Source organism: Colossoma macropomum, unplaced genomic scaffold (genome assembly GCF_904425465.1).
Source record: "Colossoma macropomum unplaced genomic scaffold, Colossoma_macropomum, whole genome shotgun sequence".
In the NCBI taxonomy this organism is placed as follows: Eukaryota; Metazoa; Chordata; class Actinopteri; order Characiformes; family Serrasalmidae; genus Colossoma; species Colossoma macropomum.
Window position 1 is genome coordinate 23,760,782 of NW_023494804.1, and position 144,179 is coordinate 23,904,960.

The following is a 144,179-nucleotide window of genomic DNA, read 5'->3' on the forward strand; positions in this document are numbered from 1 at the left end:
ATCCCTAACTAACTAGTAGGCTGCTATGCTAAAGGCTAAAGCGAGAGGTGGTTCTCTCCGCTCCCTCAATAACAACCTGGACTAACATAAACTCAGACTGTAAACAGCTACACAGTGGCAGATGGGTGATTACTGAGCTGAGCTCAGACATTCAGGTAAGGAGTTGCCACAGTGTGTTTTTACTATGAAATACTGCCATTACAGATTCTTCCATGAGCACTTTTATTGTTGCTTGTCATTCCACAATGCTGACGTGTTCTTAAGTTCTGTCTAGACGCACATTTATGCGTCAGTGAATGTGCACATCAGAAATTGCTTTGTGGTTTCGGGCGCAAGTATCGGTATCCCCATCACCAATATCAATACTGCCACTGATAAATGCCAGTATCAGTGCCAATACCAATAAAGTATCATAAAGTGCAACACTGCTCCTTTTATTCAGGCTGTTTTTGTTGTTTTGCCTTACACATGATATATGTAAACAACAGTGGTGCAACCTGACTATTACAGCTAAGCCTTTAATTCAGGCTATAAGTGTGAAAAACTTCACTGCTAGCGCATCTATGGGATTCTAGTAGTACATTAGGGATGAGCTTATTGTGATTCATATGAACATACTTAGCTTTTCTAGATTACATACAGACATTTGAAGCTTATAGAGACTTTGGAATATATACACTATGTGGGTGGTTTACAGTGACTCAGTAAAGAGCCGTGGCATAGAGCCACCACCAGTGCTGTTTTTTCAGTGATGTTTTTTTTTCTCACACAGTTGGTCCCAACCATTGTAGATCAAAATGTTATTGGTTGATTTCACTGTCACTTCCTGTCGGTGGTTTATGCCTTAAAATCCCAGGCTTATTATACACTAAGGTTTATTATTCAGTAACTACAGGGACTTCAATGCAAACTGGTTGAGCTGTTTTTAGGTTATAGAAGTTGGTATTAAAACTTTGGACCTGCTGGTGGGCCCTGGCCTGTTAAGGGGGTAATTTTGACAAGATAGGCCTTCAGTTCAGCTTCTGAAGTCCTTTTCAGTGGGAGTGCCTACTTGGCTGTATCCACCTGCATACCACAGGAATAACAGTCCTGACTGGATCATTTTCTGTTGTTTGTTTAAAGAATTTCACCCTTTTCTTTCCAACCAAAACATAAAAATATAATAAGAGCTTTACTACAAAACAACAAGCATGATGATTGCAATTAAAAAAGAACTAAACATTACAGAAATTTGTGTTTATTTATTGTTTATTATTTTACAGAAATCATTAGACTTACTCTGGCCTAGAAGGATTTATGTTAATGTGTTTGTTTTTGTGCCACAAAAAAAAAAAGATTTTTAAATAGGTTTTTACATGAGTTTTCCATATATTGACTCAACAGATTTTACACACTACACTAAACTCTTTCCTTTGAGAAAAAATTTGAAAAATTCAGATTTCCATGTTTTGGGCCCTTTAATACTTCTTTATGGCTAAATGCTAGGGTAAACATAAAACTATATAAAGAGGAAATACATAAACAACTAAACCGTCTATAGATGACTAGTAAATACATAATAAATACGATAAATTACAGTAATAAGTGTGTTTAAGTGGTGTTTGCATCATGTCTGTTTTCATTTGTTGTGTGTGCTCGTGAGACCCCTTGTTGTCTGGGGGTGGGTGGGGGGGGGGGGGGGGGGGTGCGAAGGGTCCAAAATGACTGCTTATATCGCTTGTAGCAAGAAATAACCCTGGCAATGAGAATAAGGCAGTTCTGAAATCATTCCTGGAATGAAGATCAATGTTTGTAATAATTTCCCTAAAGGATCGCACTCGACAACAAAAATCAATTGCTGTGTGCTACGATAAATAAATGCATAAATGAGAACAGCAGAGAGAATTAATGAATTTAAAATCGTCTGTTTCTCGCCACAGCAAATTGCTGCACAGACTAGAAGTTGGAAGTTATGAAGAGAGCATTCGAAGTGCACGCTAAATATTCATTACACCTCATTAGAGACTTGAGTTGCAGTTGCCAAAAAGCAAAAAGTATACGTACATTTTCAGCTCACTAATTATGCATGATTGGAATTTGCAAATAAAAGGCTTTCTGCAGTCCCAGTGTTTAAGAAAAGAAGGGTAGAATAAAGCTTTCTGAAATCTTTTATTTTGTCAGCAGTCTGTAGCGTCTGTGAGGCTGTGTGGAAGCGGTAGGGGAGCAGCTTTGGTGGGGGGTGGGGTAATGGGGGGTGTGAGGAATCAGTAATAGAGCTGTCATGAGCCTGACAGCAAATGTTGATTTCACTTTGGAAATTTGTGCTTTTGTCAGCTGTTGGTGGGGGCCCTCTATGTGCTGAGAGGGCTGTTATTGGGGCTGAGTCACCCCCGTCCCACGAGGAGCTAAGCCCTCTGCCCCTCTCTGCATGACGCCAGGTCTTTAGGCCTAAAGCCTGCTGCTGCCCTGTCCTTCCTGACCAGCAAATCAGAGAACTCTATGGCAAGGAGAGAAGGAGGACACTGTTAGTTAAAGGAAAACTCCAGCATTTTTCAACTTTACCTCCCACATCAGCAACAATATTTTCTCTGTACTTACAGTCATACGCAAAAGTTTCAACAGCTTGTCAAATTATATTTTGTTGTCTGATTTGTTGATTTTGTTGAAGTCCCAAAGCACAACTGACTTCAAAAAATGTCCTTTCATGCAATGACACATTTCCACTCTTCAAATCCCCAAAACTTATATAGTGTAGCTTTAAATACGAACATTTTCAGCAAATTGTCATGCAATTTCTGTTTATTGTGCTCTAGTTTAACACATTGAAAGAAAATGCCATAACTTTTGCACAGGCCACATTTTATACTTTATTTTTTCCAATGTGATAAATTTAGCACATAAAGTGTAACTGTACACAAAAGTGTACAAAAGTATTTTCTCTGTACTTCCATTCAGAAATTAACAAAACATGTCCATTTGACCAGGGGTGCACAAACCTTTACATACTTTTACATATTATATAACATAACAGGAAACATGTTGACTCAAAAAGGTTCACCTGCCCTTTGGTTTCTGTTGTTAGTCTTTTATTTAGTACATCAAAACAAAATGTCAAAATTATTGTCAGTGGTAATTTACTGCTACAGATGTGGCAGATAAAGATTAGGTTGAAAGACGTGGAACATACCTTTTAATATGACTATTTTCCAATCTCTCTTCATCCTTTATATTATATATAACTGTATATAACTATAGGTGTTAAGTACCGAACAAAGCTATTAACTCCAGACAGAAATCATCAGGGTGTCAAAACAATAAACTTCTCACAGCCTTTTAGGATATCTGTTTTGTTTCATTTGGAAGGCAGCAGTGATCTATTTGTTTCCTGGCAGTCAGAAAAAGCACAGCGATTAATTATTCATGTTTATTTTCACGTAATCTTCCACTCCAAAAACTCTGCTGCAGTAACAACACTCTGTATCACTTCAATGTAAATGAGCAAAGCAAAAAGTTGTTATTGTAGCTTAGTTTTTCATGTATTGTCTATACGGACTGGGGAGTAAATGGCACATGTCGAAACTTTAACAGTGTTTAGATAGTACATGGGCCCTTTAAGAACAAGAATGTATTCTCTACAATGGAAAAAAGAGACATTATATAGAATTCATGATTTGAGTGAAAAAATATGTTAACATTACATGGGTTTTTCCTGCCACATTTGACACTTGCATTACAGGTATTCTTTGTCAGGTCTGGATAAAATGTTGTTAAAAAAAATAAATTAATTAAAAAAACCCAATGGGTATGCTAGACCACATTGACTCTGAATATAGAATTGAATGATTTGCTTATCATTGTGTTCTATTATTATTCACATTTTGTACAGTATCCCAACTTTTTTGTTCACCTGAATTGCCTTTATCTTAAAGCTAACATACTACTGAATTTCTTAGTGGTGCCAGAAATCAGCATTGTTGTAGAAGTCTTTACAGTTTGCCAGTGCAAATAAGATAACTTATCAATTAATATTTGTATCTCTTGCCAATTCATCTATGTGATCTAATAAGATCACAGGCCCATGATTAAGTCCACACTGTATCCAGGCCCGTCCATGTGTGCTATAGTGCATCACTTGTACTTCTTACAGTGCATTGTGAGATTGTAAGGGTGGCTTGGATATTCTCCACTATGATTTCATACACCACTCTAAAATGGCAGACTCACCAACATAGTGCACTAGATAGTGAATAGGGCCTAGTTTGGAACATAAAAACCTGAGAAAGAGCTTTTTAGAGGAAGCACAGGAGGAAACTGTTCTGTCGGTGGTGTGATAAAGCCTTAAAGCCGTTGGTGGGATTAAACTCCCCACTCCACTCCAGTTTGTTTGGGTACAAGCCTTACCAGAAAGCGGGAATGACTCTGCATATTCGTCGTGAGCTATTTTTGGGTCTCAGGGTCGACGTTTGCTAAAAACGAGCTGCTTAAATCCCAAATGGGTCATTGACCACAAAACATGAAGACGATTTAGCACCTGGGCATTTTTTTTTGTTGCGTCTGCGAGTGTGTGACACTTATTTTTCTATTTTAGGGATGCTTATTTAAAATGCATTAGTCTGTGGAGAGAGCATAAAATATGCATCCTTTGGACTTTTCACCTTTTCGGAATTTATTTCTTGTATAAATCAAAGGGAAATTGAGTCTTTTATGGGTGAAAACTCATCCATGTTTCATGAGGTGCCAGAAGCAAGACCTAGATAATAGAATCCCTATCACAGGTGCTTTGTGTTCCACTGCAACTTCCCCCAGATTCTATTACATCGCACTCTTTAATAGGCACAGCACATTACTGAGGGGTTGCGTCTGTGTCACAGAGGAAATGCTAAATGATCCTCTGAGCTTCAGTTTGTTCAAAGCTTCAACCTAGTTAGAGTACAGTGTGCGAAAAGTGCATTAGAATGTAGTATAAGGGAAACTAAAGCTATTTATGATGTGGATGAAAAAGCTCAAATACAAGTTCATCACTCTGCTGCAGTCTTGAGGAACCTGATAAGAGAATATGTTCAGTCTGAAAGGCTTGAGTCGATGATGCGGAAGCACTGGATTAATCTCTACAGTAGCTATTACTTTCAGTAAAGTACTTGTTGAAACGCTAAGGAAAATTAGCCACTATTATTAGTTCTAAAAGGCTAGGCTAATGGTTCCCAAGTTGTTTCTCAAGACCCATCCAGATGGTCCAGTTAGAGCATTAACTTTGTTGTGAAGTTAATGGATATTGGTCATAGTCTAAAAAAAAAGTTGCTGACTGAATTTGAGACACAGCAAATACTAGTAATAAGACTCTATCCATTAGTGGCAAACCATGAATATTGGAGCTAGAGGTAGTGGTTCCATGGTGTAATGGTTGGACCTTCTCCTCTTAGTGGGGCAGTCATGGGCTGAAGGTTAGGGAACGAGGCTTACGACCGGAAGGTCGCCGGATTGAACCCCTGAGCCGACAGGACATGACTTAAGTGCCCTTGAGCAAGGCACCTAACCCCCAACTGCTCCCCGGGCGCAGTGGATAGGGCTGCCCACCACTCCAGGCAAGTGATTCATAGTAATATATATTAGTGACTCATTCAGTAAAGAGTTTCTATTTCATTTCTAACAATTGATTGGTTGCTTGATTCCAGTGTCACTCCCTAATTATGTTGGTAGTTATTCTAAAATGTAAGGCCTTCAGTTCAGCTCCTGAAGCACCAAACAATAGGAGAGCTTGACTGTATCTACCTAGATACCACTGGAATAAAAATCCTGATTGGATCATTTTTCCATTAGGTGTTTGAAGATTTTAACCCATTTGTTTTCAACCAAAACTTACAAATGAAATAAGAGTGATATCATTGCAGTACTCACAGAGTTTAAATAATATTCATGAAGATTCTGTTCAATAAAATTAAACTAAAAATTACAGATGTGTTTTTTTATGTCACAAAAATCTATAAGCCTTATTTGAACAAGGATATTCAACTAAAACTTGCCAAGGTCTAGTTACATCAAATTTCTTGCTTACAAAGCTGTAGATAAACAAAACGTAACAAGTAAATGGCAACAACGGTTATCTTTAAATGCTTAACTATTCATGATTAATCTAAGCAACTATTCATTCATTCATTCATCATCTTAAACTGCTTGATCCAGCTAGGGTCGCAGTAGCAGTAGGGAAAGCAGAGAATCCCAGATGATCCTGTCCCCCTGAAACTTCCTCCAGCTCATTCTGGGGGACCCAGGCCGCTTCCAGGCCAACTTGGAGATATAATCCCTTCAGCAGGTCCTGGAACAACCTCAGGGTCTCATCCCAGTAGGCCATGCCTGGTAAACCTCCAGCTGGAGACAGCCAGGGGCCATCCTGATCAGATGCCCAAACCACCTCAACTGGCTCCTCTCAATCTGGAAGAATAGTGGCTCTACTTTGAGCTCCTCCTGGGTGACTGTGTTCCTCAGCCTATCAAGTAGAGTGCAGCCTGCCACCCTGTGAAGAAAGCTCATTTCCGCTGCTTGTATTGCGATCTCATTCTTTCGGTCATTACCCAAAGCTGATGACCATAGGTGAGGGTTGGGATATAGACCAACCAATATACAGAGAGCTTTGCCTTATGGCTAAGCTCCCCTTTCACCACTACAGTCCAGTACAGCGACCACATTACTACTGCCACATGTCCCAGCCTGCGGCTAATCTCACGACCCCTCAACCCATCACTCATGAAAAAGACCCTGAGATACTTCAACTCCTTCACCTAGGGCAGGTCCTTTGCCTTTACCTGGATGGACCCAGAAAGACATCATCATCTGCAGAAAGCAGAGACACCACCCTCTGGCCTCCATAAAGAATGCCATCCAGACCTCTGCTCTGCCTTGACACCCTGTCCATGAATATCACAAAAAGGAGTGGAGACAAGTCCAACACTCACATTGAACAAGCTTGACCTAATGCCAAGTATACAGACAAAGCTCTCACTCCGGGAGTACAGAGACCGAATGGCCAGAGTAGTGGCCCCGGCACCCCATACTCCCAGAGGACCTTGTACAGAATATCTCAGCGAACACGGTGGTAACCCTTCTCCACAAAACACATGCAGACTGGGTTGGCAAACTACAATGCCCCCTCAAAAATCTGTGTGAGGTGAGCAGTGCGATTCCCTGGTAATTGGCACATGCTCTCCTTCCTTTCTTAAAAATAGGGACCATCACCCTGGTCTGCCCAAGGTCCATGTGACGTTGCATTGCTCTTGAGTAGGAGAAGGGCCAAACCCTATTAAAGAGTTTGGTTCTTGAGCCAACACCATGAGTGGAGGTGAGCCCAGCTATGTCTAGTTCATACCTCTCGATCTCCCACACAAGCTCTGGCTGTTTGGCCCCCAGTGAGGCTATGTTCCATGTGCCAAGAGCCAGTTTCTGCCGCAGGGGTCCATGCTGCCAAGGACCTCTCTGCCATCTCTCACTGCCTTTATGGTACTGCACTGGTCCCCCACGCTGGACCTTGCAGGTGCTGGGCCCACATGGTCCCCCACATTGTCTTTTCAGGCTGGGCCCAGCCAGGTTACGTTAGCTCTGAAGATCTAAGCAACTAATAAAATAAAATGTATGTTTTGATCAATTGTAATTTAATATATATATATATATATATATATATATATATATATATACTATATATATATATATAATTATATATATATATATATATGTATATATATAATTTTATATATTATGTATTTCTATATGAAATAACCATATAAAACATTTCTATTATTTAAATGTATAATAAAAATAATGCACCTAAATAAAAAATACATAAAAAAAAACTTGGAAAGCTAAAAACATTTTTTTTTAAATAGTACATTAGTTTGGTTTTGTTTCACGTATTTTTTATTGTTTAAAGAAAGGTGTAAAAAATCCTAACAGAAAAGTCACCCCAGGTTTTTCTGGCTGTGCCACTGTTTTCTGATGATCGATTATGGTCATTAGAGGCTGCGCTGTAGAACAGAGCAAACACAAAGAGTGATGAAAGGTTAACCTTTCTGTTCGGGGCAGTAACGCTCTCAGAGTGCATACCTCACTGTCACCCCATTCAAGGTGAATTAGGCAGAAGTTTATAGATAAAATGCTGACGAACAATCATGGAGACACTATTTATTAAATGTCACTGCATTCTTTCAGGTCCATGCTGACATTTCAACAGCTCACTAGTGGTTTAAATGTGCCATTGTTGAGCTTTGAGGAGAAGAGAAAGGTTTGGTTAAGAGTTTTCCATGAAGACAAACTGTTCTTTGAAACTGGACACCATACAATGTTCTTCTTCATGTTAGATGTTTTTCAATTGAAAGGTACATCAAATCAGCTGTGAGCAGGTCATCCATTATAGAACAGGTGAGTTTTTTGCATTGATTTATGAATAAAACATCTCAAAGATTCTGCATACTTTTCCATAGACAGCAGCCACAAATATGAGGGAATAAACCGTTATATTGAACATGTATCTTCATTTTTGTTGTTCACAGTGCACTGTGATCAAATTAAAGACACACCACCTAATTTACGTTCACATGAAAGTCAATTTACTGCTTTTTTCAGTGATTTCTTCTTCTTCTTCTTCTTCTTCTTCTTCTTCTTCTTCTTCTTCTTCTTCTCATTCCTGTCTCCTATGTTTTAGTCATCATTTTTACTTTTTCTCGTTTTCATTCACCTTCTTCTTCATTCTTGTTCTTGTTCTTCTTCTTCTCAGTCTTCTTTTGTCTTCTTCTTCTGCCTCTTTCTCCTCCTCGTCTTCTTCTTCTTCTTCTTCTTCTCTTCTTCTTTCCACTGTTTTAAGCTACATCCACCAGATTTGGCACAATTTTACTTTTCAAATGTTAAACATCTGAAGCATAATAGTTTCCTATTTTCTAGATGGAATATTTAGGGTGATTCAAATATAAACTGATATCATTTGTCTACTACTGTAATTAAGTAAAACATTTTTAAGATCTTTGCAGGATTAATTCAAGTCCATGTGAAGTTTGTCTGCAAACATCTTTTTATTTTTCTTTCAGAATTCTTTGCACTGGTTTTCACCTTGATTATTGTTTATGTGCATGTCTCGTTCATAATTCATTCATTCACATAATACTGTGTTCTGCCTGAGGTGGTTCACCCTGCTTGTCTGTGTGAATGTCTACCTATCTGTCTGTCAAATGCTGAAGTGCAATGTGGAAATACAGTGCAGGCACACAGTTTTTTGTTATTTTGGCTCTGTTCGCTGTCTGCCCATTTTTAGGGAACATTTGGCTGCTCTGTCCTTTTTTGGCCAGCTGTATGTCACTGCATCGTTAGTTTATGTATAAGAGAGCTAACAAAAGGACTAGAGTTGATTCCAGATCTAGAGTGTGACTCAACAACAACATATACACTAAAGAAACCATTGCCAGCAAAGCAGATCATCATAAGGCTGGTAAGTTAGAATCAATCAATCAGAGGCAGAAACAAAACATAAGGTGTAACAGAATCAACTATATGGTATGTTTTTTTATGAATTGGTAAGCCAAGCAAGATCATGCAAATGGTGGAAGAGTTTGGTGGAAAGTACATAAAACAGCCTGTAAAGTTTTGATAGAAAGAGGAAAGTAAGAAGAGAAAAAGAGATCGAAGGCAATGTGTGAAACATGGTGACAGGGAGATGTACGGCTGCTAGTGGAACTGGATCGTAATGTTCTTTAACCTTAAACACACAGAACCAAACATTCCACACACATGCCTCAGTATTCAGTTGAGACTGTTTTACCTTGTAGTAGGACAACAACCCAGTGGTGGAAATTAGGGGTGAAACATGACTATTAGAGCTAGGCCTTCAGTTCGGGCCATAACTGTCAAAAAGAAAAATAAATAAATAAATAACAATAACAATAACAGTAGGACGCTGTCACTCAGATAATGCTGGTGGCCATTTTAGATTAAACATGGACGTCTGCAGCTTGTGAAAGACATTCCACAGATTTTATTTAAAGCTTGTAAAACATTTATTAACCTTTTATGCTGCAGCTCTACAGTCACTCTTTCAGTAATGTGCACTAACATAGAGCTGTTTCCATTTCTGACCCGAGTATGTATTCACAGTCGGTGACATATCTAGGACTTCAAGAAGATCCATTCAAGTGTCACTGTTTCCTCTGAATTATCAAGTCATTTAGCAGTCAAAACATGAACAGTGCTGCATACATGCTACGACAAAGCTGGGCACTGAAATGATGCTGCAATAAACTAAATCTGCTGTGGTGTTGGCATAGAGAAAGACACAGAAGAGGCCATGATTTCACCACAAGAAGTGCTCTTCATTAAACACCAGGGTAGAAATGTACATACAAAGCACTTAACTGGCAGGGGAGGTCACCACCAGCCACAGGCTTCACCCTCACAGTGACCAACCCCCAAAACATACCAACTACACCCACACCCCTACACAAATAACATATAACATACATTTACACTAACAAACAACAACCTTTAAACACATTAAAGCCCTTTTTTAGGAGAATGCACGCCTACAGTGAGCCTCTGTGCATGGCTGCTCACATGGCCACGCCTCCCGAGCCTCTCAGAGACAGCCAGTAGTGGGTTGCTACACTATTATTACACTATTATTACACTTCAACCCTGTTATATACCAACACCAACTATTCAAACTCTACCAACTACTCAAACTACTGCCAAATGAACTTCACTACCATACTGGACAAAAGTCCTAATCAGTGGAGCTGGCTTGGTTGTATCTACCTAGATGAACTTGGTTGTATCTATGTAAATAAGCTAGATAAACAGACTTGGTCACAGAAAAAAAATCCTGAATGGATTGTGTGCGAAATGACCCCTGGTATTCAAGGGTTCCATGTTGGCTGGCTACTCCAGCATTGGATGGCTAGTAACACTGCCATAGTGATGATAATGAGCTCTTCCACACATTAATTGGGATCTTAAACATTTCCTCTTTTGTCTTTGGTTTGGAAAATGAGTAACAGTTCACTCTTTCCATCAAACTTCTGGGAAATCGGGCATGTTTTCAAATGTACAAACATGCTGCGACATATAAAGTTTTTCAGAAGTCTCCTGAGCATAGATACAGTTGCTAGGCTGTGAAGGACCAGCTGAGTGAACCAATATGCTATAGCGCCACCCTGAGGCAGACCAGTGCTGCATCTATAGTTAGGTAAGAATATCAACCACAGAGTTCACCGTTTGTGGTTGAGGCAGCTAAACAATGATCTTTCCCTGAATTTGTATTTGAGTGTCTATTTTTCCGTAACGGTCAGCATAACATTATAATAAGTCTATTTTCAGGGTCCTGGAGCTAGGACCCACTATATTTTGCACCTTGATAATAACTAATTGGTATCCAGCAAAGTGACTGGAGTGACATCCTCTACCCAAGTTTGATTTAGGTTGGACACTTTCAATAGACTCTTACACACCTTCAGTTAATGACAGGCAATAGAAAGCCAATTGAGCCGTCATCATAACCCCCCTCTGCTGCTACTACTGTCTTTTTAATCCCACATTAAAATGTAACTGTGATTCATTGCGGGTGAACATCACTTCTCACACGTCCACGACTGCTGAGGAACGCGCTCCCATCTGGACAGAGCGGACAGATGACAGAGTGGCCACGGGCAGGCGGGCTTTGAACAGTCCCCCTGCTCATCAGCATAATGAGGGTGATCATTTGTGAACTCACACTGCGGCTCACTGCTGCCACTGCAGTCCCTGTACACTGACACTTCAGCATCATCCCTGATTACCCAACACCTAATCACTAACATGCTGTTAATTAAAGTATAAGTATAGCTTATATACACAGATAACATCATGCAAGCTGCATCCCTAAACTGCTCAAATCATTAAGTTGTTTTGTAATCTCAAACAGACTTGGTTTCTGACACTGTATGGCTAATTTTGTCTTTTAAAAATGGACGAGTATAGACAATACAAGGCAATATAATAGGAGGAGGAGACAGTTCAGCTGATGAAATATAAATAGGATAATGTTTCTATTCTAAGCTTTAAGAAAAGGATTACTGATTTCTGTAAACTAAAAAATACATACCTGTAATTCTTATTTCATTTTTATTCATCGTCATGCTTGTTGTCTGTAAACTGTGCAAGCTTTACTCTGCATTGCTAAATTTTGGTGGGTCAAATCAAAGGGTTAAAATCTTGAAACCGAAGGCCTTATATCAGATTAACTACCATAATAACTGGGAAGTGTAAGAGGGATCAACCAATCAGGTGTTGATTTCCAATGATTGGGACCAATTTTGGGAGAAAAAACATCACTGTAGACCTTCTGGAAATACGTTCACGACTGTGAATACTAGCATGAGTGACTGAAGGAGTCACTGTAAAACTGCATGCAGGTTAAAATATGGACTAAGGTCTGACACAGACTTCAGATGTAAGTGTTTAATTGAAAATGTACAGCAAAATTAGCTTAGTGCTAACACAAAGCTAGAAATCACACGGTGGAGCTAGCAAACCAGACAGCATGCATATATCGGTTCGCAGGCTTTATGAGGTCGGCACCCCTGCTGACTGTTGGCCGCCGCTTGACCACCCTCGGGCCACCCAGTTTACTGTCTTACGTATAAGCTCTAACTAGTTTTCAGTTTCCTCAAACAGATGTTTAATGCTCACAGCCTTTTATTTTAAAAAATAAACCAAGACAAATATTACAAACAACCGAGAGAAAAATAACGCCTAGGTCTGATGTAAAATCATTTAGCTGAAAATGTTATTTCTGACACTGTGCTACATTAAAATTATTTACTAAACTGATTTACAAAGTATAACTAAAGAAAGAAATTTAGGATAAATCAGTAAATTGGACTGTAAGTGGAAAATGAGTGATGAAAAGTGACGTTTTTGTCTAACAGTCTGCTAAACCACTGGTGAACCACCAGGAAAATACTGAGCAAAACGCCAGTGGACCGCCAGCTTTGCCATCAGTGGGCCAACAGTGGTCCACTGTATTCTTGCTATTGGGGAACAATGAGCATTATCATAGCGGTGCTTTCTCTTTTTATTCTTCAAGTTTTGACTTTTACGCCCTGAACTGAAGGCCAAGCTCTAATTGTCATGCTTCACCACTTCTGCTTGTCCAGTATTACAGTATTGTATACTGTATACATGTATACTGCCCAGTACTGCACTGTGTGTGTATGTATTGTCTTGAATTGTCCTGCACTTTGGTATTTTTTGTACTGTTGTGAGTGAGAAATCTTTTCATTATGCTTTTCTGGTATAACATCAAAGTTGAACTGAACTGAATTAACCTGGTCTATAGATCCTGAGTGTATTTAACACAAAAAGTGAAGAGACACTCTGAGGTGAGGGCATTATGTCACTGAACAATAACTGTTTTCTGTGCTGAAGGGCTTTGACTTTGAACAGGGGTTCAGTTTCAGGGGACAGAATGGCATGCCATTTCTTTAAGCTAGATTAGGTCGTCTAATGCATTGCGCACATACACACACTTCAGTTCAAGCCTCTCTAATGCTGCACAAGACAAGCAGAAGAGCAGCATGACAAATAGAACACGTTCTGAGGAGAGTCCAGCAAATGCTGGCTTTGCCCGTACACTGGCGCTGACAGTGCTCATTAGAAAGAAATAATGGCCGGCCTTACGTGCACTGGCCATTATTAATATGCCTTTGCTTGGGGATGTCACAGGTTAACTACTATTTCATTTCACCTTGGACGACCTCCAGGAAAACACACCTAATAACGCTGTCAGCTTCCCTGCTGACAATAGCAATTTACTGCACCCACACCTACAGTGGCTGTAGTGTGGCTTTAAAAACACCAGAGACCTTGGAGGAGTTCTCCTCAAGTGACAAGCACAATGACCCTCGGCCTCAACACACACACCCACACTTATTTTTATACCTCGGACCTGGGGATTATGCAGAAGTGTGTGAAATGTTTTTAACAGAATGTGCATTTAACAGAAAATTACACAGAAGCCGCACAATTTTCAGTATTTACTTATTTACTCTTTGTCTTTATTAAAGCTTCCATTCTCTCGAGGAGACAGTTTTTCCAAGAAATCTGCAGGGATATTTTTCCACACCTCCAAAGTTCAGTCTTAGAAGTTGTTTGCATTTTCTGCTTCTCACAATCCGAATAATCCGGACCACAGTGTGCTCTTGTCGCTGGGGTCATTCTCTTGTTGTAGAATCAATTTCTTCCCAATCAGCTGTTTTCACAGTGCTGTATGTAAGTATCTAAACAGAATAAAAATGCCCTCTATTAACTCTATTAATCAACTCTAAACCTAATCTTGACCACAGTAGCCAAAAAAGAAATGTGTCAGATTTAAAGAAGTAAAAAGCACTTTACAAAGTTTTGTTGGTGCTGTAGATCATCCATGTTTTTCTCTTTTCGGGTCATTTTTGTCCTTAAAGTGCAGAAAAACACTCACACCTACAACACTGTGGTCGAGGTTACCTGCAGGCCCTCAGACGGCAGCAGTGGGCAGGTCAGGGCAGCATTATTGGGATCACAGGCTGCAGCTGAGATCAATACAGGGACATGGTCAGGGTGAACGATGGAGGAATAAAGTAGGCGCCCTGGAGCAAAGGAGCAGATAATTGCGCTGGCCGCGTGGCTCTGGAGAGGTGTTATCTATTCACACACATTAGCAAGCAGCAGACAAAGGGGCTACATGATAATTGGCTGGAGGGAATAAAGATGTATCATGAAAGGGCCACATTGGAACAACGGACATCAGTGACACTGAAATGACTTGAGGTTACAGTGATGATGTTGCGGTGAAAAGCCCTTCTGTTGAAGGACGGGTCACGAGTGAAGGTGGACTTTAAAACAGTAATTATTGATATTTATCATGAGAGCTTCCAGTAATATTGCAGCCAGGCAATAAACAGAGGACTTAGATAGATAAATAAATAAACAAACAAACAAATAAATAAACAAATACATAAATAAATAAAAGCTTTCAAATACATGAACTAGAGCATAAAAAGAAATTAAAAGAAAAAATATACAAAAAGATTTCCACAATCCTAAATAAACTATAAATAAATAAATAAATAAATAAATAAATAAATAGACATCCCAACATCTCATTAAAAAGAAATAAGAAATAATACAATAAATATTTTCACAATCCTATACAAATAAACAAATAAATAAATAAATAAATAAATAAATAAATAAATAGAAACATCTACATACAACATCTACATCCCAACGCTTCTTCCAAAAAAAAATTGCACACAACAAATTTCCCCATCAAAAATAATTGAACTTTCACATAACAAATATCCAAACACAAGAATTAACCCTTAAGTAAATAAATAAATAAATAAATAAATAAATAAATAAAAGCTTTCAAATTCATTAAATATCCCAACATCTCTGCAAAAAGAAATAAAAAGAACAAAAATCATACAATACACATTTTCACAATTCTACAAGCAACTAACTAACTAACTAACAAAACAAATAAATAAATAGAAACACAACACAACAAATAGCCCTGTACAAAAAATAAATAAATAGAAATTTCACATATAAATACAAATATTTGAAAATTGCTACGCATGAAAAAGAATTAATCCTTTAAAAAGTAAGTAGATAGACAGATAGATAGATAGATAGATAGATAGATAGATAGATAGATAGATAGACAGACAGACAGACAGACAGACAGATAGATAGATAGACAGACACACAGACAGATAGACAGACAGACAGATAGAGATAGATAGACAGTTAGACAGACAGACAGACAGACAGACAGATAGATAGATAGATAGATCAGATGAATGTGAGCTTATTGTAACATTTATGTCTTAAACTCATTACTTCAACACTGTCCTTTAAGCAGAAATCAGACAAAAGAATCAAACTGGGAAATCAGTTTAATAGTTTATAGTTCTGTGGAAGTTCTTTTTCTAACTATCGAAGAACTATAAACTATGAAACTAATTAGACAAAATGAAGGGTTTCTAAGAAAAGACCTTGAAAATGAGCTAAAACATATGCAACATACTGGGGGTCCTTTATATTAGTGAAGTATGTGCGATCCACCCCCCACTCTGGCTGGAGTAGGAGACTCTGATGAAGGTCATTCGTAATGATTAAAATCGAAATGATTTGTAAATGACTCGCGGGACCTGGAGTCCAGTGGCACCTTCATACAGGAAATTGCATTACCAGTCAAACGGCACCATCGGGGGACTCCCACCACCGCCGGCGTCTCCACAGCCCTTCCCTGCCTGCAGCTACAGGCCTTCAAAAGAACAATCACGCGCGGCACGTGGAACAGCAGCAGCTGATAAATGGTAGAGAAGGAGGTTTTATATTGCTGATATGGAATTTTTTGGCCATTTCGATATATTTTGCCCCAGAGGTTGGAACAACATGGATTGATAATTAACACCCAGAGCGATGTTTAGAGGCGCGATTTCCCGAGAGAGCGCAAGGGGTTAAATGAAATTTTGTGCCATAACAAACAACCACAGTGGTGTGAAATATAGGAGATGTGACATTAACATATATAGTAGGTGTGTGGTGAGAGAGGAGCGCAGGTCGATTAAGGTGAAGCTGCTGGAGAAATTTAAGTGTCCAAATCGTCACTCTTCTATTTCACTTGAGATAGCTCCTTCCAGGTGCTGAGGGGATTCAGTCGCATTTCACCAATAACAAACATCATAAAGATAAATAAACATGCAAAAACATGTTGATGCAGTTATTTTTAAGCAGATGCACAAATAATGTTTCAGCCCTGAACGTAAAAACTCATCAAGTGATATTTCAATTTCATTCATTTTCTACAGGGGTAATTACATTACAGCGATGAAATTCAATTGGACAAAATTATCCTCTCATTTGCTTTAATGAGATCAGAACAGCATTATTAGCATCATTCACCCACTGGTGTTCGAGTGACTTTGATACATCCTGAAACAAAGGAGAAATAACATTGTCCTTCACCCAGAACAAAACGTTAACTCAAGGTGACCCAGAGAAACGCCTGAGCAGATCAGTCAAACATGCAGGTTACTGAACAGATGCTTTATGTGTGCATGCATGTAGCTTTTCTTCATTAAAATATGCTTCATGTTAAAGGAATACTGCAGTGTTTTTAAGCTAATCTCTGCATCTGTGGCATAGTATTGCTGCAAAACCTTGTAAGGAAAAAAGGAAAAAAAAACATTAACTTTTGTGGCAGCTAATGTAAAAGGTAAAAAAAATTTAATTTAATTTTGCAGCATTTCTACTGGTCCATTCATCATGAAATTTCCATGCAATGTAAACGGCAACTGGGGTTTTCAAATTCTTATTTTTTGTTCCAAAGGTATTTCCATGCATATAGTAAAGGATGGAGGTGAGTAAAAACTCACTTATAGTAGTCAGTTGCCTTAACACAGTCACTAGGGATGAATGATAACATCAGAATCATATCAGTATTGGCAGATAGTTGTTGCAGAAAACTAGCAGTATCGGACAGATGTTTCAATTTGGCTGATATTTTAAACCAGTATTTGATGATGCATTTGATAATGTATTCATTTGACTCTATAAGAGCAGAATTTAGCTAACACAGGGCTACTGTGCTAAATTTTATTAATTTCACTGAATTTGCAATATATTGCTCTATAAAAGTAAATTTAGTCCTAATTACTACGTTTTATAATTGTTTAGGTAAAACACTAGCAACTTTTTACATGAACAATATCAGCCAACAGCTCCCATATCAATGTCTTCCTAACTGTCAAGTGAGAATGGGCAGGATATGAGTAGCTTTACCTGGGGGCCAATACTTACAGTTATTGTAAGAAGAAAGCAATCTCTATCCATCAGACAGGTACACAGGGCGAATCTCTACATGAAAACATGAGAATGTGGGTCAAGGTGCCAAATAGAATGGGAAAAACAAGAATAAGGAACTGGCTGAGAGACACACAGAGACATTGGCAAGACTTTGAAACAAACGAGGCCAAACAACGAAGTATATATACTAGAGTTAATGAGTCCAGAAACCTGCTGCAGGTGTATTTGATGTGTCCTTTTGCTGTCTCTATAGATGGGAGACAGCATGGAAAACATCTGCCTATTGGCCTCTAGTTCAGCCGCATGCCACCTCTGCCACAAGTCAGAATTTCTGCCCTGCTAGATCTGCCCCTGTCAACTGTAAGTGCTATTATTGTGAAACGGAAGCGTCTACGAGCAACAACAGCTTAGTTATGAAGCAGTAGACCACACAAACTCACAGAGTGGGTCTGCTGAGTGCTGAAGCGCACAGTGTCTATCCTCTGTTAAATCACTCACTAAAGAGTTCCAAATTGCCTCTGGAAGCAACATCAGCAAAAGAACTGCATGTTAGAAGCTTCATGAAATCTAACCCCATTGCCTGCTTGACTACATTGTGCCAGCTGTAAAATTTGGTGGAGGAGGGATAATGCTACTGCGTCGTGTAAGTGTGCATCTTAGTAGAGGATGTGTTAACTCATTTTCACTTAGAAAATCAACAAAACAATCTATAACCAGGGGTGCCCAAATGTTTGCAAACGACTGTACATAAATTATATATATATATATATACTCCCCATTCCCGTGTCCCTGAAAAGAGGTGTAACTGTCAACGTCTCATTCTGTTATCATAAAACCATAAAAATGAGATCAGCACTGTGTTGGTTTTCTTTCCAATTTATTTGAAAAAAATATAAAATTTAATATATTACACTACAAAAGACATTTACACAAACATAACACACTTACAGTAAAAGGGAGTAGACAATCATCACAACAACTATTTTTCTGTGCTTTTACCTTTTTTTCCGTTATTGGAACAATTATGATCATACTCTCAACAGTTGTGGCTTATGAGATTCAAAAACATAATGCTGAGAAAACGCATTGTTACCACACTACACCTCAACACCATGCATACATCTGCATTAATAGGCCTGTGGTTTCTGTTCCATATCATCTGCAAATCTGTTTATCTCTTCCATGCCAGTGTTTCCCAGTGAAGTCCCAAGAGGCCCCTTCCCTTATTTTTTTAGGCCTAATTTTTATTTGTTTGAGGCCTACCCGATTTATCTGATCATCTGAACAGATACGTTTGGCTCTCCTGCTCTTATACTGCCTCAAAAAAGAGTATGTTTTGTTCATGTTTTACTGTAATTACTATCTGTGCTGTTATGTATTAATCCTACATGTATGTAGTGGTCAATTATCAACAAATATGATGTAAATTGGTTTGATCTATTTTGCTTAGCATTTTCTAAAACATACATGTTGCTTAAAGGAATAGTACGGACAATAATTTCAGTGTATTTCCCTGTACTTGGTAAAAAAAAACAGAAATACCATTTACGTAAAAACACTTCCTGTAGAAGCCAACGGACAAGTGCTGAAGCAAGTGCCCACCGGCTTTCATTATAAGCATGTCAGTGTGTTTTTCTGTTCTTTTCTATTTAAAATTAAAATTATAGCCTGCGGTAGTCAACCGTATGACACAGATTCATCAGAGAGAGGTTAGGTTGAAGAATGCTGGAGTGTGCCATTAATTTCTGACAATGTTTAGAATTACAGAGAATTCTTCATCTACTGCAGTGATGCTGATGCCTACAGGAATTAAGCACTTAAAGCACACTGCAATGGGTTCACAACCTTTTATACATGACTGTGAGTCTGATTAAATTCACAAATTTGGAGCTCACAAAGATTAGTTTAACACTGAAAAAACTTTCTATTCTCTTAAGAGCTTGTGTTAGGTGTGTGTGTGTGTGTGTGCATGTGTGTGCGTGTGTGTATAGTACTGTGATAAATTCAGAGATCACTCTTCATTTCAACAACCAAAACTGTCCCCATCAAAAAAACAACATTTTCATTTTTGAGGAGAAAATCAAGCTCCACTCTTACTACAGATGTGAAAAAATCCACAGGTGTTTCTGTCCATCCTTCCACTGTGAGAAGACAACTCAACACTATGAGTCTGAAAGGATGTGTAGCTGTTAAGAAGCTCTTACTGAGAAAAAGAAGAAGAAAAATTGCACTGTAACAGTGAAACAGGACTTCTGAGATGTGCAGTAAGGTTACATGGACTGATTATTCTAAATTTGTAATTGAGATTACTTGGATTGTGAGAAGCATAAGATAACCAGCTTCTAAGACTGATCAGTGGAGCTGCCCTGCAAGAAGCAAGTCTCCTCAAAAGAATGGAAGCTGTAATAAAGGCAAAGCATGGACACAGTAAATACTGAAAAAAAGTGTATTATATTTAGTTCTTGGGTCTTCTGTGTAATTTTCTGCTAAAAAAATGTTTTCTTGATGCTAAAAAGTAAACAACCTGTACTTAGTGGCTTTGACTGGAAACTAAATAAATGAAGGAGTGTTCTCTGACTTTTGCACAGTACTGTACATGAACAGGATGTTAAAATGTCACAAAACCAACTCATTCTATAACACTACTAAAGAAAACAAATGCCTAGTTTTCTTTTAGGGACTCAAATAGGGTCAAAGTGCTTGTTTCTGTTTGCTTTTTTATTGTGCTATCATTTCTAATAAGAATGTTAATTTTAGATTTAGCAACAAAATCAGCCCAAATGTACAGGAATTAAAATTTACCTGTCCAGAACAGAAATATGCATGTTTTTTGTTCTTGGACCCCTTGATGAGAAAACTATTTGGTCATAACTGGTGGAGATGAACATAAAGTTGCAAAAATACCATTTAAATCTCAAAACACATTCGGCAGAAAACAACAGGACTCTCAGCACAAATGAAGCGTCGTGACAGAACTTGATTAAGGTGCTGATTACAGGAAACAAGAAAGACAGCACTGAACTGAACTTCACGCAATAGTTTGATGATATGATTTTTTTCAGTTTGTTCTTCACTTCCATCTGAACAATGAAACATGTTGTTACTTACAGTATGTAAGTGAGCAATCAATAATTGGCAGTTAAGCTCCATGAGTAATTACAGGTAACATTGCATATAAGAGCATATGCAACAACAGAATTCAGGCATCACCTCATAAATGATCCTAATTCCATGAAATAAATACTGCATCACAAGCTACTGTTCATAAGGTGCAAATTAGATTGCGGTTTGTTTTGTAAAGTTTTGGGAAGATGTGCAGTCTAAACATAAACTAAGGCCTGATTATAGTAGTCTTAACTTAGCATGTCAGTTAATTAGTCTACTAAAGGGCTTATTGTACTAAATAAATGGAAGCACTGAGATGCTATGCAACAACTACTGCTGCTTGTGCTTGAGGAGTCTGACCTGTTTATGCAAGCTAAACTTCTTTCAAAGCTAATGATCAACTTTCCTAAACTGACCAGTGTACTTGCACCATTTGTAACCACAAATATGACCTGAACATAACCTAATTTGTTCCTTGTTGAATCCAATATGAAGGCAGTGCTGGCTCAGACTTTCAGTAACCGTTTCAGTTCTTATTTGATTATTTGATTCTTTCTGATTTTGCAATTCCTCAACAAACCATTCTTTTTCCTGACATTGTGCCTCTGCAGACATGCACTCTCAGCCTGACATGCACTGCCACAAAGTTTTGTTGGTCTGATGATCAAAAACAGTGAACCACATACTATTTGGCTACATGAGTTACACCGAATGGATTTCAACTTTGTCATACTGATAATAATGGAATTAAATAATACAGTAATATACAAAACAATTATTATTATTTTACTTTAGGACATTATGTCGGGTTTATTAGCAAAAAAAGCATACAGGCTACTGCTGAAACTCATGAAAAAACACATTAAATAGAATTCTATGGCTGTGTTATATACATAAAATGGATTAAGTGATGATATGGTTACTGAGATAGAAAAAGAAAACTACGAATTTGAGACTGTTTTAAGATTCTTCTCGACTGACTAAGCAGAAGCAGCCAAAGGTTAACATCTCGTTGGGCTGCTTATGCTATTGTGGCAGAGAGTGCCTGTGTTTGTGACATCACTGTAGCTGGGAGTGCATGTCTGCAGATAGACTCAGATAGAAAATTTCGACATAATTTAATCATTAAGATGTAAACAAAGTAATTCAGAGTGGTTTGCTGTGAAATGCTCTGTTCTAGAATTGTTCACAGTGTTGGTGATAGGACCCAGACATCTGAAGACTTTATTGCCTATAAAAACTACATGAAAAGTATATTTTTACAATATGCTAACGGTGGAGAAGTACATGCAGGGCCTGTCTAAGGCAAATAGCCCCAAAAGATTTATCACTAGTTACTGTTGATTTACCAATTTCAACATTACATATCGCTGTTGTCGGAAAAAAAACCTCTCTAAAATGGTAACTTTACATTTTGAAACAATGTAAAGGGCAACAGGTTTTTTCAAATTATGTCAAAAACTGGACAGTGGGCAGACAACCTTTCCTATCACCACCACTGTAAAGAATGACTTTGTTTGCATCTCCCCAACTGAATTATGCAGAAATTTTGAAAAATTGGTGGAATCCCCCTTTAAAGAACTGAAATAATAACTGGCCTTCACAAGCTGCTCTTTAGCTGACATTCAGGGAGAGTATTTCCACTAACTCATTTTGCTCAAAAAGACACTAAAAGGTAATGTTGTTCATACTGTGACTACACTAACTTGCGTCCATTTAAGCCATTGAGTTAAAAATGATATGCTAGACAAAAAGAGCAGAATTGAATAAATAGAAATGAATATCAATGTAGCACAGTCACCTGCAGAATTCACACATCAAGTGCTGTAAAAGGACCAGCTGTAACTGATGAGTTACAGAAAAGCACTATAAGCATTTCTTCACCATGATGAACGTACTGTACACCGTTTACTAATGTCTTCCAGCTAAAAGTATATGAACCCCACATGAACATGGATGGATTTTCTCTTTTCTGCTTTATCTAACTATACACTATTTACACACAGTTTTAACAATGAACAAAATACAGTTCTGTTTTTGAAGCGTCATACTTCATATGTACCCCCCAGCTTAAGACACATATGCTGTGCAAAATGAAAATCTGTACATACGTATCCATTGCTTTTTCCACTTAGAAAGCAAAGAAAGAAGGAAAGAAATTAAAACAGTATGAAGCTTGAAATCTAATATTGCTTTGTAATACACAACCACTTCTTCCTTCGACCAAATAATATGGTTTTCAATCTTACTGCATGACCTTCGCTCCGAGTGATGTTGTGAGGAATAAGGAGTCCAGCTTAAGTAGACTGTAGGTTCTGTTGTATTTCTGGAGGTAATAAGAATTGTTGCATGAGGTTTCGAAAAAGTGCTATACATTCGGCCCAGAGACTCCTGACTGTGGTCCTGGTCAGTGGTCCTACCTGGAGATGTGCCACACTTTTCCAAATTTTCTTGCTTTCAACACGTCCAATTGGGTCCTGCTGTAAACTGTCAAAGTTGTCAGTCTGCTGAGGAGCTGTGCATAAACACATAGAGCGTTTTTAGTCCAGCCTTTGAGCCATTCCCCCCACTGTTGCTCAGGAACATCAAGTCGTTTCCTTTCAATAGTTCAATAGTTCCATTCAATAAATAAGTGTCCATGGTAAAAAGTGCTAGGCTACTACTGTAGGTTCAGCAGGTCTAAGGGCAGCCTCAGACAGGTATGGTGGCATTCATCATCTGAACTCGCATCTCCTGGATGCTGTTGAGGATCTTTTTCTGGTGCCCAGCCAGCGTGACGCCAACCCTCCTCAGATCACTGTAAAAGAGGCAAGACAAGAAGAAGAATATCTTTCAAACCATTGTCAAAACATGTATTTACAGTAATAGTGCTTCAAAGGCTAAAAGACATGCATCAGTTGAAGATTTAGGAATATAATCTGATAAAGATTTCAAGGGTTTATTTAAACTTAAGGGTGAACTTTTTTTTATAAATATAGAAAACAGTAATTCTTGGATAAATGGGAAAAATACTGACTCACATAATTAGAACAACAAGCAGTGAAAAAACTACTTGGACAGTGTCCACAATTTTTTACCATGATTTAAAAAAATACTACAGCATTTTTCAATGTAATCTCCAACATGTCATACAATTAATTATCAAGCACAAATATTCACTCTCATTTGTCTAAGATCAGAAAACATCTTGACTCAAAAACACTTAAAAGAAGCCAACAGACAGTTGCTGAATTCCATCAGCCAGCCTTGCACAGAAAAACAAATACAGTTTAAAAAGTTAGTGTTCAGGCTGCCTTTAAATTCTGATTCAAGTGAATTTTGAATAGTCCATGAGTGGAACAAGAACCTGTGTTTTCAAATAAAGTTCAAATAACTCAAAGTAAAATTCCCCCCAAAAAATTACAGTGTGGAAAGTTTTATTCTTAGGCATGTAATGTTACAGTGTAAAAGTTCTGTTTTTATTTTTGCATTACATTATCATTTATTTCAAATGTTCAAAATGTCTTTTATTATCTACATTTCACATCAATAATATAGAGGGACATGCATCATTATTGTCCAAGGTAATTAGATTTACAGATGTGGCAGATACAGACTTCGTTGAAAAAAAAAAATCTGAAATATTACTTTAATAGATATGAGTAAACTCAAGGATATATAACCCTGGCTTTTACGTTGCTTCTGTACTTGCTGAACATAATACTGACATGACTGAAAACATTTGGAACCCTAATGCTGGGTGATTACATAAAAGCATTTCTAGACGGCTAATCTGATATGTACGTAAATACTTTTGCATGTAACCTGACTTGTGAAGAAGGCTCAATTTCTGTGGACACAATCCAACAATCCCTTTTAAAAACTGGCACTGTCTGCAGATGCAAAAGTGGTTTTAATTCCCAGATGCGCTTAGAATCCCAAAACTTGTTGTCAGACTAATCAAAACAAAGTCCTGGCACAATTAAATGGGGTTGCATTTTTAATGTGGTTGGACTGGCTGTTAATGTACGGCAAACAATGCCCACGACCCCCTCGGCAGGGAAACAACAGCGGGGGGACTTACTCCAAGGTCATCTGAGTGACTACTTCCAGTGAAGTGTATCCACTTTCCATGAAAAGCTCGGTGTATCGACCCATTTTTATGGCATCTAACCATTCCCCCACAGAGCTGAACACACAGATCTCTGCGCTGCCATGCTCCACTAATAAATTGGACACCCTGTGGGAAAGACAAATGGACCATTGAACAAATGGATGCATAAATCTAACATTTCAGTGCTACATAAAGACCATACAGTAAAGATGAAGACAGGCCTAAGTTGATCTTTTTGCCCATGTATGAAGACCTAATAAACAACAACACATCACACTAGCCCTATTTCTAATCCAGATGCTTAAGCTAAACATTCTTTCACAGGATTTTAAAGTTTAAACTGTTCAACTGCAATGTAATAGAAATGAGACAAATCAGCAGAGTTCAGCTTACCACTGCTCTTTACATGATATTTATTATTCTACGATTTATGACAGACTCATTATGATTATGAAATTAGAGCTCATTTACAAGCTGAATGTAAAATTAATATATAATAATCAGTGACAATTTAACTAAAGACCCAGTTATTGCTGCAATAGGCAACAGTGCGGAATTGCTGCGTTAATATGCAAGACCCACAAAACAAATTCCCTCACTGTAAATCAATTTCTTATTAAATGTAACCATAATTCCATAACACAATTGCAAATAATGGATGATTCCAGCATGTACAAAATACAGAGCGATTCACAACGCAGAAAATATATTTGATACCATGTAATCACCGTAATTGGGAGTCATTTGTACGCTGTCACTTCCGCTTAACTCAACATTAAATCATGAAATACCAGAGCTTATTTGTTTCAAGTGTCATTAAATCTTGATTTTGCGTGACAGCCATGCAGCAAGGGCTGTTAACACCGAGTTATCAGCGTTTCGCAGACATGACACAGTTTTTATGCTTGCAGCCTGGGATGATAAAATGGCATAAATAACAACAATATTTGCATTTACTTTAAAGGAAGCTACTCTAATAAATAAAACAGGGATGGAGGAGATACAGAGACACAAGAGAGAGCACACAGGTGAACTGAAAACAGAAAATGAGAACGAGACACATCTATACAGAGGTCAGAGGAAAGGGAATGCAATAGCATGCACCATAAATAATAACATTATAATAATTACATAAATAACCATTACAGTAACAACTGATGTACTCTTACCTGTTGGAGGGGTTGACGAGGCTTTTTAAGCTGCTCGGGTTGCGGATGAGTTTGTCCAGTAAGCTCACTATCTCCTCAAACTTGGGCCGGCTGTTTCTGTCCTTCTGCCAGCAGTCCATCATGAGGTGGTAGAGAGCTGTAGGGCAGTCCATGGGGCCCGGCAGCCGGTAACTCTCCTCTACTGCCTTTATCACCTGACATACACAACAAACACATATACCTAATATATTACCCGCATTGCAGGTGAAGGTGTATAGTAGTGTACACAATGTCTATAATATATAAGCTTGCTTATGCCAAGCCAAGAGGGAACCATATACAATACTGTGTAGAAGCTAGAGACCTCTCTTCATTTAACTTCCAGTTGACACAGCCATCAGTACAAGTCTTCACTTTTCAATGTCAGAAAACATATTTAACAGAAAATTACATTATTTAGTGAGCCCACCCTTCGCCATCTCACAACGACGTAATCCCAAACACATTCAGCGATGTTGAAGTCTGGTCTCTGGGGTGGACAGTCCATTGTTCCTAGAACACCAGCAGCTTCTTTGTTTGATTTGCAAATTATATTCTTTTTTGGTTTGTTTTCTCTTTTCAGTAAGGGCTTCTTTACAGCTACATATCCTTTCAGAGCCATAATGCTGAGTTGTCTTCTCACTGTGGAAGGATGGATAGAACCTTGGATTTTTTCAGACCTGAAGCAAGAGTGAAACTCGCTTTCCCTTCTCTATCTGAAGGCTTTAAGTACTGTTTATCTGATGGGGATAGTTTTGATGATTCACCCGGTCCTGTATGGTTGTTAGGAGTCCTGTTTTCCCTACATCTTAAAAAAAAAGCTAATTTCATTCATTTTTGTTTGACTTTGCCCTTCCTAATGCAAATGGATTATCTTAAACCTAATCTCATAACTTGTGCTTAATGGCTGTTTTGACCGGACATTAAATAAATTAAGGGTGGTCTTCATTTTTGCAAATTACTGTAGGGATAGTTTCTCAGACAGGGATTAAGGCTAGTGCTGGACTACATAGTATTTTGAAAGGAGATTCTCCTTTAAAAGGAAAGTGTAGTTCAGGACTAGGCTTAATCCCTACCCAGGAAATTAGCCCATACTGTTTATTGATTTAAGTGTTTACTGTATTTGTTGTAGAATAACTTTCAGTGTCAAGTATTAGCCTTCATTAAATTTCTGTAGACATTTTTGTTTGCTGTAAATTGTATTTTTTTTTTTTTTGTTCAACATTATACAAACAGCTCAACATTATACCAACGTTACTTTCAACTTTGTGATCTAATTGGCTGAGATGCATTCTTCCATGGCACTCTATCTTATTCTCATGTAACCCAGCAATAACTATTCATGCAAATTTCACTCGTCACAGTAAGAATGTCTTTTTGATTTTATATAACAATAACTTAAACTAGACGTTATATCGAATTCTAAATGAGGTATTTTTAGACATTTTATTCAATATTTGAAGAATTTAGGGAATGAGAAGATGTAATTGAAGGATAAATGATTTACTGTAATTATCTATTTATAGTAAGTTCTTGTCACATTTTCTGCCTCAAGGCCACCACTTTTGAACTACGAGACATTCTGAATATAATTTATGATGCTATTCATACTAAACTGCAAAGACTTTCACCTAATAAAAGAAAACAACTTATCAGACTGTGTGCTGGTTACACCAGGCTAAATTGGGAGCTCTTTTTGGCATGTTCTGTGTTTATTTAAGGTTTCAGAAGACTGCCAGGAGGCGAGAATTGACTACTGCATCGGGCAAGATGCCGACCTATCGTCTCTCTCTATATCTTTCTGCCTCTAACAACCCCCCCTCACTCCCACACTCACGGAAAAAAGAGAAAGCCAACACAAGAGCGGCTCAGAAACCAATCCCCGACGGCAAAATCTCACAGAGAGAGAAAAAAGGAGAGAGCAAGAGTGAGCGAGAGAGCAAGACATAGAGAGAAAGAGAGAGAGAGAGAGAGAGGGAGCGAGCAAGAGAGAGAGAGTCTGCTCTAGCAGAGCAGGGAGAGATCTGAGGCAGCCCTCATGAAGGCATTAAATAAAACATCAAATAACTTTCTCTTTCCCAAGTGAGCGTGAAACAGATTAATGATGGAGAGGAGAGGGGGATCTGAGGCTGGAATGAAGCCGTCACTGGCAGGCTAGCAGGGGGGAAAAAGGTCAGCGCTGCTTGATAAAAACATGACTGGAAATTGCACCTCCTTCAGGGGCATACTGAGAAAACTTCGGCATCGTGTCCTCCTTTTCAGTTTTCTCACACGCGCACGCATGCTACTGCTTGCACTGACATGTGACACTAGCATCCACATAAAAGATAAAACAAAACTGGAGGCAATGCAGAATAGCGCAACATCCAATTGACTCTTAATGACACTGTGTAATATGTAAAAAGTAATACTGAAGTTGAAAGTCTAGCGTTTCAAGACTAATTGAAAGCTCTGTCTATAAACAGCTTTGTAGCTGCGCGCTGTTTAATGCTGCAACACACGGCAGAAGCGTTGCTGCCAAATGAAATTCTACTTTCTGCACATTTATAAGACTCGCGCTGCATCTCTTCCAGCAAAGTTCACCAAGTTCAAACTCTGCTTTTGCTTCAGTCTGGCTTTACTTTTCCAGCTTCTCCCCTGCCTCTGATTCCTCTCTTCATAGACAAGCAACTTTTGACTCGTCTGCAGCCTAGGGGACGGTATGTTATCATTATCGTGATACATTTTGTCATAATATGCTTTTCGGTGCCACATTATTTGAAGGCTACCTACCTAAGACTTCCTAACACACGCATAAGCACCGAATAACATTTAAAATGCAATATTTGCAAGACGACACAGGATGTTTTATTATGTAAATGACATTTCGTTGACACAAGGGCCCATAAACTCAGGTGACAGATGTGTTAACACTCTTACAAAACTTTACTCCCAAATAATTGAACTTATACAACAAGAATGTATTTAAGAACACGATATACTGTTTCAGAAAATAGGGTTTTTAACTATGCCTCTGCCTTATAAGCTCTTCATTAAAACAGAAAAAATGTTAGTCACTAAGGCCCTTACCTCAATACAGTGTTATTTACTTCACAAAGTATCCTACATTGTCTTGTGAAAACTGACTGATTACTAAAGGCAAGTGTAATATAGTAACTGTATAGCATTGCTGTCAGAACAAAACACTTGTTGCTTCAACTTTTAATATATATTTCATATATTTTGCACCATTTATTTTGGTCCATTCATTGTGAAATGTTTACACAATGCAATGGCTTTGATACGATGGTAACAATAAATTGCACAGAATAGAAATAGCTGATTGGATGAAAGTCCATATGGCACTACTTTATCACGATGTTAAATTTTTGCATTATCACCCATTCTTACTACTGGGTGCTCCACTACAGCACTACAGCAATATCCTCTACTGCTCTAAATTGTGACCCCCATCCCCACTGACCATGTTTAAAAATGTCAATTATGCCAGGACTTGCCCCCATTCCCAATCAGTTTATGGACGGCTACACATACAGCACCCCATCTCTCAGCCTTCCAGTGCAAATCACATTGCACATACTACTCACATACAGCTTTAAAATGGCCAGAGGGAGCAATTACAGCACTGCTGCGCTGGATGACTTGGAAAGATCAACTGGGAGTCAAACTCACCCAAAGCCCTCACTTGCCTCAGAATTCATTCATAAATATAAGATCACAAGCCAAATAAATGTGAATGTGAATATAACTGATTGTTATAGCTGATATGCAGTATTTAACCTCTGTGTTATATAACTGAAAAATAGGTCATATTCAAACACCACTACACACTTAAAAAAGACAGTTCTTCAAGAGTTCTTTAGTAAAGAAAATGGTTTTATTTGGAACCATGAACACTCAAGGAAACAATGCATAATGAAAGGGTTCTTTACATCGTTAAAGGGTTCTTCTGAATGATGCAGTGTGTTTTATATGGTTCTAAACAGAACCTTTCTTGAAAAGGATTCTATAAAGCACCAAAAAGGGTTTTTTTATTGTTACAGGCTTGATATTTTCAAAAAGGTTCTATATAGAACCATCTACAGCACGTTCTTCATCAACCTGAAGACCTTTTTAACAATGCAAAAAATCCTTTAATCATCCAAAGCGTTCTTTGAGTGTTCATGATACTATATAGAACCATTTTCTTCACTAAAGAATTCTTGAAGAACCATCATTTTTTAGAGTGTTCCAAAGTTAAACTCACATTCAGTTTGAACAGAACACATTGTAAACTGTTCAGTGAATGAAAACTGATGCTTTAATGCAAACCTTGTTGTGGAACTGGGCTCTGCTGTTTAGTAGAGTTGTGTTCAAATGTACTGCAGCACAATAAGGAATTTTAATAAGTTCTGTAATGAATTTTAAAGCAAATCAATAACGATTTACATCCTAGGCATATGAATATTTAAAGCAATGCGGCGAGAGATAAGTAGAACAATATTGTGCGAGAAGACTCATTAAACAGCATCCTCGATGCTGTTTAATATCTTCAGCTCCAGAAGAAATTGAGTAAATGTATGAGTTTCGGGTAGATGAGGAAAATTTTTTAATAATGTAGCTATAGAACTGCAATAATTACCTTCTGCTTATGACGTTTCATGGTTTATTTTTGCACCATGGCAAAGTGTTTTATTTCCCATCCTTTTTCAAAATACATCTTCATCGAATCAAATCCGACCCGAGTTACAGCACCAAGTTTTGAAGCCTGACACCAAAAGGACCATATTAAACTGAACATTCCTAATGATAGTGCCTGATAAGCTGCCTTAGCGACAATGTTAACCCTTCTAGAAATAATGATAACAAAATCATATTACTTAGATCGAAAGAAGCAGAAAATTCAATTAATTTCTAAGACAGGTGGTGTGGAAAACATCCCTGCAGATTTCATTTAAAACTGAAAGCAAGACTCCTGAAAAAAGCTGTAATAAAGGCAAAGATTGGACACAGTAATTTTCTGTTAATTTACAGCTTTTTTCCTGATTTTGAGTAACTTGTACAAACGGGCTGCTTTGACTGAAGATTAAATAAATGAAGTGTGGTCTCTGACTTTTCCAAAGAACTGTGTATAGATGAGAAGCAATGACAGATCACATCCTGTCAGCTTTGGACAAGCTGATGAACTGCAAGTCTATGACAGTTTTACGGAATCAAGACAGCTAAGTGTTAAACTTACATCTTGATTGCTCATCTCCCAGTACGGCCTTTCTCCGTATGACATCACTTCCCACATGACAATGCCGTAGCTCCACACGTCGCTGGCTGAGGTGAACTTTCTGTAGGCGATGGCTTCTGGAGCCGTCCACCTGATGGGAATCTTCCCGCCCTGAGTGACAAACAGCACCAAATTAGATCAGAAAGTATTCCTGTCAAAGCATCCTTACCAGCACTTATCACTCCCTATTCACAGCTGGGGAAAAAAAAGGAACAGAGTGGGTAAATATGGTGACAGGAAGAATGCGGGACATGGATGTCTTTGCATTCTTCCTGCTAATTGGCTGTCCTGGAGCCGCCATTCTGCAATTCTGGCAGTGCCTCTCATATGCTATTAGTGAAGCACATCTCAATTTACTACTCCTTAGACAGCTCACACGAACACACAAACACAGACGCACACACAGAACTGTGACATGCCAAGGTGGAAATGATGAAAAGGGAAAAAATAATCACGCCGGCACCAATTACAGCAGCTGATGCTGAGCTACTAATTATCCCTCTTTCAAAGCCAGCATCACTCGGCTCCATGTTTATTAATAGCCAATTCAGCCTGGAGCCTAACGCCCTGCTGTAGACATGAGCCCCACTCAATAAAGGGCCCAGCAAAGGAAAATATTCACCTAATAGTATTATGACTACCTGCCATTTGTTGTAATGGACTCAAAGAGATTGTGATTTCCAGTTCAATACATGCTACTCATCAATGAAAGGAAGAGAGAGAGCAATACAGAGAGAGAGGAGGCAGTATTGAACAGTAGGGTGCTGGAGGCAGTTAGCTTTGTAGAGAGCTGAAAGGGTTCAAATTGGATTCTGACACAGATGGATCTGGAGTGCTGGCTAATGGCACAGGGGTCAGTGTGTGAGCAGGCTGGCATGACTCTGCACGTACACGGGTAGTATAGGCCGCCTCCGGGTCATCCTCCAGCACTCGAGACAGGCCGAAGTCAGACACCTTACACACCAGGTTGCTGTTGACCAGGATGTTGCGGGCGGCCAGGTCTCGGTGCACGTAGCCCATGTCGGAGAGATAGCGCATACCTGAGGCGATGCCACGCAGCATACCAACCAGCTGGATCACCGTGAACTGCCCGTCATTTTTCTGCAGGACCAGCCACGAAGAGATATTAGATACATCAGATACATAAGATCATTATCAGTATCAGTCAGTATGGGTGACATGTAAACTACGGTTCATAAATTTGGAGTCACTTACAATGATACAAAACCATTTTTACTGCAGATATATGTATAAACTGACTTCTATTATGATGCTGGCACTTTACAACTTCTGTTTCTAATGCAGTTTCAAATCAGTTGTAGGAACATGTAAGCAATAAATTTCAGATATGTCCAGAATAATGAACAGAGCTTTAGAATACTCTAAAATGACTGAGAAAGCTGTATAACATAGAAAATGAAGTTAGAATAAAATTAATTTTCAGAATGCTTCATAATTCAAAATTGGTAATCAACAAAATTAGAGAAATACAGCATCGTTTTACATGCCATTTATGGTGTAATGAAAGTGAGGACACACCTTCAAAAAGGTGTCGAGAGACCCGTTCTCCATGTACTCTGTTATGATCATCACCGGTTTGCCTTAAGAGTTGAAAGGAGAGTAAAACAAAGCATTATTGAGTGCTCGTCTTTATGAGACAGTTCATAAAACATAAAGGCTAAGAGGCTCAGTTAATCAAAGCTGCTGTTAAACAGTAAAAAAGTGCACTGCTAGCATAAATCTGGGACACTTCACTGAGTCATAAACTAATATTATACTTTCATTAAGATCTTCCTGATCCAGAGAGCCCATTAATAATCTTAACAGCTCTGATGTATTTACATACTGTATGGTAGTTTCACTGCCCTTGCACTTGTTTTGCATCGATGAGTCTCTGTATGCAGGGCACTCACTCTTAGTGACCACGCCTTCCAGGTGGATGATGTTGGGATGATCGAACTGGCCCATTATGCTGGCCTCAGCAAGGAAGTCTCGCCTCTGTTTCTCTGTGTAGCCTGCTTTCAGGGTCTTGATGGCCACGGTGATCTCTCTCTTCCCCGGCAGCCTCAATGGGCCACTACACACCTCCCCAAACTCACCTGTCAAACATGAGACAGACATGCCGTCAATCACTGAATACAGAGTGGATACGGAAAGAGAGACAGAGAGAGAAAGTGCATATATAACATGTTAATACAGAACTTATTAAGAATTTTATGTATGTAAAGCTACCAAGTAGAGTAGAACTGAAAATTCTCCAGCTGCCTTGTCATATATATGATATGCCTGACAAGAATCAGAAAATGTATTGTTTTAATTTTGGCTACGTTTTCTGACGTAAATAACATGAGACAGGTAAGTGCACTTGCGCTGTATTCTAATGACAAAAAAAGCTGTTACTGAGAAAACAAAACAGACAAAACACAACTGCACTAGAACACCAAAACTGGACATCTGGCATGTGGAGTAAGGTTGTGGGACTGATGAGTCTAATTTTGTAATTGGGATTACTTTGAACCTGACAAGTAGAAAATGCAACCAACTCCTAAGACTGAACTTTGGATTTTTTTTTTTAATATACTGAATGCTGAACTTGGTGTGGAAAACATTCTTATGAATTTCTTTGAAAAACTGAAAGCAAGACGTCCAAAAATAATGGAAGCTATAATAAAGGAAAATCTTGCTGCAGTCAGACCAAAACTTCGTATCTCCATTTTTGTCGTTTTTCAGTTGTCCTCTATATTGCGTGTAAATTTCATGATGAATGGAATGAAATAAAATGGCCCAGAATTTTTTGGAAACATGTCTGGTTCGATTGACTTACATTACACGTAAAGTATGTTTTTTCCTTCTCCTGTCAGTTTGGAGATATTAAGTTTTGGTCTGACAGCAGCGATATATATATATATATATATATATATATATATATATATATGTGTGTCACCCCTAACACATATATATTTTTTTTTATACTACTGTGAGTTTTACCTTAAGCTCAGGTCATACAGCAGATCACTAGTGACCCATGACCTCATTAAAGGTTATGACAGTTTTGCATTATCATGGAAACTGGCAGAGCATATTGTTTTAGAAATACCAGGTCTCTAACGACCTGAAGTGGGTGAAAAACTCATGTGTTAATGGTAAACTTTATGCAGAAAACTGGACAATACAGAAAACAAAACCTGTTTGAAAAAATAAGGGGAAATCTCAAAACTGCCTTCTGTTTTCCAGGTAAGTGAACCAACATTGCATCGAAAAACTTAATTAAAATTCTTCCAGAGGTTTCCTCTGTTTTTTTTTCTTTTCTGTATTTTCTTTTATTCATTTTTTTAGGCAGAGCATACTCACCGGCTCCTATCACGCGTTCTATTGTGATGCAGGAGACATCAATCTCTTTAGCAAACTCATGGACAGCCTGGTTGGGATCTTCGTAGGTGTGAGGATCAATGTAGGTACGCACTCCTGGGAATTTAACTGTGAGGAAAGACAGAGTGAGAAAAGAAAGGAATAACATTTCATTCATTCCACTGTGCAGCTTTCTGGAGGAACAGTTATGTAAGACAACATTACAGGTGCAGGATGTGAGAGTGGTGAGCTGCTGCTTAATGTGGCTCTCTGGGGAGAGGTGTTCTCCCCTTATAACCAACATACAGAAAATACTGAGTACAGCACTGAATACTGACAGAGAGATTCAGGCTACCTTGTATGTTTTTACGTGAGATGGAGACACGGATGCAGGAAGTGGAAGTGCTGAGGATGCTGCATCACCCCCAGATTCCAGGATTGCAACAGATAAAACTAATAATAAACATTCTGAATGTTATAATAATTTGTGCATAGTGCAGACAGTGCTTGATTTAGAGTGGAGTTTGTATTTTTATATTTTAAAAACCATCGTGCACTAGTCGTGCACTGTTTAAGGGAATGCTGTATTTTCATTATAGTGAGTAGATAACGGGTGCTTTGGGTGTGCACTGTTCAAACACACGCAGGTCTTAGTTCAAAGAGTGAAAGTCTATGCAGAGTTATAGGGCATTTCTGAGCCCCAAAGCAGTCTAACATTGTTTTTAAATAAAAAACAAATCAAAAGTAATGAAGGTTTTATCAATCGACACAATCGATTACCACGTCACATTTCAACAATCTGACTGGTCACCAGTCAGTTCTTTTGCATAAAGTTCGGCCAGGATGAGAGAGCTCTGCGAAGATGTGCATCAGTGGTTTGATGTTATATGTTTATATTGTCATCTCTTGCCTCATTTTAGCACTGTATGACATTCTGATGCAAATTAGCATAAAAAATTAAAAATTTCAAAACAGTCAAATCATTTTGTTTGACGTTATTCGCATCACATACACGCTACGCTCAACTTTAAAAACCTTCACGCATCCCTAGATGGAAATGTGATGTACATGTGACCACTGCTGTAGGCCTTAAGCTAGTCTGTAAATTCTGAAGTTTGCTGTATCCTCACCAATAATGGACACCTGTTAACAGTTTTTATCAGTGACTTGTTGCTATTATATAAAAACCTTGCAATTTCTTTTTTCTTTTTTTGCACCATTCAAATCTGCCATTTATAATGTGTGAACATTTTATGATGAATGGTCAATAGAAATAGTCCAAATTTACTTGGAGTTGAATTTGGTTATATTAAGAATAACTTAGTCAGTTTGCATTGTAATCCATGTAATTACTGTATAATAAGCCATAGGATATAACAACCCTGGGAATTTAAGGGGTTAAGAACATTTTCCTTTTAAAGCAAAGGCACTAAGACATATTCTAAGGCTTGATTTTCTGCAACTTGCTGATAGCACTGTTTCATGCTGATGGATACTTCTAACATTTGCTCACTTTTGATCAATGAGTAGCTCTGTTTAAACATTCTGGTCAAGTTAACACTGAAAGTAGTCTGAGCCTGGTGCAGAGAAGAAGAACTGTCTTTACTGAGAGATAAATGTGAGCACATACAAAGAAATCTGAAGGCATTTTATCTGGGTTTACAGCTCTATCTTTCTGTCTGTCTAGATCAGGTAGTGTTTTTCGTGCTGTATCATTGTTATTCATTGAATTGACTGTATAGTCGCATCACAATGTCCACTTCATTATAATATTTAAGTTTTGGCTTGGAATTTGTCAGTAGATCCATATGCGTTACCTTAACCCACACAAAGCTTAACTTTCCAAACAGCATTGCAAAAAAAATGTACATAGTTCTTAGATTTTAGTGTTGTGGATTGCAGGATTAGAAACAAAGAACCAAATAACACTATTATACTACACTAAACAATATTTTACTATTTTATTATCTTGCTGTTGATACGTCTTGTGCTCTGTGTTGTATATACTGTATAAATATTATATGTGCTGCAGCCTATCTTGCACAGGCCACTCTAGTAAAATAGCTGAACCATCATCAGTTTGGATCATCATCAGTGATGTTAAATTGGAATCACCCACTGCCGAAACACAGTTTGAGTGAGAGAGATTTCCTGTCAAAACAAAAAACTGTTCAAGGAGAGCTGTCATTACGTCACTTCGGCCTACTGACTGTTGCGACCAAATCAGAGGACTACAGATTCCTGCTGAACTCTGTATGAACTCAAATGTGCTGGTCCTTCTCTCGCTCACTCTCTCTTTCTCTCTCTCTCTGTGTGTGAGGTGACTTACTGTGGCCGTTGTGGAAGTGCATCTTCTCCTCCTCAGGATCTTGCTTAGCTTTACTGTAGCCACAGCGCCTGGGAAAAGAAAACAACATTCACTTTTTTAGTGGATATGTCAACATGGTTTCTGCTTACAAGCCCTTCTTAAGCCCTGTTAGAGCTGGATTAGATGTACCTGGGTAGGTACGACAATTAAGGTGTTTTGTAAGCTTTGCGATCTGAATGCATTATGAATCTGCAGTGCACTCTCAAACAAAAGGTACCTTTCAAGGTACAAACGCTGTCACTGGGGTGGTACCTTTAGGCAGCATTTTTGGTTAGGAAATATGATTGTACCATATTTATTTGCAATAATCTTTAATAATTTAAGTGGTGTTGACTTCATACACCCTATGTGACTCCAGGCTTTTTATTTTTTTTTCAATTTATAAAGAATGCAATATGAAAAGGTATAAATATGTTATAAATATGTATAAGTATGTATATTTAGGGAAACTAAATTTAGTGTAGCTTTAAGGTACACAATTAGACCTTAAGGACACTGTTGTACCTTTGAGGGTACAATTACACTGTTTATATTTTGGGGTACAAAAATATTTATGCAAAGTACCCTTTCGTCTGACAGTGTCTGTAGTTTTTACAGTCTTTTATAGTAATAACTGTGGAGTGAATGGTCTTCGGTAATTGGCTGCAGTCAGTGCTCCCTCAGTAACAGCAGTCTTGTTCCAATTCAGATATTTATGATAATGGAATAACAAAATCTTCTAACAGACACTACCATGTGGTGTGTTGTTACTGTTATCAAGTGAGACTCCAGTCATATAATGCTTCCCCACAGATACTTCAATACTCCAATACTGCTTTACTCCTAAAATCCTGATCAGTCTATGTATTTCTCCCTCTTTCCTTCCTCTCTCCTTTCTTTCTTCCATTTTTACTGCTTGTTTGGATGCAGAGCTGCTAATTGAAAATACTATAAATTATAGGAGGAGGCCTGCTGCACAGACAAATTGACAGGAAGACTGACATATTGACGGTTTCATCTGTGTTTCAGAAAGGAAGGAGCAGTCTTTTCCTTGGCCAGCAAGGTCCTGTACGTGTGTGTGTGTGTGAGTTTTCAGGAAGGAAACATCTTCCCACAGTGCTTGGATATGCCTGGGACAGATAGCACTTGAGTCAATGTTATGACAACACAGTGATGGTTTAGGATTGGATGACCTGAACTACAAAACTTCAAAACTGACCCACAACCAGCACGCCACCCATATGAAAAATGAACATACTGCAATATACTGTCAATGTACTACACTAAATATATACACTTTAAATAGCAGATATTTTAACATACATTGAATTTGGAATTTTGTATGGGGCAAACTGCTCTAAAAAACTCTACAAAAAATTCTGTTACATTTATCTGGTGCTCTATATTGTCTATACTGGTATACTGGTGTTGAGATCACATAATTTATGATACTATACATTACTATACATGCTATACGCTTTGACAGCATATTTGCACAGTGCTTTAGATTGCTTTAAAAGACAACAGTTCAAAATATATAGTATATTTCCTTTTTGGAAAGCTGTTTTTTGCCTGGCTACCATTTAAAATTCTGTATAAGGTTCTCTTTGTTGTCATTTTAGAAGAAGCAGTAGAGAACAAAACCAAGATTCCTTCTTTTTTTGGGTATAATTTATCTGGATTTTTACAGGACAAATTCCAGGATAGTTTCTATGACTTTTATACACGACAGCTGTTGCTCTAGAAAGGTCACCTTGAAATGACATACAACTCCGGACATTCTTGGCATTAAACAACGTCTAACAACATCTTTACTCACTGAGACACACTCATACAAACCATTCCTCAATCATAATAATTTTCCATTTATACAAAAATGTTAGAAGTAAATATTACGTGTTGCAAGAAGCTGACACAGGAACATAATGGACACTCAAACTGGGCATAAACAGCTAAAATTATGTTTAAATATTTGAGAGAAAATACATGAAAATATGCAATCTCTTTATACTTTTTCATGACTGGATGAATCTCCAGGTTTTCCAGGACATATAAGAAAGTTTCAAGTTATCCTGGAAGCGGCAACCCTGGAAACACTCAAGTCAAAGCTGTGTCGGGATTCTAAGACTTCCTTTTTGCCGAGACTACTCGTTCTCAGGAAGCATGGGCTCATTAAGTTTATTAATGCAAACTCAAATATCATCTGATATTGTAATATCATAATCCATAAAATGCTGTGATATTAAATGTTATCAACACCACCCAGCATGACCTTCGTAGTGTAATGCTGAGGCGTTAGTACTCCAGTGTCCCAAGTGTGCAGCATATCAGTTTCCAGCACAGATATTTCTTTCAATACAAGCTATTTCCCATTTCACTGCAACAGGGGCCTTTCCCACCTCTGTTTAGGCTGGAGAGAACAGAACAGTGCTGTTTGATTGTTCTCTGGTGGGTATTTTGAGCAGGCATTGAGGAAACTGTTTGTGTGTATGTGTGTGTGTGTGTACATGTGTGTGTGTGGGTAATCCTGCAGGATTTAGCTACTCGGCTCTGGCCTCGGGGAGGAGGACATGCTGCACTGAGTTGACTGAGACTGGTGAGTCAGAGACTAGCTTAGAGGCGCATTCGGCTCGCCTGCGTTCCGCTTCCACTTCCTAATTGGACCCCTACCCCATCACTGAACCTGTGACATCATGCGCACTCTGGCCATGCCGTTAACAGAATTTCGCACGACACCCCACCCTGCTAATATTGGCACAGCGTATGGGCTGTGACAGAATGTCACAGTTTGATCTGCGCTAATACATCTGGAGATTCCGCTTCGCCGAACAATGCTTCATGCTCCAGTGTTGAGCGACTTGATAGCCGTGGAAAAACAGTGCTAATGTAAACAGAGCCACTAAGAGGCCCTTAGAGAGATCGAGAGTGGAGGAGAGCGATAGAACTGAGAGAGTTTGAGACTTTTTTCATTTCAGTTCAATTCGTTTCAATTCCATTTTGCAATTTCTTTGAAGGAAGAGCATGAAAAACAAATGCTGAGATGAACCAAGACTCGAAAGAAAAAACTTGCTAAAAGCATGAGGTTTTTTTGTGTGTGTGAAAGGGTGTGAAAGGTCAAATGTGACATTGTGTAACCAAGCTAACATTAGCATAGTGGCAAATTCTTTCACTACCTCCAATAATATAGCCCAGTTTAGTAGTATGGCCTTTTATACTGGAAACTCAAAATCAAGTAGCAATTACACTAATTTCTACAATTACTTATTAGGTTGAATGGGATTTTCTATTTATATAGCTTCAAATAACTGTAACCGTTCTATAATAGTCCTCCTAATTTCTCCATTGTTCTTTCTACATTTCTACTGTTGACAATGCTATCAATTTTAAATTATTGTAATTGTGCTGTTGTATTTGTATGAGTGAAAACTAAGACCAGAATACAACCCTATAATAGAGATGTTCAATCTCACTTAGGTTTTCCTGGTTAAGTAATAGCTGATTAAAAAAATAAATAAATTAGTGTGCTATCAGTATTCCAGGAGCAGCTAGGCTGAACATGTCTGGTCTGTCAGCAGCAGTGCTAGCCACCGACTTTTGACAGGTTCTTTAACAGCCACTGCCCTGTCTGGAGCTAGTGCTCAAGACAGGCTGCCACAGCAGCCGCACAATTGCAGCCTTGTAGTTCATTCATGAGGGCAAAAAGGCTATTAACAACTCTGATAGCTTTCCTGCACCAGCATGGGTTTCCCAGCCATCCCCGGGACATTAAAGGTCGCAGGAGTGTCAAGGCTGGGGCCGAAATGATACACTGATACAGCTTTAGGAGTAATTGCTTCAAAGGGCCCCGTCCTTGAGGTGCTACAACTGCACCTGCTTAAACAATTGGGCCTGCCTTTCTGGCAGCAGTGGGAAGGCTCGTTAGAAATTCCACCCTTTCCCGGCCGTTTCTGCGGGTGCTCTTTCAGCGCCGGGTGTAAATCTAGCCAAAGACTTGACAGCGTCAAATTAAGGACTGCAGCACAGTTCAAGGGCGGAGGGCGAGAAAATAAAGACCACGCTGCCGCACACGGCAGAAGAGAGATGAGCAGCCTTTCGCACCGCTCTCAATTTCCAGGCCGTTGAGAACGGACAGCGTCAGACGAGTCCTTCAGGTGGAAAATGGAATGCTAAAAGCACTCTCTTCACTGACAGAATATTTGTTAGCTTTAAATCTCCCCCTGCAGACCACTCATCAACAGTACGTGTGTAAATCTTTAACCTCACAATCATTCAGTTATGGTAGAAAACATGACTCATTGCATAATTCAATATAAATATAAATTAGACTGCATCATATTTTGCATATTATTCTAATTACAACTGATTTTAAAGACCTTCACACACACTGAACATGACTTGTTCGTTCAATTTCTTCAGACGTCAAAAAATTATTCTAACACATGCAAAACTGCATTTACTATACAGGCCTACAAAAGTGAATAAATATATACTTCATTTCTTAGAAAGCTCCCTATGGTGATGCACATTGGTTGTGATTGCAGTGTTCTGTCATCACATATATCCATATAAGCCTGGGCCGGTAACCCAAACCTCTTATTTTGTGTTTTAAGTGTTGTCGCAGATTTGACTTATTCCCGTATTTGACAGAGACTGTCAGCAAATGGCCTTCACCACATTTTCTGGTCCTCCTTTAAAATCGATCCAAAATGGTTTCAGACGGCTGCAGTGATGCTAGATTTTAAAATGAACTCTATGCTGGTGTCGTTTTTCTGGTCTTCTGACCAAACCTCTAAAGAGAGGCAAGTTTGCAGGTTATAAGGGAAAGACCCCACAGGTTGCAAGAAAAAGTGCAGGAAACCATGGGCTAACAAAGATGAATATAGTTCAATTATACAGTACATGCCCACATCTTAATGCAATATGGTTCAAGTTAACTGCAATTAGACCATATGCAGCTTACCTGCCCCACTGTCACACAGCCCCGCCCCCCAAAGCACGTTCAGCAAGCGCAGCTCAGCAGCTGCGTTCCAGCATCAATCTAATCTAATAATGTAGAATATCACATCACCTTACAGGTTCATAGACAGCTGGTATATGAATTTTTTACCATAACTGATGTTTGTTACCTTGGTAACCTGCTTAATCGTCACTGGGCACAGGCCTTTTAAAAGAAGGTATCGAAAAAATGGGTTTTGGACATTTGAGAGTATGAATTATAAAGCTCATTATGATGCTGAATCTCCTGAATGAGGGATTGAAACTCTCTATGCTCCTTTTCCTTTTTCCAAAACAGGATGTAGCCTAGCCTATGTTAGTGTTTGAACTTTTTTATGAAGATCTTTATCACTTGAGGGAGGCATTTTGTATATTTATATGTATATGTATTTCCAAAAATATGGAGAGACTGTATGTCCAGTTTGCATAGTTTATCCTTTCTGAATATTTTGAGCTTTTCATCTTTCATTTGCAGCATGTTTAGCGTGTAACAGCCTTTACATTCCAAAATTGATGCCGCTGAATCGCCACCATCTGATTTATGCATACACTGGTAATCAACAGGGAAATAAATATCTCATGTATAATCTGACTGTGCAAATTCTCTTTATATCTCCTAGACTGGCTACTTAAGGACATGCATCTCTTTTATAAAGGCAGCTACAAAATCACACGGTGCCTTTCAAACACCCCATTTCTGATCAGCATATCACTCCTCATCATCATAAGACCAAGTGCTCCTCTGTCTGTTTCCTGGGATGCAGGCGAGCGTCTCCTTTGAACACATTGTGCCTGGTATTCAAAGTGGGACAGGATGTGTGGAACAGGATATTGTCACAGGCTCCTCTTCCTGCTCTGTCTTTGTTACACAGTGATGTCAGGGACGATTCTCGTGCCAGAGAGAGCGCAATAAGGAGCGGGGACACACACATTTCCCACCACTGAGCTGGATCTAATGAATAGACGCGGAGACGTGGACATGCCAATAACTCCCTCTGTCAGACCCCTCTGCCAGCTAATATGCAGGAGCCAAATTGATTTTTGTGTAGAAATCCATTGCCACAGATTATATTAGTTGATTTAAATATATGTGGCGACCTTAAATAAGTAGTGCAGCGTACGCTAATTACAAGTGCTAAGCTAATCAAAGCCCATCTAGGCATTGAAAATGAAAACCACTGAAATGTATCATCCACATAATAACATCACCTTGTTATTTACACTGGTGTAATATTACAATGCTTGCCTGCTCATTGATACTAATACATTTCTGCGGCAAGTAACAGAAAAAATGATCTTTTACCATTAATTTGCTAGTAATTCACAACATGATGCATTGTTTGACCCTTAGATGTCTAGATGTTTTATGGAATTTTGCTATACTATTTAAATGTAATTATGTTCTTATATAATGCATTAAATACTTATTTATGTTATGAATACATTCATATTCGATGTATATTCTGTAGGGCCAGATTTCTTTACTGTGTTCATTTGTTGTTCCGCAAAATGAGACCACAACAATAACACTTTCATCAATATTTCATCAATATTAGGGAAGTAACAATACAACTTATGTATTTTTATATACTACATTACAAATACAGTACTGTGCAAAAGGTTTTAGGCAGCAACTTATTTTTAAAAAGCTGTTTATCTGAACATCGGCAGCTCAGAAGGATAAGTGGCTTAGAAGATGGATGTTTATCAGAACAGCAACCATTATTTGCTCAGAAAAAAACACATTAAATTACCATGAATTCAAATGATATTAATACAATAAGTAGCAATTTTATATATATTAGTGTGATTGTTCTACCATTTCCAAACCTCTCCTTGTGGCAGCACAGTATTATTTGTAGTTCATAATAATCATCCAACACCTGTTTTGGCTAATTAATACTTCATTATATTAAATCAGATGTGCTGCTAATGGAATTGAACAAATCCATGTAATGTCTACATCAAAATTTGGGAAAAAAAAGACATTCATGTTACTTTTTACTCTTTTTATATTCTACAGATATACAGTGATTTTATTAGCACTAAAATGAATTTATTTCCCAGATAAATGGCTTTAAATCATGTGCTAAGATGCATAAGACTTTTGCAAAGTACTGTATATACTGTATCGCAGTGTTATATTACTGTATCTTGACTAAAATGTTATGTAGCTTGGGGATAATTTGTTTTAAATATTGCATTTCTATAATGATGAACGCCATAACAATCAATAAAAATGAAACATAAAAATATTAATGTGAAAAATATTTTTATGTTTCATTTTTATAGATTGTTAGGGCGTTCATCATTATAGAAATGCAATATTTAAAACATATTACTCCCAAGCATTTTCAGCCACTCCTTGTTTTTGCTGTATCAAAACGTTCATCAAATCGATACACTACTGTATTGTATCAAACACAATAACACATTTTTTGAATCATTACTTTCATTAAATATTTTCTCTTCTACTTACAAAACACGAGCGTGGTTCAAATGTGAATCTGCACCTATGACAAAATTTCTGTTTCAATGAGCTGTGAGTGAGAAATAATTCAAACGAAATGACAACATACTTCCAACAGAGCTGGTGATAACTGTGTCTTCTAGGGGTTACTGCTGTATGTGCTTCTGCTAAGAGAGCAAACAAACTGAACTTGGCAGAGACACACACTTAGCGGATTTCGCAGCAACAATCCACAGTGTGCGCGTCTTGCCGTAGGCCTGAGCGCTGAAGGAGGAAAAACAGCTGTGTTCTCACCTGCCGCTGAGCAGGAAGCCGGTGACCAGTGCCAGCAGGATGATCCCCACGGTAACCGCCACAGCGATGACAGGCACCTGGCCCTGATCTCTGGAGGCAGACACTGAAGAGACAGGAGAGAAATCAGGAGTAGCAGATATACATGACCACACACTGCTCAGTACAGCTTAGCTCATTTCAGACAAGCTCTTCTCAATACATTAGCATTTATTCACTAAGAAGATGCTCTTATTCAGAGTGATTTACAAAATGTGCAAAAAGTGGAAGCCAAAACGATACAGAGAACCCAGACAATCTAGATGGATTTATGACTTCAAAGACGAAAGCTCCATCATAGCCTGATTTAGTTAAACAAATAAATACACATGTAAACCTTGAGAACAAATTAGGTTTTTTAGTTTGTTTACTGTTTTTGATTGTATGAAGACCAGTGTATTAGGTGGAGAGACTGTATAACTCTGGCCAGGGATAAATATAGATGATTGACTTTAAAATTATAATTTGTCAAATAATGACAAAAATGTACATTAAAAAGTACCAGTATCTTATACCCCACAGTTTAGTATTGTACAAACTGCAACTGATTTTACTGTAAAAGTTTTAAAGTGAGAAGAATGATCAGGGAGGTCAGGCAAATTGATCGTAAGTCAATATGAAACACGTTATGAAATGGTCATTATTAAATTGTAGGCCAAAAGCAAAACATATCAGTCTAGGATGTCATATTATGCACATAGCATTAACTGTCAGTAGTGCTGCATGATATAAACATAAAATGCACTTTTCAATAAAGCCATTACACATGACAACAATGTTATGTGAGGTAATAAATTATGAGCCACAGATGGGACGTATCGCAAGTACAACTTTTTTTGTATATATGTATTTCCTTATAATGCTTCTTAGGGTGGCCATTACAGACAAAAACAGAAAAAAGAATTGTCATTTCATTTAAAGTATTTTTGGGCTGTTTAGCCAAATGATTGCTCTTAATGCAGCCCAAGCCCAGAGCAGAGAAGCACTTGGTGGGCTTCTAAAACTATGTTCCCTCCTATTTAACTGCATCTTGTATGAGGTAATTTGATCTATTTATTCAATGTGTTTATTGTGGAAAAGTATTACTCAATCAATCAAAAAGCATTTATCCAGATTCTGAAACATAAATGCAGACCAGAAACTGATTAAGCATATGTAAGTTTGTTGGCAAAATATACTGTATTATACATTACATGGCTCTTTGACTTACAGTAGGGGCTGGTCTCAAACTCAAAGCGCCGGCTGAAGCCACCATAGCCTGCGGAGGTGCGCGCTCTGATCTGGAAGATGTACGCTGAGGCTGGTTTCAGCCCATCCGCCACAACCTCTGTCTCCTTTGACTTTATGATAGTATAACTTGTCTCCTGATCCTGCAGTACAACACAAAAAACAGAATGACCGAAAATGTTAAGAGCGAGAGAGAGAGAGAGAGAGAGAGAAAGAGAGAGAAAGTAAGTAAGAAAGAAAGAGCTGTATGGGGGGTGGGTGCAGGTCAGGATCACTTTCATGCTGTAGTGGAGGGCTGTGTGGTCCATTAGAGGAGGGGGCACTTTTCTTGTTAAAGTGCCTCATATCAGTGTTTCCCAGACCAGGCCACTGCGCTGAGGTCATGCAGGAGCTCAGCCACTTTCTGCGTGATTCTTCCTTTAAATAGCTTGAACAGTGCAGCGGGCCAAAGCCCTGGCGTGAGGAGCAATCCGAGACGGCCATCAGCAGCTTCAGTTTCAACCTTTTTGTGAGCTTTTGTGGCTAAAGGGGAGACGTGTCTCCACCAGTCGCCAAAGCCATACTGCACTAAACACTTCCATTAACACAGTGAGCTCAGCTCTTTCCCTTAATGCCCCTTAAACGAAATCTGAGAAAAATCATGCAACAGAAAAAAAGAAAACATTCTTCTATGCTGACAGTCCAAAACAGTTGCTCTTTTGATGTACGCCAAAATACAAATGCACGGGAAATAAACATCTAAGCATGCTTGTCAGTATTTTGTATGTCCTCCTCTTGCTTTAATGACTACTACAGCATTACTATGTTATGCTTTTAAACAGTTGTTTAACGAACTAAGGGAACTGCTATCCTTGCACGCTTCACTTCTGCCCAGACTGTTCAGTGATTAAGAGACACTGGTGTTGACAAAATGTGATTCTTTTCCACCAAAACAGTTTATGGGGATGTAATTCTACTCTGTGTAAGAATTAGTGAAACAACAACATAAACAGAGAGCGCAGATTGTGGCTGCATCACAGCAAGATTTGCACCACATCTTCTCACACACATTTGATCCCAAGACGTTTGTGTGCTGCAATGTTATTCTGTTGGTAAATGTTCTTTCATCAAGTGTTTGAGTGCCTCCATGTAGCCACTGTGACTGCTGGCATTGTTAAAAAAGTCTCTTAACAACAGGCCTTTGACACACTGCTGCTAATTTATGCCTGGTTTTAAGAGGCGGAAAAAATTACACCCAAATCCTGCCATCGTTAGTTGCTCAAACTCAAATCAAGTGGAATCCGTAATTAACTGAACATCTAATATCTCCATCCATTTTCCTTCTCAAATTTATACACGTGTTTTTCCATGCTCAGGAGCCATAAACTGCGTTAGGTTTGCACACCAGTTGTCTAATTTGTACCTGCAAGTGCTTCAAAAGGCTTAGTACATCTGGTCCATCATATTTCTCATCACTATCAATAAAAAAAGATTTGAAATTTGAAAAATGGTCTAAGATCAATCCATTCATATATAGGCAATATTTACTAAACCAATAAGGCACTTAAGGTCATGCACTGCAGCAGTTTTACCATGATTACACTATGCACTGTGATCAGTTACAGGAATGTTCAACAAATACTTTAATTTATTGCAAGTTATAAGCACAATAAACAATTCTTTCGCTGAATAGTGAATTTCACAGTAGGCTGTGGTTTGCCTGGCAACAAGTAAAGCACAATGGCTTTTTATAAGTGCGTGCATTATTATAACATTTAACTGATATGTCTGGTAGCTCAGTCCAATTTTAGAACTACCTGTTTTATAACAGTTGTTTTTCAGCACTCTTTCTCTATACTGCCCAGTTTCAGCTGTGTGTTTCTGTGCTCACCTTTTCAAAGTACTTGATCTCGTACTCCAGGATGATGCCATTGGGCCGGTCAGGTTCTTGCCAGGACACAGAGATGCTGTTCTTCGCTGTCTTTCCTTTTTTTACCACAGTGATAGGAGATGGAGCTGAAAAGAAAAAAAAAAAGCTTTTGTTCATTCTTCATTCCAAATCAAGTGAAAAATACTTGGGATGTAATGAAAGGTGTGATGCAATATAGAGTAATTGCAGACAGTGTCATATTTGCCTTTAAATTTTAAAGTTGACCCAATTAGCTCTTCTTAATTAAAGAGAGATTCATGTCTAATACTGTCAAATATAGCTGATTGCTAATGGTTAAAAAGTGCATTTGATTCATGTTTTCTCAAGAAAAGCAAACCATAGAATGTAAAATATTCTGGTCTCAAGCAGGAAACACAATCTGATGGGAAGCCTTGACACATACTTTTATCTCAGCTGTTTGATGAGAGATGAAACCAGCTTTGAAAGTGGCTTCGGGGGATGACACAGTTTACTGTTTACACACTCCATTTACCACATATAAAAGAACACGGCATCTGGTAATAATCTCTCTTAATTCACAAACTTCTTATTATAGTCTAAGCATTGCATCAGCCTTAACAAGCATGAAATTGTTTTATGTGCACAACTTGACCATAAAATAATTAAACTGCCCTCTGTCTAGTCACACCTAGTCTGTTCACTGTGTTACTAAACACCATTATGATTCAAATGCAGTTCTCTGGTGACGTGAAATGGCTGTTGTTATGTGCTTTTCAAAATAATGTCACTTTATGCACCACACTTAGGGCTAGAACTGAAATTCAGTACTTTTATGGTTACAGAGTACCAAAAATTCCATGTCATTTCTCAAATTTCAAGGCCTTAGTTGTTCATCTGTGAGTCAACAGACATGCTTGTTCTAAAATATAGACTGGTGATTGGCTGTCAAAATTGCATATTAATGTCAGCGCTTCCTGATTAGTCTGCAATTCATTGCTGTGTATCGTGCTTTGCATTTTGTAAAACAAAAGAGAAGCCATCAACTTTGCTGCTGAGCACCACAAAAATGTATCATGTCATTCTCAGCTGACCATTTACTATTGGAAGATGTGTTCTTTCTAGTCAACACAGGAGGAAAAGCTGTCTGTTTTTAAACTCCAAACAAATATTACTATAACCTGAATGTAAAAAACGAATGTGAAAAAGCATTTTTATTTTTATTTTTTTGAGGTTGAATTTTTTTTATCATTTATCGTCTGCCTCAGTCTTCCGCTTTCTCTCAACTGCTGTCATGTTTATCTACTTGTCAATCAATTGTTTAAACCTGTCCTCTAAGAAGTATATCCTGCTTGTTTTTGAGCATGAATTCTCATTAAAAAGGGCGTCGTCTGAAGACCCTCTTACCAATCTACAACTGAAGCTGTTTGGTATTAACCCTGACAAGAAAGCATGGTGTAATTTGTTGTTAATTCATTTTTACTTGTACCTTATTGAAACAAGCAGAGAAATTCTATCTAGATTGTAAAATCTAATTTTTTTATTCATACCATAGTATGAATATGTAAAAGTAAAAGTAAAAGACGAGACATTTTATCATTATTTGAATTTGATTAAAAGTTACTGTGCATAGAGAAAAGATTTTTTTTTTTATTTATGTTTTTACCATGTTTTTGTTGTGTCAGAATAAAGGTGACTTAAAGGTGTAGACGCAGAATGAAAACTGAATGTAAGTGTAATTTGTTGGCTAATCTGCTATCCAATAAAATCTGTAATTACATTTCCATAGTACAACAAAACAAAAACAACTTTTGACTTCTAAGGGTTAAACCTAAGCTGTTCTCAGCAACCTTTAAGTACTGTTCTTTCTGCCTTAACCGAGTCCTATCCTGTCTCCACACACAAAAGTGCCGTCCGTCTGCATGCGAAATGCAGAAATCTGAGCCTGTTGTGTATTCAGGAACCGAAGTGTCAGACTGTAACCGTGAGATAAAGAGTATTTAAGCATGTCCAAATGATCCCCGAGGTGCCGATACAGTAGCCGTGCTGCAACAGCATGCCGTTTAGGGGAGCAAAGAAAAGTCTTCTCTCCCCTTCAAAACAAAGAGTAACAGTATCCCTTCTTTTGCCTAGACAAAACTATAATCATTCCTATCTTAAAAGCCTGAAACTGAATACTTGGCAACCCGATCTGCGAGCAGGCAGGAAAAAAGCTGCTTTGTGGAGGGTGGCCCAGGCCACTTAAACGGTCTGGCAGCCTGTTAAATGTTTGACTTTCAGTCAAGCAGGAGACGCAGTCCCTTTGAGTTATTGATTCTCAATAAGCCTTAAGGCAGGCGAGGGAAATTTTGATCTACATTTGTGATGACAGGAAACAAAAACATGAGTGGGGGGTCTGAACAACAAGAGCACTGGTTAACAGTGTGTGCCACAGCATGTTTCAGATAAGGGAATATTCTCAACATTCATGCGTTTAAAAATCAGCAGCAGTGAAAAACAGGGGTGGGAGAAAAAAAAATGTGTTGTCCGATATTTTGGGTCAAAAAATAGCATCAAGGTAGATAAGCATCAAGACTTGTCTCTGTCCTGGCGCCCAGGTATAGAACGAGTAGCTTCCACTGGGTGTCTAAACAACAACCAAGAGTCCCTCGTGATTTTCAAACGCAAAGTGAAGACCCATCTCTTTGTGAAGCACTTAAGTGAACACTTATCTATTGAAATGCACATGTTTATTTCTGTATCTTTCTTTGTAAGTATTAGCACTGCCTTTTGTTACTGGCAGTGTCTTAGCTCAAGGGTAGTTTGGACTAAACCTATTTGTACTAGCAAGGGCACTCTCTGAGCAGACAACAAAGCACTGTTGTAAGTCCTTCTGGATAAGTGTGTCTGCTAAATGCTGCAAATGTAAATTATCAATTAGGGCCTGGCTGATATATCAGTTGACCAATGATATTGGCCGATATTGACAACCTGCATCTTTATCGGTATCGGCAAAAATATTGCAGATAACTAACAACTTTTTTTAGTTACTGGGATTTGAACTTACATTCTCATGACAACAAACCAAACTTTAACAATGTTGTGCACCTGGCTAACCTGATATGAGACACTTCCTTTTTCAATAAATGACAGTAAAACAGGCTAAATAGAAACCAAACTGCACAGAATTGTTGGTAGTTCTGCCCTGAGTTTAAAAAGTCTGACAGTTGAGAACCAACAATTATATCTGTCACTAAACACTGTTAACCTAAGACTCTTAAAGTTTGAGGTAGTTCCTTTCCATTTTAGATGACTCTTCCACTACCTTTGTGCCTCAGGTCCGAGTAGAACACAACATTGGCATTCCCACTTTCCAGGACAACAACAGTAAGGTATGTGTATGTGACTGGCATGACAGACATGATGGATCACTAGGACAGTTTGACTGACCTACAGATCATCAGACCTCAACCTCAATTCTCATTTTGTACCAGTATGTGAAAAGCTGAAACAGACACACAAACTTTGGCTAAAATGTGCACCCTGTCTGTCGAAGCGTGGATTAGAATGGCCAGGAACTCAAGAGACAGGTGTAATCTTTACCTGACAGATCTGATGCTATTATTAAGGCAAGGGGACAGGTAACAAAGTAGAAAATGAATGATACATGCTGCTAATTTTGAGCTTTTTTCAGCCAATATTGTTGGTAATTGGAATTTTGGCTCCCTTAAATCTATAAATCATATCAGCCACAGTATTATCATCTTGGATGGGCCCTAGTATTGATACATGGTGGCCCAAGTACTTAGCATATTACAAATCTCTACAAATCAAAATAGAATGGCATCATGGCTGAAGTATAGTGAGAATATTGTATTGTGGGGCCTGCAGTGATTCCCACTCATAGTAAACTCATCTAAAATAATGCACAATTGCTGGTATTGAGTGATAATTTAGTAATAATTTGCAGTCTGTAGAATCTGTTATATAATATGATACTGATTATTATATTCTTAAGTGTCACTGATACAGAACCTTTCGCAGAGGTAAATGCCTGCATTCATTATCAAACAATTCTCATCATTACTAATTAAGAGGCTACATCAAGCTAATTCTGGTGGACAAAGGATAGCTAAATAAAGCATAACCAAAATTCCTCTACAATCGCTATGGCAGCCTCTCTGAATTCATTAACAGATGGAACACCTCTTGTAGAGGAAGTGTGGCAGAGGAAGTGTGATGATGGTGCTCTGATTAATGGCTCCAATTGGGAAGTGTTGCCATCCTCCAGTGTGTGAAGCCGCTAACACTGCACCTTTGCCAGCAAGGGAGCCGCTAACGCCGAACAGCGAGGAACGTCAATGCTTCCACACCCAGACGTGCTAACATTCCTTTTTTCGGCAAAATGGATCACGCGCTAGCAAATCTGAGCTTCTCAAGCTTCGATTAATCACTCTTATCAAACGTGCCTGAAGCTGGATGTAAGGAACACCAAAAAACGTAAAGACTTTACTTTTCCTTAGCGGTACAACAACAACTCTGGGCAATATTGGTTTTCAGAAGAGTTTTTTTTCAGGCATGCACATGCATATAATTTAACTGAAGTTAGTGCTCTGGGCCCACAGTTTGGCTAAGGGGAAGAAAGGTCACGGCTTCCAAGACAACCCCGTCCGAGTGCCAGGGTGAAGCTCTCAGCGGGCCATGTGTTTGTAAACAAGTGTTGCTGGGGGAGTCCTGCCGAGAGGCAAGATGAAAAACCTCTGGCAGAGCCGAGCAGCTCACCGGCCAAAAGCAGCGCTGAGATATGACTCCTGCCAAAAAGCTCCCATGCCAACATGCGCCCTGCACGGAGAACACCGGCCTTCAACAATCCTGCAGCAATGCATTTGAACTAAAGGTCTCTGCCATCAAACTGTCCTGTTCTCCTTCTATACAAATTCAAATACACCCCTATACACATGTATGAACACACAGCTATAGGATACATTACAGATTGACTCTTAGGCACTACTGGGAAGCTCATTATTCAGTTATTAATATTAAAGCTAATGACACATTAATATGCAGAGTTGGGTGCTACAGTCAGCTACTCAGATTCAAACCACACTTAAGTCACATGTTGACTGGCTTGAGACTTGACTCGAACATCACCCTAACTGACCCGTGACTTAACCAGACACGAGACTTAAGACTCATGAAATTTAAGCCTGAGAAATTAAAAAAAGAACAAAAAAAAAACAGACTTTGACTGTTACACTTTTGCTACAGTCATGTCCAGCCATCACTGCAATGCCCACAGCTCGCAGGTTTGATACAACTATTCAAATAAAAAGCTTTTCATTATAGAAAAGCCTTCGATAGTAGTGGTTTAACTTTTCACAATGTGATGCATGCAGCTAATAATCAAACTAAACTAAAATTATCTACAAGCCTTGAGACTCAACTCCCTGCAGTCAACTCAAAATCATAACCTAGTTATTATGAAACTGATAAGTTATGTAATAACGAGAACTGACCTATCCATGCCCCGCCCACAAACGTGTTCTTTAACAGCACTTTTGGGAGGTTGGACGAGCTTTACAGACTGTTGGCAAAATCCAATTCCACTTAGTTAAATGTAGTGCAAAAATCTTACATTGGATTTTTTTTAAATATCCTGTAAAGCTTGTCCAGTTAACAAGTAATTGATCTGAAAGAACACATTTGGGGGTGAAGCATGGATATGTCATAGAAGTATGGGTCCACATACTGGCTCTTGCAGTTTAAAGAGTTAATAAGATTGCTGGAATAAATTTAAAGCTTAGAAACATTGTACCATGTACCATATCATACATACTAATATATCGCTGCTGTCGGAACAAAACTTTGTATCTTCATTTTTATCATTTTTCAGTTTTTGACTTAATTTGAAAGTGTCGCCCTTTATATTGTGTGTAAATTTCATGATGAATGGACCAAAAGAAATGACCCAAAATGACTTGGAAAAAAGTCTGGTTCCATTGACTTCCATTAAAAGTAAGGTATGTTTTTTCTTTTTCCTGTAAAGTTACCATTGCAGAGATACAATGTTACAATGTGATATGTTGAAAAGAACAAAAAAACAAAAACAAACAAAAAACAAACAAACAAATAAAAAAAACAGTGAGGTCCATTAATGAATAACTGTTTAACTGTCTAACTGATGACCTAAGCTCTGTAACAAGGTACAAGACTTTATCACTGAGTCTACAGCACCATGTCTTGTGGCTGTCATCATGGGATGCTATAAAACCATTAAGACTGGAGTGGCGGAACAAATGCTAATAAGTGACTTATTCAAGTGACTGATTGGGTCACCATCTGCAAAGCGCCTCCAACTGCTGACGGAGGATTTGATAACAGATAGGCCTGCACTGGGGCAAAATGCGAGTGTTCTCAACCGCTTGCCAAAAGAAACTCACTAAGAGTAATTAAGAATATTGAGTGTGGCAAGTCTTTGCAGACTGATATGTCAATTACTTGCTGTGAATGGGCAAATATTAAAAGCTCACAGAATAGTTCTGCAAATGCCACCACTTATGTGCCTGTCGACATTCATCAGGGAAATACGAGCGCACTTCAGAGGCATGCGAAAGAGCAAGCGCTAATCACTTGCACCTGCATGCAATTCAGTTTGTTTTGAAATCTAGTTCACTTCAAGTGTTGGAAATCAGCAAGCATTTGATCAATCCACACAAACTGTCCTAGTTATGAAAGCCAAAAATGGAAAAAAAACAACTTTATATCTTCTTCCTTTTTATGGAACAGCCTCGGAGGCTCTGGTTAGCACGCCAGTGTGACGCTAATTCTGCACGCAAGCTGCGTCAGCTGAGCTGAGGCTGTGTGGCAGGCATCTTGGGCTCCAAAATCATCATTTTGCTTGTCACCATTAATAGTGTTTTAAGGAGCCTAATCCTTCTGTTGATCTGAGAGCACCTTAATGAGCCAGGCAGATGTTGAAGCTGACTCTTCAGGGGAGAAAAGCCACACCTCCACTGTCCCAGCGAAACGAATTAGCACCTCGAGATTGTTTTTTTGTGTGCTACTTAAGTGCATCGGTGGCGCTTTTTGTGACAGAGACGCATTGGCAAGGAAATAAGTGCAAATATTATGTTAAATATTTCACCCTAAATTAGACTGCAGCAGTTGCTCACAGAGGTTGCGTAAAAGGCCTGGGAGTTTAGTGTAATGGATTATGCAGAGGGGAAATAGGGAAATAAATAGTTTGGCTTCGGCAGCACCTGTGCCACCTGCGCTGGCGGTGTAGAAGAGGGGGGCCAGGGTGGAGAAAATCTCTGGTGAAGGGACAGGGCTTAGGGGGCTGCTCCACATTCCCCACAGTGGAACATTTCAATAAGCTTAGTCTAACAGCAATGAGAAGAAAGTTCAATGGAATAACCTGGGACATTCTTACCATAGCATAAGGATGTAAAGAACCAATTTGAGAGCCAAAGGATATCTAAATCAACTGTTATCAGCTACAATCAAATTCTGACCCTTTATTAAGGCTATTTTACTCAAGGGAACTCACACTGCTATTTTAGAGATGATATGAAGAAACATCATCCACAATAGAGCTGAGGCACATTTCACTTTTTTAGTTTAAATGTCTGCAGCGAAAGACTATGGAAAAGTGGAAAATGAACATTTTTGACTGTAGTTAAAATAGTGCATAAAACATGAGATTAGACTTGAGCCGATTGACAACAGTATTGTGAATCATTGATAGATTGCATCTATAGCGATTGCTAATCAAGTTGGAAGATTTAAATGCCAGAAATGCACCTTCTGCAGCTTTAAGATGCACAAAGAGTAAATGTCTTTTGTCTCATAATCTTTGTTTACTTTCAGCATGATGTCTTTTTTGTGTGTCTAAGTTTAAATATGATGTCTGGCTGCACAAGACGGCACTATTTCTTTTTTCCTTTTTATTTTTTTATGGTTGTGATTGTTAAATAGATAAAGCTGTGGTGCAGATTCCCAAGCATATAATGTCTTCTCTTGCAAAACATTAACACAATCTTCGATATTTTATTGTTGTGGCTATATCAAAGGCATTAAAAACGAAAAAGACAAAACCTATTGTTTTTAATAGCATAACAACAATAAGTGAGAGTAACAGTAGCCAGCACTAACTTCACACAGTAAACTTGTATTTTTGTAAGAAAAAGCTATTTATAAGTTGGAAATGTATTAAGTCTAAACTACCAAACCATTCCAAGAACAAAGTTAGCCTGTACATTTCTGATCTAAAACCTGAGTGTGTTTATTTTCTCTGGTTTAAGCAGGCTTTTTGTGTAGTGTTTCCACAATAACAACTGTGCTGATTAAGGTTACTGGATCTGTAAAAGGGTTGCGGTTTCAATTAAGAGGATACGCAGCCTCTCAGCTATTCAGTATTCTTTTTTCTCAAAGCAGCTCATTTTTTTGGAAAATGGCTCTAACTTTCCTGGCACCCACGAAAAATCTGTCCTTCGGCGATAGCTATGGGCCACGATCTGATGTTAGTATAGTGCACACCATCTCAAAAGCCAAGTTCAGATACTGCATACCCAACAGTTACAGCGTGTGAAAGCTGAACAAAACGAGTACTGTGCTCACATTAGAGCAACTTGATATCTAAATGCAGTATATTAAAGATATCGTAAAATAGCTTAAAGGTAATAAGGTATTTTGTCACATTATGCATATACTAAAAATGAAGTGATTTTACTGAGGCATTTCAAAGTACTTCTCAGCCCAGCTGACTTTTCTCTCTCACCTATATTGTATTAGTCTAACAACCTTTAATGTACCTAAAGTGTGCCCAGTATTATCTACAAATACTGGATTTGGTATCAGCTGATAATTATTATTGAAGAACTCAGATCGGGATCAGGGGCACAAAAACTAGATCAAGACTTCCGTACAAGACTTAATTTGGCAGCTTTCCTTTGATATGAAGCCACAGTAAGATTAGATAACCATCAGCCAAAACAAAAAACAAACAAACAAACAAAAAATAAAAACAATTTGATGTGTACACACCGTAAGAAATGGAAGGTAATGGAAAAGCGCTTGCCATTGTTGTGTTATGGGTCACAGCACTCACAGGAAAAGGCACCATGTAGTGAATTCCAATATTTTTTACTACCTTTCACACAAAAGTCCTGCACTTCGGCACACTGACTGGGTCTTACAACACCTACCAAACACTGCACTTAGCCTAGAGCCACCTAGTTCACATGAAACATGACTGCCACTCGATGCATCGACCCAAACAGATTATCCTGACTGCAGCGACACGAGGGGAAAGTGAGTGTTCAGTATTCCACATCAGTCTCCTAGCTGGCCGATGTGAAATCCCTCATTTCAAGGCTGCCTTATCGCAGTGGAACCGCTTCGCACACGCGGCAGGCTTCACGCACACTGTGAGCGCTCAACAGGTTTCTTCTCAGCCGTCTCTGGACGATCCCAAGTAATTACAGGCCCTGGCTCAGATAAAGCAGATTATGCATCAGTATCCATTAGAGTCATCATTACCTTAATGAAAAGTCAATGGCAGCCACTCTCACAGGAGATGGAACAAATGTGTGTGTGTTTAGGGTGGGGGGTCACAGAACCTCTGATATAAACATAAGACTTCAAACTAGGTCTCCTGTCGGTTCTCCTACAATTCATCATTAATTAGCTCAGAGCATACAATTTCTGACCACAGTAAACATGTAGGGTTTCATTCCTGGTAAAACCAACCACAAAAACACAGCAAAGCTTGCTTAATTATTATCTTTGCTCTTATCGTCACTGAAACGGCACTGTGGTAATAAACACTGTAGTAATGACAGTTATGAGCAGCCACAGTGACTATTTTATGTCTGGAAATTACATGCTTTGCCTTGCAAACTAGCATGTTTTCCACTAGCAACGAGTGAACCAAGTGCCATCTATGACTACAACATTTAATCTGAACATTACTGGCCGAGTGTTACTATAATAAACAAATACACTGAGTATTTGAAAAACATTCACATTTTAATTGCTGCCTAGACGCTGTATGGGGGCTGTTTATTTTTGCAGTATGGGAGGTCCTATCACAAAATCCAGCAAGCTAAGAGAGCAAGACTGCTGAAAGATGCTAGGACAGACCAAAGTTTTGGAGATATATCACAAGCTTTACTGTTCGATTTATATAATATCCATCTTTAGTGACCTCTGCCTCAAAAGAACCTGCATGAGCAAATTTTATCAGAAAATGTAAGCAGCTGTTGACCCACTACCCACACCAGATAACAACCATAAAGATATACATAAGCGCAGTGAGGAGTGATGTTAAAAAAAGATAGGAATCTGATCTAGGGACATGAATGAAAACGCCTTAAATGTGACACGTTTTCACTTCTGACTTAAGGAAAAAAGGTAAAGCTTAGGATAAATTGTTTTTCCTTCAGCAGTCTTCTGTGTAAAAATGATCCTTTCAGAGCAGTGCTATGTCGTTTGATCCAAATGTCAAAAAGTTTGTCAAACAAAATAAACAAACAAACAAATAGTGAAACAAACAAATGAAAACATACAATCTTTTGGCTTTGTTAGATCACATCCTTTACATATCAAATAAGAGCAAAACAACGCTGAAAAATTAAGGTTCATGGAAAACAGCACACTAAAGGGCAGAAATAGCCACATTTTGCCCATTTCACATATTATTATGCACATTTCTATTTTGCCATCACTTGTTTACTAATGTTTTTTTGAATGTTTGCTGGTTTTTTGTTTCCTTTACTTGTGGACATCCACAAACCTAAGTATCTCAATGCACATGAATCATCATCAGAGAAATTTTAAACTGACCTATAAAATCGCAGTTGTTGCTTGTTTTTGTTTCCTTTACTGTCTTCAGGCACTGAGCAAATTAAAAATGAAATAGCCTCAAGGATGCAGCCTATTCAAAATGTATTTTGTCTTTGATAGGCTGTAAATGACTATATGACAAATAACCCAAAAGCCTACTTAAGGCTTTCTTAGGAGAATAGCTGAATACTTTTTGACATTTTGAGGGCTGCATTCTTCTCAACTGCTCAATTTTTGTCTTAAGGTTTTCTAAGTTTTTACTTTGGAAAGCTTTCACACAGCTTTGTGTGTCAGATTTAGTCAAAAAAGCAGATGTATGTCAATTCAATGCTGTATTGTGACAGTAGTCTAGCATATGGGCATGAAAACAGGTCCAATGGAGGGGATGAATGAGAAACATCAGCAGAGCACCTGGGCTCGCTGCACTTACCTGCTTGGTTGGTTGTGACGTTGAGGGAAACGTACTGGCGCAGAGGTTTAGTCAGCTCAGACACGCCATTCACTGCCTCCACCTCAAAGGTGTAGTTGGTGTGGGCCAGAAGGTCCACCACCATGACCGAAGTGTTCCTGAGGCCAGTGCGCTGAGGCAGGTAGCGGACATGACTGCCACATGGCTCGTAATGGCCCAGGTCAGCGCTGATCTTTCTGCACAAGATGCTGTACGTCACATCCTTTCTGCCGCCTGTCTCCTCCGGAGCACTCCACTCCAGGAACACACTTGTCTCGTTCACGTTGGAGATGGCGTTTCGTGGAGCTGAAGGAGGCTCTGTGGAAAATATCCAAGAATAACACAAAGGTTCATGATGTATAACGTCCCAGTTCTGCAAAAACACTCTGACATTAGCAAGTATAAAACTTTGATTTTGTGTTTTAAGGAACGACAGTGGCAGGTACAGTTAGAGTGGGAAGAAGAAATCTTGTGCTGTTCTGTGCATGAGAAAATTCAACTCACTGATTTGATTACCAAGACAGAAACATCAGTTTGCTGTAGTCACTAAAACATGAGATTTAAATGGGTTAATTTCACATTTCTTGCACGTCCAATTAGACTTTATTTACACTGGATAACATCATTATTCCATGAGTCAATTCATACACTGGTTAATGTAGTACATTTTTCAAATAGTGACATTGGTTTCCATGGTTATGGCTTTCTCACAGATTTATTCCAGATAGGCTTAGCCATCTCGACAGCTGTTGATTGTTAAAGTCCCTAATATTGCAACATACAAAGCAAGAGTGTGCACATACCACCCAACATGGGTGCAGGTGCAGGACACAGATAAAGATCAAACAATCAATAAAAGTGGATGCCTGTATACTGCATGTCCAAGAGCTCCCTTATTTATTCAGATATAATTGCAACTTTTCTAAATTTTGCCTGATGAAGACCCTTCAAATATACATGAATAAATAAGGACGGTTCGAGATGTGCAGTTTGTGGACATCCACACCCCTAATTCAATGCACATGAATCATAATCACAATAAATTTAAATTGACCCATAAAATTGCAATTATTGCTGGCAATTACAAAAGTATGCCATCATTTTACATAAATTCTCACTCGCAAATAATTTAAAAAACTAAAAAAAAATCTGTGCAGATTCAAAGCTTTAAATTGATACAGCATTGTCAATTTGAGCAGATACTGTATTAGAATCTGAATTTGATTAAAGGTTATTATTGTTACAGACTTTTTTGCAGAAACAAAACAATCTTTACATTTCTGCCATAATTTAAACATTGTTTGTCATTGAAATAAAAAAGCCAGAAGTACAAACTGATGCCTGTAAGATGCAGAATGGAAATCAAATATACATGTAATTCATTATGTAACTAACTATGTAATTAACAAAGTTGCTGCTTTCTTTCATATACCTATCTGCTGATGCGGATATATAAGCATTGATGAAACATAGAAAATTAGACTAAATCTAACTAGGTGAGTAAGAAAAAGTATAACATTTATTTCTACAGGGTTACAAATTCAGTAAAATGAATGTAAAGAAGACATTTTAGAGCAGCAGACCAGCATCACTTAAACATTCTGCTCTTTTGGAGAACAATAAATACATCATCAAGTATCGGTTTGGAATATCAATCTAATCTCAACCCCTCTCTGATGCCGATATATATATTTTTAAAAAATGTCTGCCAATATCAAATGTAATATCACAGTGAATCCCTAGTAATTACATAACTGCATATTTTAGTAATTACATAACAGCAATTTCCCTTTGGGATTAATAAAGTTCTATCTATCTATCTCTATCCATATATTATGTAAAGTAGCAAAATGCTACAATTTTTTTTTTTTTTTAATTTCATATTGTGAATTCAGGTGCTATAAGCCTCTAAAAAGAAGTATAGAGTATTTACTTGTGCAGGCCATGTTGGTTGGGTCCGTGTCCATCCTGTAATAGCCCTGCTCACACTGGCAGGAAGTGGAAGCCTCAGTTTTGGTGAAGCTGTGAGGAGGACACTTGCTGCATGTTTTAGTCTGCAGAGCCGATCTGTAGAATCCAGGCTTGCACACTGCAGATAAAAAATACAAGACAGAAATGATTGCATTATGAATGCAACTGATCAGTGCCTTTGTACTGCCTATTTGGATTTGATGAGAAACATTGGCTGCTAAAGTCAAACATTCATCAGCTTCATTAAAAAGAGCAGGTGCTGATATCAATGGTGCTTTGATGGTTAAAATGCGCGGCGCTCATTAATACGCTATGATGTGTTCAATCATCAACAGTTTTAGCTCAAATTAAACCTTTGGTGCATTTATAATTGCATTTCACTCCCTTTCTAACATGTATTTGATGCATGAGTAATTAATATATTTGGGAATACATTTGCTTAACTCTATTCAGCTTTCTATAGAAACTCAATTAAAAACAGTGAAGAGCATAAGAGCGAATGACACAAACTGAATTGACTATCAGAAGCCTTTAGGGTTAACTCATCCAGCCCTAACTCAGCAACATCCCCAGAATGCGGATACGGGAAATAATGGGATTTAAAAGTTCCTCGGAACAGCAGAGACAAATGGAGCCTGTGCATCCTGTGTTTATGACTGTTTAAATGACTTTCAATTTAACACAGATACTTATGCACAGCACACAGCCTGACACTGCAGAATACATTCAGGTAATGTATTGCTAGGGAAGAAGACAGACATATTATCAATGGCCTCTGTAGTCCAAAGTGCAGACAAAGACATTAATTAAAGCTTCCCTGGTGTGTATTAAAAGGCAGACAGCAGAAGTGCTCTGTGAATTCAATCTAACTCAAGCCAGCACAAGAACGTCAAGCTGTAATAAAAACGTGGTGTCTGTAGGTCTTAAAAAGTCTTAATTTCTGGGAAAATACATTTTACAAATTGAAGGCCTTAAAAAGTTTTAAAATATCTTAAATCTGAATTTAAATAGTCTTAGTTTATGATGCTGAAGTTACCAGCTCCTTCATTCACTTTTTTTGTTCCCCCTTAAATGTTACAGCAGTTACATTCTGTCGAATGAACTGTTGCAACATTTAAGGTGCAACGGAAAATTTGAATAAAACGATGGCAAATAAGAAGGTAACTTTTGCTTTTTTACATTGTATAAATATCTACTAAACAATTTCTGGCTTTTTCTAATAATCTGATCTTTGAACACAGGGACTAAAAGATGGTCCCAAAAAAGATGTTTCTTCAAGGGTTCTTTAGTAAAGGCAATGGTTCTAATTAGAACCATGAGTTCTATGTGAAACCATTTGCTTAAATGTTTTTTTGGCATTGTGAAATGGTTCTTCAGATTGATGGAGAATGTGTTGTATATGGCTCTATATAGAAACTTTATTGAAAATGGTTCTATATAGCACTAAAAAAAGGCTTTGCTGTTGTTACAATGTCAAGTCACAACACAATGTCAAGTCACAAGTAACAATAGAAGAACTCTTTTTAGTGGTTTATAGAACCAGAAACTGCATATTATTTTAATAGAACTGATAAACAGACTCGTAACTTGCAAGGAAATGAGAGAATGCAGTAGGTTAAGCAGCTTAACTAACATCTTATCACAACAGCAAGTTATCTAGTAACTTTTGAGGGAAAAATTTGTGAATTCATTCAATGAAAAAGTTAGCGAACACATTAATCAAAATATTCATGACTTTAACACATGATAGTTGGGAGCGATAGCTCGGATTTTTCTGTAATATCACATTTTATTCAAACTCTATAGCTTGTACCTAATCCAAGCTTTCTCATTTGCACCTATCTGTAAGTACAAGCTCCACCCCTGACATGTCAACATGGACATCTGAAGTCATGCGTCATTCTGTAGTCAGCGTCATGCCCATGTTAGGAGTTCTGCATTTCACTATGAAAAATGAATCAATATTTGATAATAGCCACAATCGCACCCTGTGGTAAATAAAAAGGTCCTAAACCTAATACATTTCGTCCTGCATACATTTTTCCACTGAATGCCACTAGATCCTCTGAATTATGAGGTTGTTTAGCAGTCAAAATCCAAATAATGCTACATATAAGCTCTTACTCCTGTGCATTCAAATGACATCACATGAAAATAAGTCTACTGTTAAGCTTTAACACTGTCATACACTAACACCAACTACTCAAACTGTAATCTAAAACTGTCAAAGCCTCTTAATTACCAAAGCAGACAAACCTTGCTGATTTGTGTGGGATATTTTGGTGAGGTTACCAGTTCAGTGCACAGCAGTGTTAGCTTGCATGTAGAATTATTCATATTTTGACTCTTTAATGATCTTGTAATTCAGAGGATCCAGGGATGTTCTGAGGTAAAATGTCTGTACAACAAAATGTACCGGCTTTGGAACAAGGACATGACGGGGTGATTTATGAAAACACCATTCATTTTTGTCAGAGAAATACAGCTCAGACCTGGAGTTCTGAATAGGGGCATGCCGCTTGATGACTAATGAATGACGACATGACTCCAGAGGTCTATAGGTCTTACATTTATCTTAGGATCCCTGCCGACACTCTGTAAAAGTCTGATAACCTATAGGCTATACCAACATTTATTTATGTGTATTTGTCAAGTTCAATTAGTCTCAAACCAATAACAGTTGGTGTACTTTTAGATGATGGGTGGGACTGTCACTATAATGTTATATTAGTAATTGAGTAATTCACCAATTACTAGGTGATAGAATAATTCCAGTTATTAAAAAAAGCTAAACAATAAAAATGGACTTAACTGAACCATAAAAACTATGCACAGCCTGACAAAGATTCAAAATACTTACAATGAACGTCGGAGAAACAATTTCAGAGAATTGTTTAATTACAATTATTATTTACCTCTATATTTGTTACATTTAATTGAGTAATCATGACAGCCTTAATGGCAAGTATGTAATGCTGATCTGGTGGGTTCAATGATAGCTTTTTATTTATTTATTTTTATCAATGACCATCATCTTTCCATCTGCTGCCAAAAAAGCTGTTTGCCATAAAATGGCCTCATCACTGTCTCTCCTGCATGACTTAGATATCTGTCATTCGCAGGGCACTGCTGGGTGCCAGAGTAATGGCCTCTAGACCAGATTTGCACCACTGAAGCCTCCTGACTGAAGCTGTAAATAGATCACATTTGGCCTTGAGGGCCCATTGGCAGCATTTAAGTTAGGCTATCCATACAGAGCCTAAACGGCTTACTTAATTTAATGGAGCATAGCAACAACAGCAAAGCATTTCAAAATCAAGAAAAATAAGCAAAGAGTCTTACTGCTTTACATTTGCCGCTATGAACTCTGTAAGACCTTTCGTTCTGAATTTACAAAACATGTCAAGGACTGGATTTTGTACAAAGCTAGGTTTTATTGCTACAATCTTCAGTGTATATGCAGCCATCTAAAAGCCCAGTTAGCCAAAAATACTCCAAAGAAACCAGCTGTGGCACTTGTATAACAAGCTAATCCTTGCATAAAAAGGTTTCAATGGCACTTCATCGCAGTAAACGCTTTTCGCGCTTGCATAGCATCTGCAGGCTCTCTTGGCAAGCGAAATACAGAACTAAGTATTATCTGGCTTGAAATGTTAAGAACATTTTTTTCCTACTTCAGCTCAATGGGTGCTTGTGCATTTCAGGAGCAAAACAGTTGAAAATGTTTTAAACATGAACCCCAAAAAACATTATTGCACCAAAACCCCCTCTTCTAATGTGATTTCAGAGCTGTGCTTGGTAATAAGAATCCACTTCAAATTACAGAGTATTTGCAGTGACCTTGCAATTGCCATTAAGCTACCTCCCACTGTGAAAATGACAAAGGCTGATTTAAATGTCAGGCCTGGAACATGATAATGGAGCTGCAGTTTATCTGGATGGCTCTTAAATACCATGAACTGCACAGTTACTGAGGATTCTCCATGAGTAAGTGTGCATGTGTGGGTAGCTTTGAGTAGCTTTGATGAAAGGATGGTCATAGACTGCAAATAATTTAGAGATATTATATTATAGACACCTAGTGTACCAATGCCTTATTCAAAATCAGAGCCTTAAAACAGTGAAAGGACATTTCCACCTTTTGGCAACTCTTCTATCTATAAACCATCTATGCAATCTCAAAATTAGATTCATCTAGTCATCTATCATTTTTGCAGTGTGGCAAATCCTACATGTGACCTGGGCAGGGCATAATGACTAAAAAAAGATAATTCGATATTTGTCAACTTTTTCAAAACAATATGTAATTAAATGTTCACAAGTTCTATCTGAAACTGCTCAAAAAGGTGATTTTCAATCAGAAAAACAATACAATGCTTACCAGCCACTATGCAATGTAGTGAAAATCTTGGATGTAAACATACTATTCACAATGTTTACAGCAATCAGTTTCACGTATTCCTCATTCTGCAAGGGACTGGGTTTTTTCTCAGTAAATGTCTATATTTAGTAGACACTCTCATCCTGAGCAACTTACGAATGCGAATGTAGCAGGAATGTAGCATTAGTAGTCTTGCCCAAGGACTCTTACTGGTATAGCAGTGGGATTCCTGCCTGAACAAGGGACTGAACCAAGTTGTACTGTGTACAGGGTGACGGTGTTTTTTTTTTTGGGGGGGGGTGGAACAAACGCGCCGAACGCGCTCAGAGGAAAGCGCCGACGGTCAGATCTGTTACGTCAGCTAATAGACCCCTGCGCTGACTAGCACCATGCTAGTGGTGGATGGGAGAAAGGCGGGCCATCCTACCCACCCAGAGAGCGAGGCCAATTGTGCCCTCTTGGAAACCCGGCCACGGATGGCTGTAGCATCACCAGGGATATAGCTCACAATCTCCTGATGATAGGGCCAACACTTAGGATGGCGTTATCCTCTATACAGGAAGTGTTCATCAACAGTTCAGTTAACCACCAGTAATTACAAAACCTAGAAATGGAAACCGGACTGGGATGTATCAAATATTCTATGCATCTGCCAGTTCTGGAAAGGAAGTGGCTTCATACTGGCCTGCATTATTTTGAGCAAAATGATTTACATATTCTTGCTATCAGAACAAAACCATCTCCATTTTTTGAACAGATTTTGAAAAAGGCAGCTGAGGTTTAAACTGTGGTAAAATATCATGATGAACGGAGTAATAGAAGTGCTCCAAAATTACCTGAAAAAAAAATCTTGTTCCATTAACTTCTATTCAAAGTTTAAACTTAAGAACCTTTTTTCCTTCTCCTGTATAGTTACTATTTTGGTGATATGAGGTTTTGTTCCAACAGTGATGATTTGTTAGTTTATGTAAAGGCCTTTTTTTCATCTAAACAGAACATTGTCAACCAACTGGCCAGGATGCTTACAGCATACAACAAAATGTTTAGTGAAGGCTTAGAGGCTGATCTGTATATTGTAGAATTCTGCAGTATCAAAACTGTGAAGGCTGATATTACGATAATACAAATGATGTACTGTGCATCCCTGCAGATGCCTACACAGAACAGGAGGCAGAGTCTCTACATTGTAATAATGTCTTTTATATCACTCTGTTCAGGGCTGGCTCTGTGTTTCTCTCGTAGCCTATTGCGTGTCTGGGAGTTCAGCTTGCTCTCACGAAGCACTTCATTTAAGCAATTTGTCATTTGACCATGATACATTTGCTGAGGATGCTGAGGATGACAGATATAAATCCTGACACGGCCAAATACATTTCTCCACACTTCAGTCGGGCCGGGATAATCCCAAAGAAAGGCAGCATGAAGATATACCATAAAGCAAATCTTAATAGAAACAAGATGAGGTTCGATTAAATAAAGGGCTGTGAATGGGCCATAGTAATGGTCCTGTGATTGGATTACACCAGGGACTGGTGCAAAATGAGGACTTCCTCTTCATATATTCTTCTTTATTAAACATGTACAGAACTCAGAGGATTATTATTCAACAGTCTATCTACCTAATGAAGTTAAGAGCTTAGTACCTGTAGGCCTATTAAAAAAAAATTAACTCCCACCATTCGAAAAAAAGAAAATCTAAAACCTGTACATGCATTTCATGAAATGGCTTACAAATGGGAGGATGCCTCCTTGAAGATTAAAATATGAAGTATTACGTTTCAAAGGTCCATCCAGTGATGATTCAAAGCATGAAAGAGGAGTGAGAAAGGATTTGATAATATATATTTTCTTTTTCAACATGCCCACTCACCCCCTTTGCAAATCTTTCAGCACAGAGACGGGAGGCGGCATTCGCAAGGTCTTTAAAAAGAACCACTAACTGATTCACCTTGACAGAACCTTGGTCCCTTGTCATGCAACATTAGACTTGGGAAATATATGCTGAGCTCTTGTCTCGCCAAGCTTGCAGCCAGGTTGCTATCTGTTCAGCCTGTTTTGTTCTGCTTCCTTGTGTACAGTTTTAGCATTTAAATAGCTAATCTGTCTTTGGATTGATTTTTAAGCAGCAAATATCATCGCTGTGCTTTTATGACCTGAGTGCACTGATTTGCTTTGTGCATGCATAATATAGCATGAAGCCGTGACTACATAACAAAAATAGAAGATGCAGCCACAGGTAAACACACCAAAAAACAAAAGCATTTCAGTTCGAGGCTGTTTAATACAGAGATTAGGAACACAAAATATATCATTTGTTAATCGTTATTACGATTTAGCATTTGCATTACTAATATGAGAGAATGTTTCAGTATGCAAATGAGCTCACTAACCAATCATAATTTTTTGCTGTGTGATGTTGAGGTGTTCATTCAGTCTAACAATTTATATTGCAAAAACAAAAAGACTTTTCAAATCGATGCGACAAAAGCATGATACAAGCAAGAGAGAATAAAGAAGAGTAAGCAACATTTAGATTAATTAAATTATTAATAAATTATCAAATGTCAATAGAAAAGTATGCATACAAACCCTCCTTTGTTAATTGACAACCTTTAGTAGTGGGTTTAGTAGTGGATTTAGAGGGGCATGAAGATTGGATACATGAGCTCCTGATGCTGGGCCTGCATCCAATGCATGGCAAACTTGTGCTTTAATAGTTTTGCTGCTTATTTATTATTATTTGTATGAAAGACTGCAGTGGAGAAGAAGGCATTTCACTCCAGTTATGCATTCTGGAGGAACTAAAAAACACAGCTAAGTTTATTCATTGGTTTATCATCTACCGTTTTGTGTGAGAATGCTGTTGGTATGGTCACTGTTAGTTAGATGAGTGAAGCCCTATTCAGATCCTATTACGTTATCAGGGGGACATCTGTAAAAGAAAATGTACACTTCTCCTTCTCCTACACTTCTGCTGGACAGCAGTAAAATTAGTACAGGAGGTGTGAGTTTTAGGCTTCTATGAACCTGGATGTTTGTATCACACAAAGTCATATGATTGCACCCTATGTGAAAAGTTGTGCATAAAGTAATGGTTTGATGATACTGTGTGGCTATATACGAATATAAAGTGCGATGTGGAAAATGTTTAACCCCTTATATGGCAAGGGCCCACCAGTGAGCCCAAAGTTTTATTACACACGTCTTTAATCTAAAAACAGCTCAGCCAGTTTGCATTGAAGTTCTTGTAGATACTGAATAATAAGACTAATATGTAATAAACATGGGATTTCAAAGGGTTAATATGAATATGCGTGAGAGAAGAGTAAATACGGCAGCATTTTTTCAAATACAATGTGACATCTGTGTGGAAAATCCACCAAAAACATGGACATGTGTATCTGGATGGGCCTAAATTTACCAGAAGACGACTGAGATTGGTATAAAACACAGCAGGTAATTCAGCCTGTAATTTTCTCAGCGGAGGAGGGAGAAAAACATCAACATCACAAAACGGTCAGGATGACCCTAAAATCACTGAGGAGCACCTGTAAAAAACGAAATTATACCAGGACCCCATTAATTTAATCCTGTCCAAACAGGCTTTTAGTTTTTTTACTTTCACTGATGTGATTTAATTTACAGATGTAATGAAATATTAGTTTGTAGCCTGCTGCAGTTAGCGCTTAGCCGTTAGCATTTTGGGTGGTTATGTGCTTGTAGTGCAGTTAAATGCTAAACAGATGATGTTATTGTGCTGTATTTGATCTCTGACAGGCATCCGTGAACATTTTGCTGTTCAGTGATCATTTTTTAGCCACAGACTCTCTTACACATACACATGTGCCTAAAAACTGACAATTGCTTCATGGGCTGCTGTATTTGTGATTTAAGAAAAGACAGTCCTCTGCATTATTTATTCATTATTATTGTACATGTTAAGCTTAAAAAATAAAAACGTTAAAAACAAGCTAAACAATGACCAAAAATGTTTGGGGTGTGTTTTCATTGTGTTGTACTGTATCACGTCGACTGCATCATGATGAGTATCGTATTGAAGTTGCTGACAATACCCTACTGCACAGTGTATTCCATTTGCAAAATGTAGCAATGTAATCATTCAGCTCCACTACATGCTGCTTCAGACTAAATCAGACTGCAAACCTACATATTGAATGTGTGGCACAGGCTTACACAGACTACCAGAGTAATGAATATTCATACACAAAACCAACTGAGAGAATCAGATAAGAAAATGTGCTGTACATCATCCAATAAGTGTTGTGAAGAGAAGCAGACACTCATACAGGGTGTGTTCCACATACATTTGTTTTTAATTTGTTCCAAATTATTATGCATATGCCATTTTTGTTTTTCTTGAACAGTGATTATGATTTTTTTTTATCTTCAATAATTATGTAACAATGTGGAAGTTATTACAAGTGGATATACTGATACTGGCAATGGCTTTAATTACACTTTGGAAAGAACACAAAATACTGCAAAAAGCAGTTTTTCTGTTCAATTCAATGGACAATAATGAGATTCATAATGGGTCAAACAGAAATCAGTTATATTTGCAGTATGGACAGATAACTTTTCAAAAAACAAACACAAATTAAATCATGTTATATGAGTCCTTTTTTGAGATGCCTTTAACATCTCAACCACCTTGTCTCATGTATAGTTTCTGTCTGTATCTCAATTGAGGATACTACAGTATTGCCTCCCAGAGCTGCTGTTTCGAGGAATACTGACTCCCACCCTTATAGATCTTCCTTTTAAGGATGGCTCCACAGATTCTCAATAGTATTGGGTTCAGGGGATAATGGTGGCCACACCATGACTTTTTCTTCTTTTATAGTCGTAGCAACCAAGGAGTTAATGGTGTTTTTGGAGCATGGGATGTTTGCTTTGTCCTGCATGAAAAAAAATATTTTGAAAGGTACAATTCTTATTTTTATACCATGGCAGAAAATGGTCAGTTGGACAATCGTGCACAGGTCATTTTAACACCCTCAGGGATCCAAAAGGGACCTACCATCTCACTTCCAAATATTCCAGCCCAATTCATCCCTCTGCCACCTCTTTGCTGATGTTGCAGTTATGTTGGAACAGGGTGGCCATTCCTCAACCATTCCGAACTCCATCCATCTGGACCATCTAGTGTAGCATGGTATTTATTGGTGAATATAACTGTCTGAAAATTAGTCTTCATGTATTTCTGATACCACTGCAAACGTTTTTCTTGATGAACTTTGCTTAGGGGTGGCCGAAATAGAGCTTTGTGCACAACTGCCAGCCTGTGGAGGATCCTGCATCGAGAGGTTCTTCAGACTCCAGAAACACCAGCAGCTTTAAATACCTGTTTGCTGCTCAACAGTGTTGCTTTTATAGCTGCCCTTTAATATCACTCATTTTTCTGACAGAAACTTTCCTTAATAAGCCTTTATCTGACCACATTCTTCTGTGCTCTGAATCGCTCACATATCTTTTCACGGTTCAATGATCTCTCTTCAGTTTTCATGAAATATCAATTGTTTTCATGCCTTTTGCAATACATTTCACACTTTTCATCTTCAAAAGATCTTTCTTCTTCTGCATATTGCATGAGAACTGTGACTTGCTTAATAATGTGGAACTATCTCTTTAAGTTTCCCTTTAATCAAGATCACCCAGCAAACTATAACCTAAATGTTTATTTTACTGAAATCCTACTGATATGTCACTTACATAATCATTTAGAACATGATGTATACACTGTTAGAAATAAAGGTGCTGTGCAGGTACATATTTTGTTCATTAAGGTACAAGCAATGTAAATGTTCCCTCAAAGGTACAACAGTGATTTTAGGGTCCAACTGTGAACCTTAAATAAGTTTTTCCCAGGTGAAAAGTACATATTTGTACCTTTTCATAGCCTAATGTTTTAAAACAGAACAATAAAATAAAGAGCCTGGAGATGAGATGAGGTGAGTGGAGTCAATAGAACTTAGAAAACATAATTTCAATGGATTATGGTACCATTATGTTCCCTGACTAAAGGTACTGAGATGTACCCTTGAGGTCACCACCCCAGTGATAAGAGGGGTAACTGCCCCAGTGACAGTTTCATACCTTTTTTTCTGAGAGTGCACAGTTACAGGATGTAGGGTTATAAGTATGTGTATTGCAAATATCATTGCTATCAAATAAAAAAAATGTGTCGCCATTTTTAGACCATTTGAAAATGCCAATTGCCCATTACCTTGTGTGAACATTTCAAGACAACCTGACAAACAGAAGTGATCTACAATTGCACTTGTAATAAGTGGTTAATATAACTCTAGAACTTTATATAGAATATAAAAACTTTCAGCAGCCCATCTGTGTTTATTTTAGTCATTTCATCAACTTTTTAATTTTTGGTCATACAATCATGAACATATTATAGTTCCTGGCCCCATCAGTTTAAACAAAATTACTTCATAAGCACGCTAATGCTTGACATCATCTATCTGTACAAAGAACAAGTTTTTATATCTCTGGGGACTAATACAGAATTCAGTTCATGTCTGTGCTCATGACTATTCATATCAAGTATTTTACAATGGCTTTGAATGTAGCTCAGCCAATCAGCTTTTGTTAAAAATCAAGACTATTTTGCTGGTCCTGTAGGTTAGACCTATTTTTCTTTGGTTTTACTACAAAGTCGGGACATTTCTGCCCTTAAAATGTACAAAAACAAACATTTACACACACAGCACAAGCATTCCTCAACCGCTCAGCTTCTCTCTTCCCCAACCTTTTGTGAGACTGTCGTCCACTGTTCTCCTCAATCTGTCACACACACACATACTGGGTTGTAACTCAATATCCACCCCGAGCCTCTACGAAAGCAGACAGTGGAGGATGTCACAGTACATTTGTGTTCATTCTCCTCTTTCTCATATTGTTTGGTTGTTTTCAATTTCACTGGCAGGTTGGAGTTGTAACATCACTGATAGCACTTTTTTTTCTTCCGCCACCATGATTTTTGCTCCATGGAAGGCTGTTATTTATGTGATGCTCACACATGAAATCACAACCCAGCAGCTTGAGCTTGTTTTCTTTTTCTGTCCTTTTGCTACACGTGCACAAATTTGAGGTTTGAAAGTATCCCGGCAACCAAATCACAAATCACAGTTAGTAATATGGGACATTCCAATAATAAAATAATAATGAAATAATGTATGTATTCCTGGACAGTTTATAGTTTTAGCTTTCTACATCATCTGATTTTTTGATTTCTGTATTTGATGTGTATAGACCACTATAGCCATCATGATAGTTACTTAATCTTTTATCATGGTTTATGATATTATGGAGATGTTGCATTAAAAAAAATAAATAAATAAATAAATGTGTTCTGAATGTCATTAAACAAAGCAGCAAACATGTTCAGTATCTGCAATTAAAGAATCATTAAAAGTCAACATAAAAATCTGTCCATAGTGATGCTCACTATGCATCATCATCATAGAGGACTATTAGCTGTTAAGACTGGAGTTGAGATCTCTGCCACAGAGCACTGAGACCTCTACCAAGAGCTGTGAAGCTGCTCCAACATAAACACAACATAGAGCAAACTACTAGTGCCTGTAATGAACCACCATGAAAATGGCACATACTGCGCTAAATCATAATAATCATCATGTACATGCTGTACCTGTCATTATATAACAGGGCTTAATGTTTAAAACTTTACTTTATTAGTAGCTTCTGTTTACCAAAAACACCCATGGCGATAATGCCAATTTCTGCTAGTGGGAGATTTCAAGATAACAACGGTGGAGTTTTTTTTTCTTCAGTACTACACAGCTTAGACAAGCATGTGACAGACAGTTGCGTAACTTTTTTTCCTTTCATGCCTTTTACTTCATACACAAGCAGTATGTGATACAAACATGCATGCATTCTTGAGACTGAGGGTTTTTTTTCTTTCTCCAAGCCAGGTGAGACATGACTTTTCACTTTTGTGAGTGAGAACGCTCACAAGTCCTCTGTCTGCTCCTCCTTCTCCCGTGCTGCGGCTCAGCACGTTAAGATTGTTCACAAGCCTCACTCAGTGTAGGGTCAGTATCATGAGTTCAGAGTGTGAGAGAGTGCAGTGGAGACTGCAAAGTGTTCACAAAAACAATTCAGTGTGTTTCATATTGCAGTACACTAAATTACCAAATACCGGCACATATCTAGACCCCTTACAGCATTTTTAACAGAATGCCTGTTACTATGGTTGCAATTAATTTTAGTGGACAGGCAAGACCAGCCTGTGCAGTGAACAAATAAATATGGTGTTATCTAACAAGGAAATCACACTAATAGAGCTCAAAATCAGGTTTGTTATTCAGTAACTACACTGAAACTAATATACACGGTATTCAGTTTTGCCTCTTGCTTCTCTTTGCTAGCATTCTTCACAGCAGGCAAATGAAAGAAACCTTTCTCTATTTGAATTGCTTCTATAATTAAATCGCACAGAAAATCAACTGTTTAGTTGTTTAAGTTTATTTAGTTCATTCACAGTAGTTTACTCTGATTCTCACATCATGTGAAAGAGATTTATACTTAACTGTTAGCAGCAGCTTAGAGCGAACATTTTTCCTTCTTAGCAACTGGAAGGACACAGGTATGGTAAAAAAAAACATGCCGTTATTAGATATAACAACATGGGTGGAACATTTTTTCAACCAATCCGCTTGTGTGGTTAGAACGAACTTTTCTTAATAATATTATTTGGAACAGTTCACTGCTCTGATAGTCCACACTTTACATTACACTGCCATCCCATTTCTATTACATTTATATACCTTTCTATTTCACTATAAAAAGAATCAAAATGTTATCAGTCCTCCTCATTCTGAGCCTGTACCCTGGTCTGAGATCAGCTGCTATAATCCCATTCAGCAGGTCACAGACAGCCTTCCTGCACCTCCAGTGCCATGAGCCGCTAGCACATCGTTTCATGCTCAGCCCTGGCCTCCGAAATATGATTAGATTTTGTCATGCTTGACCAAGATAGGCGGTTTAGGATGCTAGGCTGACCCCTTCTCCGGTTAGCAGTGGCACAATGTCTCCCCAATGTCATAGCAGAGAAGAAACTCAATGTGCTGCACAAAGGCTAATAGCTAATTAATATGCAGCAAACAGTGGTGAGTCTGGCAATTAACGAGCCAGCAAGAAGCTTAATATGCACTCCCTTAATAGAAGACAGTTCGGGATGAAACATATTGATTAATAAGGCTTTGTGTTTACTAAAAAAGGCCCTCAACCATGCTTTGATTGCAGAGATGTCCAATAATTGAAACGATGAAGCTCAGATAGGAACTGAAGCACAGCAGGATGGAAAAACCAATCACTCAGAATGAGCATCCCAAAGAAAGAGCAATGTAAATGCTCTGACAAATCAATTGGTTACTAATTAGAAGAGGAAGCTAGTTGTATAACATACTAAATTAGTGGGGAAAAAATGAGCAAATTGTCTCTTCACAGATGCTTTTCAATAAATGCATACAGAAAGCTGCAGTCAATGGACCGTAGGGCATGTTATGAGAAATTCAGATTATAAACCAAATAAATGAAAAGCATGATAAGCTTAGTCCACTATTTTCCCAAGAATACCTCAGTAATACATGAATGCATACATAAAAATAAATGTTTGTAACAGTAGTACAATGATCTGTTTTTGACCAATGAAACGATAAACGTCCTCTTCCTATGTTTAACTTCCCTTGTGTAAACTCGTCCAAAAATGAATGCATACAAATGACAATATGCAAACGTGTGATTGGCAGCCCCCACTGTTGGTTTTTGTGCTTTGCCATTGTTGGAGCTGGAATTATTTATTTTCCCTCAACGCCTTGTTTGAATAGCAGGATGGACTGAGCCTGATATTTGGCCTGGTAAATCTGCTTTCTGAATTCCATTAAATCAATGACATCTATTTGGAAATCTGTTTTAAACCTTTAGCACATGGGTTCTGGCACAGTGTCAGTGTCAAATATGGGCAGTGCCCAGACGTTCCTCAGTATTTCCATTTTCATTGTGCTACATAACATTTTTATCTGGTTCTAAACAGGTAAAAATAAATGATTAAAGCATAGCAGCACATACTACACTGTGCACTATTTTACAAATAATTAATACTTAATTTCAGTATGTATTACTTTTCCACCTTTAAAAGATAATAGACAGACATCAGTTTCAATAGGTCACTCTCCTTACCATTGAATAATCTAACTGAGTGCTAAAAAATATGCGTGGAGTTAAATATATATAAACTTTAAGGGGCAGTCTTTAAGGGTTAGCCTTAGCATGGAACAGAGCCATCAGGGCAACAAAAAGCTGCCAAATAAGTGGCCAACTGTAGGAATTCAGATGTGGATTTAGCACTGAAAGCAATATTGGCACAGGTTAATCTGTATACTGTTCAGTATTGTTTTTACTATTTTGTACAATAAAAATATTTCAGATTTACTTTGGTAGTTGAAAATATTTCTTATTAAAAAGTGAAGGGACATGCCTGAAAATATGCCACTGTTAACCTGAATAAAAGTTTTATTTAAGCATCTAAAATGGTTTTAATTGAAAAAACACTGAGACATATAACGAAACTGCCAGCAATTTTAACTATATTGTGGTATGAATTTTTGGTATCAGTGGCACAGGGTCATTAACTTTATTAATGCAAACTTAAATATCTGATATCATGATATATTTAGAAAATACTGTAATGCTAAATTGTAATAGCATGGCTCAGAGCTATTAATATAAGATGATCCACAAAAAACGAGATTAACTGTAGTTCAGTGGTATGTGTTAATTATATGGGATTTATAAGGAATCATTACTTGAAATAGCCTAATATACAATTAAGTAGTAAATAAATAATAGTCTCTTAAATCCAAGGAGACTTATATATGGGTCCACACTCCAATTTGTCACTCTCATAACTACATAACTTACATTTTTGATCCATAGTGGTTACTAAAAAATAAAAATTAGTTTGACATCTGCACTGAAAAAAGTTATTGGATTTACATGATTCAGATATGTTCATCATTTCTACACAAATATGTTCTACAAACTTACAGTTTTTTTTTCCATTTTCAGTGTGGTTAATAAACCTACGCTTCAAGAGACACACTAGGCTATTGTCAAAGCAAAACCCTCAAAGGTGAGAAAGAAATCTACTACAGCAGTGCTTAACATTTCAAACTCAAGTCAAGTCAAACACTGAGCCTCAGCATTTCTGGCTTCAATGCACTTTGATTAGGAGCCTCTTGTTGATATCACTGTATGAGATCTCAAAATAAGAGAATTCCCTACAAGCAGGAGAGCTATTCCAACAACATTTAGCTTATGTTGTCAATGCTATCAAATGCAGAAGTACTTATTCCATTTCTCTGAGGGCACTTAATCAAGAAGCGGTCGATTGTGCTCAGAACAGGCAAGCAAAGAGATCAAGGTGCAGTCTTAATCAGCATGCAGCTGGAGTAAACCTTACATAATATGAAGAGTGGATACACAATTTAAATTCAAATTTTGACATCATACTAGTGAACAAGTACCTTTACAGAAAAAAACATGCATATCGTCACTGTCAAATCAAAACTTTTAAACTGTATCATTACATAAATTAAGAAATTTCAAGTACAGTTTCTCCTGGAGTTACACTAAATACAACCTAAATCCTGTCCTAAAATATCAATTCAAATTGCAGGAAAAAACTGTGCCAAACTAACAGCTTTATTATAAAAGCAGAAAATAGCCCATGAAAGACATATGTCCATCACAGACACTGGATGCACCACATTGTTTTGTCACACCATGTGAGGTTTTTAAATTCAATCAAATTTAATATGTACTGAATTAACTAGTTAAACAAAACAGTAGTTCATCCCAATAAGATTTAGAATCAATATGATTTATAATCAAAATATAGATTGGCAGATGCAATTTAATTTTCTTAATTTTTTTGTTGAGGTCATAACACATACATACATACATCATCTAAACCGCTTATCCTTCTGAGTCACGGTGGGGTGCTGGAGCCTATCCCAGCTGTCATTGGGCGGAAGGCAGGATACACCCTGGACAGGTCGCCAGTCCATCGCAGGGTCATACCACATGACATCCATATTTGGCAATGCTACAGAAGTACTTAAATAAGTCATTTTTTCCCAAATTACAATGCTACTTTATGATGTCCTGTTAATGAACTGATTTTCAAAACCTCAAAATGGTGGTTTCCTGGTGATCGTGCCAGATGACATTTCATTACATGAACAACTTAGGACAATTTTTTGTTAGTACGTTATGATAAAACTACATACGCTCAGCAATGCAAAACTTTTGAAATTAAAGCTACAGTATGTAAGATTTGGGGATTTGGAGACTTCACTGTTAGAAATATACAATTGTATGTCACGTGCAGAAGAACGTTTTGTAACACCAGTTGTGCTTCAGACCTCAACAAGCAGACAAATCTGAGGCTTGTGAACACAATGAAAGAGTATTTAAAGAGAACTCAGTCAAAACTTGGTGAAGGTTGTGTCTTCTGAGGATGTACATGATCATCAGTATAACACTGATTTGGCAGTTAAGACCTAAACATCAAGTTGGACCTTTTTTCGTGGTCGGAATAACCCCTAACAAATCCGAATTTATGCCTCTGACTTTTAAATTACAATTTCAGGTTGCATTAATTGTTAGCCCATCTCACCCCATGACATTTTATGCGTGAAAAAATAAACACTACATTAACCGTCTGGGGTCGACAAATGCACACATCAAATTCGATTTTTCTTGGCGTTTATATTAATATCTCTTTCTATTAGTATCGATTATACTGTGCATAAATATGGTTTAAATAGTTCCTGAATCTATAAAGTCTGCCCTTTTGATTTCTTCACATCACAAGATCATACAGGACTCACATCTGGAGTTATGAGCCAATTAGGAGAAACTGAGACACACGCCTTCTGCCTTTTACTTGTGTAACAGGTGGATTCCTGTGTCCGTTATTTGCCTTTTGCCTGTAATTGGTGGATTTGTGTGTCCATCTATATTTTGCGTGAAACTGACCAATGGACACTCAGCAAATCACTAAGCTCTGACCCATCATGTCGAAAACATTTCATTTATCGTTGAGTCGCCTTGGACACAGATGCCAGAAATGTGTAAAAAGTTTGCAGCCGCTGAAGCTGCTGCAGCGGTTTTGGAAAACAGCGATAAGGATTATGTTTATCTACTATTTTATTCATAGATTCTACTACTTTTGAGAACCTAAGACTTTGGTAAACCCATTTCAAGCACCAAAACAAGTAGAACTCTGTTGTTCTGAGCATTTGATATATAATATATAGGTATCATGCCCTATGCAAGAGCCTTTAAAGATGAATTTAAGCATATATGCAAAAATCAAGAAATTGCTCTCAGACCTCAGAGGGTTAAAAGCAAAGCATGATTTTTGAAGGCAATATGTTTAGCTGGACAGAAAAAGTTTTCATTATGTAATCAGTTCTTTTACTTTTTTTACAGCTATTGAAAATGGTTGACAGTAAACATTTAATGATTCATGGGCCAATAGAAATGGTCCAAAATTACTTGCAATAAAATCTTGCTACATTAAAAGAACAAGTTTACCAAACATGGTGATAAGGCTAACAGTTAATAAAGCAGGCAGACCCCAGTGAGCATTAATTAATTTGGATACTGCTACTTGCTATATGTTAATTTTTACATTTCCATTTTTTATTGGGTTAGGCTTTCAGAGCTACAAAGTTTTACTATGTTTTGAAATTCTGTACAGACACGATTCTGTACAGAAGTCATGCTAAAAGGCATCTGTTTCTGCTGACTAATCTGTTAGCTAAGAAGCTAGTGGAGAAGAGTAAGTGGATCAAGCTCTCAGTTTGTGATGCTCCTGCAGATCCACCATTCCCCTTTAAAACCTGCAGCTCCGCACTGCAGTCTCTGGTGCTGCTGTGAACACCTCGCACGGCTAGGCTACGACAACTGCTTACAAATGACCTCGTAACACTCAACAGCAGGGCCCTGATTAGATCAGGCCTCTGTGAAATCACCAAACAGTGACTACAGCAGCAAGCACATCCTCTCTGCACCACACAGAAAAATTAGGTGTTGACACACTGTACCTGTCCTGTCACTGCACTGTATTTCTTGATTATCCTTCTCACAGTCAGTGTTAGGTAGAGCTGCACAATACAAACAAAATACCATATAGTGATTATATTGTTACATACTGCGATTTGCCTTGCTAAAACTGTGAACCCTTGATGTGACATGGTTGAAGATTGGCCTGCATTACTGTTGATCAAAGCTGTTTGTTTCTGTTTAGATCAGAGGTCTTTGAAATCGGACCTTCAATCCAGTTTCCTGTTGTGAATTTTGTAACCACTGGTAGGTATGAATGACACTAGGAGGCCAATCAGTTACATCAACAGTTTAATTAACTACCAGTGATCAACAGGACTCAAGCCTAGTTTAGATCATGTAAATGCCTTGATTCATCTTACAGCCAAATACTGGTCAAAAATCTCACGGCGCACATTAAAACCATTAGTGACTGGTTAGAGGCTCATTTGCATATTCTGCGATATCAGTATTGTGAAAGCTAATTTAGCAAGTACAGTTAACAAATGAGATATTGTTCAGCCTTAATCTCCATAGTAAGCAGCTTTTAATAGAGGCAGTGGTTTTGTTTACTACATGTTTACCTTATATTTAGTGACTGGTTATAGGCTCATTTGCATATTGCAGCCTTCTGCAATATTAGTATTATAAAGGACAATAACATTAACAAACGTAACGTTGCACAGCTCTTGTTTCAGGGTAAGTTTTGTTTTGATGTGTGCTATGGTTTCTGTTTAGCTTCAGTACAAGAAACTGAGTGGATTTATCTTATAAGGTGTCAGGACCGTCCGCCTGACAATAAAGCAAAAGGCTGCACTCCTTCATGCCTCAGGGTGGGAGTGCTTTCTGACATCTCGGTGGCATCTTCCCTTGGCAAGTGCAAGTGCGTGGCGAGGGACTAGATTGAGTTTGACATTTCCTCCAGTAACAACTGACAGGAATGAAAATAGAGGCAATCATGGCAGATCCAACTCTTTTGGGATGCATTTTTCCAAGGTCCCCCAGTGACCCCACCAAGCTTCCAACTAAGGGTGGGCAATATTGCAAGGAACAGGAGGACAAATCAAACATTTGTTTTTGCAGTTGATACAATTACTGTACACTGGGTGTTGTTGTTTACAGACTCTATAATTTGTCCAAATTTGCCTTTTTGTACTGTATGCATTTATATATTGTTCTAAAATATTGAAGATCCCATGGTGTACTCAGAAAAGGATATTGTGCATTGATCTATCACAAGATCAATATCATCATTCTGCTCACCCTTAGGTCCAAGCACCATTCCACCCATTTCACCCTTTCTTTTCGTCTCTCTCTCTCTCTCTGTCATGCACCCCTGCCAGAGTGCAGTCTGGCACTTAGCTCAGCCCATCACTGCCCGTCTGCATTGGCTGGCATTTTCATTCTCTGCAAATGACATTCATCCCTTTAGTCATGTAGTCTGCTAACGGCTAATGGCTAAATGTGCACATAGCATTTTACACAATTCTAGGTCTAGGCTTTTAAATAGCAAGCCTCATGCTTCGTCATCATATCCACTGTAGTTCACTGTAGTCCACTGCATGTTCATTCACTGTAGTATTGATTTTTTCTTATGAAGCCAGAATAACACTAGCCTTCTATTACTGTTAACTATAAAACTAAATCAAAAGACACTTCAGTAAAACTGCTACCTGGCTATTCCTAGATTTTTGCACTTCCTATGTGCTATGTTTGGCAGCTTCTCTGTTTGGAAATATGGCAATAAAAATACTTGCACTTCTAGAAAATCCAAGAATGTTTCAGTGTAATACCTCTGATATTACAATATCTGGTATTAATTTCTATCACCATGTCAGACAACATTAGAGAAATTTCATTCCTGAACACTAAACGGAGCATTCTTTTCATCATATTATTATCTTTTTGTAAATTTTAACATACATGTGAGTGATTTACTTCATTCTAGCAAACCAGATCAATTGAATAAATGCATCTGAATGTAGAAACACACAAACTGGGTCTTTGAAAACGGCCCAAAACTCAGCTTTGATCAGATACCTTCGTGTATGTTCTGATTTATGGCATCTGTGGACAAACTTAGAGTTTGTTTCTCCATAAACAGAAAGGCTGAACATATCCCCCTGGGGCAGAGAGTCGGCCACTCAGAAGAGATGTGACCTATATTCCTGAAAGGCCAGTTGAAAGTACGCTCGGCCAGAGCCAATTCACATCCTCATCAACAAACACTAGCAACAACATCATCCACATCAGGCAGGCACATAGAAGAAGAAGCATAGCAACTATCCATGCAAACAAGGTTAATTTTCTGTGCATAATACTACTGTACACTGAGGGACAGATGTACGGGAGAAGGTGCAACGTAAAGCATTCCTTAATGCAGCCGTATTGTTCTCTCGCAACACATCTTAAACTGACATTCACTGTAGCTAACCACCCAAACTGAGCATAAGGCCGCCTATTAGGCGCAGGGGTTAAAAAGGGGAGTGAAATAGGGGAGCTGTCAACAAGCTCTGGTTCTGTACAGAACCGTGAACACTCAAAGAACCCTTTAAATGATGAAATAGTTCTTTGCATTGTGAAAGTTTTCTTTAGATTGAAGAATGTGTTGTAGATGGATACAATCTTTTTGAAAAGGGTTCTATATGGCACCAAAAAGGGTTCTTCTATTGTTATGATGTCAAGCTTGTAACAACAGAAGAAGCCTTTTTGGTGTTCATGGTTCTACATAGAGCCATTTTTTTTTACTAAAGAACTCTTGAAGAACCATCTTTTTTAAGAGTGTATGTACGTTTTTCCCTTGAAATGTCACGGATTCTCTGAATTCTGAGGTCATTAAAGATTCAAAATATGAATATTTCTATATGCAAGCTATTACTACTGAGTACAGAATTAAAATTATAGGACTAGCAACCTCACTAAAATGCCCTGTGCAGGCCATCAAGCTTTGCCAAATGTGGTAGTTGTTTCGGCAGTAGTGCTGGTGCTGTTCTATAATTTCTTATATAATTTATAACTTCAAAGTGTTGAAGTTTAATAGTAGATTTACTTTCATGCAATGTCAGTTTAAAGCACAGGAGTGTCAGCTTGCTTGTAGCATGAGCAGCAGTTGTATTTCACCTACTTAACAACCTCATAATTCTGAGACTTCACTGACTTTTTTATATGAAAAGTGTACACAGGACAAAAAATATTGGCTTTGGAACATTTTTGTTTACCAAAGAGCGCAAATAGCTGTGATCTTTGAAAATGCTATTGATTTTCCCCAGAGAGAAAAAACGCTAAGACCCGATTTTCCTTATGTGAGCATGCCACTTCAGAGGTCTATATGTAATCAGTCACCTTTCTAACACTGGCACTCTTCCTCTCTATGTTTTGTAAATTCCACCCTCAAATGCATGTAAACATATAAGGTAGAGAAAGGCAATTTGCATTTCTCCATGTATGTGCTGCATAAACTGCATGCCTGGCTCGTATGGCACTTTCGTACATAGCGTGCATGCTTTTTCAGGCAGAAAGCATTCTATCATAGTTGTCAGACACTGATTTAGCGTACATGAACACAACACAGGTTTTATTAATCAGACAAGACAGAGGAGGAGCAGAATTTAGAATTTACACCTTTTACTTCACCCCAGAACTGTCATCATTTTCCTCTGTGAATCTACACAATTTAAACTGTCACCTTCGTCATCATCACCCCCATCATTGTGATTTCCTCTCCTCATTTAATTAAATTGTCCTTGTTCAAGTGACAGGCCAGGATATATTCAGGATATCTCCCAGAAGAGCTTGTGGCTTCCTCACCCAACATCTCAGGTGAATTCTGCCGTCATGTTTACAGTCATTTTATAATTGCGTGCAACAATCGTCCTGAATAAGGAGTGGCAGCATGCATACACCTTCTGCTTGTTTGTCTCATTAAGTTCAGGATTGTAGCGTTCTCCTGCTGAATGGAGGCCCTGTCCCCCAGACAATAGCACTAAATGCATTCTCAACGCATTGCTGCCTTGTCTGCGGGCGACCTGGGCAACCGCACAGGCTTCCAGTGCAGGGCCAACAGTGCGTTCCCCTAGGACAGCTCAATGGAAATTAATTCACACAGAAATATCACACTGTGCTCAAGTTAAAAAAAAAAAAGTCTTATCGCAAAGCGCCGACTCAGCCAGACAAAAGGAGCAATCTGCGGAAAGGAGAAGAGGAGGAAAAGGAGGAGGAAAGGAAAGGCCCGTAATGTTCATGGGACACGCTGCCCTCCTCCACCGCTGGAGCATGCATCCCTCTCTCCTCTCTTCTGCTCTGTCATCCATTCTATCCCTCAGTCCCAGCCATCATTATAGCCTAAAGCTTCCAGTGGGGGAGTGCCTGATCACTAGCATGGCTCGCAGGAAAAAGAGACATACCTGATCTAGCACTGGAGGATAAATGATTAAGTGCTGGCAGAATAGGACTGAGAGCGAGAGAGAAAAAGAGAGAGAGACAGATAGACTTACAGAATGAGAGAGAGTGAGGGACTGACAGAATGAGAGAGACAGATTGAGAGAAAAAAGAGAGAGAGAGAGAGAGAGAGAGAGAGAGAGGGAGACAGACTTACTGAATGAGACAGACACAGAATGAGAGAGAAAGAAAGAGAGAGAGAGAAATAGCTGAATGGATGTGTGTAACAGACTGAAGTCAATTGCTTTGGTTTCGTCATCTTATGGTGCAGTGAGCAGCCACTGCTCTGATAATCTATGAGTGGCTCAAAGAAAAGCCTGAATTAAGGGCACTGCTGGATTACTGCGGCCAATAGAACCGCAGGCGGAAGAGAAAGAGAGAGGGGGAATGACAGAATCCCGCAGTGTGAACTACTAGATTTTTGGCTGCTCCTACTGGATTTGCTCCTCAAATGACTATCCCCTTTGACGCCTCGGTTCCTGACCTGAGAAAAGAAAACGTTCCGCAGTCTCATTCACATCTAAGGGAAGATGAGAAGAGAAGGAGTGCGCTCATCGTCTGTGAAAAACTGAAAAAAAAAAACCTCTAAACCCTGCTTTCATCCTCCTGCACTGTGACTAGCTCGCATAGGGGGGAAAATGTAAAAAATTTTTTTATCTCTGAACGTCAAAGACTGAGGAGGAGAAGTCTCCCGGTTGCCATAGAAACCAAAATGAGGATGTACTGTATTTACCCGCACCAGACACAAACATGGGAAAACAAAGTTAAGTTTCCGTCGTGTGAAGCGTCTGTAAAAAACACAAGGAGTGACGGCAACTCGCAAGGGAATAACTCCACAAATAAAGAACGCGGCGGTTAAAAGAGTTTACGAAGGGTTGATGCAAACATCAGAGGGACGACGTCTCAATCAACGATGACAAGTCCCCGGTACAGGAAAGGTAGCGCTCAGCTTGTTCTGTCAACAGAGAGGTCAACGAGGATGTTTGCATATGTTGCAGTAGAACTGTGAGCTACCAAGCATCATCTTTTGCATATTGCAGCTGCTTCTGAAAATAGAATGGCAAAACTCCAAAAGTCGGTGATGATGTTTTCAAAACAGACTGATGCAGACATCTTTGCTCAATTGTCTAGGGGCGAGCCAGGAACACAGCAAGCTTTTCTAAAAATAATGACTCAAACCAAGTCAAAACTTTCCCATCGAACTTGGAAAATGTTTCCTTCAAGACGTTTACATCCCTACTGGATAAACATTTGGAGTCACCTTATAGCTAAAACTACAAACACTGGTGATGTCTTTTGTTCACCACAATTCTGAGTGCAGGATAAAACAAAGTAGGCTATGGTGAGGTCTGGTCTATTGTGCTGTCCAGAGTCGATGATTCATCACAGGAGTCATCACGCCCTCCGCCAGCTGTTAGATAGCCGTCTCATCACCCCCAACACCATCAGCACTGCCTCCAAACCACTGACCCATGCAGAGTTTCTAATTTGTACTTGAAAGCTTGCAATATTCACAGGGACTAGAAATAACAAACAAAAACAAAAATGTTCTCATCAAAATAGGAACAAGATCGCCTTCACTTTTTATGGTCAAATCTTTATTAAAATATGGTTAACCCATTAATAATGTTTTTATTCTGTTGACCTTAAACTTTGATATAAATATTTCATGTAATACAGTTTTTATGTAAAGTTGAATGAATGCAACAGTGGCTGATTTGGGGGTTTTGTTATTTTACTATCCCTTTACGTATGCAGATGTGCTATATTAGAAGAACTTTCAGAGTTAGAATTAGAATTGTACACAGCGGTGGTAATAGGAACCAGATGTCTGAAGCTACCACCTCTAAAAGCTTCCTCACATAAGTTGTTACAAAAAATGGTTATGCCTGAAATATTGTTTTTAGGATAATTTCCAGACAAAAGTTTGGCCTAATTTTTAAAACTCACAGCAAAGACGTGCACGTAGGATGTTCTACGGCAAAAGAGACCCTAAGAGAGCATTTTTCCAGTTTGCTACCATTTTATTATTATTATTTATCATAACATATAAAAACTCCGAGGACACAAGCAGTTTCACTGGTTATTTTGAATAGTAAGTAAATGGCTATATTTGTGCAGACATCGCTACTCCTGGATCCTATTACTACCACTGTAAAGGAATCAGAAGCAGCAAGGTTCTCTACAATGCACCATTTCACATCAAACCACTATCTAAATTATTAAATTATCCCTCTCAAAAATTATTTTTTTGTTATCAACTGGAGAGATGGGTGCAGAATAGTAAAACAGGAAAAACAGCATTCTGCTCACAAAACAAAAATGTTTTGTTTCTAATCTCATGTTCTATGAAAACTATTCATTTTTTTTATCACATTCTGTTAAAACATTGTTTTTTTTGTTTTTTATCATACCCTGTTCCAGTTTTTGGCTCTGTTTAGCCTTTTCTGATGACCTATATAAATATTTTGGTTTTAATAATCTATGTAAATTGCTTAACACAAGGTTAAGACTAAGCCAGTATCTTTCTCTGAATGTTGGTTTAATGTCACCACACTCCCAGGCCAACGCAAAAGGGCTCACATACTCATCAGTGTCCATGACTTTCATAGGCTCGGTTCAAGGAGACGTGTCAAACACACGGCCCCCGTTTGCCAGTGCCTGCATTTGCATAATAATGAAGATGTTCACCAACCTTGACAGGAGCCATTAACTTCCTCATGGCCTGCCTGGCACATGCACCTCCCGATGGGCACCAGCCATTCCCCCTCTGCACTGCAATGCATTCTGGGAGGCTCCTCAGCCACCGAATTGTTGACACAGGTCCCCGACACCTCCAGGAGCTGCGAGGAATCCGACCCAGTTATAGTATCCGGGAAGAGCGCCAGGTTCCTCACCACGAAGGGACACTTTTTGTAGAAGACACGAACGGACACGAGGGCAATGCAGGCGCCCAGGTCTTGGAAGGCCAAGTAGAAGCCTTTCTTAGTGAGAGGCCCCACATCCCTTACTTCAGTGTTCAGCTTCATCACCCTGTCCCCCAGGTCCAGCTCTGTAAAGCTCTCGTCGGCCGCTATGGTGTCAATTTTGGTGTACTGGCTCTCATGTACGTTCCTGCCGTCCTCGTCGTTTGACTCATAGTAGTAGACGTTAAAAGTCTCTTTGCAGGTGCCCAGACCACCAGGCAGGCTGTTACAGTCCCTCAGAGTGAATTTGAGCTCCACAAATACTCTCTGGGCACCTTCATTTAGAATCCAGTTTGTCTGTAGCCAGTTGTTCTGGTTGTGCTCCATCACCTTGCACACCTGATAGGTGTGAATGGGGGCGTAGTTTTCGTCCACTTCTCCAATCTCTTCCCACTGACGAACGAAAACAGAGAAATTAGTTCAAAAGATATGCAAAATTAAAAGAATTGCCGTAGTAATTTAAACATATTGATATCATTAGTATTCAAATACATTAAACCGGTATTTGAATACAGTATGTAAAATCTGGAATAAAAAAATAGGTTTTTGATTGTGCATGTGGCATAGAACCACCAGAACCACCATGTCAGGATACATGTAGCTGATACAGTGTCTCATGCTAAGCAGTGTTGCAATGTTGTGAGAGCAATCATTGTGTAAAGCACTTGGGAGTGAACTTACATGTGTCTTCTGAGCTTTGTAATGTCGATAATGGTAAAAGAGTGACAAATCTGAAGAAAATACGTTTTCTTTGGGTACTATTTGGCATGTACCTTTCCATCATAAAATTATTTAAGAAAATATTTGGTTTAGACCAAAACCTCAATCTCAAAATTATCATAAAACAATGTTCCAGACATCAAGAAACATATTCATAATTGTTTCATGTAATCATTTTCTGTGAGGTATCTTTTGAGCCATTAAACTCTTCACCTCTGCTGTGAATAATTCTGACTCCTCCATTCTAGAGAAACGTATGAACTTCACATCAAACCACTCTGAATGACTTTTTTTTTTTTTACATCTTTACCACTTAATTATGCAGCTAAGGCACTGCCCTATAAAAATACAGATATCAGAATAATGGTTAAAATGTCAATCCATAATGCAAAGCTGTATTTTCTTTACAAGTTGTAGCACAAGTCTCATTTGTAATAACATAATTAAAACTAAATAGCCCAAAGAATATAAGCAATTGTGTACATCATAAAAGGCTAAGTGGTTTATGGAAGTGCTATACAATAAAACCGACCTGTAAATAAATACCAGAGCATGCATGTACTTTACTGGTCTACTGTGACACTGTCGTTGACAACAGAGCTATTAGTTTTTTAACTCTGTCTGTTTTATTTTTCATTCTCTACCTGTAAATATTCATAACAATATATCAGGCAGCTGAGAGATATGAAAAAAACATACTATCTATAATCTGCACAGTAAAGATGGTTGTAAGAAAGCTTTTAACAAAGCAGGACCTCAAAATGCACCCTAAGGGCCTGAGCAGGCCTCAGTGTTCAATGACCACCATGACCCTCCTGAGGTATCACTTTACTGCTGGGCTGAGACCAACTTGACACTCATTAGAACAGACAGAATTTGTGTTCAACTTTAGCAGAGGTACTGGTTGTATATAGAACCATGCCTAGAACAATGCTTCAATGGTTGTTTGGAGTTCATAAAAAGTTTGTTTTGTATGCATTCTAATTATGCTACTGTTGCCACCACCAGGTTATGATGGTCAATTATCTTTATTATTATGCCTATTATTATTATTATTATTATTATTATTATTATTACACTATATATTCCCCCATGGACCCGGCTTATAACTCACTCACTCATTCACGTTTAGCAGGCAGAGAACTCTCCACAAGGAGCTGCAATTAGCACTTCAGTAGTTTTCAATGCTTCACATCTATACCTAGGATTTAATCAAAATATTCTTATGCATATTTTGGCATACTGAATAAAAAGATTAAATTAAATGGCAAATATCAAATTGAATATCAGACTTCACAAAACATTTGTATGCTTGCTGGAGGTGGATAAAATTTATGCTGGAAATGAATTTGCTGAACAAATACTGTAAATGCAAATAAAAACATTACATCACTGATCAGGTGTTTGTTTTTTTCCAGTCAGAAGACAGCAGATGTCAGTGGACTGACAAAGAAATGTAAACATGCCTTTTTCATATCAAAAAAGAAAAAGCATAACAGCGATATTAGGAAGTATATATATACTAAAAATAATCCTATAAAGGGTTATGCTATTGTTGAAACTTGTTTTAGTGCCGTACAGAGCCTGGCTAAGGGTACAGTCCGGATGGCAGAAGGAACTGTACAGCAGTGGAACTGTAGCACTGAGCATCCATTCATTCGTACACAACTATTTTTGTCTCTCACAAAGCCGAGGCTGCAAACATGGGCATGTACGGAATTACTCACGAGCTAAATAGTGCATTATATGTCAACCAGGGAGTCCAAACCACCCAAGGACTACGCTTCTCCAGCTCAGTTCCTGCCAGACTCGCTCTCCTCAGGGCATAACACTGCGTACCTCTCTGACCACATCCACTCAGCTGTGGCCTTACCTTGAGTCTTAACTGAGCTAATTGCTGTAGGTGGTGTGTTACAGGAGCCGCATGAAAAGAACTGAAGGCTCTGAACTTTTCATACCGATAGCATGAGAAAATCCCCAGCACTATCATTGCCAATGGAAAAAAAAAAAACAAAAAAAAACATGAACACTGACTCCTTTTCCATGGAGATTTGGAAAGTATCTCAACAGAATGATTCACACAAAGACCAAAATCATAAACAGCCTGGTTTAAGCACAGTCCTATAGGAGTACTGTTGCTTTTAATACTAAATTAAAGTAGTAATGGTTGTCAGTAGGCCTGTCACAATTATTCCATGATCGCCTGATCGCAACTGAAATTTTGTTCCACAGTTGTTGGGAAAAAATTGGGTGCAATTTCATTAAATTAATGTAAATAGAAGAAAGCAGGAAACACTATATTGAGACCTGCCATGGATCTTATGAAAACACTAAGTTCTTACTTGTCACATGATGCTATAACACCTTTAGAGGGCAGCAATGAGTAATGTTGATTTATTTGAGCTTGAGCTGTTCTGTCATCAGTTTGGAGGTACTAAACATAGATATCTAGAAAACAAGACAGCTAATAAGTCAATATGGACAATTAAGCAACTAATCATCAGGAAAAAAAATTAAAAGCATGGTCATAAATGGCCTAGTCATCAGAAAGATAAAAACAAACCTGCTGCACAGTTGCTATAACTATCATAACACAACTTTGTATTTCTAAAGTGGTGACTTTAGAGGAGGAGAGCACTAATGTAAGATATTAGTATAGCAGTAATAAATTGAACCATATGAATTATTTTTAAGCAGATTTTCATTAGCAGTCATATGGTAACTTTTCAGAAAGAAAAAATGTTCTTAACCTTTAAAGGTTTGGTGTGAAATGGTGTACTGTAGACCAGTGTTTCTCAAACCTGTTACTGGAGGCCCACTGACCTGAACCTTTTGGTGCTTTTTGTGTCACTTTAACTAAATAATGGGCAGTTCAGTATGTTACATGTCATACATGTTTGTACTTGATTCTGATTCTGCATGTAACCAGGAGTCACAATGTGTACAACACAAATACAGTCATTTTATTTACTATCCAAAACCACCAGTGAACCTACACATGTCTTTTGAGTTTTTTATGTAATGATAATAATGATAAAACAGTGGAAAATCTGAAAAAGTATGTTTTATTTTGGTACTGTTTTGTCTTACATCCCTTGCATGTACCCCTCTGCCACACATGGATTTTAAAAATTATGTTTTAGGCCAAAACTATCATAAAACAATGTCTTAGTAATCATGCAGCATATTTGTATCAATTTAGTGTAATATCTTTTTGTGATGTGGCTTTTAGAGGCATTAAACACTTCAGATGTTTGGTTCCAATCACCACCACTGTGAACAATCCTGATGCATAAAGTTCTCTAGAATGGAGCATTTTGCATCATACCAGTCTGAATTATGCATAATTTTAGAAACAATTATGGAATTCTGCTTATATAAAAGTTAATGTATTCAGATTTTACCCCATGTAACTTTGAACCATTTCTATTAATCCATTCATCATGAAATGGTACAATGTAAAAGGAAGCTGGCCATTAAATAAAAAAGACTATTTTGATATGACAGTGATGATAAGACCATGTGCATGTTGGTAAATAAAATTTAAATACAATACACTTGTAATCACAGCAAAGGAACAAAACAGCTATAATTAAAAATCAAAAGATTTATTAATGACAGCTAATTGTAGTTGTAAGATCACTGGAATATGCTACACTGTTTTGACCTGCAAGAAGGAAACGTGTCTTCAAATTATAAGAAAAACCGTTCCAGCTTCCAAATGCATCCTCTAAGGTAAAACCATAATGGCCATATTTACACACTACACTGCCTATTTCTCATGGATGCTCTAGCGTGAGCTGTATGATCTATTATCCTGGTTATAGTTTGACCACATTTCCTCCTGTCAAGGTGGACCCTGAGTGTGGTTCAGAAAACACATTAGTAACACCTTTCTCTTTTTTTCTCCCTCTCTTCATAATCAGCCACTGTTCACGGCAAATTTCCATTTCATTCCAGCCGACCAAATGTCCACATTATGGGGTTTGAAGCTCATTCAGCCATAAATGATTATATTCCTCTAATAAACACAGGAGTCCTCTCAGATGGCCCGACTGGGCTGCGTTAATGCATCCAGCACAAGGGGCTGGGAGGGAGTGAGGGTGTGGAACACGCTTATAAAAATCTCAGTGAACCACAGCGAATGGGATCCTTCCATAATGTGCTCCTGTCTGCCTGACCATGATCTGGTAAACACTGTGGGTGAGTCGGCAGATGAGTGAGTGGAGTGAGAGACCCACTGGGTCATACAGGTCCACCCATTAACCCTTGAAAGCATACCTCAGGTCACTAGCAACCCTCACCCTCCCATCTCAATTTTTCCAGATTAACCACATATAACAACATACATTATATTCTATTATTCTGTTATTGTTTTCAAAGGTTTTACATTATCATGCCAGTTTGTAGCTGTGTTAGATTTAAGTGCTGACCTATGAACGAATGTTTGATGAAACACTTAAGGGGTACAGTAATATGCAAAAACGTTTGAACACCCCAAATTTAATTCCATGTTTTGATGATTTTCTAAGTGAAAAATAAAGGTTAACACATCCTCTATAGAGAACACACTTCTGCACATTTTAATGCACAGTTACTGATTACTTGCTGAGTTTAAAATACTGGGGGGGGGTAAAATATAAAATGTGCCATAACCTTTGCACAAGCCACATTTTGTTTTTTTTTCCCCCCAATATGTTAAATTCAGCAGATAACCAGTAATTGTGCATTAAAGTGTGCAGAAGTGTGTTCTCTGTAGACGATGTGTTAACATATTTTCACTTGCATACACTAGTAGTAATACAAATTTAGACAGGTAAGGCTGCCTTGCTTATTTCAGCATCAAACATAAACACTGTTAGAACGATAACTTAAAATATTTGTTACAGACTTAATATGTAATTAATAAATCAATAATATATAACCTTTAGGCCCGATGGATCAAGTTTACATGGAACCACAGAAGAGTCCATGGAATTCACTTGCAGGTGCAGAAGTACAGAATTACATTGTAAAGAGCTTCAGCAACATAACAGGTAAACAAGAACGGCAGCTTCAGTTCTGTTTAGATAACATGGTAAAGTGACAGTCACCTGAAAATTGTAGGGGTGCATGATCGGAATCAAAAGATTGTATTCAGCCATTTTTGTTCCTAGTGCGCAATCAGTGGTCATTTTGATTTTGGTCAATCTGAGTCTAATTTTATGATGTACATAATGTGAGGCAGATAAGTACACTCACGCTTTATTTACCTGCTGATACTACACCTAGACCAAAATGTTATAGTGTAATTATACATGACTCATTGTGCCAAATAACAAGTTGCCTCTTTTAGTCAATGTATTACTTTTTTGATTTCTGTTATAGGCAACTGATTTTTCTTTTAAGGTTATAAAATGCTAGTCTGGCCTGTTAAAGAGCAATTAATGTTGTTAACATTGACAGAAAGTACTGGAAATGTACTGGTGAGTTCCATGTATTAATTTAGCCAGCCCCAGGGTGAGCACTGAATTTAAAAATCAACACTGGCCAAACTGGCTGTAAAGAAGTCAGAATGGGACATAAAAATATGTGGTCAGTGGCCCTCTAGAACAACGTACTGCTGTCAGCCAAGTTTCAGGTTAAGTAAAGTGACAAAACTATGAGTTAGATGCTTACTGTGACTTACATAAGTTTATAATTTCAATTTTTTAACTTTTTACAAACGTTACAGAAAATATTTTTTTTTCCCAGCACAGAATTTAAAAAGTGATTAGCTAAACAAACAATAATAATATCATGCAATTCTTGTTTTTATTTAACATACACGTAAGTACAGCCATTACACTGTGAAATAAAATAAAGGAAATACAATACAAAAAAAGGAAAATAAAAAATCCCATGAACGTGTGCGTAAAATGCACAGGTCAGCTGGGTGTACTGAAAATGTGCATAATAATTATTTATTATCATAATAACATTTTTTAAGATGGTGAACTAAATGTGCTAATGTTTCAGTTAGTTCTTTTAAATTGTTTTATTCACTGTTGTTCTCCCTTTCCAAGTGTTTGTCATTATCCCCTGACTTCAGCTGCATTTATCTGGTACAAAGCTTAAGTCGTTTACACTGAAGTATGTAAGCATATGAAAACAGTACCACTAAAGAGCACTGAACTCACTTCTGGAGACTCCAGCATAAACAAAAGAAAGAACTGCTGTTCTCTCAGTTTTCTCAGATGACTCATGTGTAAAATGAAAGCAAGTGGTGAGTGAATTAGGAGTCTGGTCTGGTGTGGATGAACCAGTGACCTTGGCCCAGTGCTGCAAGCAAAGGGACAAATCCTATTACAGTTAATAAAGCAGTAGAGGAAGTAACAGGTTGGGCATGGCCTTAAGACAGCTTAAATACAGTCAGTGGCATGCTGAGGTGCATGAAAGAGGAAATGTAATTCCTCACCAGTATGATATGCTATTACTGAGCTCATATACATTTTAAGCTACTGTCATTTGATGATACTGTACTACCATGCTGGTAAAGAATGGCAACGTAGGTCATTTTAAAACTCACAGCTGGAATATAGAGCAGCTCCAATAGCTGAGTGTTTTTGACATTTGCTTTAGACCAGTCAACATACAGACATAGTAGTTAAATTTATAATGTTGACCATGATCACTAACAGTAGTTGGCCAGACTTTTGCTAACAATATTCGCTTTCATTGGCCTATAGAGGTTTTTCCATATGTAGCTCAAATAAGGTCGAAAATTATGTCATTCCAAGCTCCAAGCTCCAACTTGCCACTTCCGAGTTGAGTCAAATGCAGCGTTAGAGTGGGGAAAATACAAAATGCAGATAACCTCTGTTCTCATTGGCTGTCCTGTACCGTGCCACATTCAAAAAGCAGTCTGGGCTGACACACTACTTATCAGTCCAAACAGAATGGTTGGGCTGAATTAATGTAGTCTAAATGGGCGTTTATACACTCATATGCAAACACTTCAATACCCCCGGTCAGAAGACATATTTTCTTGATTTTCTAAGTGAAAGTTAACATATCCTGTACAGGAAAAAAAACTTAAATACGAAAATATTTTAATGCACAATTTCCATTCATGTGCTGACTTTAAAATATTGGAAAAAAATAAAAATACAGTATAAAATGTGCCATATATTTTCCGCAAGCCATGTTTTATATACTTTTCCCAATATGTTAAGTTTAGCAAATAAACAGTAACTTGGCATTAAAATGTCTAGAAGTATGTTCTCTGCAGAGGAATAAAATATGTAATTTGACCAGGGTTGTCCAATTTTTTTGCATAGGACTGCATGTAAATGCATTGGTTTCTGTAGTATCACAAAAATATTGAATTCAAAATGAGCTGTTTTTGCAGGTTTTGAGTATGTTTTGAAACTATCATTGTTTGCGTACTACATCAAGCTTTTATTTTAAAAAATAGTAAGAAGCAAATAATTGAGCAGGAATAACAGGGAGAAATGAGTAGAGTGTCCAACCATAAAAGGTCTTTATAACACTTTCACGTGGGAATGGCTATCACTTACAGCCAATCTGTCTTTAGTGGAGTTGCCAAGCACAGAGGCACTCCAGCACTCCAGGCACAATTTAAAAAACGTCTTTGAACCATCACCATCCTCTCCTCCCGACTCTTCCCAATCCTCAGACCTCCTTTCTAGAGAGCCTCCCGCTGAGCCACTCTCTCTGGCTCCTTCTAAATCCCTCACCTCCACTGGCCCACCCCGCTTATTTGCAACCGCTTTTTACCCTGCGAAACTTCAGTTCTCCCAGTGTGAGCTCTTGTGTGCCTGAAGCACAAATTTACCCACGCACTTGAATCTCCACTGGCATCACCCCCCTTTTTCCATCGCTGTAGACGCTGTGCCATGCAGAGAGACAGAGAGCTGGAGACTGAGAGAGAGAGTGCACTCAAGCCTGGATACACGACCCACTGACTTTGAACCAATAACCAGTCATTACCTTCTATTTCCCAATGACCATTACTCAGACACCTGGCTAACCTCTGTCATTGAGGCCTACTGTCCAAAACAGGAGGAGCTACACAAAACTGTTGAACAAGGCTGAAACAGACTCCCTGTGGTTCAGAACTGTAAGAAGTGAGTCTGTATGTATGTGTGTGAGTATGTGTGTTTTTCCAAGAGGGTTAAAGCCAGGGCATGGAGAGGATCATCTATTGAGGGTCACATAAATGTCTTTTCCCCTTTGGTTAGACTAAGAAAAAAAGAACAGTGGTTGGAGCCGGAGGTGCCCTAGGCCAGCACAAAGCCCGGATTTAGCTGAGCTGCTGTAAATCGCTTGGTCGATTTGGCAAAGCTGGGCTCAGTCCAACGCTCTGACAGTGGTTAAAGGGGCATAGAGCAAGTGCTGAAAACAAACTATTCCAACAGAAATGTTCAAAGGTTTATCTCTCAATAGTCAGCAAAGGACCCAAGAAACATGAAGACTAAGGGTGGGCAATGTAGTAAAAATACAGCAGCACGATATCTGAAGAAGGGCTAATTATATTATATATCAAAATCACAATTTGAAAAATTTCTAATCGCAAGAGCTACAACATTGTCTTAGGGAGCCTGACATTGTCTTAATAACACTCTTAAAAAGTTGGCTCATTAAAGAAATTTGTTCTATATAGAACCAAGAACATGCAAGGAGTCATTTGCATGTTCAAATGGTTCTCTGCATGGTGAAATCGTTCTTCAGATTGATGAAGAAAGTGTTGTATATGGTTCTATACAGAACCTTTTTGAAAATGGCTCTATATAGTACCAAAAAGGGTTCATCTAATGTTACGCTTCACATCATAACAATAACAAAACCCTTTTCTTGGTGCCTAATAGAACTATTTTCAAAAGGTTCTATATAGAACCATATACCACATTGTCCATCAATCTGAAGGACTATTTAACCATGCAAAGAACGATTTAAGCATGTAAATGGTTCTTTGAGTGTTTATTGCTCTATGTAAAACCACTGTCTTTACTAAAGATCCCTTGAAGCACCATCATTTTTAAGAGTTTTAAGTTTTAAGCAGGGTGATTTAACATAATAACACAGGGCTTACAAACTGGCGGTCTGGTGCACAACATTCAACACTCAAAGAGCAAAAATGGATGTGCTGGTCTTCTTGTGGAAAGTAAAAGGCTTGTCTTTATGTATAGGGAATAATCACATTTAAATCATAATCCCAACATTGGTCAGAAAAAAAATGCAACTGGATACTTTCCTCAAAACAGTTCAGCCCTAATTTGAAAGCATTTTCACAATACACTATGTTACACAGTATTTAGTTTTATGAGGTTTACTATTTGAGAATGAAACAGTATATCTGCATTTAAAATAGGCTATGAAAAACCATGAATATATATATATATATATATATATATATATATATATATATATATATATATATATATATATTGTGCATACAAACTTTAAGAAGGACCAGACTAACCAAAATAAATGAATGAAATAAGATAATAGCATAATGGACTAATATTCAATCAGTTACTTATTACTATACAGTTTATGCTGTCGCTATCAAGTATGCACTAATATGGGAGCTCTGGTATTGTTTTACTAATGCCAATACATTCATATTTATAAAATGCAGAAATTGGAATGAGATCCATCTAGATTAGCACTACAGAAAACATTTATTTTTCTAAAATGCAGACATTTTAGCAATGTAGTCCAGTATCTCTTAAATATTCTGCTGTCCCAGAGTACAATAAATATATAATTAAATATGGGTTTAAATATGGGGAATACTGGTCAAATTGAAATATTTATCCATTGCTGATATATTGCTTTTAAGCAAATATCTTCCAACATGATTTTGATATCATGCTGCATCCCTAGTTACTATACACCATTGCTGTTTACAAGCTGTATATAACTGGTCTTTTTATGACACATGCAGTTGTCAGTAGTAAGAAAAGCATATTGTGATTAAATTTATCACATAATGATAACAGTAGCATATCATCATTTTGCCTACCCCTGATGCAGACTTAGAACAGAGCCAGACTGTCTCTCTGAACAGCTGCTGGGCTACACAGTCATTTGACCCAATTATACTGGAGACACTGTAATCATGCAGTCAACCGAAGTCAAATTTACATCCTGCTTTAGAATTTGTTACTATTGCCCTCTTTAATTTTAAATAAAATGTTTGTTTTGTTACAAATACCACAGAGAAGGGAGGCTGACATTGGAAGATGAGCATCCATTCACAAATTGACACAAAAATACATTTCAGTGCACATATCAGATGCTTAATTACTCTGGTGTTAGCTCTCTCACTATAGAAGGGGGGGCATATGTTAGCATCTTGTGGCACACTGAAAAAAGTGACACATCTAATTTACTTGATTCAAATATTCAAATATCATTCGCACATGAATAAAATATATTACATTAACACAGTATAATATGTGGAAATGATGTACACATTTCATTTGAATCAGCTACATTCAGTGTTTTGCATCAGTTTTATTTTTAGTGTAGATCAGTCAGAATCTTCATATTGCATTTATATTGATAGTGTAGTTATTCTAGTGTGGGACTGATTGTCTACGTTTAAACAAATTAAAGCATATTAGTTAAATGCTTATGGTATATTGTCTCTTCTGTTCAAGCCAGATTCTCAGCCTATTCATCTCCCACCACAAGCAGGTCAAACTTCAAACTTTCAAGCACTTTCTCCTTCATCCATTAAGAAATCTTCTACAGTGTATTCTTCATTCTGGCTAAAACTGTCAGCCTAGCCCCACTGAGCGCTTGCTGCCGAGCAACTTTGATGTCAATGAGCAAGGAAACACTACGACTGCACAACTTCATCTCAGTTGCCACCGAGAGTGACTTGAAAAGAAGCTGCCTTGGCTTTATTTGGCACAGATTTATGTCTCCCCAGATGCATCACACGCTGAGTATCACGCAAGAACGTTTGTATTCCCATGTGAATGGAGGAATATTGGTGTGCGTAACAGGTGTGCCAGGAGCTGTGAGAGCGCATTGTTGGGGCTGTATTGTTGCGGTGGAGGGCAGGTGCAGGTAAACACAATGCTGGGCCTCTCCCTGCACTTCACAACAGGAAGCTGAATTGAGCCGTGACAGCACGCTGTCAACAGCGACTACAGGCTGCGCACACACACAACAAAGGCCGCTCCGCACCCGCGGGGACCGTACCGCTACACACAGAGAGAGAGGCGCCATGAGGAGCTAACGTTCACACAATACTGGCACACAACACAGCCAATAAACAATGCTCGTGGAAGTGGCTAAATCCGTTTGGAGTGAAAACACGGGCGCTGATCTAAACATAAGGCAAATGGCTTTTCATGGCATGAAGTGGCTAAATATGAAGGGAACATGATCCCACAAAGCTACTTCTTTTAAGTCCTCTTCTTTTGACTGTAAGTGGATATAATAAACACACTCACACACAAACACACACACTCACACGTTTGTTTTAATGCAATATCAGGATGTGGGGTCACATATAGGTCCCATATGTATTATATATCTAAGCTAATAATAGGCCATACAAATTGTTAGCACCTTTATGCTGTAATAATACAGTACCACATCCCATATGTGTTAAATATGCAACTAGGACTGGGCACTATAGCAAAACTACACTATCACGATACTTAAAGACATATTCATAATTAACAATATGTATCACAATATTACTGAGGTTTGATCAAATAGAACAAATAGAATACTATCAAAAACTATGAGTACAATGACTTTACTTAATATTTCATATACTGTGCCGCCCTAAATCCAATGAAGCAGGACTAATTATTTTCTCTTTTTAATGACACATGCAGCTGTTCAATGCTCTTTAAGTACAGATGATATTGACCATATGCTCAGAAAAGCGTCTAGTGACATATTGTGACATAGCTTGTGACATCACGGGACGATAAAATATTGTTATATTGCCCACCTGTACAGGTAACTAATTATATTTACTACTAATATGGAACATACATATCACTGCTGTCGGAACAAAACCTTCTACCCCCGAAATGCTACCTTCACAAGAGAAGGAAAAAACATACTTTACTTTTAATGCATGTCAATGGAACCAGACGTTTTTCCAGATTATTTCAGGACATTTCTTTTGATCTATTCATCATGAAATTTACACAAAATGTAGGGGGTAACAGGCATTTTCAAATTATGTCAAAAGCAGAAAATGACAAAAATGGAGATACAAGGTTTTGGTCCGACAGCAGCGAGATTTTTCTTTATTATAGCTTTCATTGCTTTTGGACGTCTTCCTTTCAGTTTTTTTAAAGTGTGTCAAAATTTTATGATGAATGGACCAATAGAAATGCGCAAAAATCTTGTTACATTAACTTACATTGGAGGTTCTTTTCTCCTGTATAGGTTTTGTCCTGACAGTGACAACATGTAAGTATCTGTATGTATTTTCGAAGCCTATCCCTAAATCTAATCCTAACCTTAATCTCTGTAAGCAAATAAGAAATGGTTTTAAAGAATGAAACATGGAGGTTTTTTAAAAAGCACTTCACAAAAATGGGACCTGTAGCCGTGATTAGCCCTTTTTTCACTGTTTCAGTCCTGAACATGTACAAAAACAAACACATACAGAAGCACACTCACAGGTCTCTGACAGATGGCCCTATACATAATTGTATGCAATGCTTTGTTAATGAACTGTATCAGCACACTTGGACAGCGTGATGTCATCATGATCAGGTGTTGCAGTGATGATGTCCTTTGTTTTAACGTGAATTACGGCTCGTCTATTATTTGCTAACCACAAAGACACTGATGGAGCCAAAAGTGGGCCACGCTTTCGTCTTGTATCTTTACTTTGGGCTTAGCAACTGAAACCATACAATGAGCATCTTAACAGTATTGCTCATCCATACTGCTAAAGTGTGCTTCATATTTCATTCATTTTACAACACTGACTGTTTTATCACTGCATTAAATCCTCTGTATAACAGTGCCTCATTATTCAGCAATGATTACATTCGCGGTGACTCTATGAAATTAGAACAAAGAACTGAGTTTCTTCGGTCATGTCCCTTTAAGAACAATACAGCTCTCTCTTCTCTCTCTCTCTCCCTCTCTGATGTGTGCGTGTTCTATTATTTTTCACTTTGAATCTGTCTTTGGTCACTCGAGGGAATTGGGAGACCTTGAGATGTTATCCTCGGCCCAGTCTTAATGCAGTGTTCAGCGAGAGAGTGTGTGTAACTCACCCCGTTCTTCGGGTAGGCTATCCATCCTAGGTCACCCATTACAGACCGCGAGTCCAGCAAGTTCACTGCAAGAGAGCAGGACATAGGGACAAATCATAAATCTGCTGCAGAGCTTTACAATATATAATACAGTTTATATTTACAACAAATTCACCTCTGGCAAATCATGATTTCTTATTCATGATAATCAAACTGGTGCAAACTTTGTTGTGTAAATGAATGGACATCTGTCAAAATCTTATGGTACAAAGCTTTAACGTGAGCTCACACTCATATCAGTTTCAAATTAGTTGTCAAATAATTTACAGCAGTTACATACAGGTATTCATAGTGCAGGTGGGCAATATGGCAAGAATTTAGCATCATGATTAGGATTCTCACAATCCTGTAATTTTAGTTGATGAATCACTGTGATTAAAAATTTAATTGAATTCTTTATTCGCTGTACACTATTAAAGTGCAAGTCTAAAGTGACCAAATTAGCTGATTAGCTAACTTCCTAGCTTTGATACTAAGTAGTTTTCAACTTAAGACAGAAACAGCCCAATCTTAGACAAACATTATTCACCATTGCCCTCAAATGGTGTTATGACACAAGTATTTTCCTCAGTCCAACTATTGAAAACACAATCAATTCACATTCTATTTGTTGTGATATAAACATATAAATGCAAAAATCATGTGTTTATGTGACTGTGAAATAATTATTGACTGTTAAAATAACTGAGATCTGGAAGCATGTTATACGTTATAAATGTGATAGGCTTAATCTTGATATTTCAAGATTTTTCATGATACACAATCAGGATTTTTTTTGTTTTTCCGAGGTTTGATACATTAGAACTCATTAGTGCCACATTTATTTATTTATTTATTTATTTATACCTTCAAAACCATGAATACCTACATTCATATCTATATTCATAGTTAACAATGAAATAAGACAATAACTATGAAATCCAATTAAACAGTTTGCTCTCTTTGTAATGAAACATGCAGTCGGTCAGTGCTCTTTAAGTATCCACGATATGCTCACAAAGGCATACTGTGATGCAATGTTTTGTAATTCATCATGAGTCACCACATCCCACCCCTAATTCACAGAATGTTTATAATAGTACTACTGAATAATACATCTGCCGTTTAGGGGTTAAAAATCTAGGCTGCAGTCCAAGGTTACACTGTCTGAAAAAGCATAAAAAAGAATAAAGAAATGCAGTCTTTATGGTACAGGATCTATTTCTTGCAAGCAAATATACAACAGAACAACTTTTCCTGTCTACAATGTTCTAAAAGGGAATTGTGGAAATGTGCAGTATGTATGCAGTAAATGCTAAAGCATAGATAAATGGCGCTGTTTCATTATCAGTTCACCTGTGCACATATTCAAATTACCCACCGTGGTCTTGCTACAGCTGGAGTATTCTGCAAATGACTAAGGCCACCGCTAATTAGATGACCTTTGGAATCGCTGTCTGATCGTCACTGAATTGGACTTTAATCAGGGGTTACATGGCTGCACCATTTAGTGAGTGTGAAACTAGTACGGAGCATCCACAAGCAGCTCAATAAAAATGCCCACCTTTAGCAAATATTACTAAATTACAGTGACAGTGAAAAAACAGCAGATGGTCATCAGGATCAAGCCAGAAAAAACTCCAAAGACACCACAGATCAAACATTTGAAGAAATACATTCTACAAACACAAACATACAGTGACTATAAAGCTGAGGACACTCTTTTCTGCATACTTGTCTGCACAATTGTAAGTGCACGTTTGATTTCTCTGACCAAAAACAGCCAGTTGGTGAACAGTCCTTCACTGGGTAATGTAGCACTTCTAAAAACAGTGTGAAAAACTCTTTGTGATCTATTTAAAGTGCTCCAGGTTTTTTGGATGTGATGCACTTGAATGACAGTAACATTATTGGTGTACATTGTTCTACTTAAGATGAAATATGTCCTGGGGAGTATCACATAGATCTAATTAGGACAAAAGCAGAAGTTTAAAGTACTGAACTAGATCACGCTGGGGAGGTTATGTCCATCCTACGGCAAATATGAAGAAGAAAATGGATGGAGTCAGTGCTTTTAGCTTGAGGTGAATGATAATAAGGCACTATTGTGACGGGCTAATCTGCAAGAGACAAAGAGAAGGGTATGCAATCATGCCTAAACAAGAAAAAACACCACATTCCTATTTGTCAGTGGCAAAAAGATTCAAACAAAAGGCGAAGTAGCTGACATATTGGCATTCTGAGAAGAAAAGAAGTGTTCGGATTGCTTGGAAAAGATTGCAAAGGAATGTATCCGACTAAAACATCCAAATGCAAATGCACAAACTGTGGTTGCGTCCTCGTCCGCTCTCATTCAGATTAGCAAGGCAGATCGGAGCAGAGGTCACGGCTCCACAAATCAGGGAGTTTGTTAAAATTCTGCAGGGGTGAAGCTGGCGTGACTTTCAAGGGAAACGTTATCCCGCCTCATCTGCCGCGCCATTGTGGACGCCGATGGAGGCACACAGCCGCCCCGTGGCCCACCATTCATTGTGCCATCTTCAAGCCTGCAATCAATCATGCTCTCCACATACCTGTCACACACCATCCATATGCTGACTCCAACCGCTCATTTGAATATTTACATATTCCATTAGAGAAAGCGTTCTTTGACAAAATGACAAATAGGACCACATCAATTATTGTTACAGAGAATTTCAGGAGTTGTTGGGAGAAAAAAACCTGTATCCCTGAAATGGTAACTTTGCAGGAGAAGGACAAAGATGTTCTCAACTTTTAACTTTTGTAAGTTAGTGTGCTCAGATTTTAAATCATTTTGACCATTTCTATTGATCCGGTCATCATGGAAGCTTTGCACAATAGGCAGCTTGTTTGAAATGATGCAAAAAATGAATAAACGAGGGAAAAACATGATATAAAATGACAGCACTGGCTTGGTGGCATGTCCCATGGTGCGTATTCGTGTGAAACAACTGAGACACTCTTTTGCGATTTTAAAATGCAGCACTACATAACTGCACCCAGCTGGAGAAGCGAGCATATGCGAGCCTACTGTATAGTTGTGTAATGCCGAAAATGATGCATAGATGTCAGTGTGTGGCACATGCTGACAGAAACAGGTCATTGGGAACTGAACACATTCGCCTTTGTCTCATTCTTCACTCCTGTTTACTGCTGACGGCCATATTTCACACATACATTTTCATATTTAAAACAAAGTCAGCTATTTCTGAAGGAAGACGGTGACTGTATAATGCAGAAATATAAGTGCACTGACACACGAGCCAGTCTGGCAGTATATTGGTTTTGCTCTGTTTGCTTAAATCTTCAGGGTAGAAGTGTACAAAAGGTGGGAATATAACTTGATAGTTATAGTTGTGATTTTCAATTAGGTTGATAATCTTTCCGAGATCGAAGGAGCAAAATGCCACTTAAAAGTTTGAGTTACTTGACAGCCCTGACAGCAAAAATGTCTCCATATAGTGGAAAAAAGGTTCTGTGACTGTAAAAGAAGCATATACAACAGGTTTTCCATCACTTAACCACACACTGCGTTCTTTGTATGGTTAAATGATGTATGGCTAGTTCTTTACATTATCACCATTCTCTATATAACCACTGCCTTTGTTAAAGAACCCTTAAAGAACCACCTTTTAAGGGGGTACAGCCATTTAAACCTGGGTATGATGTAACTAGTTTTGATTTCACCACAAACTCCACATGTTCAGAGAGACAGAGTGAGGAAAGCAAAGCCCTCAATGTTGAATGAACACCTACTGAGCTGAATGAACCCTTCCGGTGCTCATCTGTGGGGAGTGATTGGTGTTGGCTCAGTTCTTGGTACTGCTTGGTACAGATTCCACTGCATGCTGGATAGCGACATTAGATAATGTGTACTATCAGAAAGCAGCAGTTTTTACCCCGACTTGAACAGTTTCTCAGACACGATAAACACTTACCTGGGTAGTTGCTGTCTCACAAGCCTGAAAGCTAGACACTAATGCCTGTCAGCGCTCATTTAAAGCCATATGGAGTTCAAACGTAGTGACATAAGTGGACACATGAAATAATATGGAATAAGTTTTCCCTTTTGACACTGTGTTGATTCTTTGGCTAGTTGGCGAGAAGGACGGCGTATTTGTATCTGTTCTAACCCGCTGTTACTGACCGACTGACTCTTGCTGGGACAAGACATGACACGAGAGCCGTGAATGAAAATAACGTTAGATAAAACCGTTAGCAAATTAGCTGTAACGTTACACATTCCTGACAAGACAGAAGTGACAGACAGCTTTTCTCCCCAACTAAATGTGTCTCCCACAAGCCACACGCTCCGAGAGACTTCTTCGCCACGGTGAAGAGCAAATTTACACCGCTTATTCTAAAACAAGACGTGTTTCTTACCTTCGTTGCTGGGAATGCAGAGCGTCCCCAACACTGCGCAGCTGAAGACGCAAATCCATACTTTTATGGAGACCGTTTTGATGTAACTCCGCCGCGAAACCATACTCATAAAGAGGGCTGAGGGGTGAGGAAAAATGTTTCAAATTCGTGTCGAAACCAGCGTACTGAAATGCAGGTTCAGTACTGAATCCTTTCCGTGTGAGGTGTTTTCGAAGACATGAGCGTTTCTGACGATAACTGTGTGGAAATGATAGCGCATTTGAACGGTGCGGGAGACGCTGACTGAGTGAAGAGGCTAGCAGGACTGTTGGAAGCTCGAGAGCTCGCGTTGTTGTTTTCCCACCCGTATTCATACAAGCCCCGCCTCCTCAGCTGGAATTGGCTAATGGAGTCCTGCCTCTTGCGCCGATTGGTGAAACGCATGCGAGTATGAACTACCAACCAATCATAGAGCGTGGAGGCGGGGTTTGTCGGAAGACGGGTAGGAAAAATATGAAATAACGTGCCGAGCTGTCAGACGGAGGCGAAGAAAAGCATGTCAGGTTTAAGTTGTTGTTTTGACTTTTGGGAAACGGTCGTGCACGTTTTAGACCTCAATATATTCGAGAGACAAAAGCGAAACGTTTGAAGAAGTGAAATATCACTGTATCAACAACTGGACCATCTTCATGAAGTTGCTTTAATTAGGCTGGCAATGGGCCTTTCGTCCCCAAATACCCGTTAGCATAGCGGTCACGAACCTGGCTTCCGGACAGCTATCATTTTTAGGGGTAGTTTTAAAGGGCATATATCATGGAAAGCTAAAATTTTCTTCTTTTTTGAAAGAAAAGATGCTAATAGTATGTAAAGACTTTTAGAATATGTAGTTCACTCAATAGTCCATTATATGGTAACTGAACACATTTTGAATTCATTAAATTTGTGATGTCACAAAAATAATAATGTTTACATATATCCACCTACGCAGCCTACAGCAGTTTATCACTTACATACATCAGTCAAAACAAACAAAAAAAAATTCTGAGGTACAAAGAGTGGTTGAAAAATGGTCATGTAAAAATAATAATGACTGTTAATATCTAAATCTGCACAAACATTGTAAGTGGAAAAAATGCGTAATATGGGCCTTTTAACTCTAACCCCAATCCATCGTTGTTCCAGCTAATTGTTAACCACAGAAGCCAGAGAAGAACATCACCAGCATGATGGGTCACCTCTGTATAGGCATATTGCATGGTGGTCTATTAGAAGATGGTGTGAAATAGCTCACTGACACAGTTTGTCCATCATCCATAGGTAATGATCTGTTTATTTATATCATCTGTCCATGACATGGTCAATTTTATGCTCATGTTGTGGAAATACAGTGGTCAAAGTGGGGTTATTATAATGTGTGGGCTTTGAAAAAACAGCCTAGAAAAAAATGTAAAAGGTTGAAAGAGCACTTTATTTACAAGGAAATATTCTGAAGCGCATGTTTTCCCTCGACCACGCTGATCTGACGACTCTTCCGCATGAAAAATCATAACCGATCTAGAAACAGTGCTGCCGCTCTTAAGGTGCTTAGCAAAATACGTTCTGCCTCTGCCTCCAGTTGAGCAGTGCTGCTCCGTCTCTTTCATCTGAGTGATGATGCTACATATTCCCGCGCCTTGCCCTCTCGACACCTCCCACGCTCTTCAAAGCTTGCGCTCATTCACCAGACGCTGGAGGAGGAACACACCAGCCAGCAGGAATCGCCTCTTCCCATTTGAACTTCTGAGTTTGAAGCTGACAAGCTAAAGGATCACAGCAGTGGCTTTGTCCTCAGACATCAGCAGAGACAGGAGGGAGGGAGCGGGCTCTGAAAAATTAAGCATTGTACGAGCATCTCTCTGTTAGCATGTGAACTGTGGAGCTTGCAGCATCCTTGCATGCTTCTCTGAAATCAGTTTGATCAATTTAAAGCAGATGATGTGCACAAATCGCCTCAATGATAAGAATTACATTCTTGCCAATGGGGTTCTTTGGAGCAGTGCCACAGAGGAACCACTTTGGACCCTCCAACTGATGATTCTTTAAAGAGCTATGTTTGTGGATGAGATGTGTGAAGAACGTTTTTGAGATTATGTAAAGGTTCTATATCAGTTTACAGAAATGTATATGCATGTCCATTTTTTAGTATCTGTAAAAAAAACTGAAAAAAAACATATTTAACTGAAAATTACACAGAAGCCTCAACAACTAAATATAATATCAAATCTTCCAGTATTTCATGTGTCCACTCTTTGCCTTTATTACACTTTCCATTCTTTTCTGGAGACTGACTTTCTGTTTTTAAAGAAATCTGCAGGGATATTTTTCCACCCCTCCAAAGTTCACTCTTAGAAGTTGGTTGCATTTTCTGCTTCCTGAGATCCATATAATCCCAAAGACATTCAGTTATACTGAGGTCTGGACTCCATTCTGGCCAGTCCATTCAAGCTTTAAGTGCTGTTTACAAAACGTTCTGTTCGTAAGATCTGATTAGTTGAGCCGTGTTCAAAGGCGTGGTAAAGTCCATGATATACACGCATCTATGACCGCCTCACAACAACTGAATTGTATATTACTGCACCACGGCATGAAAAAACCTTGTGCTGTTTATGGAATAATCTTTGACTCTCATGCTGCTCGCATGGCCCTAAAAGATAGCCAACAACCATAACAACTCCATCATTAATGTCACAGGCTTGAATCAAAGTTCTTATAGTACGATTTACTGTGAAACGGCACTATAAAAGTCTAAAAATGTCACTTGAATGTCTTACACGATTCAAATGTTAGTGTTTCAGTCGAAAGTAGCATCAAACCCAGGCTGAATCCTAAACGGCTCCGTATTCCCTAAATAGTGTGCTAGCTATAAAAGTTTAGAAATTCTAGCCTCTACAGTCAAATAATGCATCATTTAGTGAGTATGGATGTGGCGAAATGTCCCAAATGAGTATTGCTGTATTTTCCACTGGTGGAGTGCAGGATCCAGTATTTGATTCCTATGATATCATACTCTAAAGAAACTACATTTCTTGACGGAATAATTGTTTGTGTCGATTATGATTAATAATAACTTAATAACTTAAATGATTTTTTGTGCATTGTATCATATTTTACGTTGGCTGTCATCAGTAACTGCTGTGCTCACATATGTTAAAATCTGACTGTGTTTACTCACAGATCACAGCATGTTAAATAATCTTTGCACCTTATTCCACTACCTCATGTCCAGAAATGGGTTGAGGTTGTGTGTTACTGCGATTTTTCACAGGAAGATAAAATCACAGTAACGCACAGCCTCTTGAGGCTTATTGCTTTATTATCTGATGGTGACAGTTGTGGTGGTCTATCAGGTCTTGCATGGTTGTTAGAAGTCCTATTTTCTCTGTATATATTTGTAACATTTTTTTGAACTCCAGTTTTGGAAGCTCCTGTTTTTTCCTCTTATTTTTCTTTGATCACCCCCCTTTCCTTATGCAAGTGGATTATGTTATATCTATATATCTCAGAAATATTTCCTGTAAAAAGGAAGAACTTTCACATAATGACTAGCAATTAAACATATAAATGGGTGTCTGACTTTACCACAGTAGTGTATGCAGAACCAAAAGACCATTTGAATGCATTAATGCTTCTTTGCATGGTTAAATGGTTATTCTCTATGATGGAAAATATATTGTATATGTTTCTTTAAAGAACAGTGTAAAAATAGATCAACATAGCACTATTGTTGCAAGTCAGAAACACTTTTGTTGGCACTATATAGGACCCTTTTTGCACTCTAACCTAACCTTCACTCCTATTCAAAGACTCTGTAAGGTACAGCAGTCCACTTGCAGGTCAGTCTAGGCCACCTCCATTGAGCTTCAAAGCTTGGAGCATTTAGGCATATCAAAAAAGTCCACAGACCTAGACCCCAGCATAATGAAAAGATGGACCGGATTTGTCACGGCCCGCGGCCCAAGACGAACCGCAGCACATCCCAAATCAGCAGGGTCCATGTCACCTTGGGCAGACAGAAGCCTTGGTGCAGGCAGCTACAACTGTGCTGTCGCTACTGATAAGCTGCTGAGCATGGCCTAACGGTCTCGGTCAAAAGTGCAAGAGGAGAAAAAAAAAATGAAAGGATTTTTTGTGCTATTGTTTTACACAATTTTCTGTTTAGCGCTGGTATGCCACCCTCCAGAGAGGTTATGCGATAGAGGTAGAGGACCATGGTTGTAGCTGTTATGGACATGGATAAATTATGATGAATATAGATAGTTTAATAAATACATATTTTCCTTCAGAAATGAATTCAGTGACATTTGATGACCTCTTTGGTCCTTATTTCTCTATTAATCTCTTTTCAAAGCCTTCAAGTAACCTAAAAACCCCTTAAAGCCCCACTAAGGAATCAGTATAACCAGGTTACTTTTTAGCACTGCAATATTAGAACGAGACGTTAGAACAAGGCAGCCACTAAAAGGCCCGATATGTAGGTCCGTTTGGGCACAGTAAACTCCCTCGGGTAGCGGGTTACGCAGTTTCAATAATTCTGTCAAGCATTTTACTGCCATAAAGAGATTTTCTCTCTTTTTTCATAAACATTAACCAGCTTGAGCCAACCGGTCACTGGCCATTGCCAGATTCTGTTCTTTCTTTATAAAGAGTCTGACAGTGTGGCAGTGGTGAATAATGCTGATTGATGTCCTCATTGTTGCCCTTCTTTTCACCAGCCATGAAAAAACAAGCCCAGTCTGAGGGTCTTTTGAAACTCTACCATGAACTCTATCCGAGGCTGTATTTATCTCATGATTTCTGAGAGACGCTGTGCAGTTACACATTTCAGAGGAGGAATATGCAAGTTTATCACAGTTTACAACCACACAAAAGTGAAAAATGGTTCTTGCACTCTTTAAAAAGTGCAACAAAGGGTTCCTTGAGTATTGCAGGAGAAGAAACAGCTTTGGTTCCATAAAGAATGGAATCATGAGATTTGTAAATGTGAAGAACCTCTTTGCATAATGTAAAGGTTCTGGGCCAATTTAAGGGTTCTTTATGGAATCTTTGTATTTTGTGGATGTTTTTACACTTTAAAAAGGTTCTTCATGCTCACACATCTCATTCAGAAAAATGGTTCTCAAAAGAACCATCCATTGAAAAGTTCTTCAGGGAAACAAAAGTGCTTTCTTAAAAATAAAGGTGTCAAATGGATGGTTCTTTAGAGAACCGTTCTTGTAAATGTTCCGTAAATGTAAAGGTTCTATGGAGAACTCATAAATTGGCACAGAATCTTTACATTATGTAAAAGCTCTTTAAAAGATTTGTGAATGTGAAGAACCTCTTTGCATAATGTAAAGGTTCTGTGCCAATTTATGGGTTCTTCATAGAATCTTTGCATTTTGTGGATGTTTTTAAACTTTAAAAAGGTTCTTCATGCTCACACATCTCATTCCGAAAAATGCTTCTTGAAAGAACTATCCACTGAAAAGTTCTTCAGGGAAACAAAAGTGCATTCTTAAAAATAAAGGTGTCAAATATCATAAAAGAACCACTTTTGGTTCCCTAAAGAATCCTATAGTGGATGGTTCTTGTAAATGTTCTGTAAATGTAAATGTTCTATAGAGAACCCATAATTGGCACCCTTAAGAGGTCCTTAATACTCATAAATCTCTTTTTCAAACATAATTATCTGGTAAACCAAACTTATTTGCAAATTATGATTTAAAACTATTCTAATATTAAGGGTAGCTACAGATTAGCTGTCATTTTTATTTATCGCCATGTCCTTAACTTGTAAAGAACCAGTGTGGAAATGTTACATTACGTAGAAGTCATTTTACCTTCAAAAAGGCTTTTTACACTTTGCACATCTTATTTACAAAAAAGATTCTGTCATGAACCATTTACTGAAAGATTCTTTAGGGCATCAACAGTGATTCTTCTGTGGCATCTCATTAAAAAGCTTATTTTGGCACCATTATTTGTAAGATTGAGTTGAAAATGAAAATGAAAATGATCAGTTGCCTCTTTTTAGTGCCCTTCTTTCAGTTAGTGGTAGCTGAGGTAACACCGTGAAATGCTAACATATGGTGATTATGTGACCTGCATTGGATCTGCCACAAGAACAGCTCTGTCCTTGCAGCTCAGGCGTCGTCCACACCCCGCTGTTGTGAAAAACCAGCTCCATCTGTGGCCCACTAAACCAGAAATCAATCTCAGGAAGTAATTCCTAATTTTATCCATTTTTAGTTCTCAATTTAATGAATCATGTATGTTCTACAGTGCTAGTAGAGCAATCACTGATATCAAACCCAATTTGCCAAAATCCCTTTTGCTTATTGGATTGTTGTGAAGGCTTAACCACCCAGGAACTGATAGAGTTAAGAAGTGTCTGCAAACTTATGCAACGATAAAGCCACCAAAACAGAAGTGCTACATGCATCTTGGACATCATTGGTGTGTCAAAGTTGTTGTTCTACTTCCACAGCAAACATCGAGAACCATTTCCGAACTTTCTAAGCCTAGTAAAATGAGGCTTTAGAGGAAGTGTGTGGGACCCCACTTAAGCCCCCTGATCCACTAAAACAAATGTTTTGTGCCAAGGATCACTCAGACGTCCATTAATCTGAAAGGGAGTTACTGAGACCAGCCTTGCCCCTAATTAATACATCCAGTCTTTAAAACAACATGTGCAGGGCAGGACCAACAGAGATAATGAAGCTGGACATCACTCATTGTCCATCAGCTCATGTTTCTGCCTGATTATGTATGTGTTAATGCTAAACTATAACTTAGATGATTATGTATGTAGCAAGAGTCCATCTTTCATTTATGTAATGTCTAGTCAAAATAGTAAGAAAAAATAGGAGTTTCCAAAACTAGATTCATATATATATATATATATATATATATATATATATATTTATATTTATGTATATATATCTGAATCTAGTTTTGGAAACTCCTATTTTATATATATATATATATATATATATATATATATATATATATATATATATATATATATATATATATATTTATTTATTTATAAACCCAGACCGAATCTTAAATGGCTCTGTACTCCCTAAATAGTGTGCCAAGTTTAGAGATTCTAGCTCCTACAGCCAAATAGTGCATCATTTATCGAGTGTGGATGAGTCCCAAATGACTATTTCTTAACTATATTTTGCACCACTGGGCCGCAGGATCCAGTATTTAAATCCAATGTAGTGCACTATGTAAGGAGTAGGGAGCCATTTGATATTCAGCCCCAGAAGAGGGGCACCGTTGGATTGGTGCTAAATATGACTCAAGGTGGTAATTTGGTGACCAAAAAGCACTTATAAAGCGAAAGTTTTGCATTAAACAGTGCTGTTATCATATGTTCATTGCAACAATACCATACGTTCTACGCTCTGCTTCGCATCGTGCCTAAGAACACCCTTCCCCGTGATAAAATCGCAGTAACGTGCAGCCTCTCATGGCTTATTGCTTTAAAATATATACATACAGTTATGTTTATGTTTCTGTCCGTCCTTCCACTGTGAGACGAACTCAACACTATGAGTCTGAAAGGATGTGTAGCTCTCAAGAAGACCTTACTGAGAAAGGGAGATATAAAAGAAAAATATTTGCAAATCAAACAAAGAAGGTTCAAACCAAAAAGGGTTCATCTGTTGTTTCAAGTTTGACATCGTAACAGTAGCAGAACCCTTTTTGTGCTATACAGAACCATTTTCAATAAGAATAGAACCATATACAACACATTCTCCATCAATCTGAAGAACCATTTCACCAGGCAAAGAACCCTTTACGCGTAAAATGGTTCTACGAGGAAGTCATGGTTTTAATAGAACCATTGGCTTGACTGAAGAACCCTTGATGAACAATCTTTTTTAAGTGTGTAGTAGCTATGTATTCAGGTGCTAACCTTAGAGTAGTAAAAGCTGTTCAGCTAATTTGCATTGGTAATAAGCCATTACATTGTAAGTTTCTTAACTGCATACTCGGCATGCTTTCCCTCTCTCTTAATTAAGTGCTCCATTAAAGTGCCACTTGAAAAAGTCATTAGTTATGGACGTCTCCAGACGGTAGTGTACAGGTATTTCCTGTTCATTTGGCAGATAAGAGTGCCGTACCTGACTGTGGTCTGTGGTGTATGCTAAGGAAGGTTGGTTTCGGCCATGCTCTGCCTAGCCCAGCTGTCTGAACCACAAATCTTCTTAATCAAAGGGGAGGAGGGGGTTGTTAAAATAGGGTGGCCGTCTGTTACTTCATGTTCATGCTTACGTGTGGTTGGGTTTCATGTATTACTGGCCCTGCACTGGTGCTACAGAGACTCTTCTACAGTAATGCTCTGAATTAGAGTTTAATCCCCTGTCACACAGGGGGGCAACCTAATCTTTATGTTTGGCTTGTGAAGAGAAATCACTGCCTCACTCCATTTTGAATCTAGTTGGAGTTAGGTCTGTATGATATGGACAAAATTTCATATTACAATTCATTTACCAGGTTTTTTCAATTTCAGTCCTGAATGAACCCTTGAAGTAACACAGTTAACAATTGAGCCATCCATGCTCTGCCCACAAATGCATTCTTTCATAGCCACTGTTGCAAAGTTTGACAAATTTTACAGAAAAACTCTATTCAACCTAATGAGAAACTGGACTGGATTTTGTTCAGAGTATAGTCAAGAGTGAGTTCCATTTAAGTTGGCTTCATTTTATCATTCTTTTTATACCACTTTCACAGATCACAGCTTTGAAGCTATAACCACCAAAATTTGCAAGGTGGCTGAATCTATGTGGAAATAGTGCACTTGTACTCTGGGACCAAATCAAATGGATGGTTTTTGTTCAGTGTTCAATGTTGGTTAAATGCAGGGTGTAATGTTGAGAAAATTTAAATCGGTATGAATTATATGACAAAGGTGACAAAGGACATCTCTCACACTGCCCCTTATAGACATTACGTACAGACCCATATAAATACTAGCATGCATATATATATATATATATATATATATATATATATATATATATATATATACACACACACACACATCTTAGCAACCACCTGGGACAACATAGCAATGGCCTAGCAACACCTCATCAACCACTTAGGATTTTATAGCAATCACTTTATCACGCAAACTTAAAGCTTGTTCTCAAACTTTCCACTTCTACTTTAAAATGTTATGATAACAAGCTGAACTATGTTGTTGGAGTTCTTTGAATTATTCAAGTAGGAAACAATGGAGAATAAACTATGCTAACATTAGTTCAATTACACTACATCAAACATTTCAAAATTAATATCATATGAAAATAGCAATTCACTCTAAATTTCGATACATGGGTCTTAGGACTTGGTGAAATTTGACTTTTGCAAATGATCTGTAAAGGTGTAAAATTATTCAGTAATTAAATAGAAAATAAAGCTTGTCTAGTCTTGCAACAGCAGCTACAAAACTGCATTTGTGGTGCACAGATAGGCTAATTGACCTTTCATTATTTTCAGCAAAATTGTTTACATTTATTATTTTGATTCATCAAAATACTTAAAGAAATTCTGCCAGATCATCTGAGGAGTAGAAGAACAATCATTATGTATATTACTATGTTATTATACGTGGTTTCCCTTCATTCCCTGTCATTCACTTTGACAGCATGAGGATAGAGAAGCATGTGTAGATGGTGGTGGTCTGGCAGAGAGGTTCCCTCTCTTCACTCTCATTCCCCCACCCTCTGCTTCTTCCTCTTCTTTTTGATCATTCAGGTCGTCAGGCAGACCTTTGCCATGCTCTGCATGTTCCCCAGGCTGCCGGAGCTTTCTCGTCACCGACCTGTCTGCCACCCCAATCTGGCCACTCGTCTTCACGCAAGGAGCAGATGAACTGCCACTGCGATGCTAAACATGACACGGACACTGCTCTCACTGTCCACTTCCAACTGTGTTAAAGAAGGATTGGTTTGTGCTCATGCTGTAATCTGTCTGCAATCCTCTCAGTCGTAGTGGGTAGCAGATTTCTGTTTTAGCATTGTTACATTTGCACATGTTACTTTTCATCCGTCTTTGTGCAAAGATGTTATGAATCATCTCATTACTTTGTTGTTTTAATATGCTTTACTATAATCTTTTGGTGAACTTAACCCTCAGAACTTACCGCCTGCAATATCAAAAGCAGAAATGAAAAGTTCTGTTTCAAGTGTAGCATCTAATAAAGCAATAAGCCACTTGAGGGTGTGTGTTATTGCGATTTTATCAAGGGACGGGTGTTATTAGGCACGATGCGAAGCGGAGTGCCTAAAACTCCTGTCCCTGTGGCTTATTGCTTTATTTAAAACAGAGGCCAACAGAAAATATGATAAAGTACAGTATTTTTCAGAAAATAATTTAAGTTATTATTAATAATAAATGACCTAAACAAGTATTCCACCAAGAAATGTAGTTCCTTTAGAGTATGGTATCGTTGCTAAGCAACCATGGACTGCTAAATGAGGAGAATGTTTGGTCGCCCATCACTATATATTGTGGTCATTTCATGAAATTTGTAAAACATTTTGTCATATAACAATGAACATATGATCAAAAAGCATGGTTTGATACAAAAACTCTCAGTTTATAAGCACTTTATGGTCACCAAATTATCACAGCCAGTCTTATTTAGCACCAATCCAGCGGCGCCCTCTTCTCACACTGGGGCTGAATCTCAAATGGCTCCCTGCTCCCTACTTAGATTCTGCAGCCCAACAGTGCATGATATAGCTAAGAAATTGTAATTTGGAACATTTGGGACAAATAGTCATTTGGGACTTTCATACTCAATAAATGATGCACTATTTGGCTGTAGAGGCTAGAATTTCTAAACATTCATAGCTAGTACACTGCTTAGGGAGTACGGAGCTGTTTGGGATTTAGCCTGGGTTTAACGCTTCTGACTGAAACACAAACACTTTAAGACATTCAAGTGGCATTTTTAGACTTTTATACTGCCGTTTTACAGTTTATATCATAAGTGCTTTAATTTAAACCTGTGATATTAGTGATGTGGTTGTTTAGGCTGTTGGCTATCTTTTAGCCTGTTAGCTAGCTGACCAGCCTAGTTCTAGTTAAGAACACAAGTTGCCAGCCCCTCAGTTTAAACAAAAAAATGGGTTCTTACTTCATCAATATACTCAGTGGTCCATGCGAGCAACATGAGAGTGAAAGATTATTACATTAACTGCACAAGGGTTTTTTCCTTGCTGTGGTGTAGTAATTCACAGTTCAGTTGATGTGAGGTGGTCATAGGTGTGTGTATATCATGGATTTTACAACAGCTTCGAACTCTGCACAACCAATCAGATTTTAGAACTGGAACTACCTGTTTTATAAATTTACAATATATACCACATTTGTGATTGTGCAAAATTGTATTATGATCTGAATTTATTCAGTGTTATGTGATTATCATCATAGTTTTATTTTACAGAAAGAATAACCATCCTTTCAGCCATGCTTTTGCCTTTTCTTGACAGAAATAAGTTGGAACTGTAGGTTCAAATCTATTTATACAGACTACAAATGCAATTTATTGTCAATTATTATGTAAGTAAATGTGTAATTATGTAATAGTATAACAAAATAGTAGTAATAACTCTCAACCTCTAAGGGAAAATTAAGGTATGAATAAACGATTGTTCATGCTAACTAGGCTGGGTTTACATGTAAAGACACTTCCTTTTTTTGCTTATTGTAGTCTAGGGCTTATTACACAGTAATTACATTGAATAATAATGGTGTATCTTGGTCATTTAAGGTGTTAAACCTATTTGCCACACAGTTTCTAATATTGTGTTCCGTCTAGGATTAACACTGCTTCCTTCTACATTTGTGACATAAATTCCACCAGCACCATTCTTGATGGCTTGCTCTGTAAAGCCATTATGCACATGTCCATTTGTCTATTATGGATTTGCTCCAAAACTGTAGATTTGTTAGAAATTCCAAAGATACAGACTGTATCTGAGCAATCTGGATATTCAACAGTGCCTGAGTAGATGTACTTTTACATCTAAGAATGCATCTTAGATCCTGCTGTGAAAATAGCTGCACTAAGACAATATGAGGTCTTAATTACAGCAAAGTTTGTAATTAACACATCAATCTCAAAACAGCACGTAATCCAACACCACTTTCCTAAATAGATTTCCATAGAGATCACATTTATATACACACACAATTAACACAGAGAAACTTCTCTCCATGTTGAAAATTTCAGAATGGCACTGCATCTCCGAATCTGATGCAATATACAGTAAGCGTCATTTCATTCTAGGTGAGTAGTGGCACGGCGCCACAGATTTCAGCAGGTGTTAATTTACGGTTGCTCTGAGTGTATTCTCTTGATGGCTACAGTCAAACCCAGCAGCTGGGTGATGTGCAAAAGGCAAACATAACCTTCAGCCATAAAGTCTGGCATCTGTGTCGGAACATGGACTGCATAGTTAAAAAGAGAGCCATAGGAGACAGGGCAATGGCATCATTTGGACATTCAACCATACATGATCCTTAACAAGAAGCCCACAAAAAAAAACCTGTTCAATTGTGGATTATAATTTTAACAATACTTCTGTTGTGTAGGGCTGTCATGATTACTTGGATACTCAACTACTAAAAATAAAAAGTAATTAGCTGGAAATGTGCATAATTTAAATTCACCTAATTTTCATTATATATATATATATATATATATATATATATATATATTCACTATAAGGTGAATTTATCTGCACACACAATAAACACACACACACACACACACACACACACACACACACTCATGTATGTGTGTATATATACATACACTACCTTTCATTGGTTTAATAACGCTTGTTATATTAATATACAATGAAAATGTAAACCTTCTAAACTACATTTGTGTGCAAAAGTTTGGGCACCCCTGGTCAAATTGCATTTTGTTGATTTTCTAAGTGAAACAATTAACACATCCTCAGTTTACAGTTAACAGTTTAAAGTACTGAGTTTACATATCGGAAAAAATATATAATATTTGGCCTTTGCTAACTTTGGCACATTTTAGATTGATTTTTTTCCAATATGCAGAATTCAGCAAATAAATAAATATATATAGAAGTTGGAGAGTAAAACTAGCTGAAAACCACTGTACAGTGGGTGTGTTAACAAATAATATATATATATATATATATATATATATATATATATATATATATGTTTATATATATATATATATATATATATAAAAAAAAATATTGACTACACTGTTGAGCTATGTTTTTAAGTGTTTTAAAGGCTTTCTAGTTTGTCTGGAAAAATCTTAGGAAATTAAATCTGATTACTTCATTAATCATCAAAATAATTGGTAAAAATACTCAGTTACTCATGTAGTAGTATTGAGGTAGTGATTATCCTCCTGATTAATGATAAAACAGTGCTTTTCTTTAAGATTCATCAGCATCCTTCTTTCTTCTGTAGAATTATTCAAAATTGTAGTTAATTTGACAAACATAAAATACAATTTGCTCTTCATAATCGTAACTCGATTGTAACTCCAGACGTGATTTATTATAAACAGAATGTACGGCATATTAACTTCGCCTCGACCTAATTGGCAATTTTATGACACCAGTAGAGGAACTTGCTGCACTTGGCAGCGGGGGGATGGCAATTAAAACTTCAAAGGGCAGAGACAAAAAAAAATGCAAGGTCCAAAAAAAAAATCATGCTTTTCCATCTGACAAGCCTGCCACATCTGTTTTAGACTGGGGCTATAGAACAGCTTTGTTAGGTACTTCTCCCAGTGAGACAGCTCATCATTGTGAGAGTATAGCAAGCTGGAGGAAAGCGCAGACTGCTCAGTGTTGGAAAAAGACAATGTCGCCCAGTCCCTAACAATGGCCATCCTCATCTCCATAATCCCTCTCGTCCTAGAGAGAGAGAGAGAGCGAAAGAAAGACAGAGAGAGAGAGAGAGAGAGAGAGAGCGAGAGAAAGACAGAGAGAGAGAGAGAGAGAGAGAGAGAGAGAGAGAGAGAGAGGTGGGGGTTACATACATGCACACAGTTAGTTGGCTGTGTCATCTTTGACAGCTTTATTAAATGTGAAAGCCTCAATTGCTGGCCAGATTTGCCATTTGGACCAGGGCAAAACTGGACGACAGCAATAGCTGTTGACCCCCCCAGCACACGCGCAGGATCAAAGGCGGTCGCCCCCATGTGACCACCCAGATTCACACAGAGCTGATTAGAGCAGTGCAGGCGGGTTATGGCTCTCTCAAAATCCGGCTGCACTCACAAATCTGTTGCATACACAAATTTGAGGGTAAATTTAGCCCTAGAGAGAGTGAAGCCAAATTTAGCGCCATAACTTGTGTTGCAAAGTACCCTGTTTTAACTTTTTTAGTGCAACGTTTCTTATGAGTCACATCAATCATTATAGGCCCCACAATACAATAGTATAACAACACTTAAGCCATGAACTGACTCTGGTACATTCTATTCTACAATTCTTGTACTTTTTTCTCCAGTTATTACATTTGTGAGGGTGTATGTACCAAAAATAGTCATAATTCATTTTCACATGACCAAACTTTATTTATCTCTTAGAATTAAACAGACTGTTTTTTATATGTGTAAATTAGTTTTTTTCTGATTGGCTGTCCTGGTTATTTTAAGGGGTGAAACACTCCTTATGACTTCATTGTGAACAGGCACAGGTAAACTTCCCTAGGCTTAATTGACTGATATAAATAAATTCACTGGTTGTGACATCACAAAAACAATTAAAAATAGCTGTTTTTGCAGCTTACTTGACATGTATAGACTATATGGCCTGGAAAGTGAATGGTAAAATTGAATGGTGAAAATTTTGTAGTGTTAACATATTACATCTGTTTTATTACCGGAAGGTAGAAAAATCCATGATATGAGCCCCATTATTGATAAATATTCCACAATAAGTATTGCGATGCAACAATAAATGTTGTAGTTTATGAATTTTTACTGCAAGTTACATATGAAAAACTTCTGTTTTATTAAATAAAGTTTACACTGTTCATCTCACTTCAATGTTTCTAATTCACTAACCTACTGTGATCTAATCACAGTAGGTTAGTGAATTAGACAAAATAGCATTCAATAAGCTTAATTCTATGATTACATGTTTAGCAGAAGCTCTTATACAGTAGATTTTGGTATACTTTAATATACCAAAAGGCTTAATACGCATTAAAAGTTTAGAAAGTAAAATATCAGTAATTGGACTTCTGTTTTTATCACCCAAAAATACTGTTTTTAAGTTTTACCATTTCCACTATTAGGAAATTCATAAAAAAATGACCTTATACAATAGCAAGAATGTTCAAAATAGATCTGTTAATTATGTCATCAACATTCAACATGGTCATTAAAAATCCTGTCATGATTTAATGTGAAAGATGTGCTATGTTATGGCACTGAAGTTTATGCAGTTGTGTTCAGTCAAGATCAGAATCAGATCAAATTCTATACAAAATGCATCTGTATTAAATAACCTCTCGGAGACCACATTGTGTGTCTGAGATGATGATCTTCTGATCTCGCTCCAGTTGCTCCAGGTGTTGAGTAATGGCTCCACTTTGGGTGGATTCCTCCTTAATGTTCAGTGAATCCCACAGCAGCTTACACAAAAAGGCTGCATTCAAGAGCAGAAACGCAGCTTTAGAATCAGCATCTCAAACAACTGTGTTTATGCCATTTCCTAGTAATGGTGGACGGTTCTCTTTACTCAAGTTACATGTACTCAAGAGTCTATATTTCAGAATCTGCAAGAATCTGCATTAGCGAGTGGGGGTGGTCTGCAATTGCTGTTCTGATTTCACCTCACCCCTCTGCATACTTTAGCTTTTGTGTTCTAAAGTGCCTGAGGACTCCTGGCCTGGCCAGACTGTGATCCGTGATGTCTTATGAATTGGGTGAATGGGAGTTTACCTTTCTGCCTCAAACCATCCATTACATCATCACATATCAGTTCAAAAAGCAAGGGTATATTTTCTTTTCCAAGGGCTTCCGGACCTCTAAAGTTTCAAATGGGGCGGAAGTCATGATAAATGGTGCGTTAGGAGGTAACCTTGAACCTGTCCTATAGCGGGAGGGAAAAAAAGAAGAATTACTTCAATGTATGGCGAGTGAAAAGTGGTATGTAAGGCCTTTCAAGGGGGAAAAATGTATAGAAAATAACATCACTGTCCAAAGAAAAACAAGGATCTCCAACATGGTAATTTTACAGGAGAGGGCACAAAACATTTAGTAACACTTTGTTTGGAGTGGTCCTTTGTAGATGATTAATAAACTCTTAACAGACTATCAGTAACACATCAACAACATATCAGTGAAGTAGCAGTAGTGAAGTATCTGAATACACTGAAGTAAATATCTTGAGATGTTCTGTTGATATATTACTTACATTAACCCTTAGAACTTAGAACAACTGCAATTATACTGAGACAGTCACACATGCTATATATTGTTATTTTCAGGAGACCCTGGACTACTCAGATATGCCATTGTTTGACATGCAAATGCCAACAGAAATTTAATATCTTTTTGAATTTGCGTCATTTTTTGATAAAAAATATTCCTAGTGGCTGCAAAAATTTGTAATTTTTTGCTCATAGAGATCTTGAAAACAAGTTGCACCTCAGATACCTTTTCAGAAATTGGTAGTCTGGAGTGTCTGTGAGCTGAAAGTGCAATCATTTTGATGGTGATTCATTCTATTAGTTATTATGAGGAAAAATAAAGAATTAGCATAAAGCAGGCATGTTTTTTATTGATTTTCTGTCCTCTTGGATTCATGCTGAGTACTAAAACTGTGATACGCAGCAAGACAGGCTTTATTTTATAATTACAAATTGAGTTGCATATTTAATATCAGATATTTCTAATACTTAAAATCAGTGTAAACTGAAAGACATAGCTAAATATTATTAATTTAATAATAATATTTGTCATATTCATTGTTATTTATCTGTAAAAATATGTTTCAGGGCCTGTTTGTGTGATTTCGAGGGAAAGAAAGAAAGTGTACTCAGTGTAGTGAATGGGACAAGGCAAATTTTGTCTCCCTTTTCCCATTTCTCTGTCCCATTTCATCACAAAAACAAGCTTTGTTTCTATGTATAGATTGTACGCACTTTGGAGAGAATGGTACGGTTTCAAACATTAAAATTAAACTCTTTTATGCCAAAAAAATAATGTTTTTCCATGATATGGGCCCTTTGAGGTTCTATAGCAATTCGAGGTTTTTCCCAGAACTAGATATCCAAGCCATGAACCATTTAGGGACCTTTATTTTTCATAATGTATTCTGCATCTACATGCATTCTCAATGTAAGTGGTCAGGCAAAAAATAACAGTAAAACAGGCTTTCAGTCCCATCGTCATGCATGTGCACCCATTTGAAGCCCATAATTAGTTTATGAACATGCGAGGAAAATTGTTCGCTATTGTTTCATCACATCAACACACTCTGGAGCCATCAGACCGTCTGAGTGCAGAGTAATACAGAGACGATTGCTATCAGCCTGGAACAGCACTAATGGTAACTCGATCATAATAAACCCCACGCTTTCCCCCCAGTCCCCCTCCCCTCAGCGCGTTCTGTTGGGTATAGTGAGTGCTTCTATATGATATTACACTACACTCAACTGTTGCAGTACAACAATGTTAAAATGTTGTCTCTCAAACAAGACACTTGTAATTGCATTAATGGTTGGACGTGACGGCAAGTTGAGCATCATATCAGCGAATAATACATTTCCAGCTCCCAGTGACTGTAGATGTAGTTGATTACTGTCTCATCATGTGGCCAGCAGAGTGTTGCATTCCAGCCCAGCTTAAAGCCGTAGAAAATAAATATATTGTAGTACACTGAGTCTGGGCTGCATTTCCAAAAATCACTACAAAGCCTTAAATGGGCCATTTCCCACCTTTTCTCTTTTATTTTATTTAAGTTCACAACCACAGCTATCTGTGATGTATTATGTACAAAAAAGAAACTTAACTGTTTATGTATTATATGATCTATATATCTCTTTTTATCTTTCAGGACTAAGCAGTTTTTCTCACTGTACCTTTAATACTGATATACAGACATTTGCAAAATTTAACACAACCTTGACAGGGAAACAAACTTAAATATGTCATTCTGCACATGTTAGTGCACAAACTAGTTAATCAGGAAAAATAACATACAAATTGTGCCATTATATTTGCACAGACAACAATTTATATTTCTTTCCAGTCTAATTCAGCAAAAAACAGCAATTATGCATGAAAATGTTTGCACACGATTGCATATGTCCTGATTTGCTGCCCTGTATCGTGCCTCGTTCAAAAACTCCTCGTCACTTCAACATGAATAGGCAGGCTAAACTGTTATAAGCTGAATAGACCATTTTTACACTTCCGTGTTTGTTAAAGAGGAAGAGTAAATAATAGCGTTAAGCGGCTTCCGGTCGCACTGTAAACAATGGCTGATACTGCCGGGAATCACTGTGTTCCTAAATGCACCAATAATTCAACCAAACAGCCTCACCTAAGTTTCCACTCGATCACGTTTAAAAATGTTCAACTTCAGCTGAAAAGCTCCACTCGTCATGTGTCACTTTTAATGAGGTAACCAATCAAAAAAGAGAGTAAAACTGAACTGCAGAGTGAATGTGGGCTGTACAGCAGGACAGATTTACTCACATTTGTGATTAAAAATGCTCCTCAGTTCCAAGATAAATATTTATTCACTGGCGTGTTTATAATCCTGGAGATTGTTATTACAGAGGTTTGCTTAAAAAGCCTGAGAAATAGACTCCTCACTGCTGTAGCTTGATGATTAGTTTACGGTAAATGTAGAAATACGACGCTGTGTCTCTGAGCTGGTTGTGTTCAGGGCACTTGCTAATGCTGCTAATGTTTACATAGGCTGAATAGGAAGAATTTAACCTGATGAACTTTTTCTTCTCCAAAATGAAGCACAATGAGTGCAAATCTGTTTATTGATGTGTGATGTTGTGTTGAACATGATTCTGCTGCTCTGTTCTTCTTTGTGACATCACAACCATGAATTCAAAATGGGCTGCTTTTTGTAGCTTCCATAAATGGACCCTATGAACCATTAGAAATGCTAACAATGTTTACCTAATAAATTACACTTGACAAGGAATGTTAGTTTTTCTGTGATGCACTTTTAAAAATGGTTCTTTAAGTGTTCTTTGTAAAGAAAATAGTTCTATATAGAACCATGAACACTCAACAAACCCTTTGCATGATTAAAGGGTTCTTTGCATGATAAACTGGTTCTTCAGATTGATGGAGAATGTGTTGTAGATGGTTCTATGTAGAACCTTTTTGAAAAGGATTCTATATAGCACCAGAAAGGGTTCTACTATTATGACAATGTCAAGCATGTAACAATAGAAGTACCCCTTTGGTACTATATAGAACCTTTATGAAAAGGGTTCTATACCTCTATACCTCATCGTCTGAAGAACTATTTTACCATGCAAAGAACTCTTTAATCATGCAAAGTGTTCTTTGAACGTTCATGGTTCCATATAGGACCATTTTCTTTCCTGAAAAACCCTTGAAGAACCTTTTATTTAAGTGTGTCTGCTCCCTTTAAGATCAGCTGACTAGTAAGTGTTGACTCCATTGTGTGTATTACGGTCTCAGCATGTTCAGTATAGATGAGGTGTGCTGTGTGCGTTCTAGGTCTTCACAATGAACTATTACACATCCAGAAGACCTACAGGATCCTGAAAGATGTCCAAAGGTGCTAAGAATAGACCACACGGTGGACCGCGGCGGTTTATTCCCAACATGCAAACAAATTTATCTTTTGTGTTTTCCACCTGTGAAACATGCCTCTTCCCTGCCAGTAGCTGAGCACGTTTCTGTTGCCACTTCCTCTGGGCTCAAGCCCCCCCTCGGGACCAGCCGCACGTCTGCCGCTGTGTAAGCCCTCCATGGTGTGTGCGTGAGAGAGAGAGAAAGTGTGAGAGTGAGCGAGCGAGAGAGAGAGAGAGAGATATGCTCCACTGTTCCGCTGCTGTGGATGTAGAAGGTCACTCTGTCCTTTTGATTGTTCAGCCCTACATGGACTTCTGTACAGCCATTCATTTTACCACCACTTGAAGGGAGCATTTTTTTGCCTTGAACAATAATCAACTTTCTTAAAAATAAAGGTTTCTAAATGGTTCTAGGCTTGGGTACAGAGCCTGGCTGGAGACATCCCGTAAAAATAAAAAAGAATACGCCATGCTGTATTAACATGTGGGAATGAGATCCTAATGTGTGGCCATGACTTAGTAAGGTGTGGGTATGAGATAATTAAGTCATGGCCACAACTTAATATGGAACCTCTTCAAAGAGCTTCCATACAGAACCATCTACAGCACATTCTCCATCAATCTGAAGAACCATTTCATGATGAAAAGAACCCTTTGATCATGCAAAGGGCTCTTTGAGTGTTCATGGTTCTATATAGGACCACTTTCTTTACTAAAGAACCCTGAAGCACCATCTTTTTAAGGAGTGTATAGCATCACTCCAAAGAACCCTTTTAGCATATTTATTTATTTCAACTGTTCTTTTGTGCCGCTAATGGAGCAGCTTCATAACAACTTTTACAGGAAGCCTATAATAAACATTGAGCGGAGGTCTTGATTCCAGCCATAATGGCCACAGTAATCAATGGTACAATTTCAACTGTAACCGAGTGGCTCAAATCTCACTGCTCAGGCACATCATGTACGAGAGAAAAAGGCTTAAATGACAGGAGAAAATCTTGCCAAGGCGCATTTTTATTGAATTCGCTGGAAGACAGAAGTGACTTGTGTTTGAAATGTAATGATATACAGAACAGGAGTCCAGTTTAGTGGTATTTAAAGTTGGTCTATGAGGTATACACCCTGTAGGCACTGACATGACCTGTGATCTGTGCAAATAAAGTGACAGCATTAGGTAAAACTAATAAATGGTCAGGTTCTGAATAAAATCCAAGTATATCACAGCTGTGCAAAAGCCACATATCTCCAATTTTGTTTTTGATGAATGGAATGGAATATACCAATAGAAATGCTCATATAGATAAGCATAGTTTATGAATTTGATGTTGGTATCCATGAAAGGCTGCTGTTTCCTACAAAATCAATGCAATGACTAATGTGCTACTCTGGAAACTTTTATCTTTGGTCCAGATGGTGTAGAGTTATGAGATTATTTTAGAGATTAGAGAGGATAGTAGGAAATCTAAAGAAAAAAAAATATTTCAGTACTATTTTACCTTACAACACTTTGCATGTAACTCTCTGCCACAGGTACAGGCCAAAATGTTCTGTGAAGTCTAGTGTAAAACATTGTCTCAGGCAGGGTACGGGTCACACCACCACCAGTGTGAACAATTCTCTGTAAGTTTCGCTAGATCAGAGCATTCCAACAGATCATCAAAGCACTCATTTACTCATTTACATCTTGACAATTTAATTTCACAGAAATTAAAAAAACAAATCTTCGCAGTTGCCATTCAATGCTGAGTGACATATGCATACAAGGATGCACTGTGTTGTGGCTCGGATGTTGGCAAGTTGTTTATTACTTCATCGGTGTGTCATCTGCTCCTTTAATTCCGAAACGACAGATTCTTACCGTTCATGACATTAATATTTTTCAAATAGGTGTTTTTATTGTAAGATATGTTGGAGTGAAGGGGAAATTCCAGAGCAGTTTAAAAATTATTTCACAGCAAATTCAGAGGTTCATCCATGTTTAACTCATCAATCTTTACATCCTCATCCTCCTAAATTTTGCACTTGTAGGAGTCAATTTTCAATAAGATTTAGGGGCACTAAAATATGGAATAGATTTTCCCATTTGGCAAAAATTTTTCTTCTTTAAAATGTTACAAAAGATGTTTAAAAGACTGTTTAATATCTGTACTGTAGTTATCACAAACATATGTATCTATTCATTTCATATATATATTTACGGACGCCCTTGTGCACATACACAACACACACACATGCTTATACATTTCCATGTTTTTGTTTTATGCGCTATGCCAGTATTTAGGCTATTTGATGTTTATGTCCTTAGTGTTTTGTATATTATGCTGTATTTTCCATAATACTGTGAAATTTATATATTATTTAGGTGGAGCATTTATAGAAGGCTATTAGGTTTTTTGCCTCTCCCTGCTCTGTATATTAAGTGTTTTGTTTATTTGTGTGTATTTTAAATTGTGCAAGAAATAATTACTAATACTAAACTACTACTACATTAAAACAATCCACAGGTGTTTCTGTCCATCCTTTCACTGTGAGATACAATGGAAGGATGGACAAAGAAAAAGAAATAGACATAAAATAAGAGGTCCAGACCTCAACATCATTGAATGCGTTTGGGATTATTTGGATTGTGAGAACCAGAAAATTCAACCAGCTTCTAAAACTGAACTTTGGAAGTGTGAGAAAACATCCTTGAAGATTCCTGGAAGAATTGAAGCTATAACAAGGCAAAGAGGGGACACACTACATACTGAAAATGTGAAATTATATACAGCTGTTGAGGTTTTCATGCCATTTTCTGTTGAATAAGTTTTCTGCTTTTCTCCTAATGCTAAAAAAGATCATAAGTTGCCAGTTGTTCATTACTACAGAATTGTTTAGAGCGACCTACAGAGAACAGCATCACCTATTCATATCAATATTTGTTTCTATTTATTGTCTGTTCATCCCAAATAACATAATAATTTTTGGTTACATATATAGTGCAGCAAGCTTTCGCTGCCTGTTCCATGGAGAACTGAATCTCCCAGTGTATCCTAACCTAACCCAGCAGCATAAGCAATCATCCTCTCCATTAATTCCTGCCCAAGGCTTCAGTGCCTTGTCAGACGGCTCGCTGTTGATCATACATAACATGGGCCACTGTAGTATGTCACTGTCAAAACTGAGCAGGCCATTATTTTATCCCTTTTCCCCACAGAGATCCCAAGATGCACATTCTGGCCAGTATATTCGCAAGCATTGTTATTGTGTTTGGTCATTGTAATTCAGACCACGGGGGTCTACCTCTGCATTTACATGCTCTGCTGTGAAATGAGCGCCCACAGAATGTCAAGCGAAAAGTGCTTTTCATAAGTCTCCCCCTGTGTTACAACCTCTGAATTTGGTAGACTTAGAGAGGACATTAAAGTTTGCCCCGGCCATGGTCTTCTCTGTTCCACGTTTTTTAATTAACAACCTCTCCACAGCTCACAGACTTCCATGGGCTTACCCTGAACTCCGCAACCAGATGGTTTCTGACACTTGTTAAAGCCTGAAGACATCATTTCCAGCCTCTCTCCCTCACTCACACACACACACACACACACACACACACACATACACACTGCAGCTGAACTCTCCTCCAAGATTCGCTTCTCACAGCACATTGTGTGAGCTGTTACCTTCCAGAACACACTCTGCCCTTGAGCTAAAGACCAAGCGAGGAAAACTGCTGGCTGAACACTTATTTAGCACTGGAAGATGTCTTCATTTCCCTGCAGAAACCTTCCTTTCCTCTCCTCTGTGCCTGCACTCAAAATTCAGGCCCATCACGACTCCTCCAGAGCCGCTAGATAAGTCTTAGCACGTCGACCTGAAACTTACTAACATGCTAATTCAGAGGTCTGTCAGATTTCAACACCACAACACGTCACCTCCCCAAAACACACTCATACAGGCACGGACACACCCACCACACACACACACACCTCGCCTATTAATGCCTGAGTTTTCCCGCCATCTCCGTCGTGCACCGGCGCTGAGCTCTATATGTGTCCTACTTTTCACAGCGCAGCATGAATAATGTGCAGCGAGTCTCATGAAAGAATCATCGCCTCCAATGAATTATTGATCCGTCAGAGAGCTGTAAGTGTAGGTTACAAAGTGTGTTTACCCACACAAAGTTAATCGAGCTGCTTTATTAATCGACGCTAGCTGAAAAAAAGGAATTGTGGGGATCATAGGATTTACAGGCTGAAGCTCTTAATTGCATCTTTTAAGGTGTGAAAACAAAACAGTGACAGCTGTGACAGCTAAAATATTTTAGAATATACAGACGAAAGCTTTACTTAGGCCTGAGATTTTTACCCCAACCCAAATATAGCCACATTCTGCCAGGTCTGAACCAGAGCACTCAGTCTTGAGCTCAAACCTGACCGTAACCCGACAAAAATTCTGTCTGAACCAGATTGTGCCCCAACAAAATTCTGTCTGTAACTGTGCCAATTGAACTGCCCAGTGACTGAGAGAATTCTGTTTGAACCCGACTGTAGCCTGACAAATATCCTTTTGAACCTGACTTTATTCTGACAAAATGCTGTGTGAAACTGACTGTAGCCTGAAAAAATTCTGTCTGAACCCGACTGAAGCCCGACAAAAGTCCATCTGAACTAGCCAGTGACTGAGAGAATTCTGTCTGAACGCAACTGTAGCCCAACAAAATTCTGTCTGAACGCAACTGTAGCCCAACAAAATTCTGTCCAAACCCAACTGTAGCCCAACAAAATTCTGTCCAAACCCAACTGTAGCCCAACAAAATTCTGTCTGAACGCAACTGTAGCCCAACAAAATTCTGTCCAAACCCAACTGTAGCCCAACAAAATTCTGTCCAAACCCAACTGTAGCCCAACAAAATTCTGTCTGAACGCAACTGTAGCCCAATAAAATTCTGTCTGAACGCGACTGTAGCCCAACAAAATTCTGTCCAAACCCAACTGTAGCCCAACAAAATTCTGTCCAAACCCAACTGTAGCCCAATAAAATTCTGTCTGAACGCGACTGTAACCCAACAAAATTCTGTCCAAACCCAACTGTAGCCCAACAAAATTCTGTCTAAACCCAACTGTAGCCCAACAAAATTCTGTCTAAACCCAACTGTAGCTCAACAAAATTCTGTCTGAACACGACTGTAGCCCAACAAAATTCTGTCTGAACACGACTGTAGCCCAACAAAATTCTGTCTGAACACGACTGTAGTCCAACAAAATTCTGTCTGAACGTGACTGTAGCCCAACAAAATTCTGTCCAAACCCAACTGTAACCCAACAAAATTCTGTCCAAACCCAACTGTAGCCCAATAAAATTCTGTCTGAACGCGACTGTAGCCCAACAAAATTCTGTCTGAACACGACTGTAGTCCAACAAAATTCTGTCCAAACCCAACTGTAACCCAACAAAATTCTGTCTGAACACGACTGTAGCCCAACAAAATTCTGTCCAAACCCAACTGTAGCCCAACAAAATTCTGTCTAAACCCAACTGTAGCTCAACAAAATTCTGTCTGAACACGACTGTAGCCCAACAAAATTCTGTCTGAACACGACTGTAGCCCAACAAAATTCTGTCTGAACACGACTGTAGCCCAATAAAATTCTGTCTGAACACGACTGTAGCCCAACAAAATTCTGTCTGAACGCAACTGTAGCCCAACAAAATTCTGTCTGAACGCAACTGTAGCCCAACAAAATTCTGTCTAAACCCGACTGTAGCCCAACAAAATTCTGTCTGAACACGACTGTAGCCCAACAAAATTCTGTCTGAACATGACTGTAGCCCAACAAAATTCTGTCTGAACGCAACTGTAGCCCAACAAAATTCTGTCTGAACACGACTGTAGCCCAACAAAATTCTGTCTGAACACGACTGTAGCCCAACAAAATTCTGTCTGAACGCAACTGTAGCCCAACAAAATTCTGTCTGAACGCAACTGTAGCCCAACAAAATTCTGTCTAAACCCGACTGTAGCCCAACAAAATTCTGTCTGAACACGACTGTAGCCCAACAAAATTCTGTCTAAACCCGACTGTAGCCCAACAAAATTCTGTCTGAACACGACTGTAGCCCAACAAAATTCTGTCTGAACACGACTGTAGCCCAACAAAATTCTGTCTAAACCCGACTGTAGCCCAACAAAATTCTGTCTGAACACGACTGTAGCCCAACAAAATTCTGTCTGAACACGACTGTAGCCCAACAAAATTCTGTCTGAACATAATTGTAGCCCAACAAAATTCTGTTTGAACCTGACTGTGGCCCATCAAAATTTTGGACTCAGAACTTGACTTAAGCATGACAAAATTCCTACTGAATCTGACTGTAGCTCAGCAAAATTCTATCAGACCCTAACAAAATTCTCTGAATTGTAACCTGACAATATTCTACCTGACCTAAACTGACCACAATCTGATCAAAACTAGATTAAAATCAGAAACAAAATAAGATACCATATTCAGAATAAATTAAACTTATAATCATATGAAATTATTTCTAAACATGATGAATTCTCTTTTGTTTAGTGCTGCATTCTCCTAGACTGATTAGTTGTTTAGCAAGTGTTTATCAGTCCTCACTGATGACATCGTGTTTGACTGGTAAAAAACCTTTTCATGTTCTAGGCTCCCTATAAGAATAAGGACTCAAGTTTGTTAGGCACAAATTTTGTCATTTTAGTATCCTTTTGGTCTATAATGAAATGTTAATACTCAAAACTGAGAGACGAGAGCAACAGTATAGCAGTCCAGGTGATGTCGGCAACAAAATAGAACAACACCCTCCCGTGCCTTCCCCCTTCCCCGCCTCCTCCCTCTCGTTACAGTGAGGCTATGAGATTTTGACATTTTTCTCTACTGCTAAACACACAGAGAGATAGCCAGCGATGATACTAGCAGTTGTTAACAATGAATTCTGCCTCGGTGCACAATTGCATACATGCCTACATTCTCAGGCCTAGCAGTCTGGAGATAATTATAGATCTAAGGAATGGAAATTTGTGGGATTGTCAAAAAGATAATGAGTGGAAAGTAAGTGCTGAGCTGGTCTCGCAGTAGATTTTTATCTTTGCAAGAAACATCTTAATAAAGTTAACAGCACAGAATGCAAATGCAATGCAAATCACGACGGCCCATTGAAAATTTCCTGCACTTGGAAGTGGACTGGATGGAGATAACATTGTTTTATTTATTTTAGTACAGGGGAGAAAAGCCCATAAGAGAGAGGAGTCAATTTGAATGCATTAACAGGAGAAAGCAAGTGAGGGGAGTGGCTACATCTTCATAATCTTGCACACTTTCACTGGTGGATTTCATCAAGTCTTTGTTAAGCTAGCTTGGGCTTCTCTACATGTTATGACTGAATTAAATTGTCAGTGCCGGTGTTCAACTCCGCAATACATTTGGGTCTTCCTAATGCACTGGAATCAAAATTGAAATGCCCAAAATGTTTAGGGTACTGAAAAGGGAGGAGTTCAAAGTCATTCTTTTCTTGTTAGCACGTGGAAAAAGACTGAGTGTCAGTGCATGTCAAAAATAGATGCTTTGATGTGAGGCTCATGCAGGTGATAGATAGACAGAATCTATCACTCCCACCCAACCAGACAAGTGGTAGTATGTGTGAACTACTACTGAGATCCATGGGTGCCAACTTGTGTTAAATATTTGAGTGGGCAAAAAAAAATGTAAATAAATGAATAAAGAATTTTGGATTCACATCTTAATCTGATGACAGTTGTTTAACTTGGGGAGGAAGGTCATTGACTTAAGAGCAGGAATCATGAGTGAATACATGTAAATGTTTAATGATGTGAGCTAATGTGATCTTCAAAAGAAGCTGAAACCGACCCAAAATGTGTTCAAATAAAATGTCTGAAACATATTCTATATATAAATATATATATAGCTGCTGTCAAAACACAACCTCATATCTCCATTTTTGTAGTTTTATTGGTTTTTGACATAATTTGAAAATGCCTGTTGCTCTTTACACTGTGTGTAAATTCATATATATTTGCGCCAAACTACAACTTTAAAACATCAGACACTCTGTTGAAAATGTGTGTTGGCATGTGTCTTGTTTCAGGCCACAGTCCTTTCCAAAAGTTGAAAGCACTGTGCTCTGTTTGAGAGCGTCTGTCTGGCCTGCACCTGTCAGAATTAAGGTAATCCAGCAACTTCATTAAATGATAAAGAATTTACTTCATAAAGACTTTAATGTTCCTCGTTATTCTGCTGAAGTCCACTATGTGAAAAGTGACTCACCAGGAAATAAGTGAGCAAACAGTAACAAATGAAGACTGCAGTAAATATTCATTTCATGTTTTAAAGTATGTTTTGTGTGTGTTTCTTCATTTCTGGAAAGACTCTACAGCAGAATTATAAGAACGTTAAAAGAAGATGCAGTGGGGAAACAATGTCACAGTTCAAGAATTGAAGTGCTTTTTAATTCAAACAGCAAAACGTACACAGAAAACAGTGATGCAGTGATTTACTTGGTACTTTTAGCAGTAACTGTGGCAATAAAAAAAATGTAATTAAAATACATTACACTGACAATTTTTGTCAAAAATAAGCAAACTGCAAGACCGAACTGGAAATGACGAACGCATGTGAAGTAAATTCAGTGTGTGATCTCACTTACAGTAAACAACTAATGCATAATTTTTACTTTAGCATAACAGAGAGAAAGATATTTGAACCCAAGTGTTTACTGGCAATGTTTCACCATTCTGATTTGCAGAATATATCTAAACGTGAATTTTATGGATATCTATTTAGAAAATAAAAGTCCTGTGTTGTGGATAGTACAGAAAATCACTGTTTTTATAATGACCAAGCATTCTGGGTATGTACATAGCTAAGCTTAGCAGGAGAGACAGGCAAAATATCTAACTGAATACTGATCTTAAAAGAACCTACTCAGCCTGCAGCAGTTTATTGTTTTAGATTTTGACTGTTTTTTTTTTCTTTTTCAAATGAGCACAAAAGCAGCCAATCAGAATAAAGCTCATTCACTTACATCAGTCCATAAATTAAAACAGTCAGTTTAATTTTATGGAAAATGGTCATATAAAAATGAATTTTGACTGTTTTTAGTACATAAAACTGCCCTGAACACTGTAAGCTGACATTGAGGGTTAAATGTAAAACTTAAATTGTTTTATATTGTTTTCTCACTATTCCTACTCAGTACTCAGCACTGGGAATCTTTGAAGTGTCAGTCAGTCCTGTCTGCTAGCCTAGATACTGATCTATAGAGTAATTAATACAAGCAAGCTACAATTAGTGAAACTATATATGTATATATATATACACACACATTTTTTTGTGTTGTTGGCATGAAATGCAAAATGGGCATATAACATTTCTCAGTTTCAACATTTGACATGTTGTCTTTGTAGTATTTTTAATTAAATAATTTAAATGATTTGCACATCATTGAATTACATTTTTTTATTTACATATTGTACAGTGTCCCAACTTTTTTGGAAATGGGGTTGTCTATATGGCACTTCACCTTCACAATATGGGGTCTCTTACTCTGGAAGCTATGGTCAGTATTGGTGATGGTTAATTTATTCATTTCAGCTGGAATGTTCTTAAAATGTAAGCAAATTTTACATAGTACTTTAACAATTATAAGACAAGTCCGTTATACCGAGAGTCAGTATTGGATGTTTTCCAGCCCTTTTTTTAAAACTGCTTAATTGCAGCATTTGAATCTCAGTAGGAGTCATTTGGGGTCTTCATTTCTTTCCCACATCACTGTGTGTGTGGGTGAATAGAGTCCATAGCGCTGTCTGTCTCCGTTTGCCCTCCATACTATGAGGCAGTGTGCGTGTGGTGTCAGGGTCAGTAGAGCTACAGGCTTGGCCACAGCAGCCTGAAAAAGGACTGTCCGCCTTCTCTTTTTCTCTCTGTCCATTCCTCACCATCTGCCTGTGGCACTTGACTGACAGTGCTAGCCAGGGAGATACAATTGTGCCAGCAGCTGAAGGCGGGTGGGGTGGGGGGGCACTTTGACAGCAAGCAAACTGGACGTGACGATCAAGCAAATAGCCCCCCGATTCCTAACTGACACCTATTATACACGCTGCTGGGCTGGGGGGAAATTGGTCGCAAACCGTAGCGCCTGAGCCAAATACGAGCACTGGAATAGTGGACTCAACTGTGGTCCAATTACACTGGAGAGGTGTTTGAGTGTACCACAGAAAGGGCATACGATGGTGGGGGGAGGGGGCACATGCTTCTTTCACCAAAGAGAAACGACTGTCGAGATGGACATGAGTGCTGTAGTGTGTTTTTATGCGTAATTGTCGCACATCGTGTGCAGAAATACTCGTACTTTGGCTTTGAGAGGCCACCGCCTGTAGCACTTGTTAGATGGGAAACATTAACCGATGAACCGTCTGTCATGTTGAATCATTCGCTGCTATAAACATGCTTTTGTTTTCTCTACAATGTTAAAAACCAGCTTCCACTTTATGTGCTACTTTATGTAAAGAGGAAAACACTGAAAATATTTTGCTATGAGCACTTGACTCAAGTCCTCCAACACAATGTGTTGTTTTAGAATAGAAAGAAAATACAATCTGCCTTACATTTATTTATTTGTAGGCTGATTGTATTGCATCAGACAATGGAAAATGTGGTTTGATTGGTTAACTTAGAAATAGAAATAGGAAAAATAATGAACATACTTCACTATGGGCACCTGACCCGAGTTCTCAAACATGGTGTGACGTGAGAGAAAATATAGCAGAGAATTTAATATCTGTTTTGCATTTTCTCACTGTTGGAACAAGATTAAGGCCACTTCCTATTTTTCCTGTTATATCAAAAGCATGATTGCAAAATGCCAGGGGGAAAATGTACAAGAGCAAGTCTTCGCTGAATGGGGGGAGTTAAATGGAAAACAATATTCATTATTTCTTTTTGTTCATGCAGGAATTTCTTTTTTATTTTGGAATATACAGTATATTATTAAAAATATCAATGAAAACTTACCAGCATCTTTCTATTTCTCTACATCAAACAGGTTTGGCAGCACATAATGCTTTATGAGAAAGTCCTATGAGTGGAGCTGAAAAGTATTCAACAATATTAGATCTGTTGAAATAATTTATGCTTTTCTGTGTTGAGAAATCAAATACATTTTTCTTTATAAAAAGGATTACCCATTTACAACTTCACTGGTGAGCTGTGACTGTACAATAATGCTAATTATTCTTCTAGCTCCCTTATGTGACTTCAAATAGTATGTGAGCATTAAGCTAAAACAAGTGCATTTGAACAATTTTTAACAGTTCCATATTATGTATGGACCTATGAAGCTTGAAGAAGACATTGCATGTCATCCAAAGAACAATATGAAAATAATGTAAACAATGCAACATTTTTCTTAGCTTTCAAAATAAGTTATTAAAAAGAGGTTTTATTCCAATTCATTTTGCAGCATTTTTATTAGTCTATCCATTGTGTAATTTTCACACAATTTATGGACAGCAAAGTAAAATTCAAAACAAAAACTGAGATGCATTTTTTTTTTGACAGCAATGATGTTTTATTTGAAGCTGTAAACATATATTACCATGTATTTTACATTAAACGTCACATTCTTTTAGCTGCTGTTTTCTTTTTCTAACAACTGACTGAACCTGGCTAGACTACTGCTTGTTTTCACATTAAGTGATGTAGGTAGGACTACCAAAGGGCCTCTCATGGAACTGGTCCCACCAAATGTAAATCAAAACAGGATTGACTGATTCCACTGTCAGTTTTTAATCATCTTAGTTGATACTCTAATATGTAAGGCCTTCAGTTCAGCTCCTCAAGTCCTAACCAATAGGAAAGTTTGGCTGTATCTACCTTGATACTGTCAGGAAAAAATCCTGCTCAAGATTTTATCCTTTTTGTTTCCGACAAAAAGGTAACAATGAAATAAGAGAATAATTACCGTACTTGCAAAGTAAATACAACAAGCATGATGATTCTATTAAATTAAAATGACAGCAATGTGTTTTGCTTTTGAAATTGAAATGATTAGTCTCTGAATGCCTAGAAAGCCCTAAAAGCTCCCCACTGTACAAATTACAATTTTGCACATATCGCCAAGCACATGGAAGACATCACTGAGTGGCAGTAACACAAGAAATTCTCTGACAAAACTTCATATCTCAATCAGTGGTACATCTGATGTTAGCATTGCTAGGCCGCTCTTTAGCTTTGCATACAATCCTCATCTCTAAAGCAAAGCTTATCATGTGTGTGTTTATGTGTGTGTGCGTGCGTTGACCCCAGTAACCCCGGCAGGTGACAGAATAGCATCTGACAGACGCTGATGCACAGGAACACAGCACCTGACATATAGACCAAACACATGCTGCACAGAATACTAATGTACATTCAGTGTTATGATTTCCACCACGTCTGAGATGCTACAGATTACATTAAGCAGCAATGGCATCTCTAGATATACACACGCACACATACTCATGAGCCTGTGGCGTGCTTTAGGCCCAGTCTGGCTGCCTCCTGTTAAACGCTCCATGAGGATTGCAAGTCACAGTGTAATTCCACCTGCTACATTTCAATCAACATATAGGTACACTTAACAATGAAGGTTAGAAATGGTTGTTGGTATGAACATTTTAGGAAAAGTCTGTAAGTTATATAGCGTCTTTACACTATGTTGGTTCTTGAAACTTTAAAATATTGGTCTCAAACTACCATATCCAGCCCCTCAGGACAGCTTAATGCAGCCCCATCAGAACCACATATTATATATATATATATATATATATATATATATATATATATATATAAGTTAAAGTTAAATATTTACATCTGGTGACTTGATAGACACTGTGGCTGCTTACACAACACAAGCTCTATAAAATCAGCTTATCAGCCTGCACTGCCAGAGGACCCATTCAGATGAAAACCTGACACAGCATGAATGCTGTACACTAAGAGGGAATGGCTGTAATTTAGGTAGAACTACTTTGGCCATTACTATATTTCAGACCAATAGTTACTTAAATCTGCTTTCATGGATTCATTCCTGTTATAGAAGTAGATACAGCATGTTGAGTCCACTATTCCAGTTGTTCAACAAGTTCACTGAGACTTAAAATTTAACAGCTCATTTCACGTGAGATTACTACACGTGCATTAAGGAGGAACATCAATGCTCTAACAACAAGATTCTCATATAATTGTGCTGTTAAATGTATTTTTACCTAATTTAATTGAACAATAAAATCTTTATTAAACACAGTGTGTTTAAATATATACCAACCACCCTTTTGGGAAGAAATTGAAAAGCTATTTGATTAATAACACTTTATTTGAAGGCATAAGAACAATTTGATCAGCTTAAAAATATATAGTAACTGATTACATGGCTTTTCTTGAGTTGACTCAACTTTGAGTTCACCCAACTCAAACATCTTAGTTAAGTCACTGTTTCTAGGTTTGCATCTCAGTTAGATAAACAAAACTGAATTTGCATTTTTTTTAACTTAATTTCCCCACTTGTTGGCACTCTTATCACACAGTCCCATCTGGCATCTTTTTCTCTTGGTTTTCTGGATATGTACAGCTATGATATTGCTGGGATTCCAACTCACAATCTCCTGATGTTGGGATGAATTATTAGACAGTTTCACCACATGAGACCATGTTACTCTTCAAAGATAAAACAATAAATATTTTCTCCAGTGTATTAAACATTAATAGACCAAAAACATGAGTTAATTCATGTGTTCCTGAGGGGCGCAGTGGACTAAGCTGTCACCCCAACAGGAGGTTGTGAGTTTGAGCCCCAGCAATGCCACAGCCATGTATAAGTATGTGCTCAAGTGAAAAAATATCTACTAGGACTGTGTGATGGAAAGAGTCCTGGCTAGAGGGGAAACTGAGTATAAAAAACACATTTATCTGCGATGCAGAATGAAAAAATTAAGAGAACTTTTGACTCAACTTAGAAGTTTGACTTGTGTGAACTCTTGTTTCCTCAAGTTGAGTCAATTCAAGAAAAGCCATGCAATCAGTTACTATATCATTTTGAGTTGAGCTGACTTCTCATTTTTAACAGTGTATTTATAACACTAATATGATTAACTTATAAGGCAGAGACCTGGGTGTAAATGCCAAATATCACTTTTATCATAGATGCTCTCAAATATGGAACAAAAAACAATGTGGAACATATATGAGAAAATATGTTCAATTTAATTTGAGGCATGAAAATCTACCAAAGAATTGATATGTGGTGTTTTAACTAGGCCTTTGCCTTATGAATTGTATTGCTTGGGAATGAAGCTTCATAACAGTGTTATAAATGGAACAAATGTCTGTTATTTTCATATAAAGGACTTAAGCACAAGAGTATGTATTTTTTTAATATCTTGTGTCATCTTACCAATAGTGATATAAACTGTTTATAAATACTTATATACTTATATTTATAATCACTTTTTAAATGTTAATTAGCACTTATGCATGTGTTATGAAATTCCTATGTAGGTAGCCCTCAAATAAAGTGTTACCTAAATGATTAAAAAGTGTAATAACAATCGCGTGATCTCTGATGGCGTGATCTTTGTTGACGTGCATTGCAATGCTGAGTTACTCCAGTAATGCTGCTAACATTGTCTCCGGAGCGTTCGACTATATAAATAGAGCGCTTCCTTCACCCAGGGAGCTTTTTATACCTTCGTCTGACAACCATCTTTAAAATTTCATATCCTTTTCAGCAATAACCTCATGGTGAATTTTTCATGGTGTTGTACTTATAAGGAACAGTGACTGCAAACCTGAGAAGCACAATAGAGAGCAGATAGTGTTCACTCACACTTAGCCTGCTTTTAGAAAAGTGTCAAGTCACTGTAGCTATTTTCTACAATGAGATGTAGAAGGAGAAGAAAATCAGGATTCTCTATTGTCCAACCTTCAGGAGGAGTGTTTGGTTATACTGTCTCATCTGATTTAACAGGCATAGATGTGGTGTATCAGAACAATGTAAATAATCCTAGTTGCACAATCAAATGGTTTTGTAAACTGAATATTTGTTTCTAGTTCTGCAAGAATGGACATGGAGATCATTCCTACATTAGCAATTGTTTGTTCTTACATAACAGCTAAACTAAAGTAACAATATTATCATTTCAACTAACATACTGTACGCAGATGAGTCTAAGTACTGCTTATCAGGTCAGCACATAATGTAATTTGTGAGCAAAACATGCAGATTTAATATAATGATTGTTATAATGTATACAGTAGTTACAATGCAAACCATTGTGGGGTACATGAGGCATTGCAAAAATCATAAAATAGAAATTTCTATAGAGTTCATGTGCAGTGAAGTAATTTAAGTGGAGAATTTGGTGACACTAAGTGTGACACATGTACTGTATTTTAAGGGTGAATTCCACAACACAGTGGTGGCGATAGGAACCAGGAATCAAGACGTCTACAACACAAATAGTCATTTCATTCACTATCCTAACATGTGTCTTTGCCATATTAGACACTGCATGTTCAAAAAATACATTTTAGGCCAAAATCATTGCAAAAGCCATCATAAACAAAGTCTCAGGCACCAGGCAGGGCATTCTTAACCATTTAGTCTGAAAACTTTTTGTGTTGTATCTTCCAGAAACATTACACTTTTCAGACGTCTGGTTCCTATCACCACTACGGTGAACAATTCTTACTCTCTAAGTTTCTCTAGAATGCAGCATTTCACCCCAAACTAATCTGAATGATTCAGTTTACATCTTAACCATTTAATTGTGCATAAATTTTGAACAATGCAGTTCAATGTAATTCCCCTTAGTGAGTGTTTCTGGGTTTAAAAAAGTGAAGCGTTATTAAAAATATACATATAACACTGAGTTAAATATGCTGTTTATAAGTCATACATCAACACATTATTACATATAATATTACATATTGCAATATAATTATAGTGCTATTAGTAATACAATTTATAACAAATTATTTGAATTTAAAATATCCAAAATATAATAGATTGATTATGTCAGCCTCACTTAAAACTAGGCCTTAAGTAGTAGTTGCTGATTAGCACAATCACTTCATAAAGTTTCAATAAAATCAGATATTTGTATTCTATGAGTGAAAAGCGTAATATATCTCTCAAGGTTACTGTAAATAGTGATAAGAATCAGGCAAAGGCAGCAGAATCAGGACTGTATGCTGCTGTCAGCACTTCTGTTCTTTAAAAAACTTACCAGCACTCTGGAAAATCACACCATCTACAGCCATCACACTTATCTTCTCACTCACTGTCTTTTCTGTACTGCGTGTTTCAGTTAGAGCCTAATTAACTCACTTTCTGTGGCATTTTAAGTGTGGATTCCTCTCCTGATTCTAATGAGCTGCGCTGATGTACTTGGTTAACTCTTCAACCCCTTAAACAGGCCAGGGTCTGCCATCGAGCCCATAGGTTTATTACACACACCTATAACCTAAGAATAGCTCAGCCAGGTTACATTGAAGTCCCTGTAGTTACTGAATAATAAGCCTTAAAGTATTTAATAAGTTAGAAAGATATAGATTTAATAGATTTGAAAGGGTTAAACTGTAGGCTTATTATTCAGTATCAATAATAAAACCAATGTATGTTATGTAGTTCTGAGAGTGAGAATGTAAAGTATGGGGAAACATACAGCCCCTTGCAATTATATATATATATATATATATACATACATACATATATATATATATATATATATATATATATATCATACTCATTTGGAAGAATTTCCAAAATGCTCCATTTCCATTTATTATATAAACCCATTATTAGGAGCACTTCCTTGCATCTGCACTCACTGTCCATTTAATCAGCTTCACTTACCATATAGGAGCACTTTGTGAATCTATAATTACAGACTGTAGTCCATCTGTTTCTCTGCATACTTTGTCAGCCCCCTTTCAGCCTGTTCTTCAATGGTTAGGACCCCCACAGGCCCACCACAGAGCAGGTATTATTTGGGTGGTGGATCATTCTCAGCACTGCAGTAACACTGACGTGGTGGTGGAGTGTTAGCGTGTGTTGTGCTGGTCTGAGTGGATCAGACACAGCAGTGCTGCTGGAGTTTTTAAACACCTCAGTGTCACTGCTGGACTGAAAATAGTCCAACAACCAAAGTATCTAGCCAAAAGTGTCCTAAGGGAAGCATTCTGTGACCACTGATGAAGGACTAGAGGATGACCAACACAAACTGTGCAGCAGCAGATGAGCTATCGTCTCTGACTTTACATCTACAAGGTGGACCAACTAGATAGGAGTGTCTAATAGAGTGGACAGTGAGTGGACAGTGTTCAAAACTCCAGCAGCACTACTGTGTCTGATCCACTCATACCAGCACAACACACACTAACACACCACCACTGCAGTGCTGAGAATGATCCACCACCCAAATAAGACCTGCTCTGTGGTGGTCCTGTGTGGGGTCCTGACTGTTGAAGATATTTATCTAATATAATATATATATTAGAATTAAACAGCTTATATTTGTTAATAGCTTATATAATTGCTTATAACTTCATGTGTTGGTGGAGCAAAACAGCTGTAGGCTAAATTAGTGCACTATGTTCTGAGTATGTAAATGTCTTGGTTTTCATTACATCAGAAAAAAATAATACATTCAAAACAGTAGACCACAGAGTGAATGGTATGCTTTGAAGCTATATCAAACACTAAGGGTAAAAAAAGTTTTCAGTGAAATTGATTCCTCATTTTAGTGTTAAGGTTGATAATGACAGGAGTTAAAATCACTCGAGCTTCAGCTCATGTTGGACTCATGACAGCCGTCCTTGGCAAAGAGTGTTTCTGAAAGTTGCCATATTGAGAGAGCGGCTGACAAACACTGTATATGAATGCCTGAGTCTGACCTTAAGATCAGAAATAAATGTTTTAAGAACAACCATAAAATATTGATACTGGTATGAGGACAGACGTGATCACTGATGGCAACAGAAACATGAAAATGTATTTGAATAATGCACAAAACTGAATCGATATGTAATGTTTACCAATTCCCAGTTAACTCTTCATCCATTACTCAGCACGCTGCAGTGGACGAGGAAGAAGAGCTGTATAGGAATTCCTTTTAAAGCTTCCTGCTGTTCTATTTTCAGATGCACTTTGGGTTAATAAAAGATTACCCAACTCTACAGTGGGCTCTCTCTCTCTCTGTGTCTCTCTCTCTGTCTCTCTTTCTCTCTCTCTCTCTCTCTCTCTCTCATAATATGTAGATCATTTATTTAACATGATTCTTTAATAAAGGTTTTTAAGTCAGTGTCTCTCTGTCTCTCTCACTCACTCACTCATTCTGTCCTCCGCTCTCTCTCTCTTCCTCTCATCAGTCTTTCTCACTGTCTTCTTTTCCTCTTTGTTTTCTCTCCCTTCGCTCTTTATCTTTCTCTCTCTCTCTCCTTTTCTTCCTCCCATTTCCCTTTTCTTGCTCTTTCCCCCTCCTTTCTCTCTCCCCTTGTCACTCTTCCTCTCACTCTTTCCTTCGCTCTTTCTTTCCATCACTCCTCCTCACTCTCTATATGTCTTTCTTAACATTGCAGTTTTTCTCTCTATTTGTTCCTTTTCCTATCCTTCGCTC

The 144,179-nt window shown here is 38.0% G+C and overlaps 1 protein-coding gene across 1 annotated transcript; it reads right to left on the reverse strand.

The window, feature by feature from the left end:
* Positions 1–22,460: 22,460 nt before the first annotated feature.
* LOC118824764 (ephrin type-A receptor 5) lies at positions 22,461–105,950 on the reverse strand. Its single transcript, XM_036595150.1, has 17 exons — positions 105,665–105,950; positions 101,243–101,307; positions 86,996–87,659; positions 61,270–61,425; positions 59,319–59,654; positions 48,068–48,192; positions 46,181–46,340; positions 44,935–45,037; positions 37,158–37,225; positions 34,832–34,957; positions 33,394–33,579; positions 33,020–33,081; positions 32,372–32,581; positions 31,442–31,591; positions 26,206–26,399; positions 25,007–25,162; positions 22,461–23,740 (listed from the first exon to the last, which is right to left on the reverse strand). Exons 1-17 carry the CDS (start codon positions 105,771–105,773, stop codon positions 23,635–23,637), a joined length of 2,976 nt encoding a protein of 991 aa, XP_036451043.1. The 5' UTR covers positions 105,774–105,950; the 3' UTR covers positions 22,461–23,634.
* Positions 105,951–144,179: the final 38,229 nt, after the last annotated feature.

Excerpts from the sequence above, each read along its gene's own strand:
- LOC118824764 (XM_036595150.1), bottom strand. The coding sequence starts at position 105,773 with ATGAGTATGGTTTCGCGGCGGAGTTACATCAAAACGGTCTCCATAAAA. Across the intron at positions 46,341-48,067 it reads AGATCAAGTACTTTGAAAAG|GATCAGGAGACAAGTTATAC; the intron begins GTGAGCACAGAA and ends GTTGTACTGCAG. Across the intron at positions 23,741-25,006 it reads GTCACTCAGATGACCTTGGA|TGATCTGAGGAGGGTTGGCG; the intron begins GTAAGTCCCCCC and ends CCTCTTTTACAG.